This window comes from Phyllobates terribilis, unplaced genomic scaffold (genome assembly GCF_046119375.1).
Source record: "Phyllobates terribilis strain yellow unplaced genomic scaffold, ASM4611937v1 Scaffold_12__6_contigs__length_324123572, whole genome shotgun sequence".
Lineage (NCBI taxonomy): Eukaryota > Metazoa > Chordata > Amphibia > Anura > Dendrobatidae > Phyllobates > Phyllobates terribilis.
The window spans coordinates 210,727,958-210,872,136 of NW_027362772.1; positions in this window are offsets into that span (position 1 = coordinate 210,727,958).

Here is a 144,179-nt window from a genome sequence, read left to right on the forward strand (position 1 = left end):
TGGGCTTGTAGCAGTGTGTGGGACTTGTTCTATTAGTCCATCTATACTAACCTCCACCAGGTTGTAAATTCAAAATAATTTTTATCTGCATCTAGCTCTGAAAAAATATTTGGGCTTGGGCTTGTAGCAGTGTGTGGGACTTGTTCTATTAGTCCATCTATCCTAATCTCCACCAGGTTGCAAATTCAAAATAATTTTTATCTGCATCTAGCTCTGAAAAAATATTTGGGCTTGGGCTTCTAGCAGTGTGTGGGACTTGTTCTATTAGTCCATCTATACTAACCTCCACCAGGTTGCAAATTCAAAATAATTTTTATCTGCTTCTAGCTCTGAAAAAATATTTGGGCTTGGGCTTGAAGCAGAGTGTGGGACTTGTTCTATTAGTCCATCTATACTAACCTCCACCAGGTTGCACATTCAAAATAATTTTTATCTGCATCTAGCTCTGAAAAAATATTTGGGCTTGGGCTTGTAGCAGTGTGTGGGACTTGTTCTATTAGTCCATCTATACTAACCTCCACCAGGTTGCAAATTCAAAATAATTTTTATCTGCATCTAGCTCTGAAAAAATATTTGGACTTGGGCTTGTAGCAGTGTGTGAGACTTGTTCTATTAGTCCATCTATACTAACCTCCACCAGGTAGTAAATTCAAAATAATTTTTATCTGCATCTAGCTCTGATAAAATATTTGGGCTTGGGCTTGTAGCAGTGTGTGGGACTTGTTCTATTAGTCCATCTTGACTAACCTTCACAAGGTTGCAAGTTCAAAATAATTTTTCTCTGCATCTAGCTCTGAAGAAAAATTTGGGCTTGGGCTTTAGCAGTGTGTGGGACTTGTTCTATTAGTCCATCTATACTAACCTCCACCAGGTTGTAAATTCAAAATAATTTTTATCTGCATCTAGCTCTGAAAAAATATTTGGGCTCGGGCTTCTAGCAGTGTGTGGGACTTGTTCTATTAGTCCATCTATACTAACCTCCACCAGGTTGTAAATTCAAAATAATTTTTATCTGCATCTAGCTCTGAAAAAATATTTGGGCTTGGGCTTTAGCAGTGTGTGGGACTTGTTCTATTAGTCCATCTATACTAACCTCCACGAGTTTGCAAATTCAAAATAATTTTTATCTGCATCTAGCTCTGAAAAAATATTTGGGCTTGGGCTTGTAGCAGTGTGTGGGACTTGTTCTATTAGTCCATCTATACTAACCTCCACCAGGTTGTAAATTCAAAATAATTTTTATCTGCATCTAGCTCTGAAAAAATATTTGGGCTTGGGCTTGTAGCAGTGTGTAGGACTTGTTCTATTAGTCCATCTATCCTAATCTACACCAGGTTGCAAATTCAAAATAATTTTTATCTGCATCTAGCTCTGAAAAAATATTTGGGCTTGGGCTTGTAGCAGTGTGTGGGACTTGTTCTATTAGTCCATCTATACTAACCTCCACCAGGTTGCAAATTCAAAATAATTTTTATCTGCTTCTAGCTCTGAAAAAATATTTGGGCTTGGGCTTGAAGCAGTGTGTGGGACTTGTTCTATTAGTCCATCTATACTAACCTCCACCAGGTTGCACATTCAAAATAATTTTTATCTGCATCTAGCTCTGAAAAAATATTTGGGCTTGGGCTTGTAGCAGTGTGTGGGACTTGTTCTATTAGTCCATCTATACTAACCTCCACCAGGTTGCAAATTCAAAATAATTTTTATCTGCATCTAGCTCTGAAAAAATATTTGGACTTGGGGTTGTAGCAGTTTGTGGGACTTGTTCTATTAGTCCATCTATACTAACCTCCACCAGGTAGTAAATTCAAAATAATTTTTATCTGCATCTAGCTATGACAAAATATTTGGGCTTGGGCTTTTAGCATTGTGTGGGACTTGTTCTATTAGTCCATCTTGACTAACCTTCACAAGGTTGCAAGTACAAAATAATTTTTCTCTGCATCTAGCTCTGAAGAAAAATTTTGGCTTGGGCATGTAGCAGTGTGTGGGACATGTTCTATTTGTCCATCTATACTAACCTCCACCAGGTTGCAAATTCAAAATGATTTTTAAATGCATCTAGCTCTGAAAAAATATTTGGGCTTGTAGCAGTGTGTGGGACTTGTTCTATTAGTCCATCTATACTAACCTCCACCAGGTTGCAAATTCAAAATAATTTTTATCTGCATCTAGCTCTGAAAAAATATTTGGACTTGGGCTTGTAGCAGTGTGTGAGACTTGTTCTATTAGTCCATCTATACTAACCTCCACCAGGTAGTAAATTCAAAATAATTTTTATCTGCATCTAGCTCTGATAAAATATTTGGGCTTGGGCTTGTAGCAGTGTGTGGGACTTGTTCTATTAGTCCATCTTGACTAACCTTCACAAGGTTGCAAGTTCAAAATAATTTTTCTCTGCATCTAGCTCTGAAGAAAAATTTGGGCTTGGGCTTTAGCAGTGTGTGGGACTTGTTCTATTAGTCCATCTATACTAACCTCCACCAGGTTGTAAATTCAAAATAATTTTTATCTGCATCTAGCTCTGAAAAAATATTTGGGCTCGGGCTTCTAGCAGTCTGTGGGACTTGTTCTATTAGTCCATCTATACTAACCTCCACCAGGTTGTAAATTCAAAATAATTTTTATCTGCATCTAGCTCTGAAAAAATATTTGGGCTTGGGCTTTAGCAGTGTGTGGGACTTGTTCTATTAGTCCATCTATACTAACCTCCACGAGTTTGCAAATTCAAAATAATTTTTATCTGCATCTAGCTCTGAAAAAATATTTGGGCTTGGGCTTGTAGCAGTGTGTGGGACTTGTTCTATTAGTCCATCTATACTAACCTCCACCAGGTTGTAAATTCAAAATAATTTTTATCTGCATCTAGCTCTGAAAAAATATTTGGGCTTGGGCTTGTAGCAGTGTGTGGGACTTGTTCTATTAGTCCATCTATCCTAATCTCCACCAGGTTGCAAATTCAAAATAATTTTTATCTGCATCTAGCTCTGAAAAAATATTTGGGCTTGGGCTTGTAGCAGTGTGTGGGACTTGTTCTATTAGTCCATCTATACTAACCTCCACCAGGTTGCAAATTCAAAATAATTTTTATCTGCTTCTAGCTCTGAAAAAATATTTGGGCTTGGGCTTGAAGCAGTGTGTGGGACTTGTTCTATTAGTCCATCTATACTAACCTCCACCAGGTTGCACATTCAAAATAATTTTTATCTGCATCTAGCTCTGAAAAAATATTTGGGCTTGGGCTTGTAGCAGTGTGTGGGACTTGTTCTATTAGTCCATCTATACTAACCTCCACCAGGTTGCAAATTCAAAATAATTTTTATCTGCATCTAGCTCTGAAAAAATATTTGGACTTGGGGTTGTAGCAGTTTGTGGGACTTGTTCTATTAGTCCATCTATACTAACCTCCACCAGGTAGTAAATTCAAAATAATTTTTATCTGCATCTAGCTATGACAAAATATTTGGGCTTGGGCTTGTAGCATTGTGTGGGACTTGTTCTATTAGTCCATCTTGACTAACCTTCACAAGGTTGCAAGTTCAAAATAATTTTTCTCTGCATCTAGCTCTGAAGAAAAATTTTGGCTTGGGCATGTAGCAGTGTGTGGGACATGTTCTATTTGTCCATCTATACTAACCTCCACCAGGTTGCAAATTCAAAATGATTTTTAAATGCATCTAGCTCTGAAAAAATATTTGGGCTTGTAGCAGTGTGTGGGACTTGTTCTATTCGTTCATCTATACTAACCTCCACCAGGTTGCAAATTCAAATTAATTTCTATCTGAATCTAGCTCTGAAAAAATATTTGGGCTTGGGCTTGAAGCAGAGTGTGGGACTTGTTCTATTAGTCCATCTATACTAACCTCCACCAGGTTGCACATTCAAAATAATTTTTATCTGCATCTAGCTCTGAAAAAATATTTGGGCTTGGGCTTGTAGCAGTGTGTGGGACTTGTTCTATTAGTCCATCTATACTAACCTCCACCAGGTTGCAAATTCAAAATAATTTTTATCTGCATCTAGCTCTGAAAAAATATTTGGACTTGGGCTTGTAGCAGTGTGTGAGACTTGTTCTATTAGTCCATCTATACTAACCTCCACCAGGTAGTAAATTCAAAATAATTTTTATCTGCATCTAGCTCTGATAAAATATTTGGGCTTGGGCTTGTAGCAGTGTGTGGGACTTGTTCTATTAGTCCATCTTGACTAACCTTCACAAGGTTGCAAGTTCAAAATAATTTTTCTCTGCATCTAGCTCTGAAGAAAAATTTGGGCTTGGGCTTTAGCAGTGTGTGGGACTTGTTCTATTAGTCCATCTATACTAACCTCCACCAGGTTGTAAATTCAAAATAATTTTTATCTGCATCTAGCTCTGAAAAAATATTTGGGCTCGGGCTTCTAGCAGTGTGTGGGACTTGTTCTATTAGTCCATCTATACTAACCTCCACCAGGTTGTAAATTCAAAATAATTTTTATCTGCATCTAGCTCTGAAAAAATATTTGGGCTTGGGCTTTAGCAGTGTGTGGGACTTGTTCTATTAGTCCATCTATACTAACCTCCACGAGTTTGCAAATTCAAAATAATTTTTATCTGCATCTAGCTCTGAAAAAATATTTGGGCTTGGGCTTGTAGCAGTGTGTGGGACTTGTTCTATTAGTCCATCTATACTAACCTCCACCAGGTTGTAAATTCAAAATAATTTTTATCTGCATCTAGCTCTGAAAAAATATTTGGGCTTGGGCTTGTAGCAGTGTGTGGGACTTGTTCTATTAGTCCATCTATCCTAATCTCCACCAGGTTGCAAATTCAAAATAATTTTTATCTGCATCTAGCTCTGAAAAAATATTTGGGCTTGGGCTTGTAGCAGTGTGTGGGACTTGTTCTATTAGTCCATCTATACTAACCTCCACCAGGTTGCAAATTCAAAATAATTTTTATCTGCTTCTAGCTCTGAAAAAATATTTGGGCTTGGGCTTGAAGCAGTGTGTGGGACTTGTTCAATTAGTTCATCTATACTAACCTCCACCAGGTTGCACATTCAAAATAATTTTTATCTGCATCTACCTCTGAAAAAATATTTGGGCTTGGGCTTGTAGCAGTGTGTGGGACTTGTTCTATTAGTCCATCTATACTAACCTCCACCAGGTTGCAAATTCAAAATAATTTTTATCTGCATCTAGCTCTGAAAAAATATTTGGACTTGGGGTTGTAGCAGTTTGTGGGACTTGTTCTATTAGTCCATCTATACTAACCTCCACCAGGTAGTAAATTCAAAATAATTTTTATCTGCATCTAGCTATGACAAAATATTTGGGCTTGGGCTTGTAGCATTGTTTGGGACTTGTTCTATTAGTCCATCTTGACTAACCTTCACAAGGTTGCAAGTTCAAAATAATTTTTCTCTGCATCTAGCTCTGAAGAAAAATTTTGGCTTGGGCATGTAGCAGTGTGTGGGACATGTTCTATTTGTCCATCTATACTAACCTCCACCAGGTTGCAAATTCAAAATGATTTTTAAATGCATCTAGCTCTGAAAAAATATTTGGGCTTGTAGCAGTGTGTGGGACTTGTTCTATTCGTTCATCTATACTAACCTCCACCAGGTTGCAAATTCAAATTAATTTCTATCTGAATCTAGCTCTGAAAAAATATTTGGGCTTGGGCTTGTAGCAGTGTGTGGGACTTGTTCTATTAGTCCATCAATACTTACCTCCACCAGGTTGCAAATTCAAAATAATTTTTAACTGCATCTAGCTCTGAAAAAATATTTGGGCTTGGGATTGTAGCAGTGTGTGGGACTTGTTCTATTAGTCCATCTATTCTAACCTCCACCAGGTTGAAAATTCAAAATAAATTTTATCTGCATCTAGCTCTGAAAAAATATTTGGGCTTGGGCTTGTAACAGTGTGTGGGACTTGTTCTATTAGTCCATCTATACTAACCTCCACCAGGTTGTAAATTCAAAATAATTTTTATCTGCTTCTAGCTCTGAAAAAATATTTGGGCTTGGGCTTGTAGCAGTGTGTGGGACTTGTTCTATTAGTCCATCTAGACTAACCTCCACAATGCTGCAAGTTCAAAATAATTTTTCTCTGCATTTAGCTCTGAAGAAAAATTTGTGCTTGGGCATGTAGCAGTGTGTGGGACATGTTCTATTAGTCCATCTATACTAACCTCCACCAGGTTGCAAATTCAAAATAATTTTTATCTGCATCTAGCTCTGAAAAAATATTTGGGCTTGGGCTTGTAGCAGTATGTGGGACTTGTTCTATTAGTCCATCTATACTAAAATCCATCAGGTTGTAAATTCAAAATAATTTTTATCTGCATCTAGCTCTGAAAAAATATTTGGGCTTGGGCTTGGAGCAGTGTGTGGGACTTGTTCTATTAGTCCATCTATACTAACGTCCACAAGGTCGCAAATTCAAAATAATTTTTATCTACATCTAGCTCTGAAAAAATATTTGGGCTTGGGCTTGTAGCAGTGTGTGGGACTTGTTCTATTAGTCCATCTATACTAAAATCCACCAGGTTATAAATTCAAAATAATTTTTATCTGCATCTAGCTCTGAAAAAAATATTTGGGCTTGTAGCAGTGTGTGGGACTTGTTCTCTTAGTTCATCTATACTAACCTCCACCAGGTTGCAAATTCAAATTAATTTCTATCTGCATCTAGCTCTGGAAAAATATTTGGACTTGGGCTTGTAGCAGTGTGTGGGACTTGTTCTATTAGTCCATCTATACTAACCTCCACCAGGTTGCAAATTCAAAATAATTTTTATCTACATCTAGCTCTGAAAAAATATTTGGGCTTGGGCTTGTAGCAGTGTGTGGGACTTGTTCTATTGGTCCATCTATACTAACCTCCACCAGGTTGCAAATTCAAAATAATTTTTATCTGCATCTAGCTCTGAAAAAAATATTTGGGCTTGTAACAGTGTGTGGGACTTGTTCTATTAGTCCATCTATACTAACCTCCACCAGGATGCAAATTCAAATTAATTTCTATCTGCATCTAGCTCTGAAAAAATGTTTGGGCTTGGGCTTGTAGCAGTGTGTGGGACTTGTTCTATTAGTCCATCTATACTAACCTCCTTCAGGTTGCAAATTCAAAATAATTTTTATCTGCATCTAGCTCTGAAAAAATATTTGGACTTGGGCTTGTAGCAGTGTGTGAGACTTGTTCTATTAGTCCATCTATACTAACCTCCACCAGGTAGTAAATTCAAAATAATTTTTATCTGCATCTAGCTCTGATAAAATATTTGGGCTTGGGCTTGTAGCAGTGTGTGGGACTTGTTCTATTAGTCCATCTTGACTAACCTTCACAAGGTTGCAAGTTCAAAATAATTTTTCTCTGCATCTAGCTCTGAAGAAAAATTTGGGCTTGGGCTTTAGCAGTGTGTGGGACTTGTTCTATTAGTCCATCTATACTAACCTCCACCAGGTTGTAAATTCAAAATAATTCTTATCTGCATCTAGCTCTGAAAAAATATTTGGGCTCGGGCTTGTAGCAGTGTGTGGGACTTGTTCTATTATTCCATCTATACTAACCTCCACCAGGTTGTAAATTCAAAATAATTTTTATCTGCATCTAGCTCTGAAAAAATATTTGGGCTTGGGCTTTAGCAGTGTGTGGGACTTGTTCTATTATTCCATCTATACTAACCTCCACGAGTTTGCAAATTCAAAATAATTTTTATCTGCATCTAGCTCTGAAAAAATATTTGGGCTTGGGCTTCTAGCAGTGTGTGGGACTTGTTCTATTAGTCCATCTATACTAACCTCCACCAGGTTGTAAATTCAAAATAATTTTTATCTGCATCTAGCTCTGAAAAAATATTTGGGCTTGGGCTTGTAGCAGTGTGTGGGACTTGTTCTATTAGTCCATCTATACTAACCTCCACCAGGTTGCAAATTCAAAATAATTTTTATCTTCCTCTAGCTCTGAAAAAATATTTGGGCTTGGGCTTGAAGCAGTGTGTGGGACTTGTTCTATTAGTCCATCTATACTAACCTCCACCAGGTTGCACATTCAAAATAATTTTTATCTGCATCTAGCTCTGAAAAAATATTTGGGCTTGGGCTTGTAGCAGTGTGTGGGACTTGTTCTATTAGTCCATCTATACTAACCTCCACCAGGTTGCAAATTCAAAATAATTTTTATCTGCATCTAGCTCTGAAAAAATATTTGGACTTGGGGTTGTAGCAGTTTGTGGGACTTGTTCTATTAGTCCATCTATACTAACCTCCACCATATAGTAAATTCAAAATAATTTTTATCTGCATCTAGCTATGACAAAATATTTGGGATTGGGCTTGTAGCAGTGTGTGGGACTTGTTCTATTAGTCCATCTTGACTAACCTTCACACGGTTGCAAGTTCAAAATAATTTTTCTCAGCATCTAGCTCTGAAGAAAAATTTGGGCTTGGGCATGTAGCAGTGTGTGGGACATGTTCTATTTGTCCATCTATACTAACCTCCACCAGGTTGCAAATTCAAAATAATTTTTAAATGCATCTATCTCTGAAAAAATATTTGGGCTTGTAGCAGTGTGTGGGACTTGTTCTATTCGTTCATCTATACTAACCTCCACCAGGTTGCAAATTCAAATTAATTTCTATCTGAATCTAGCTCTGAAAAAATATTTGGGCTTGGGCTTGTAGCAGTGTGTGGGACTTGTTCTATTAGTCCGTCTATACTAACCTCCACTAGGTTGCAAATTCAAAATAATTTTTATCTGTATCTAGCTCTGAAAAAATATTTGGGCTTGGGCTTGTAGCAGTGTGTGGGACTTGTTCTATTAGTCCATCAATACTTACCTCCACCAGGTTGCAAATTCAAAATAATTTTTAACTGCATCTAGCTCTGAAAAAATATTTGGGCTTGGGATTGTAGCAGTGTGTGGGACTTGTTCTATTAGTCCATCTATACTAACCTCCACCAGGTTGAAAATTCAAAATAAATTTTATCTGCATCTAGCTCTGAAAAAATATTTGGGCTTGGGCTTGTAGCAGTGTGTGGGACTTGTTCTATTAGTCCATCTATACTAACCTCCACCAGGTTGTAAATTCAAAATAATTTTTATCTGCTTCTAGCTCTGAAAAAATATTTGGGCTTGGGCTTGTAGCAGTGTGTGGGACTTGTTCTATTAGTCCATCTAGACTAACCTCCACAATGTTGCAAGTTCAAAATAATTTTTCTCTGCATTTAGCTCTGAAGAAAAATTTGTGCTTGGGCATGTAGCAGTGTGTGGGACATGTTCTATTAGTCCATCTATACTAACCTCCACCAGGTTGCAAATTCAAAATAATTTTTATCTGCATCTAGCTCTGAAAAAATATTTGGGCTTGGGCTTGTAGCAGTATGTGGGACTTGTTCTATTAGTCCATCTATACTAAAATCCATCAGGTTGTAAATTCAAAATAATTTTTATCTGCATCTAGCTCTGAAAAAAATATTTGGGCTTGTAGCAGTGTGTGGGACTTGTTCTCTTAGTTCATCTATACTAACCTCCACCAGGTTGCAAATTCAAATTAATTTCTATCTGCATCTAGCTCTGAAAAAATATTTGGACTTGGGCTTGTAGCAGTGTGTGGGACTTGTTCTATTAGTCCATCTATACTAACCTCCACCAGGTTGCAAATTCAAAATTATTTTTATCTACATCTAGCTCTGAAAAAATATTTGGGCTTGGGCTTGTAGCAGTGTGTGGGACTTGTTCTATTAGTCCATCTATACTAAAATCCACCAGGTTATAAATTCAAAATAATTTTTATCTGCATCTAGCTCTGAAAAAAATATTTGGGCTTGTAGCAGTGTGTGGGACTTGTTCTCTTAGTTCATCTATACTAACCTCCACCAGGTTGCAAATTCAAATTAATTTCTATCTGCATCTAGCTCTGAAAAAATATTTGGACTTGGGCTTGTAGCAGTGTGTGGGACTTGTTCTATTAGTCCATCTATACTAACCTCCACCAGGTTGCAAATTCAAAATAATTTTTATCTACATCTAGCTCTGAAAAAATATTTGGGCTTGGGCTTGTAGCAGTGTGTGGGACTTGTTCTATTGGTCCATCTATACTAACCTCCACCAGGTTGCAAATTCAAAATAATTTTTATCTGCATCTAGCTCTGAAAAAAATATTTGGGCTTGTAACAGTGTGTGGGACTTGTTCTATTAGTCCATCTATACTAACCTCCACCAGGATGCAAATTCAAATTAATTTCTATCTGCATCTAGCTCTGAAAAAATATTTGGGCTTGGGCTTGTAGCAGTGTGTGGGACTTGTTCTATTAGTCCATCTATACTAACCTCCACCAGGTTGCAAATTCAAAATAATTTTTATCTGCATCTAGCTCTGAAAAAATATTTGGGCTTGTAGCAGTGTGTGAGGCTTGTTCTATTAGTCCATCTATACTAACCTCCACCATGATGCAAATTCAAATTAATTTCTATCTGCATCTAGCTCTGAAAAAATATTTGGGCTTGGGCTTGTAGCAGTGGGTGGGACTTCTTCTATTAGTCCATCTATACTAACCTCCACCAGGCTGCAAATTCAAAATAATTTTTATCTGCATCTAGCTCTGAAAAAATATTTGGGCTTGGGCTTGTAGCAGTGTGTGGGACTTGTTCTATTAGTCCATCTATACTAACCTCCACAAGGTTGCAAATTCAAAATAATTTTTATCTTCATCTAGCTCTGAAAAAATATTTGGGCTTGGGCTTGTAGCAGTGTGTGCGACTTGTTCTATTAGACAATCTATACTAACCTCCACCAGGTTGAAAATTCAATTTATATTTGCATCTAGCCGTGAAAAAATATTTGGGCTTGTAGCAGTGTGTGGGACTTGTTATATTAGTCCATCTATAAAAAACCTCCACCAGGTTGCAAATTCAAATTAATTTCTATCTGCATCTAGCTCTGAAAAAATATTTGGGCTTGGGCTTGTAGCAGGGTTTGGGACTTATTCTATTACTCCATCTATACTAACCTCCACCATGTTGCAAATTCAAAATAATTTCTATCTGCATCTAGCTCTGAAAACATATTTGGGCTTGGGTTTGTAGCAGTGTGTGGGACTTGTTCTATTAGTCCATCTATACTAACCGCCACCATGCTGCAAATTCAAAATAATTTCTATCTGCATCTAGCTTTGAAAACATATTTGGGCTTGGGCTTGTAGCAGTGTGTGGGACTTGTTCTATTAGTCCATCTATACTAACCTCCACCAGGTTGCTAATTCAAAATAATTTTTATCTGCATCTAGCTCTGAAAAAATATTTGGGCTTGGGCTTGTAGCAGTGTGTGGGACTATTTCTATTAGTCCATCTATACTAACTTCCACCAGGTTGCAAATTCAAAATAATTTTTATCTGCATCTAGCTCTGAAAAAATATTAGAGCTTGTAGCAGTGTGCGGGACTTGTTCTATTAGTACATCTATACAAACCTACACCAGTTTGCAAATTCAAAATAATTTTTATCTGCATCTAGCTCTGAAAAAATATTTGGGCTTGGGCTTGTAGCAATGTGTGGGACTTGTTCTATTAGTACATCTATACAAACCTACACCAGTTTGCAAAGTCAAAATAATTTTTATCTGCATCTAGCTCTGAAAAAATATTTGGGCTTGGGCTTGTAGCAGTGTGTGGGACATGCACTATTAGCCCATGTATAGTAACCTCCACCAGGTTGCAAATTCAAAATAATTTTTATCTGCATCTAGCTCTGAAAAATTATTTGGGCTTGGGCTTTTAGCAGTGTGTGGAACTTGTTCTATTAGTCCATCTATACTTACCTCCACCAGGTTGTAAATTCAAAATAATTTTTATCTGCATCTAGCTCTGAAAAAATATTTGGGCTTGGGCTTGTAGCAGTGTGTGGGACTTGTTCTATTAGTCCATCTATACTAACCTCCACCAGGTGGCAAATTCTAAATAATTTTTATCTGCATCTAGCTCTGAAAAAATATTTGGGCTTGGGCTTGTAGCAGTATGTGGGGCTTGTTCTATTAGTCCATCTATACTAAAATCCACCAGGCTGCAAATTCAAAATATTTTTTATCTGCATCTAGCTCTGAAAAAATATTTGGGCTTGGGCTTGTAGCAGTGTGTGGGACTTGTTCTACTAGTCCATCTATACTAACCACCACCAGGTTGCAAATGCAAAATAGTTTTTATCTGCATCTAGCTCTGAAAAAATATTTGGGCTTGGGCTTGTAGCAGTGTGTGGGACTTCTTCTATTAGTCAATCTACACTAACCTCCACCAGGTTGCAAATTCAAAATAATTTTTATCTGCATCTAGCTCTGAAAAAATATTTGGTCTTGGGGTTGTAGCAGTGTGTGGGACTTGTTCTATTAGTCCATCTATACTAACCTCCACCAGGTTTCAAATTCTAAATAATTTTTATCTGCATCTAGCTCTGAAAAAATATTTGGGCTTGGGCTTGTGGCAGTGTGTGGGACTTGTTCTATTAGTCCATCAATACTAACCTCCACCAGGTTGCAAATTCAAAATAATTTTTATCTACATCCAGCTCTGAAAAAATATTTGGGCTTGGGCTTGTAGCAGTGTGTGGGACTTATTCTATTAGTCCATCTATACTAACCTCCACCAGGTTGCAAATTCAAAATAATTTTTATCTGCATCTAGCTCTGAAAAAATATTTGGGCTTGGGCTTGTAGCAGTATGTGGGATTTGTTCTATTAGTCCATCTATACTAATCTCCACCAGGTTGCAAATTCAAAATATTTTTTATCTGCATCTAGCTCTGAAAAAATATTTGGGCTTGGGCTTGTAGCAGTGTGTGGGATTCGTTCTATTAGTCCATCTATACTAACCTCCACCAGGTGGCAAATTCAAAATAATTTTTATCTGCATCTAGCTCTGAAAAAATATTTGGGCTTGGGCTTGTAGCAGTATGTGGGACTTGTTCTATTAGTCCATCTATACTAATCTCCACCAGGTTGCAAATTCAAAATATTTTTTATCTGCATCTAGCTCTGAAAAAATATTTGGGCTTGGGATTGTAGCAGTGTGTGGGACTTGTTCTATTAGTCAATCTATACTAACCTCCACCAGGTTGCAAATTTTAAATAATTTTTATCTGGATCTAGCTCTGAAAAAATATTTGGGCTTGGGGTTGTAGCAGTGTGTGGGACTTGTTCTATTAGTCCATCTATACTAACCTCCACCAGGTTTCAAATTCTAAATAATTTTTATCTGCATCTAGCTCTGAAAAAATATTTTGGCTTGGGCTTGTAGCAGTGTGTGGGACTTGTTCTATTAGTTCATCTATACTTACCTCCATCAGGTTGCAAATTCAAAATAATTTTTATCTGCATCTAGCTCTGAAAAAATATTTGGGCTTGGGCTTGTAGCAGTGTGTGGGACATGTTCTATTAGTCCATCTATACTAACCTCCACCAGGTTGCAAATTCAAAATAATTTTTATCTGCATCTAGCTCTGAAAAAATATTTGGGCTTGGGCTTGTAGCAGTGCGTGGGACTTGTTCTATTAGTCCATCTATACTAACCTCCACCAGGTTGCAATTTCAAAATAATTTTTATCTGCATCTAGCTCTGAAAAAATATTTGAGCTTGTATCAGTGTGTGAGACTTGTTCTATTAGTCCATCTATACTAACCTCCACCAGGTTGCAAATTCAAAATAATTTTTATCTGTATCTAGCTCTGACAAAATATTTGGGCTTGGGCTTGTAGCAGTGTGTAGGACTTGTTCTATTAGTACATCTATACAAACCTACACCAGTTTGCAAATTCAAAATAATTTTTATCTGCATCTAGCTCTGAAAAAATATTTGGGCTTGGGCTTGTAGCAGTGTGTGAGACTTGTTCTATGTGTCCATCTATAGTAACCTCCACCAGGTTGCAAATTCAAAATAATTTTTATCTGCATCTAGCTCTGAAAAAATATTTGGGCTTGGGCTTGTAGCAGTGTGTGGAACTTGTTCTATTAGTCCATCAATACTAACCTCCACCAGGTTGTAAATTCAAAATAATTTTTATCTGCATCTAGCACAGAAAAAATATCTGGGCTTGTAGCAGTGTGCGGGACTTGTTCTATTAGTCCATCTATACTAACCTCCACCAGGTTGCAAATTCAAATTAATTTCTATCTGAATCTAGCTCTGAAAAAATATTTGGGCTTGGGCTTGTAGCAGTGTGTGGGACTTGTTCTATTAGTCCATCTATACTAACCTCCACCAGGTTGCAAATTCAAAATAATTTTTATCTGCATCTAGCTCTGAAAAAATATTTGGGCTTGGGCTTGTAGCAGTGTGTGGAACTTGTTCTATTAGTCCATCTATACTAACCTCCACCAGGTTGTAAATTCAAAATAATTTTTATCTGCATCTAGCTCTGAAAAAATATTTGGGCTTGGGCTTGTAGCAGTGTGTGGGACTAGTTCTATTAGTCCATCTATACTAACTTCCACCAGGTTGCAAATTCAAAATAATTTTTATCTGCATCTAGCTCTGAAAAAATATTTGGGCTTGTAGCAGTGTGCGGGACTTGTTCTATTAGTACATCTATACAAACCTACACCAGTTTGCAAATTCAAAATAATTTTTATCTGCATCTAGCTCTGAAAAAATATTTGGGCTTGTAGCAGTGTGCGGGACTTATTCTATTAGTACATCTATACAAACCTACACCAGTTTGCAAATTCAAAATAATTTTTATCTGCATCTAGCTCTGAAAAAATATTTGGGCTTGGGCTTGTAGCAATGTGTGGGACTTGTTCTATTAGTACATCTATACAAACCTACACCAGTTTGCAAAGTCAAAATAATTTTTATCTGCATCTAGCTCTGAAAAAATATTTGGGCTTGGGCTTGTAGCAGTGTGTGGGACATGCACTATTAGTCCATCTATAGTAACCTCCACCAGGTTGCAAATTCAAAATAATTTTTATCTGCATCTAGCTCTGAAAAAATATTTGGGCTTGGGCTTTTAGCAGTGTGTGGAACTTGTTCTATTAGTCCATCTATACTTACCTCCACCAGGTTGTAAATTCAAAATAATTTTTATCTGCATCTAGCTCTGAAAAAATATTTGGGCTTGGGCTTGTAGCAGTGTGTGGGACTTGTTCTATTAGTCCATCTATACTAACCTCCACCAGGTGGCAAATTCTAAATAATTTTTATCTGCATCTAGCTCTGAAAAAATATTTGGGCTTGGGCTTGTAGCAGTATGTGGGGCTTGTTCTATTAGTCCATCTATACTAAAATCCACCAGGTTGCAAATTCAAAATGTTTTTTATCTGCATCTAGCTCTGAAAAAATATTTGGGTTTGGGCTTGTAGCAGTGTGTGGGACTTGTTCTACTAGTCCATCTATACTAACCACCACCAGGTTGCAAATGCAAAATAGTTTTTATCTGCATCTAGCTCTGAAAAAATATTTGGGCTTGGGCTTGTAGCAGTGTGTGGGACTTCTTCTATTAGTCAATCTACACTAACCTCCACCAGGTTGCAAATTCAAAATAATTTTTATCTGCATCTAGCTCTGAAAAAATATTTGGTCTTGGGGTTGTAGCAGTGTGTGGGACTTGTTCTATTAGTCCATCTATACTAACCTCCACCAGGTTTCAAATTCTAAATAATTTTTATCTGCATCTAGCTCTGAAAAAATATTTGGGCTTGGGCTTGTGGCAGTGTGTGGGACTTGTTCTATTAGTCCATCAATACTAACCTCCACCAGGTTGCAAATTCAAAATAATTTTTATCTACATCCAGCTCTGAAAAAATATTTGGGCTTGGGCTTGTAGCAGTGTGTGGGACTTATTCTATTAGTCCATCTATACTAACCTCCACCAGGTTGCAAATTCAAAATAATTTTTATCTGCATCTAGCTCTGAAAAAATATTTGGGCTTGGGCTTGTAGCAGTATGTGGGATTTGTTCTATTAGTCCATCTATACTAATCTCCACCAGGTTGCAAATTCAAAATATTTTTTATCTGCATCTAGCTCTGAAAAAATATTTGGGCTTGGGCTTGTAGCAGTGTGTGGGATTCGTTCTATTAGTCCATCTATACTAACCTCCACCAGGTGGCAAATTCAAAATAATTTTTATCTGCATCTAGCTCTGAAAAAATATTTGGGCTTGGGCTTGTAGCAGTATGTGGGACTTGTTCTATTAGTCCATCTATACTAATCTCCACCAGGTTGCAAATTCAAAATATTTTTTATCTGCATCTAGCTCTGAAAAAATATTTGGGCTTGGGATTGTAGCAGTGTGTGGGACTTGTTCTATTAGTCAATCTATACTAACCTCCACCAGGTTGCAAATTTTAAATAATTTTTATCTGGATCTAGCTCTGAAAAAATATTTGGGCTTGGGGTTGTAGCAGTGTGTGGGACTTGTTCTATTAGTCCATCTATACTAACCTCCACAAGGTTTCAAATTCTAAATAATTTTTATCTGCATCTAGCTCTGAAAAAATATTTTGGCTTGGGCTTGTAGCAGTGTGTGGGACTTGTTCTATTAGTTCATCTATACTTACCTCCATCAGGTTGCAAATTCAAAATAATTTTTATCTGCATCTAGCTCTGAAAAAATATTTGTGCTTGGACTTGTAGCAGTGTGTGGGACATGTTCTATTAGTCCATCTATACTAACCTCCACCAGGTTGCAAATTCAAAATAATTTTTATCTGCATCTAGCTCTGAAAAAATATTTGAGCTTGTATCAGTGTGTGAGACTTGTTCTATTAGTCCATCTATACTAACCTCCACCAGGTTGCAAATTCAAAATAATTTTTATCTGTATCTAGCTCTGACAAAATATTTGGGCTTGGGCTTGTAGCAGTGTGTAGGACTTGTTCTATTAGTACATCTATACAAACCTACACCAGTTTGCAAATTCAAAATAATTTTTATCTGCATCTAGCTCTGAAAAAATATTTGGGCTTGGGCTTGTAGCAGTGTGTGGGACTTGTTCTATGTGTCCATCTATAGTAACCTCCACCAGGTTGCAAATTCAAAATAATTTTTATCTGCATCTAGCTCTGAAAAATATTTGGGCTTGGGCTTGTAGCAGTGTGTGGAACTTGTTCTATTAGTCCATCAATACTAACCTCCACCAGGTTGTAAATTCAAAATAATTTTTATCTGCATCTAGCACAGAAAAAATATTTGGGCTTGTAGCAGTGTGCAGGACTTGTTCTATTTGTCCATCTATACTAACCTCCACCAGGTTGCAAATTCAAATTAATTTCTATCTGAATCTAGCTCTGAAAAAATATTTGGGCTTGGGCTTGTAGCAGTGTGTGGGACTTGTTCTATTAGTCCATCTATACTAACCTCCACCAGGTTGCAAATTCAAAATAATTTTTATCTGCATCTAGCTCTGAAAAAATATTTGGGCTTGGGCTTGTAGCAGTGTGTGGAACTTGTTCTATTAGTCCATCTATACTAACCTCCACCAGGTTGTAAATTCAAAATAATTTTTATCTGCATCTAGCTCTGAAAAAATATTTGGGCTTGGGCTTGTAGCAGTGTGTGGGAATAGTTCTATTAGTCCATCTATACTAACTTCCACCAGGTTGCAAATTCAAAATAATTTTTATCTGCATCTAGCTCTGAAAAAATATTTGGGCTTGTAGCAGTGTGCGGGACTTGTTCTATTAGTACATCTATACAAACCTACACCAGTTTGCAAATTCAAAATAATTTTTATCTGCATCTAGCTCTGAAAAAATATTTGGGCTTGGGCTTGTAGCAATGTGTGGGACTTGTTCTATTAGTACATCTATACTAACCTACACCAGTTTGCAAAGTCAAAATAATTTTTATCTGCATCTAGCTCTGAAAAAATATTTGGGCTTGGGCTTGTAGCAGTGTGTGGGACATGCACTATTAGTCCATCTATAGTAACCTCCACCAGGTTGCAAATTCAAAATAATTTTTATCTGCATCTAGCTCTGAAAAAATATTTGGGCTTGGGCTTTTAGCAGTGTGTGGAACTTGTTCTATTAGTCCATCTATACTTACCTCCAGCAGGTTGTAAATTCAAAATAATTTTTATCTGCATCTAGCTCTGAAAAAATATTTGGGCTTGGGCTTGTAGCAGTGTGTGGGACTTGTTCTAATAGTCCATCTATACTAACCTCCACCAGGTGGCAAATTCTAAATAATTTTTATCTGCATCTAGCTCTGAAAAAATATTTGGGCTTGGGCTTGTAGCAGTATGTGGGGCTTGTTCTATTAGTCCATCTATACTAAAATCCACCAGGTTGCAAATTCAAAATATTTTTTATCTGCATCTAGCTCTGAAAAAATGTTTGGGCTTGGGCTTGTAGCAATGTGTTGGACTTGTTCTACTAGTCCATCTATACTAACCACCACCAGGTTGCAAATGAAAAATAGTTTTTATCTGCATCTAGCTCTGAAAAAATATTTGGGCTTGGGCTTGTAGCAGTGTGTGGGACTTCTTCTATTAGTCAATCTACACTAACCTCCACCAGGTGGCAAATTCTAAATAATTTTTATCTGCATCTAGCTCTGAAAAAATATTTGGGCTTGGGCTTGTAGCAGTATGTGGGGCTTGTTCTATTAGTCCATCTATACTAAAATCCACCAGGTTGCAAATTCAAAATATTTTTTATCTGCATCTAGCTCTGAAAAAATATTTGGGCTTGGGCTTGTAGCAGTGTGTGGGACTTGTTCTACTAGTCCATCTATACTAACCACCACCAGGTTGCAAATGCAAAATAGTTTTTATCTGCATCTAGCTCTGAAAAAATATTTGGTCTTGGGGTTGTAGCAGTGTGTGGGACTTGTTCTATTAGTCCATCTATACTAACCTCCACCAGGTTTCAAATTCTAAATAATTTTTATCTGCATCTAGCTCTGAAAAAATATTTGGGCTTGGGCTTGTGGCAGTGTGTGGGACTTGTTCTATTAGTCCATCAATACTAACCTCCACCAGGTTGCAAATTCAAAATAATTTTTATGTACATCCAGCTCTGAAAAAATATTTGGGCTTGGGCTTATAGCAGTGTGTGGGACTTATTCTATTAGTCCATCTATACTAACCTCCACCAGGTTGCAAATTCAAAATAATTTTTATCTGCATCTAGCTCTGAAAAAATATTTGGGCTTGGGCTTGTAGCAGTGTGTGGGATTCGTTCTATTAGTCCATCTATACTAACCTCCACCAGGTGGCAAAATCAAAATAATTTTTATCTGCATCTAGCTCTGAAAAAATATTTGGGCTTGGGCTTGTAGCAGTATGTGGGACTTGTTCTATTAGTCCTTCCATACTAATCTCCACCAGGTTGCAAATTCAAAATATTTTTTATCTGCATCTAGCTCTGAAAAAATATTTGGGCTTGGGATTGTAGCAGTGTGTGGGACTTGTTCTATTAGTCAATCTATACTAACCTCCACCAGGTTGCAAATTTTAAATAATTTTTATCTGGATCTAGCTCTGAAAAATATTTGGGCTTGGGGTTGTAGCAGTGTGTGGGACTTGTTCTATCAGTCCATCTATACTAACCTCCACCAGGTTTTAAATTCTAAATAATTTTTATCTGCATCTAGCTCTGAAAAAATATTTTGGCTTGGGCTTGTAGCAGTGTGTGGGACTTGTTCTATTAGTTCATCTATACTTACCTCCATCATTTTGCAAATTCAAAATAATTTTTATCTGCATCTAGCTCTGAAAAAATATTTGGGCTTGGGCTTGTAGCAGTGTGTGGGACATGTTCTATTAGTCCATCTATACTAACCTCCACCAGGTTGCAAAATTAAAAATAATTTTTATCTGCATCTAGCTCTGAAAAAATATTTGGGCTTGGGCTTGTAGCAGTGCGTGGGACTTGTTCTATTAGTCCATCTATACTAACCTCCACCAGGTTGCAATTTCAAAATAATTTTTATCTGCATCTAGCTCTGAAAAAATATTTGAGCTTGTATCAGTGTGTGAGACTTGTTCTATTAGTCCATCTATACTAACCTCCACCAGGTTGCAAATTCAAAATAATTTTCATCTGTATCTAGCTCTGAAAAAATATTTGGGCTTGGGCTTGTAGCAGTGTGTAGGACTTGTTCTATTAGTACATCTATACAAACCTACACCAGTTTGCAAATTCAAAATAATTTTTATCTGCATCTAGCTCTGAAAAAATATTTGGGCTTGGGCTTGTAGCAGTGTGTTGGACTTGTTCTATTAGTCCATCAATACTAACCTCCACCAGGTTGTAAATTCAAAATAATTTTTATCTGCATCTAGCACAGAAAAAATATTTGGGCTTGTAGCAGTGTGCGGGACTTGTTCTATTAGCCCATCTATACTAACCTCCACCAGGTTGCAAATTCAAATTAATTTCTATCTGAATCTAGCTCTGAAAAAATATTTGGGCTTGGGCTTGTAGCAGTGTGTGGGACTTGTTCTATTAGTCCATCTATACTAACCTCCACCAGGTTGCAAATTCAAAATAATTTTTATCTGCATCTAGCTCTGAAAAAATATTTGGGCTTGGGCTTGTAGCAGTGTGTGGAACTTGTTCTATTAGTCCATCTATACTAACCTCCACCAGGTTGTAAATTCAAAATAATTTTTATCTGCATCTAGCTCTGAAAAAATATTTGGGCTTGGGCTTGTAGCAGTGTGTGGGACTAGTTCTATTAGTCCATCTATACTAACTTCCACCAGGTTGCAAATTCAAAATAATTTTTATCTGCATCTAGCTCTGAAAAAATATTTGGGCTTGTAGCAGTGTGCGGGACTTGTTCTGTTAGTACATCTATACAAACCTACACCAGTTTGCAAATTCAAAATAATTTTTATCTGCATCTAGCTCTGAAAAAATATTTGGGCTTGGGCTTGTAGCAATGTGTGGGACTTGTTCTATTAGTACATCTATACAAACCTACACCAGTTTGCAAATTCAAAATAATTTTTATCTGCATCTAGCTCTGAAAAAATATTTGGGCTTGGGCTTTTAGCAGTGTGTGGAACTTGTTCTATTAGTCCATCTATACTTACCTCCACCAGGTTGGAAAATTCAAAATAATTTTTATCTGCATCTAGCTCTGAAAAAATATTTGGGCTTGGGCTTGTAGCAGTGTGTGGGACTTGTTCTATTAGTCCATCTATACTAACCTCCACCAGGTGGCAAATTCTAAATAATTTTTATCTGCATCTAGCTCTGAAAAAATATTTGGGCTTGGGCTTGTAGCAGTATGTGGGGCTTGTTCTATTAGTCCATCTATACTAAAATCCACCAGGTTGCAAATTCAAAATATTTTTTATCTGCATCTAGCTCTGAAAAAATGTTTGGGCTTGGGCTTGTAGCAGTGTGTGGGACTTGTTCTACTAGTCCATCTATACTAACCACCACCAGGTTGCAAATGAAAAATAGTTTTTATCTGCATCTAGCTCTGAAAAAATATTTGGGCTTGGGCTTGTAGCAGTGTGTGGGACTTCTTCTATTAGTCAATCTACACTAACCTCCACCAGGTGGCAAATTCTAAATAATTTTTATCTGCATCTAGCTCTGAAAAAATATTTGGGCTTGGGCTTGTAGCAGTATGTGGGGCTTGTTCTATTAGTCCATCTATACTAAAATCCACCAGGTTGCAAATTCAAAATATTTTTTATCTGCATCTAGCTCTGAAAAAATATTTGGGCTTGGGCTTGTAGCAGTGTGTGGGACTTGTTCTACTAGTCCATCTATACTAACCACCACCAGGTTGCAAATGCAAAATAGTTTTTATCTGCATCTAGCTCTGAAAAAATATTTGGGCTTGGGCTTGTAGCAGTGTGTGGGACTTCTTCTATTAGTCAATCTACACTAACCTCCACCAGGTTGCAAATTCAAAATCATTTTTATCTGCATCTAGCTCTGAAAAAATATTTGGTCTTGGGGTTGTAGCAGTGTGTGGGACTTGTTCTATTAGTCCATCTATACTAACCTCCACCAGGTTTCAAATTCTAAATAATTTTTATCTGCATCTAGCTCTGAAAAAATATTTGGGCTTGGGCTTGTGGCAGTGTGTGGGACTTGTTCTATTAGTCCATCAATACTAACCTCCACCAGGTTGCAAATTCAAAATAATTTTTATGTACATCCAGCTCTGAAAAAATATTTGGGCTTGGGCTTATAGCAGTGTGTGGGACTTATTCTATTAGTCCATCTATACTAACCTCCACCAGGTTGCAAATTTAAAATAATTTTTATCTGCATCTAGCTCTGAAAAAATATTTGGGCTTGGGCTTGTAGCAGTGTGTGGGATTCGTTCTATTAGTCCATCTATACTAACCTCCACCAGGTGGCAAAATCAAAATAATTTTTATCTGCATCTAGCTCTGAAAAAATATTTGGGCTTGGGCTTGTAGCAGTATGTGGGACTTGTTCTATTAGTCCTTCTATACTAATCTCCACCAGGTTGCAAATTCAAAATATTTTTTATCTGCATCTAGCTCTGAAAAAATATTTGGGCTTGGGATTGTAGCAGTGTGTGGGACTTGTTCTATTAGTCAATCTATACTAACCTCCACCAGGTTGCAAATTTTAAATAATTTTTATCTGGATCTAGCTCTGAAAAATATTTGGGCTTGGGGTTGTAGCAGTGTGTGGGACTTGTTCTATCAGTCCATCTATACTAACCTCCACCAGGTTTTAAATTCTAAATAATTTTTATCTGCATCTAGCTCTGAAAAAATATTTTGGCTTGGGCTTGTAGCAGTGTGTGGGACTTGTTCTATTAGTTCATCTATACTTACCTCCATCATTTTGCAAATTCAAAATAATTTTTATCTGCATCTAGCTCTGAAAAAATATTTGGGCTTGGGCTTGTAGCAGTGTGTGGGACATGTTCTATTAGTCCATCTATACTAACCTCCACCAGGTTGCAAAATTAAAAATAATTTTTATCTGCATCTAGCTCTGAAAAAATATTTGGGCTTGGGCTTGTAGCAGTGCGTGGGACTTGTTCTATTAGTCCATCTATACTAACCTCCACCAGGTTGCAATTTCAAAATAATTTTTATCTGCATCTAGCTCTGAAAAAATATTTGAGCTTGTATCAGTGTGTGAGACTTGTTCTATTAGTCCATCTATACTAACCTCCACCAGGTTGCAAATTCAAAATAATTTTTATCTGTATCTAGCTCTGAAAAAATATTTGGGCTTGGGCTTGTAGCAGTGTGTAGGACTTGTTCTATTAGTACATCTATACAAACCTACACCAGTTTGGAAATTCAAAATAATTTTTATCTGCATCTAGCTCTGAAAAAATATTTGGGCTTGGGCTTGTAGCAGTGTGTTGGACTTGTTCTATTAGTCCATCAATACTAACCTCCACCAGGTTGTAAATTCAAAATAATTTTTATCTGCATCTAGCACAGAAAAAATATTTGGGCTTGTAGCAGTGTGCGGGACTTGTTCTATTAGCCCATCTATACTAACCTCCACCAGGTTGCAAATTCAAATTAATTTCTATCTGAATCTAGCTCTGAAAAAATATTTGGGCTTGGGCTTGTAGCAGTGTGTGGGACTTGTTCTATTAGTCCATCTATACTAACCTCCACCAGGTTGCAAATTCAAAATAATTTTTATCTGCATCTAGCTCTGAAAAAATATTTGGGCTTGGGCTTGTAGCAGTGTGTGGAACTTGTTCTATTAGTCCATCTATACTAACCTCCACCAGGTTGTAAATTCAAAATAATTTTTATCTGCATCTAGCTCTGAAAAAATATTTGGGCTTGGGCTTGTAGCAGTGTGTGGGACTAGTTCTATTAGTCCATCTATACTAACTTCCACCAGGTTGCAAATTCAAAATAATTTTTATCTGCATCTAGCTCTGAAAAAATATTTGGGCTTGTAGCAGTGTGCGGGACTTGTTCTATTAGTACATCTATACAAACCTACACCAGGTTGCAAATTCAAAATAATTTTTATCTGCATCTAGCTCTGAAAAAATATTTGGGCTTGGGCTTGTAGCAATGTGTGTGACTTGTTCTATTAGTACATCTATACAAACCTACACCAGTTTGCAAAGTCAAAATAATTTTTATCTGCATCTAGCTCTGAAAAAATATTTGGGCTTGGGCTTGTAGCAGTGTGTGGGACATGCACTATTAGTCCATCTATAGTAACCTCCACCAGGTTGCAAATTCAAAATAATTTTTATCTGCATCTAGCTCTGAAAAAATATTTGGGCTTGGGCTTTTAGCAGTGTGTGGAACTTGTTCTATTAGTCCATCTATACTTACCTCCACCAGGTTGGAAAATTCAAAATAATTTTTATCTGCATCCAGCTCTGAAAAAATATTTGGGCTTGGGCTTGTAGCAGTGTGTGGGACTTGTTCTATTAGTCCATCTATACTAACCTCCACCAGGTGGCAAATTCTAAATAATTTTTATCTGCATCTAGCTCTGAAAAAATATTTGGGCTTGGGCTTGTAGCAGTATGTGGGGCTTTTTCTATTTGTCCATCTATACTAAAATCCACCAGGTTGCAAATTCAAAATATTTTTTATCTGCATCTAGCTCTGAAAAAATATTTGGGCTTGGGCTTGTAGCAGTGTGTGGGACTTGTTCTACTTGTCCATCTATACTAACCACCACCAGGTTGCAAATGCAAAATAGTTTTTATCTGCATCTAGCTCTGAAAAAATATTTGGGCTTGGGCTTGTAGCAGTGTGTGGGACTTCTTCTATTAGTCAATCTACACTAACCTCCACCAGGTGGCAAATTCTAAATAATTTTTATCTGCATCTAGCTCTGAAAAAATATTTGGGCTTGGGCTTGTAGCAGTATGTGGGGCTTGTTCTATTAGTCCATCTATACTAAAATCCACCAGGTTGCAAATTCAAAATATTTTTTATCTGCATCTAGCTCTGAAAAAATATTTGGGCTTGGGCTTGTAGCAGTGTGTGGGGCTTGTTCTATTAGTCCATCTATACTAAAATCCACCAGGTTGCAAATTCAAAATAATTTTTATCTGCATCTAGCTCTGAAAAAATATTTGGGCTTGGGCTTGTAGCAGTGTGTGGGACTTGTTCTATTAGTCCATCTATACTAACCTCCACCAGGTGGTAAATTCAAAATAATTTTTATCTGCATCTAGCTCTGAAAAAATATTTGGGCTTGGGCTTGTAGCAGTGTGTGGGACTTGTTCTATTAGTCCATCTATACTAACATCCACCATGTTGCAAATTCAAAATATTTTTTATCTGCATCTAGCTCTGAAAAAATATTTGGGCTTGGGCTTGTAGCAGTGTGTGGGACTTCTTCTATTAGTCCATCTATACTAACCACCACCAGGTTGCAAATGCAAAATAGTTTTTATCTGCATCTAGCTCTGAAAAAATATTTGGGCTTGGGCTTGTAGCAGTGTGTGGGACTTCTTCTATTAGTCAATCTACACTAACCTCCACCAGGTTGCAAATTCAAAATAATTTTTATCTGCATCTAGCTCAGAAAAAATATTTGGGCTTGGGGTTGCAGCAGTGTGTGGGACTTGTTCTATTAGTCCATCTATACTAACCTCCACCAGGTTTCAAATTCTAAATAATTTTTATCTGCATCTAGCTCTGAAAAAATATTTTGGCTTGGGCTTGTTTGAGTGTGTGGGACTTGTTCTATTAGTCCATCAATACTAACCTCCACCAGGTTGCAAATTCAAAATAATTTTTATCTACATCTAGCTCTGAAAACATATTTGGGCTTGGGCTTGTAGCAGTGTGTGGGACTTATTCTATTAGTCCATCTATACTAACCTCCACCAGGTTGCAAATTCAAAATAATTTTTATCTGCATCTAGCTCTGAAAAAATATTTGGGCTTGGGCTTGTAGCAGTGTGTGGGACTTGGTTTATTAGTACATCTATACTAACCTCCACCAGGTTGCAAATTCAAAATAATTTTTATCTGCATCTAGCTCTGAAAAAATATTTGGGCTTGGGCTTGTAGCAGTGTGTGGGAATTGTTCTATTAGTCCATCTATACTAACCTCCACCCTGTTGCAAATTCAAAATAGTTTTAATCTGCATCTAGCTCTGAAAAAATATTTGGGCTTGGGCTTGTAGCAGAGTGTGGGACTTGTTCTATTAGTCCATCTATACTAACCTCCACCAGGTTGCAAATTCAAAATAATTTTTATCTGCATCTAGCTCTGAAAAAATATTTGGGCTTGTAGCAGTGTGTGGGACTTGTTCTATTAGTCCATCTATACTAACCTCCACCAGGTTGCAAATTCAAAATAATTTTTATCTGCATCTAGCTCTGAAAAAATATTTGAGCTTGGGCTTGTAGCAGTGTGTGGGACTTGTTCTATTATTTCATCTATACTTACCTCCATCAGGTTGCAAATTCAAAATAATTTTTATCTGCATCTAGCTCTGAAAAAATATTTGGGCTTGGGCTTGTAGCAGTGTGTGGGACTTGTTCTATTAGTCCATCTATACTAACCTCCACCAGTTTACAAATTCAAAATAATTTTTGTCTGCATCTAGGTCTGACAAAATATTTGGGCTTGGACTTGTAGCAGTGTGTGGGACTTCTACTATTAGTCCATCTATACTGACCTCCACCAGGTTGCAAATTCCAAATAATTTTTATCTGGATCTAGCTCTGAAAAAATATTTGGCTTGGGCTTGTAACAGTGTGTTGGACTTGTTCTATTAGTCCATTCATACTAACCTCCACCAGGTTGCAAATTCAAAATAATTTTTATCTGCATCTAGCTCTGAAAACATATTTGGGCTTGGGCTTGTAGCAGTGTGTGGGACTTGTTCTATTAGTCCATCTATATTAACCTCCACCAGGTTGCAAATTCAAAATAATTTTCATCTGCATCTAGCTCTGAAAAATTATTTGGGCTTGGGCTTGTAGCAGTGTGTGGGACTTGTTCTATTAGTCCATCTATACTAACCTCCACCAGGTTGCAAATTCAAAATAATTTTTATCTGCATCTAGCTCTGAAAAAATATTTGGGCTTGGACTTGTAGCAGTGTGTGGGACTTGTTCTATTAGTCCATCTATAGTAACCTCCACCAGGTTGCAAATTCAAAATAATTTTTATCTGCATCTAGCTCTGAAAAAATATTTGGGCTTGGCTTGGGCTTGTAGCAGTGTGTGGGACTTGGTTTATTAGTCCATCTATACTAACCTCCACCAGGTTGCAAATTCAAAATCATTTTTATCTGCATCTAGCTCTGAAAAAATATTTGGGCTTGGGCTTGTAGCAGTGTGTGGGACTTGTTCTATTAGTCCATCTATACTAACCTCCACCCGGTTGCAAATTCAAAATAGTTTTAATCTGCATCTAGCTCTGAAAAAATATTTGGGCTTGGGCTTGTAGCAGAGTGTGGGACTTGTTCTATTAGTCCATCTATACTAACCTCCACCAGGTTGCAAATTCAAAATAATTTTTATCTGCATCTAGCTCTGAAAAAATATTTGGGCTTGTAGCAGTGTGTGGGACTTGTTCTATTAGTCCATCTATACTAACTTCCACCAGTTTGCAAATTCAAAATAATTTTTATCTGCATCTAGCTCTGAAAAAATATTTGGGCTTGGGTTTGTAGCAGTGTGTGGGACTTGTTATATTAGTCCATCTATACTAACCTCCACCAGGTTGCAAATTCAAAATAATTTTTATCTGCATCTAGCTCTGAAAAAATATTTGGGCTTGGGCTTGTAGCAGTGTGTGGGACTTGCTCTATTAGTCCATCTATACTAAGCTCCACCAGGTTGCAAATTCAAAATAATTTTTATCTGCATCTAGCTCTGAAAAAATATTTGGGCTTGGGCTTGGGCTTGTAGCTGTGTGTGGGACTTGTTCTATTAGTCCATCTATACTAACCTCCACCAGGTTGCAAATTGAAAATAATTTTTATCTACATCTAGCTCTGAAAAAATATTTGGGCTTGTAGCAGTGTGTGTTACTCATTGTATTAAGTCATCTATACCAAGCTCCACCAGCTTTCCAATTACTAAGAATTTTTAGCTGCATCTTGCCTGGAAAATAATTTTGGGCATATTAGCAGTGTGTGGTATTCATTCTATTAGGCCATCTATACTAAGCTCCACCAGCTTTCAAATTACTAATAATTTTTAGCTGCATCTTGCCTGGAAAATTATTTTGGGCATAGTAGTAGTGTGTGGTACTCATTGTGTTAGACCATCTATACCAAGCTCTACCAGCTTTGAAATTAATAATAATTTTTAGCTGCATCTAGCCCAGAAAATAATTTTGGGCTTAGTAGCAATGTGTGGTACTCATTGTATTAGGTCATGTATACCAAGCTCCACCAGCTTTGAAATTAATAATAATTTTTAGCTGCATCTTGCCTGTAAACTAATTTTGGGCATATTAGCAGTGTGTGGTACTCATTCTATTAGGCCATCTATGCTAAGCTCCACCAGCTTTGAAATTAATAATAATTTTAGCTGCATCTAGCCCGGAAAATAATTTTTCTTCCCAATAGTGGTAGCAATAGAAATATGGTGCGCGCTCCTGGCTAACAAAAATATACGCTTCATAACAAAAAACACCAGCCTAGCGCACTGCATTAATAAGATGGCATCATCGTCTCTCCCAGTGCTGGGCCTATTACGCTGGCTAGCATTCCTGTTCCAAAAACACAATGTATGGGTCCATGCTAGCCACTATGCTGAGGGGTCTAATGCTGCTGCTAACGCTTTATCACAATTCAATTGGCAAATTTTCACAGAGCTTCTCCCCAACGCCTACCCATCGGGCAACAGTTGCCCACCCTCCCTATGGGATCTAGTGGCGAATAGTTGATGCCATTAATCAGAGCGTCAGTTGCCCAGTTGACGTGTCAAGCATACGGTAAGGCATGGGAAGAGTGGACACGACTAGTAGCAGGCAGACGGGTTGACCAATGTGAACAAGCCAGATTACAAGTCACCATAGAATTTCTCCACCATCTAATGATGAGGGGCATATCAGGGGCATCAGCGTAGCGGTGTCTGACCGGAGTAGCATTTCACTTCCAACTACTGAATTGGGGAGATGTGACAAAGAGATTCATCATCAGACATTCCATAAAAGGGTGGAAAAGGGGTCTGCCAAGTCAGGAGTGTAGACCTCCCGTCCCGTGTCACTAAAACTGATTCCTCACATCATATCCCTAACACCATTAACATGACACTCACAATTTGAAGCAACACTACTGTCTACTGCATTTGCGATCGCCTTCTTCGGGGCGCTATGCATAAGCGAATTAGTTCTTCAATACAAAATTACCACCAGTGGAGGCTTATTACACCAGGACGTAGTCATAGCCAATAATGCAATACGTCTATGCATACGCAAATCGAAAACGGTTCCAGCGGGCAGGGCCATTGGGTACTTCTACAATCCACAAACGGTACACTGAGTCGGGTAACTATAGTAAAAACATATATAACCATCAGATCACAAAGTAATTTCTTCCTATCACACATTGATGGAACGCCATTATCAAGATACCAGTTCCAAGCTATATTTAATAAATGCATAGCATCGGCAGGGAACCACCCCAAAGATTACTGGACACACTCATTCCGCATAGGCGCGGCCACGGAAGCACCAAGAGTAGGACTGTCAGAAACGGAAGTTCAGAGGATAGGGAGATGGCGATCCACGTGTTTGGCGAGATACATAAACCGGACTTGTTATCCTAACGTGGTTTGTTTCTTTTACAGGTGACGCTAAGCCAACAGTGTGGGTGATAGGCCAATCGTATATATATTGGGCAGAAAAAAGGGCAAAAGTCCGCCCAGGCAGGAGGAAATTAGAGTTTCATAACACATATTTCAACTGGAGAGGTATTAGAGGCCTGCTATGGCCACAGGTACTAATGGAGGTAATCAAGGTAGGGAGAGAGGCAAGAGGTCCGGTCATCTTAGTTATACAGGCCGGGGGAAACGACCTAGGTCATCACAAGAGCGCATAACTAATGGCAATAATGAAACTAGACACTGAGCGCTTCAGAGAATTTTTCACAAAACTAACTATAGTATGGTCAGAGATTGTGCCGATAGCGGTATGGCAAGGTGCGCGAGACATCACGGCCATCGAACGGACAAGGCGGGTAATAAATATTCGGATGGCAAAATTTAGAAGAGACAGAGGCGGTGTAGTGATACAACACCAACAACTGGAAGGAGATAAAGCAGGCCTCATACGGCCCAACGGTGTTCACTTAATGGATATTGGACTGGACATATTCCTGTCAGGACTCGAGGACGGAGTGGAACAAGGGTTAAGAGTGATGGATGGGGGTCAGAGTCCTGCATACGAGTACGCAGGATCCTCCGTGGCCTGGAAATAGAAAGGACATGTTGGAGAGTTACACTTGTTGGCCAACTTGCCGGTGTGGAGACCCAGGGCATGCTGCAACAAGCTGAATTATTTTATAAATAAAATGCCTTTCTAATGGAATGAGTATAAAGAGTTAATAAAGCTGTGAGCGATTCTCACCCATCCAGTTGTAAGAGTTACATTATTGTATTGTCAAGGAAAGGGGGACGGTAGGGGGGCTGAGCGTCTGGGTTTGGTTGGGGGTCCCCACAGTCTGCCTAGGCTAGATGCATTTAAAAATTCTTATTAGATACAGAGGCAGTGCAGCTTGCTTCGCAGCTGGGCTACTGTGCCCAAAGTATTGCCTAGGCTAGATGCAGTTAAAAATTCTACGCTGACTAGCAGACACTGAAGCTTTGGAGCAGACTTCTGAGTAAACAGCTCTTCAGACTCAACCATCTGTGTTACCCCAAGCCATAGTGTATGTCGTTTCTTACAGTTAAAAGTGGGGGGTGGAGCGACCCAACCCACCTGGAATTGACGATGCCAACGTAATGCAAAACACAGCAAGGGGACTCCAAAAAGAGTCTCCATTTTTTCCAAAAATTGTGGCACAGACACCACTTAAGTGGCATCAATTGACCCAGAGTTGCTTAAAACGGTTGGTGAGGTGATTTTTCCAAATCCTCAAGATTTTAGTCTCCCCAGGATGACACAGGGATAGAAAAGTCCTTGCGGATCCATGATTTGTTCATCTTTATGAACGTGAGTCTGTCTACATTCTCAGTGGACAGCAGCGTGCGCTTATCTGTCAGCACACCACCAGCAGCGCTGAACACACGTTCAGAGAGAACGCTGGCTGCAGGGCATGACAAGATCTCCAAGGCGTGAGTGGCGAGCTCCGGCCATTTTTCCTGATTGGAAGCCCAAAATGAGCAAGGGTCCAGTGACACAGTCATAGCTTCGATGTTCACTTGGAGATACCCCTGTACATTCCTCTCTAGGCGTTGACTATGTGTCAGACTTCTTGTCTCCTGTGGCCTTGCAAAGGATGGGCTAAAAAAGAGGTGAAACGATTCCACAAAATTGCTGTTACCAGCTGATACTGTGTTACTGTTACGGTTTGAGTGATGAAGACTCGACAGTCACACGTTTTGCAAGTTTGAACTGTGAGATTCACTATGTGCACCACTGGTGTTTTGTGGAATAGCACATGTAAGATTCTGCAACAGCCTCTGCTGATACTCCTGCATGCGTGAATCTCTTTCTATGGCAGGAATTATTTCGGCAAATTTACTTTTGTACCGGGGATCTAAGAGTGTGGCAACCCAGTAGTCGGGATTACTTCGAATTCTGACCATCCGAGGGTCATGTTGCAGGTAATGCAGCAAGAAGGCACTCATGTGTCTTGAGCATCCAGGAGGACCAAGTCCTTGTTGTGTTGGTAGCGAGGTAAGAATCATGCTTCCTTCCTCTGCCCTCTCCCCCCAACCTCGCACAACAGAAATGTGATCAAGGTCTCCCTCATCTGATGAGTCTTACATGCCCATCACCAGTTCGTCCTCCACTCCTTCCTTGGCTCCTGCACCTTCCTCAACAGTTTGGCTGCTACCATGCGCCCTGGTTAATCCATCTCCCCCACCCTCCCATGCCTGCCGCCTTGGTGCTGCCGTCCGTCTGGACCTTGGAGATGTTATCCCTTCCGCATACGACTCCTCCTCTACTTCCTCCACCTCCTCATGTCCCACCACCTGACTCTGAATTCTGTTTTACGTTTGCTCCAGCAAGTAAATCACCAAAATAGTCATGCTGATAATGGCATCGTCGTCAGCACTAAACATCTTCGTCGCCTTTTCAAAACTGTGCAGAAGGGTGTGTGTCGCCCCTGAGGGTTCAGTCGCCACAGAGGTACTGCATCTCACCCAGAGGTGTGGTATCTCACCCTCAGGTAAGGAAGGAGAATGGCTCCGGACCCTAACACCTGCATTCAACACATACCTGCAGTGGGGGTCGGGCGAGACTGCTCCTAAGGGAGAGCACAGTCCCAGGTCCCTAGCTGGTGGGAGGGTCCTATGTAGTGGGTGTGGGTGGATAAAGCAGCTTAGGGGAGCACATGACAGGGAGAGTATAAATAGGAACCCATCTTAGAAAGAGCAAGCCAGTCAGAGGAGAAGTAACAGGAGAAGAGGCTCTGCATGAGCTGTGCTCCGGAGGTGGGCCTAGCCTGGGAGGCCCAGGACTGAAGGAGAGAAGAGAGGAGTGGGAGCAGGAAGTCTCCAGGAACCGAAGGGACCCTAGGGGTACAGGCCGTGCAGAATGCCACTCGTACGCCCGCTGCTACCAGGAGGTAGATGGGTCAGGCCAGATAAGGGGAACCGGTCCCTCAACAAGCGAAGAAACAGCAAGGGTCAACTAGAAACCAGAGGCTGCAGCATTTCATGTACTTCAGGCCAAAGTCCACACCAGTCTCACTAAGAAGGTAGCCACATAGGACCCAGGGGATGGAACACATGTCACCCGCCAAGGCCCGAGGATACCGGATAGAAGTGTCACTGGGTGTGAGGTGCAGTGAGAAGGCCAGAGAAAGGACACACAGAAGGGGTCCTGCTAAGTACTCTGGCGCTATCTGGGGGTGGACTGAGCCCCTCACTGAGTACGCACAGCACGACGGGGGAGATTGCTCTGGCACCTGTATTCTGGACTGCAACAACTGTGAGTAAAGATCTTGGGACTGCATCACACGGACTCTGTTCATTACTGACTCCCTGCACTACAACCACCATCATCCACCCATACTGCCCTGAAGCTACACTCTTCCTGTGGGGAGTAATAATACCATTGCTGCAAAACCACCAGTTTCAGAGGACTGTTCCGCAGCGGCGGCCCCTTTGGCCGCACTCCACAGGTGGCATAGTCGGACATTATAAAACCCATATATACAAATTACCTTTGGATTTACTGCCCTGGGTCACGGACCGAGTAGCCGCCACAGTGACTACAACCCCCAGTGTCTACCGGCCCGGCTCAGGGTACCCCACGGCCCAGGGGGCGCATCAACTTCATAGGTCCCTGATCTGAGACCACTCCTGCAGCGTGATTTGCCCCACCTCTGGATCTCGTTGGCCCAGGCTATACGTCAGAACGTATTGCACCAGGGCTTGTCGGTGCAGCCACAGTCGCTGCAACATGTGCAGAGTTGAATTCCACAGTGTCGGCACATCGCATTTCAGCCGGTGAACTGGCAGGCCCAACGACTTCTGTAAAGATGTAAGTCGTTGAGCTGCGGGATGCGAACGGCGGAAGTGAGCACACAGTGACCGTGACCTCTGCAGAAGGCCATCTAGTCCGGGATAGTGGGCTAAAAATTGCTGGACAACCAGGTTCAACACGTGAGCCATACTAGGCACGTATGTGACATTGCCCTGGCTAAGGGCCGCACCCAGGTTTGCAGCATTGTCGCACACGGTCTTCCCTTGTTGCAGGTCCAGTGGAGACAACCATTCATGGAACTGGGTCTCCAGAGCTGACCATAACTTCTCAGCTGTGTGACTCACATTTCCCAGACATTTCAAAGTAAACACCGCCTGATGCCGTTGAGCCCTGCTGCCAGCATAATAAGGAGGTGTGCAGGATTCCTTCTGCGCAGTTAGAAAGCGAGTGGCATTACCAGACAGGCTTTGGGTGCAGGTGGAGGACCGAAAGGAGGTTGAGGGGGCAGAAGCAGTGGAGGAACTTCTAGATAAAGAGGATTGACGCACAACTCGTGGGGACGTCAAGACTTGGACAGCAGCCCCTTGTCCTGCTGTCACCATAGTTAGCCAGTGCCCAGTCAGCGACATGTAACGCCCCTGTCCATGCCTACTCATCCAAGTGTCTTTGGTGAAATGCTCCCTGTCTCACACAGAGTTTCTCAAAGAAGCGGCGATGTTGTGTGCGGCATGCTGGTGGAGCGCAGGCACACCTTTCTTTGAGAAGTAGTGCCGACTGGGCATCTGGTACTGGGGCACTGTGACGGACATAAGGTCTCGAAAATTCTCTGTGTCCACCTGGCGGAAAGGCAGCATTTCTGTAGCCAACAGCTTGCAGATGGTGAATTTCAACCTCTTAGCTTTCTCATGGCTAGGAGGAAATGGTCTTTTACTTGTCCACATCTGAGGGACTGAGGGCTGGCTGTTGTGCTTAGACGAGGTTGAGTAGGGTGTCCCCGGCAAACTTGCCGATCTGTGAGGAAGATGCAAGCGGAAAAGTTAGGTTGCCTTGATCCAAAGGTGTTGCTCTCGATGTCGGAGAGCGCTCAACACCAGCTGGTGTTTCCACTTCCAAATGAAATGATGACCTGCCAATCACACTGGCTGTTGCGGGTAAAGAGGTGGCAGGTCTGCATCCAAAAACATGTGTGACTGCTGTCCCCCCAGTCACAGAGGATGAAGAGGCCGTGGATGCACAAGATGGGGCAGACGGTGGTTGGCCCGGGCTGCTAGGCCGCATTGTAGCACAGTGAGCTTCCCACTGCAACTTATGCTTCATATCCATGTGACGGTTCATGCATGAAGTACTCAAACTATGGATTTTTTGGCCTCTACTTAGCTTTTGGTGACAAATATTACAGATAACACGAGTTGGGGCATCCTTATCGAGCTGAAAAAATGCCCAGGCTATGCAAGGCTTAGAACCCATGCGACCTGAAGAGCCGCTACGATTTGTGGTCAGAGGCAGTGTTGTGGTTGAGGATGCAGTTGTTGACGTGCTTCCAGTACTCCGTCTCTGTCCAGGAAGGCGCAACTTAACCTCGTCGTCAATAGCATCTGTGATGCCCAGCTGCGCTTGGTATCACAGATCCTAGAAGAGTGCTTTGATGGAATCATCCACAAGAGGCCCCCATAAACATTCACACATCTCCACCTTCCACCTCAGACCAGCAGAGGGAGCCCGTTAAGGATATAAATAGGGAAGGTGGAGCTAGGCAGTTCAGTTCCTCTGAAGAGTTCCTGCAGTAGAGAAGCCTAAGAGAGGTCAGTCTGCAGTGGAGCTCAGTCTAGTCTAGAGAACTCAGTTAATAGTTCAGCAGTGGAGCACGAGGCTCCAGTTAGCTAGATTCAGGGAGCCCAGTTAGAGCTTAAGGTGTGCCGGCGCCATAAGATCAGTGAAGCGCGGCAAGCTGCCGTTAGTGTTTATAGCCTAGTGAGGGCCCGAGTAGGCCGAAGGCGAGTGGAGAGTTAGTACATAGGGGGCAGAGGAGCTTAACCAGCTCACCCCGAAGCATTTACCGGACACCGGATCCGAGCTTACCGGGATCTCTATGACCCAGTAAGGCATAACCGGAATCCCTGGAGAACTACAAGTCCCAGGATCGCTAAGGTGCTGATACGTAACAGAGCCAGGAGACACTTAGGCCCCGCATACTGGGAGCGTGAACTCCAAGACAAGGCCCTACCACAAGGTCAGCCAGCGCAGGACAGAGACAAAGTTAGGCCTAGCTCCAGGCAGGTCAGAAACTTACTACGCAGAGGCAAGAAACAGGAGGCCCTACACCCGCTCATTGGGGAGGATCCTGATATGCACCCTTCACCCTGCAGTGCTCCGGGATGTGCCAGAATTTCCACCAGTAAAAGGTACTGAAGTGACTACCGTGTCCGTTCCCGTTCTTGCTCTGACCCAGCTGGGTCTCGCCTGTCCTGCATTCCCCCTGCATGCGCATTTCTGAGGCCTAGCTCAACCTGTGGGGAGCTATACCATCGAGCTGCCTTATCACCGGCCTCAGTGGACTGCTGCAGCGCTGGTGCTTCTCACCAGATACCACAGGTGGCGTCACGAACTCTTATAAAATTAACAATTATCCACCCTTTTAAAGAGTGACCCCAGGGTACTGGCCCGGGAGCCGACCACCGCGACATCGCAAAGGCCAGGCAAGGGCCCGGGTACCAAGTCATCCCCATCCCCTGGGCTAGTCACATCCTCCTCCACCTCCTCTGCTGACCTCATCGACTGGCTGACTGTGGGTTGACAGTAAGTGGGATCTCCAACCTAGTCATCATCACCCTGTGTGTTCTCACACCCGTCGTCCTCAGAGCCAACCTCTTCCTGCCCTGACCGAAAAGTCAAGTTGTCGCTCCAATCAGGTATTTGAGTCTCATCATCGCCTTCATCATTGTCTCCACCAACAGGAGTTACAGTTTGGGAACGAGGGTCTACAATATGCTCAGAACCTTCTTCATCTGGTCCTGGTTCCGACTCATAAAGATTCTGGGCATCACTGCAGATCATTTCCTCGTCTGGATTAACAGAAGCTCAGGAGCAGACCTCCATTTCCCAGGCTATAGTATGAGTAAACAGCTGTGCAGACTCAACCATCTGTGTTACCCCATACTCAGACGGGCAGCTGGAGACTTGGGAGATGTGAGGAAGCAAGTGCGATTGGGGTGACACCTCTGAGGACTGGAGTATTTGTGATGTTGAAGTTGAGGTGGAGGAGAGCCCACTTGAAGGAGCACTTGAAATCCGTTGAAGCACCTACTGTTTTTGTGCCTCATCTGGAATTTGTAGCGATGGGCATGTCCGTAAGAAAGGGATCGTATCACGTTGTCCACGAAAAGAAGTAGACATCTTAGTTTGGCTGGAAGATGGTCTTTCTTCTGCAGATGTTACTCCCCCCCACTGCGTGGGGGCTTGACCCACCAGCGAACAGGCACCAGTATTGGGAGAGGGGGGCTGGTCGTCAGGGTCCACCGCGGCTCTGGCACAAACCCGGCGACACGGAGGTCGCACGGGCAGGAACGGACTGGCCGTGTCGGCTTCGCACTTTTTTGGTTTTAGAAGGGCATGATATGCCTATATCTGTGTCTCCCCCTCCTTTTACTCCTCCACCTCTTTTCTTTTCGCATGACTATATGTACTTGTCACTTTTCCATGTGTTAGTTGTGTCTTCTGAGCAGTTAGTTAGCTTTTGGACACCTTTGAAGTGTTTTCTATGTGTTTTCTATGTGTTTCTATGTGTATTTGTTTGCCTGCCATTGGTTTTAACGGTGTCCGAAGGTGTTCGACGAACAGTTCGACGAACATACGGGTGTTCGACGAACCGAACCGAACTCGAACACTACGGGGGTGGCTCAACACTAGTTCTGAGTTACGGAAATATTTACTATGTTAAGTTTTTTTATATTTTGTCAGATATTTATGTTTCACTACTTCCATGCTCTTCACCTTCTTTTTTACTTCTCCTACACTTTCTCCTTCATCTTCCTCAGCATCAGCATCTTTTTCATCAACTTCTTCTTCACCTTCTTCATCTTCTTCTTCTTCTTCACCTACTTTGTATTATTCTTTTTTTTTAAATTCTTCACATTCTTCTTATTCGACTATTATTCTTATTCATATTCTACTTCTTCATCTTCTTCATATTCTTTTTCTTCATCATATTCTTATTTGTGACAGGCAGTCCTGTAGTTGTTATCTATAAAAGTTTGAACATTACACCTTTCGTTCTGCCCATCACAAAAGATTTACAACAGGATTTGTCCACGTTCACTTTGGCGTGCAGCAGCAGGTGTTTTCCAGGGGCACAACGAGGAGGAATGGACTCACCCCCATACACTGCTTAGTCTTCTTCTGCTTATAATTTAGATAATATCTTTTGCTCTGATTTTTAGTCTTATGCTTAATGTTCTTCCGCTTTTTGTTCTGCAGCTTTTTGTTCTTCTGCTTCTTGGTTTTCTGTCTCTTGTTCTTCTGTATCTTGGTGGTTGTCTTCTTGTTCTTTGTTCTCTTGGTCATCTTCTTCAGGGTCATCTTCTTCGGGGTGGTATTCAGGGTCGTCGTCTTCAGGGTCGTCGTCTCCGTGGTCCTCGTCTTCTTCTGGGTGGTCTTCAGGGTCCTCGTCTTCAGGGTAGTCGTCTTCGGGGTCCTCGTCTTCTTAGGGGTGGTCTTCAGGGTCGTTGTCTTCAGGGTCGTCGTCTTCGGGGTCCTCGTCTTCTTCGGGGTGGTCTTCAGTGTCCTCGTCTTCAGGGTCCTCATCTTCGGGGTCCTCGTATTCGAGGTCCTCGTCTTCTTCGGGGTGGTCTTCAGGGTCCTCGTCTTCAGGGTCGTTGTCTTCGGGGTCCTCATCTTCTTTGGGGTGGTCTTCGGGATTGTTGTCTTTAGGGTTGTCGTCAGGGAGATCCAGAGTGATTACCAAGAACCATTTCAAAAAGCTTGAACTTGGAAATGTAGCAGAAGGTACAAGAAGGCTGAGGAACTGCTGAGAACCAGCTGACGGTACTGAAACCCGGATGGGTAGCAGAAGGTACAAGAGCCAATGGAACTACCGAGGACCAGCTGATGGTACTGGAACTCGGTTACTAAGCAGGAGGTACCTGTGCAAGAAAGCACTACCAAGGACCAGCAGATGTTGCTGGAACTTGGATACCGAGAAGGAGGCACCTAAGCCAAAGGCACTGCCGAGAACCAGCTGACGGTACTAGAACCCGGATGGGTAGCAGAAGGTACAAGAGCCAATGGAACTACCGAGGACCAGCTGACGGTACTCGAACTTGGTTACTAAGCAGGAGGTACCTGTGCCAGAAAGCACTACCAAGGACTAGCCGACGTTGGTGGAACTTGGATACCGAGAAGGAGGCACCTAAGCCAAAGGCACTGCCGAGAACCAGCTGACGGTACTGGAACTCGGATGGGTAGCAGAAGGTACCCTTGAAAAAAAAAGTTGCAAGGCAGCGAGCCGGCCGCAGTTACCGAAACCCACAGTCCTACAGGGGGTGCTTGTCCTATTAGCACTATGGAACCAGCCTTCATTGCCAGATCCCGCAGCCCACATAGGAGTCACCTAAATTGCAGGCACCATAAAGTCGGCTAACCCGACTGCAACACGACAGGACAACGTATTGGAGGCAAAGTGACGTTGACACTACCCGGAATCAGCTGGCGTGCTGGAATCAGGCTGGGCAGGAGGGAGTACCCGTGCCAAAGGCACTGCTGGGAAACAGCTGGCGGTGCTGGAACCCAGGGTAAATACTAAAAACAGAGTGGAGCCAGAGGCCTAATTGGAGCAAGTTTAAAATCAGTAGTAGACTAGTAGTGTGAATCTGGACAGAGCAGGAGAATTTGCCGGACACACAGCAGGGGAACAGCTGACGTTACTTAACCCCAATAACACTGGAGCAAGCGTTGACTGTGCAGACGGCACTTCTGAGCAGCAACTGGCGGTGTTGGAGCTCAGGGATAATGCTGAAAACAGAGGAGCCAGAGGTCTAATTGGAGCAACTTTAAAATCTGTAGTAGTGAGAATGTGGACAGAGCAGGAGAATTTGCTGGACACACAGCAGGGGAACAGCTGACGTTACTGAACCCCAATAACATGGCAGCTAGTGTTGACTGTGCAGACGGCACTTCTGAGCAGCAACTGGCGGTGTTGGAGCTCAGTGATAATACTGAAAACAGAGGAGCAGGAGGCCTAATTGGAGCAACTTTAAAATCTGTAGTAGTGTGAATGTGGACATAGCAGGAGAAATTGCTGGACACACAGCTGGGGAACAGCTGACGTTACTGAACCCCAATAACTCGGCAGCAAGTGTTGACTGTGCAGACGGCACTTCAGAGCGGCAACTAGCGGTGTTGGAGCCCAGGGTAAATACTAAAAACAGAGGAGCCAGAGGTGTAATTGGAGCAAGTTTTAAATCTGTAGTACAGTGGATGTGGACAGAGCAGGAGAATTTGCCGGACACACAGCTGGGGATCAGCTGACGTTACTGAGCCCCAATAACACGGCAGCAAGTGTTGACTGTGCAGACGGCACTTCTGAGCAGCAACTAGCGGTGTTGGAGCCCAGGGTAAATACTGAAAACAGAGGAGCCAGAGGCATAATTGGAGCAACTTTAAAATATGTAGTAGTGTGAATGTGGACATAGCAGGAGAAATTGCCGGACACACAGCTGGGGATCAGCTGACGTTACTGAGCCACAATAACAGGGCAGCAAGTGTTGACTGTGCAGACGACACTTCTGAGCGGCAACTAGCGGTGTTGGAGCCCAGGGTAAATACTGAAAACAGAGGAGCCAGAGGTCTAATTGGAGCAACTTTAAAATCTGTAGTAGTGAGAATGTGGACAGAGCAGGAGAATTTGCCTGACACACAGCTGTTGAACAGCTGACGTAACTGAACCCCAATAACACTGCAGCAAGTGTTGACTGTGCAGACGGCACTTCTGAGCGGCAACTGGCGGTGTTGGAGCTCAGGGATAATACTGAAAACAGAGAAGCCAGAGGCCTAATTGGAGCAACTTTAAAATCTGTAGTAGTGTGAATGTGGACAGAGCAGGAGAAATTACCGTACACACAGCAGGGGAACAACTGACGTTACTGAACCCCAATAACACGGCAGCAAGTGTTGACTGTGCAGAAGGCACTTCTGAGCGGCAACTAGCGGTGTTGGAGCCCAGGGTAAATACTGAAAACAGAGGAGCCAGAGGTCTAATTGGAGCAACTTTAAAATCTGTAGTAGTGAGAATGTGGACAGAGCAGGAGAATTTGCCGGACACACAGCTGGGGAACAGCTGACGTTACTGAACCCCAATAACACGGCAGCAAGTGTTGACTGTGCAGACGTCACTTCTGAGCAACAACTAGCGGTGTTGGAGCCCAGGGTAAATACTAAAAACAGAGGAGCCAGAGGTCTAATTGGAGCAAGTTTTAAATTAGTAGTAGAGTGAATGTGGACAGAGCAGGAGAATTTGCTGCGTTACTGAACCCCAATAGCATGGCAGCAAGTGTTGGCTGTGCAGACGGCACTTCTGAGCAGCAACTGGTGGTGTTGGAGCTCAGGGATTACAGTTCAGGTGGTAGAAACATGAACACAACAGGAGATCTGGATACCGTTGCCAACCAATTATTTATTCTGGAAGAGGACTGGCAATTTCATGCGAGATCCAGGCCTTGTTCATTTTAAGAAAAGTAAGCCGGTCAACGTTATCGGAGGATAGGCGCATGCGACGGTCTGTTAGTACACCACCTGCGGCACTAAAGACGCGTTCCGATAATACACTAGCAGCAGTTCAAGCCAGCACCTCCAATGCATACTGGCTAAGCTCTGGCCATGTATCCTGCTTAGAGACCAAACACTTGGAGCGGGAAGAGCCGTCTGGGAGTACACTGAGAGGGCAAGACATGTAGTCCGTCACCATCTGACGGAAACGTTGCCTTCTGCTGACTGGAGCCGTCTGTGATGGTGTAGACATTTGTGGTGGCGGGGACACAAAACTTTGCCACATTTGGGCCATACTGGTCTTGCCTTGTGCTGAGGTGCTGCTTCTGCTCCCTCTTTGAGCAGAGCTTCCTCCACTGCCTTGACGCACTGAGCTGCTTTGTAAAGCACTAGCAGCACTGCTCTCGGTTGGAATGGAGAACATGATGGAATGCACCATTGTGTCTTGGTACTCCCGCATTTTACGCTCCCGGTTCAACGGTGTTATGAGACTTTGTGCATTGTCCTGGTAGCAAGGATCTAGGAGGGTGGACACCCAATAATCAGCCATGTTGAGAATGTGGGCGATGAGGCGGTCGTTTCTCAGGCACTGCAGCATGAAATCAACCATGTGCTGCAGATTGCCAACTGGCCAAGAAACGCTGTCCCCTGCTTGAGGCGTGATCTCTGCCTGCTCTGCATCACCCCACCCTTGCTCTAGATACTGACTACTAGAGCATTGTGTACCTCCCTCCTCTGGACAGATGTCTTCCTCCTCCATTGACTCCATCTCATCCTCCTCACAAAGTGTCCCCTGCCTAGGCCTTTGTGAGGAACCACGTTGCGCAGACTGTACAGAAGCAGATGGCATTTGTGACTCCTCATCCTCCACCTCTTACAAAACCTCCTCACATAGTGCTTGCAGTGTTTTTTCAAGCAGGCAGATAAGGGGCATAGTCATGCTGACTAGTGCATCATCCGCACTCACCATCCACGTGGAATAATCGAAGGCACGCAAAACGTGGCAAATGTCATTCATAGAGGCCCCCTCAGTGGTGGTGAAGTGTGAATGGCGCGCACTGCGCCTGCTTCAGCTGGTACTCCATTACTGCTGCCTGCTGCTCACACAACCTCTCCAACATATGTAACGTTAAATTCCACCTGGTGGGTAGGTCACATATGATGCGATGTTCCGGAAGAAGTAATCGGCGCTGCAGAGCTGCAATGCGCGATCTTGTGTTGCTGGAACGCCGCAAGTGAGCGCACTGTATGCGGACCTTGTGCAGCAGTGCATCAAGATCCGGATAGTCCCTCAAAAAACTCTGCACGACCAAGTTGAGCACATGTGCCAGAAATGGGATGTGAGTGAGGTTGCCTAGGCCCAGAGCTCCCACCAGATTTCGGCCATTGTCACACACTACCATACCTGGCTGGAGATTCGCTGGCACAAACCACACGTCGCTCTGCTGCTTGATGGCATTCCAGAGCTCCTGCGCTGTGTGGCTTCGATTCCCCAAAGAAATTAATTTTAATACGGCCTGTTGACGTTTGGCCACAGCTGTCCTCATATCAGTCATCATAACAGGTAACCGTTCACGGGTCAATGTGGAGGTAGACCTTGACGGCTCCTGTAGCGCTGATTCAGAGGAACTGGAGTATGAGGAGGAGTCAATGTGTACAGACTGGATTCCTGCAATCCTTGGAGTTGACAGAACACGTACAGCTCCACTCTCAAGATCTGTACCCGGCTCCACAACATTTACCCAATGGGCAGTGAGGGAAAGGTATCATCCCTGTCCATGCTTACTGGTCCACGCATCGGTGGTCAGGTGGACCTTGCTACTGACGGCGTTTTGTAGCGCATGTTTACTTTTTCCCTCCACATGCTGTTGCAGGGCAGGGATGGCTTGCCTGCTGAAATAAAAGCGGCTGGGCACGTTGTATTGTATGACTGCCAATGCCATAAAGTTACGGAAGGTGTCAGTCTCCACCAGCCTGAATGATAGCATTTCAAGAGACAGTAGTTTTGCAATGCCAGTATTCAGAGCCTGTGCTCGGGGGTGGTTTGCCGAGTATGGGCGCCTTTTCTCCCATGCCTGTGCTAACGATGGCTGTAGACTGGCCTGGGAGTGTGAGGATGACAGGGAACGTGGTGCTGTGGGTGGAATTACACTGTGTCTCTGTACAACAGTGCAAGAGGTTCTTCCATGGCGATCCTGTGAGGAATCCAAACCAGCTGTGTGTGAGCTGGAGGAAGAGGCTACAACACGAGCTGAAGAGGTGGTAGGTGGCGCTGTAGGCTGGCCTAGGTCTTCAGTGTGTTTTGTAACTCCACCACATGCTTGGTCCGCACATGTTTCCTCATATTTGTGGTATTGAGGTTGCTGACACTTTTCCCTCTTTTCACCTTCTGATTACACAGCTTGCATTTGACAAAGCAAATGTCATCTGCAACTGTGTCAAAAAAGGACCAGGCACTGCAAGTCTTGGGAGCGCCCGCTTTGGATTTTGGAAGAGCCATGCTCCTAATGGGTGCCGAAGTGGATGCTACAGGCAACCAAGTCTTCCCCCTCCCTCTCCCTTCTTTTTGGGCCGTTCGGGGAATCTCTTCCTCAGAGCTGCTCCCACCACCTTCCTGTCCCTCACGCCATGATGGGTCAAGGACCTCATCATTTACACCACCCTCTTCAAACAACTGCTTCTCCTGGGTAGTCTCGACAGCACAGTACGCACCAGAAAGTGGCACCTGAGTCTCATCATCAGATGCGTACTGAGGTGTGCTGCTAACCATAGGCACTGGCCCACCCGCCTCTTCAGATTCAGAGAGACAAAACGGTTGCACATCACTCCATACTACCTCTTCTTCAAATTCTCGAATTTTGCTTGGCTGGCCCCCTCTTTCCAAGCAAAGAGATTCAGAGAACAGAAGTAGAGATGGCTCCTGTCCAGGGCTCTCTGACTGCTTGGGCAATTTGTCAGGTGGTGAAGAGACAGATGGGTGCTCTTCAGTGCTCAGGACCTGAGAGGATCTGGAACTAATTGAAGTCAATACGTTAGCTGCCATCCATCCGACAACGGCTTCAATTTGGTCCTCCCGCAGCAGTGAGGTACGGCTAGCTCCTACAAAGCTGTGCATAAAGGACTGTTCCCTGGTAAAACTGGGGGATGCTGAGTCACTGGTGCCCGCAGAAGGCACAGAATCCCCACGTCCTCTCCCTGCAGGCACAGAATCCTCACGTCCTCTCCCTTCAGAAACTCCATGCCCACGCCCATGACCACGACCACATGCCTTACTCCTTGCCTTCTTCATCTTGGTAGACTGATAAAGATAGGCAGAAAAGTACTAAGGGCTTAGTGTGCTTATTCCTGAACAGCTTCTAACAGATATAAGAAACACTAATTTTATAAAGTGTGGACTAGACTTAATATGAGCTAATGTGGCCTACACAACTGTAAAGTGGAGTGTTTGGTGAACTTTATTTAGGGTTTTTTTGTCACAAAAAGACACTGGATGTGCCCAAAGATGTAATACCGAAAGTATCACAAACTTTTGGTAGCTATTACAATGCAGGAAGGTAACCTACAATGCAATAGATGAGGCTACAAAAAATAGGCTAATACTAATCTGGCTGGGGCTGCCGGGCACAATGCAGAAAGGCTCCTCTATCTACTCCTATATAGTGTGTTTGGAACCAATGTAGCTGAATACGGATGGAACCACCACACTAATAGGAGAAATCAGGAAAAATGATCAATTAGCAAAAAAGGACAATGTATGAGGCAGTGACGCACGCTGAGCGCACTACAACCAAACGTGGCTGAAGCACACACTACAGGGTGAGCTGCACTCACACACAGAGACCTTGCAGACAGCGGTGAACAGCACAGAGAACTGTGCACTAGCGCTGCAAGGCACAGCGATTTATAAAGTAGCTTGGGTAAAGCAGAATAGAGCAAATAGGTAGCTAAAACTGTCCCTCAGAACAACAGCGTCCTATCCCTAACTGAATTCACAGCAGAGTGAGCTCAAAATGGCGGCGGCGGCTTTTATAGTGCATCATGACATCATTTCCGTAGCCAATCACAGCCATGCCATTAGTTAACATACCTACATGCCTAACAGGATGTGCCCACACTTCTTAGGATCCTCATTGGCTGAATGAAATGAAACTGGCTCATTGCATTATGGGAACTTCCGATTCCGGTATCCGATATTCTAAAAGTATCGTAATTAAGTACCCGATATTTCAGTATCGGAATGCTCAACACTATTCCTGACTTGTTAAACCAGTTAGTGGGGGCCAAGTGGTTCTCTAAAATTGATCTCCGGGGGGCATACAATTTGTTGCGCATGAAGGAGGGTGATGAATGGAAAACTGCTTTTAACACTTCGGTAGGTCATTTGAGCATCTGGTGATGCCTTTTGGTCTTACCAATGCACCTGCATTTTTCAGAACCTTATTAATGACATCCTGAGACCTTTGATTGGTAAGAATGTGGTTGTGTATTTGGATGACATTTTGATTTATTCACAAGATCTGGAGTCCCATTGGTAGAGTGTACGTGAAGTTTTGCAGTTATTCAGTGATAATTCACTCTTTGCTAAGCTGGAGAAATGTGAGTTCACTGTGCAGAAAATTAGTTTTTGGGTTACATTGTCTCGAGCGAGGGCTTTGAGATGGACCCTGTGAAGGTTAAGGCTGTGCAGGAATGGCCTAGGCCTATTGGTTTCAAATCTATACAGAGATTTTTGGGTTTTGCCAATTATTACAGGAAATTCATAAAGAATTTTTCTGTAATTGTTAAGCCTCTAACCGATCTCACCAGGAAAGGTCCGAATACGGCCCAGTGGACTACTGAGGCCATTGAAGCATTTGAGTATCTCAAAGAGAGGTTCAGTTCTGCCCCTATGCTTATGCAGCCAGATGAGTTCAAGCCTTTTTTGGTCGAGGACGATGCTTCATCGGTGGGGGTCAGAGCAGTTTTGTCTCAGGAGAACAAGGGTCGAGTACATCCTTGTGCCTTCTTTTCGAAAAAGTTTTCGGAAACCGAACTAAATTATGATGTTGGAAATCGGGAGTTGCTGGCTATTAAACTCACTTTTGAACATTGGCGTCATTTTTTGGAAGGCGCTAGATTTCCTATTCAGGTTTTCACAGATCATAAGAATTTGATCTATCTGGATGCTGCCAAGCGCTTGAATGCCCGTCAAGCTAGGTGGGCACTTTTTTTTTCTCGGTTTCATTTTTCTGTTACCTATATCCCTGGTACTGAGAATGTTAAAGCCGATGCTTTATCTCTCCTATGGTTGGTGCCAAGGAGGAGGAGAGCATTTTACAGAAAGGAGTTGTGGTGGCGGCACTGGACTCCGTGTTGGAGAATGGGATTCTGAAAGCTCAAGATGATGCTCCATCTAACACTCCCCATGGGAGGTTGTTCATGCCTAGTGTCTTTAGGAGAGATTTGTTTGTGGAGTGTCAAGACTAAGAGACTCATCAGTCGCAGTTTTTGGTGTCTGGGATGGCAGAAGGAAGTCATCAAGTGGGTGCGTCAATGTACTGTGTGTGCTAGGTCAAAGGCTTCACATACTCCTACAGCGGGGTTGCTTTGCCCTCTGGAGGTTCCTAGTGCGCCTTGGACGCATCTCACAATGGATTTTATTACTGATCTTCCTGTGTCCAATGGTTTTACTGTCATCTGGGGGGTCGTGGACAATTTTAGTAAGATGTGTCATTTGGTTCCATTCATTAAGTTGCCCTGCGCCAAGACCCTTGCTAAGGTGTTTGTTAAAGAGATTGTCAAGCTCCATGGCGTTCCCACAGATATTGTTTCTGATAGAGGACCTCAGTTTGTGGCTCGCTTTTGGCATGCTTTTTGTGACAGGTTGGGAGTCCATTTGTCATTTTCATCTGGTTATCATCCTGAGTCTAATGGACAGACTGAAAGAAAGAACCACCATGTTGAACAGTTTTTGCATTGCTTTGTGGCGGACAATCAAGATTTGTGGTCTGAGTTTCTGCCTCTCGAAAGAATTTGCTCTTAACAATTATACATCCTCCTCTGCTGGGTGTTCTCCTTTTTTTTGTTGTACTGGGAGACATCCGTCTTTTGGTTCGTTCTCCAAATTCTCCGGCGGAGGAGAATTTTTCCGGTGATTTGGAGAGAGTTTGGACTTATGTATGTTGCAACATTCAAGAGGCTAACAAGAAGTCCAAGAAGTATTTTGACAGGAAACTTAAGGAGGTTTTGTTTACTGTGGGTGACATGGTTTGGTTGTCCTCGAAGAACCTGCGGTTGAGGATTCCCTCTAAAAAACTGGGTCCTAAGTTTGTGGTTCCATTTAAAGTGCTTCAGGTTGTTAACCCGTCTGCTGTTAGGTTGGATGTCCCAACTTCCTGGAAGATTAATCCTGTGTTTCATGTTTCCTTGTTAAAAAAGGCTGATGTATCTGATAGGGACCCCACTGTCACAGTTCCTCCTGTGGTGGAAGACGGCGAATATGAAATTTCTCGTATCTTGAATTCTAGATGGCATAGAAGGAGATTACAGTATCTCGTCTCCTGGAAGGGTTTCGGTCGCGAAGACAACTCCTGGGTAAGGACGGATGATGGCTTTGCTCCTAGGCTTGTTAAAGCTTTCCACAAGAGGTTTCTGGATATGACTGGGCCTGGAGGATCCGGAGGATCCTCATAAAAGAGGGGGTACTGTTAGAACCCTCCTGTTTGTTTTTTCCTTCTTGTGTTTTGCGGTCACGTGACCATCTGCCTTTATATTCCAGCTCCACCCTTTTGGCTGTGCTGGACTTCAGTGTTTGACTGTTTCTCTAGCCAGGTGCATCTGTGCCTTTTTCTGTCTATTCTCTTGGTCCTTCTGGAACCTCTAGTACCTTTTGTCCGTTTGTCATTTTGTGTTCTGCAACTACTTCTCTGTTTAGGATGTGTCCCATTTTTTGCCCCAGTCCTTAGTTTTTTTAGGGACCCCTCCCTTTATGCTATAGGTCTTCATTCAGACTAGCTGAGGACTAAGGCGGGTCTGTTCGCTGGGAACAGGCAGCCCGCCACATCGTAGGGATTCAGCTTAGTCTTACTGTAGGGACAGCCTTCCCCTATCTTTCCTTAGTTCATGTTGCAGATCATAACAGTTTCTCCGTCACCAGGTTACCATTGTCACACACGACCATGCCTGGCTGTATGTTCAGCGGTGAGAGCCACAGATCAAACTGCTGTGTTACAGCTTTCAACAACTCTGCAGCGCTGGGCGGATTGTCACCTAAGCTTTAAGCATGTTATCTTCAGCACAGCCTGTTGCTGTTTGGCCAAGGCAGTGCTGCAGAGCTTTCAGCTTGTGACTGATGTGGTCATTTCAGAGATGGAGGAGGAGGTGCAGGAGCTGAACAATGTGATTACTTTGAGGTTACATTGGCAACTCTGTTTTTATACTAAAGAAAGTTCCTACTGGGTTTTTTTTTACGTTATTTTTTAAGGCAAATGCATTCACCGGGAAATGTCATTTTAACATTTTACAACCTTATCTGGAAATGTGGTGTGTGACACATCATCAGACACATCCTGATTAGTTGATGATGGAGGGACTCTGAAAGACACATAGAGCAGGACAGCAGGACCACAGTAACGAGTACGACATGTTCCCATTAGAAGGGAGAGAGTCTGCTATACAGTCATAGGGTATGCAGTGAGTCCAACGGCTGACCAAATTTAGGAAAAGCCCCACTAAGAATTTAAAGACACATAGAGCAGGGCCAAAGTAACAAGTATGACATGCTCCCATTAGAAAGGAGAGGGTCTGCAATACAGTTATAGGTATGCAGTGAGTCCAACGGCTGACCAGATTTAGGAAAAACCCCACTAAGAAATTAAGGACACATACAGCAGGGCCACAGTAACGACAAATTCCCATTAGAAAGGAGAGAGTCTACTATACAGTTATAGGGTTTGCAGTGAGTCCAACGGCTGACAAATTTAGGAAAAACCCCACTAAGAATTTAAAGACACATAGAGCAGGGCCACAGTAACAAGTACAACATGTTCCCATTAGAAAGGAAAGGGTCTGCTATACAGTTATAGGGTATGCAGTGAGTCAACAGCTGACCAAATTTAGGAAAAACCCCACTAAGAATTTAAAGACACATAGAGCAGGGCCACAGTAACAAGTATGACATGTTCCCATTAGAAAGGAGAGGGTCTGCTATACAGTTATAGGGTATGCAGTGAGTCCAATAGCTGACCAAATTTAGGAAAAACCCCACTAAGAATTTAAAGACACAGAGAGCAGGGCCACAGTAACAAGTATGACATGTTCCCATTAGAAAGGAGAGGGTCTTCTATACAGTTATAGGGTATGCAAAGAGTCCAATGGCTGACTAAATTTAGGAAAAACCCCACTAAGAAACTAAAGGCACATAGAGCAGGGCCACATTAATGACAAATTCCCATTAGAAAAGAGAGAGAGTCTCCCATAGTGTTGGCCTATGCAGTGAATGTAAGGGCTGCCAAAAATTTGGAGGCACTTCAATGTCCATTGGAAGAGACTTGGAGGTCAGAGGGCCTCCTCAAAACAATGTTCCAATTATTAGGAAGTGGGTCTTCCATAGTGTTGGCCTATGCAGTGAATGCAAGCATTGCCAAAAGTTTGGAGGCACTCCAATGCCCCTTGGAAGAGATGTGGAATTGATCTAGTCCAATGCATGCATATATTTATGGGTAATATAGATGCATATAATAAATTTAATAAATTTAGACTTTGTATCAAGTATATCTTACATGTTTTGCACAGGTTTATGCGATATACTTGATTATGGACATCAAAGCCAGAGAAATCTCTTGGCAAAGCCAAGTGAATCAAACGTTTGGTAATGGTGATACTGCTACAACTGTTTTTATTGGTTCACAGAACGATATTCTTTTAAATACAATTAGGAATCTTCTACACAAGAGAACGAAACTGTGGTGGAACAGGGCGTTCCTTGAAAGCTATGTTCTTAGAAAGTTGATACCCAGGGGACTAAGAATCAGAGTTATACCCTCCTTTCCAATTAATGATACAGAGTTCATACAACAATGGGAGACTTTGTGCAATGAGACATCATGTAAATTAATGGATCTACTAATCAAGTTCAATACTAAAATGCTGACGGAGGTGGATGAGACATTAGAACGGAGATATTCCACAGCGAAAACGGAATTATCGAGTGAACAATTTCAAAATATTACTACCCAGATGGGAAAATAAATTCACATCTGGGTTAAAAACATACAGGAGGTTCAATCAACAAAATTCATAAGAGATCAAAAATATTTTAGCTCTGGAAGTATATATAAATGGAGGAAAACATCTCCCCAGGATACAACAAGGAATCTAAGTACACTGTTAAGGCACTGTTAAACCAGAACTCATTGAACATACATTTAACCTATCATTATGACATGACATCTATAGAATTCTTAGATGTATTGGTGACAAGAGACATTAACAATTGCCTACAAAGAAATCTTTTTCGTGAAACTAAGGCTGTTAATGCGCTTCTCCAAGCATTATCATCACATCGGCCAGCCATGATTAGATCAATTCCAACAGGCCAATTTGTTCGTATTCGCAGGATATGTTCTAATATTGATGATTTTGAACATCAAGCCCTTGATTTAAAACAAAGAATTGCTGAAAGAGGATATAGTCGCCGCGCGATTAAGAGAGCGTACAATCGGGCCCCACATACTCCTCGACATAAACTTCTTTATGAGAAGACACCATCTCCATCATCGAAACAAGTAAGATTTATTACATCATACCATGGACAAACGGTCACAGTGCAGAGTAGTTTAAATTAGTTTTGGCCTCTGTTAATGGCGTACCCTATTATATCTAAATATTTAGGCGAGTCCCCCAATATCACATTTCGGAGATCACGTAATTTGGGTGATAGTCTTGTCAAGAGCCATTATGTGAGTAATCAGACCACTTTTCTGGATAATTTGAGACCTGCTTGGGATGTAAGCCCTGTGGGAGATGTGTTGCTTGTCCAAATGTGGTACGCACAGATTCTTTCTCCAATGCGGATGGGTCCAAGAATTTTAAAATTACACAATCTATTAGATGTACCTCCAAAGTAGTGATATATCATGCCACGTGTCCCTGTCCCTTCGTCTATATTGGTCTCACCACGCGCCAACTCAAGGTCCGGATAAGGGAGCATGTGAATGCAATTATTGCGGCCAAGGAAGTTACAGATGTGCCATTGCTCAAAACACTACCAAGGCATTTTAAAAAATTTCATGATTGCGATGCCACACAGCTGCGAGTACGTGACATTGATATGATATTGCCCCGTGAACGTGGGGGTAACATCAGCAATCGATTAGCTAGACTTGAGGCAAAGTTGATTTGGACACTTGACACTGTATGCCCCCGGGGCCTGTGAAATTTTTCCAGTTTTAGCTTGGGATTGTGCTCTTTGGTTCAGTTTTAATGTTTGCTTTTAACACTACATGTCTTATCCGCAGTTCTTATTTGATGTGTGGGGTCCCTTATAACTTGGTCTCTACAACAAAGGATTGGGCGGACAATACGGACGTTCCTAATTATTGAATATCTTGGATGGCTTTACCAAGGCACATTGGAGTCGTATTCATATAACCTTCTCTCAAATGGATACTTGGACCATATGTGATATGATTTAATGTATTTATACATGTCACTAAGGGACCACTATGCAACCTGGCAAATATTGTTTATCTGTTTTAAAATGTGGGTTACATATGGATACATGGAGACACAGAATAGGGATTATACCCATGATAATCTGAGATTGTTATATATACCCAATATGTTGGATTTGCTCAGTTTGTATATAGTCTCTTGGTGTATGGAATTTGTTTATTTTTCTAGATTTTCTATGTGGGTATACAGTACAGACCAAAAGTTTGGACACACCTTCTCATTTAAAGATTATTCTGTATTTCCATGACTTTGAAAATTGTACATTCTCACTGAAGGCATCAAAACTATGAATTAACACATGTGAAATTATATACTTGACAAAAAAGTGTGAAACAACTGAAAATATGTCTTATATTCTAGGTTCTTCAAAGTAGCCACCTTTTGCTTTGATGACTGCTTTGCACACTCTTGGCATTCTCTTGATGAGCTTCAAGAGGTAGTCACCGGAAATGGTTTTCACTTCACAGGTGAGCCCTGTCAGGTTTAGTAAGTGAGATTTCTTGCCTTATAAATGGGTTGGGACCATCAGTTGTGTTGAGCAGAAGTCTGGTGGATACACAGCTGATAGTCCTACTGAATAGACTGTTAGAATTTGTATTATGGCAAGAAAAAAGCAGCTAAGTAAAGAAAAACGAGTGGCCATCATTGGTTTAAGAAATTAAGGTCAGTCAGTCCGAAAAATTGGGCAAACTTTGAAAGTATCCCCAAGTGCAGTTGCAAAAACCATCAAGCACTACAAAGAAACTGGCTCACATGAGGACTGCCCCAGGAAAGGAAGACCAAGAGTCACCTCTGCTTATGAGGATAAGTTTATCCGAGTCACCAGCCTCAGAAATCGCAGGTTAACAGCAGCTCAGATTAGAGACTAGGTCAATGCCACACAGAGTTCTAGCAGCAGACACATCTCTACAACAACTGTTAAGAGGAGACTTTGTGCAGCAGGCCTTCATGGTAAAATAGCTGCTAGGAAACCACTGCTAAGGACAGGCAACAAGCAGAAGAGACTTTTTTGGGCTAAAGAACACAAGGAATGGACATTATACCAGTGGAAATCTGTTCTTTTGTCCGATGATTCCAAATTTGAGATCTTTGGTTCCAACCACCATGTCTTTGTGCGACGCAGAAAAGTCGAACGGATGGACTCTACATGCCTGGTTCCCACCGTGAAGCATTGAGGAGGAGGTGTGATGGTGTGGGGGTGCTTTGCTGGTGACACTGTTGGGGATTTATTCAAAATTGAAGGCATACTGAACCAGCATGGCTACCACAGCATCTTACAGCAGCATGCTATTCCATCCGGTTTTCGTTTAGTTGGACCATCATTTATTTTTCAACAGGACAATGACCCCAAACACACCTCCAGGCTGTGTAAGGGCTATTTGACCAAGAAGGAGAGTGATGGGGTGCTACGACAGATGACCTGGCCTCCACAGTCACCAGACCTGAACCCAATGGAGATGGTTTGAGGTGAGCTGGACCGCAGAGTGAAGGCAAAAGGGCCAACAAGTGCTAAGCATCTCTGGGAACTCCTTCAAGATTGTTGGAAGACCATTTCCGGTGGCTACCTCTTGAAGCTCATCAAGAGAATGCCAAGAGTGTGCAAAGCAGTCATCAAAGTAAAAGGTGGCTACTTTGAAGAACCTAGAATAAAAGACATATTTTCAGTTGTTTCACACTTTATGTTAAGTTTATAATTCCACATGTGTTAATTCATAGTTTTGATTCCTTCAGTGTGAATGTACAATTTTCAAAGTCATGAAAATACAGAAAAATCTTTAAATGAGAAGGTGTGTCCAAACTTTTGGTCTGTACTGTATATATATATCTTTAGTATATGCACTCTATGTCCTGATCTATTGTGAGGGATTATATATATATTATAGTACTGTATGCTCACATGGAGGAATTTTTTCTTCATCCTGATCCTATGTATGGGATTGGATACTTTAATTATATGTGTACAGAATCTTTGGATAAGCTATGATATGTTATATTACACCATATGAGTTATATGTTTTAAATTTATATCTTACAAACAGACCTGATTGCCCTTGTCAAACATGGACGCCCGATTTCTTTCGCCCATACACTGTAAGGACTAATCCATGTGTGGTGCCGTTGATACATAATACTATCTGTTTGGGTGCCCCTTTATAAAATGGATATCTGGCCATTTCTGCCCTTCCTCTGATGGGACTAATATGCGTGCGCTGTCCTGTGTCTATACGTCGGCGCACGTCATCGGGTCACCTGACCTGATGCAGCGCACACGAGACGCGGCTGCCGGATGTGTTCTGGCGGCTCCCGGATGGCGCGCACGTCAATCAGACCCCAGGATACACTCATTGGCTGCTGAGGTATTTTTAAACCCCTCTCTTTCCCTTTAGCGCCACCCCCTGACGAAGGTGTAACAGCGAAACGCACTTCGGGGTAGGCGCCCCACAGCTCTCTTGGACCACATAGGTATGATTATGCAGCATAGGTCAGTATATTGTATATGAATAATACATCTCTGGCTTTTCTTGTTATGACTGCTGGGCCTAGTGTTTACAAATATGCATGGCACTTTAACTATCTATTGATTGCACTAAGGCACTTTTGTTCAGTCTAATGAAGTCATTTTTGATTTATTAGCTGTTTATACTTCTGCATATGATATATTATATAGAAGATCAATTATTATTTTCTTGATAATCATGCACCATGTTATTTATACACATTTTTATTAATATATACTCTATGTCAATGTTATATGTACAATGAGAACTTACAGATTTTTTCACTTAGATATACAATTGTTTGTGTGAGCGCCTGTCTTTGCAGTGCCACCCACTGGCCTAACCATGATTCATTAAAGGTTTTTTAAATTACTTTGTTCCACCTTTGATCTCATTTGTTTGGTTTTTCTTTGTTGATCAGTCTTTCAGAGTAGTCCACAACTCTTCAGCATTGTTCGGTTTGTCACCTAAGCATATTAGCTTCAGCACAGTCTGTTGCCGCTTGGCCGAGGAAGTGCTGCAGTGCTTCCAGCTTGTGACTGATGTGGTTATTTCGAAGATGGAGGCAGAAGAGGAATAGGAGGTTGAGGAGGATGAGGTGCAGGAGCTGTAGACCGTGGGGGGCAACCCTGATTGACCTAGGGCCCGCAATCCTTGGCGTCGGGAGGACGTGTTCCGTCCCAAGGTCCGACTGAGTCCCGACTTCCACTATGTTAACCCAGTGTGCCGTCAGCGAGATGTACCGTCCCTGCCGACAAGCATTTGTCTACGTGTCCGTGGTTAGGTGGACTTTCCCGGTAACTGCATTGTTGAGGGCAAGGCTAATGTTTTGGGACACATGCTTGTGTATTGCGGGGACGGCACACCGGGAGAAATAGTGGCGGCTGGGGACCGAGTACCGAGGGACGGCCGCCGCCATCAGTTTGTGGAATGCTTCTGTCTCCATGAGCCTAGAAGGCAACATTGCAACATTTTGAGCGCAAGCAGTCGTGAAATGTGAGAATTTAGTAATGCGGCCTGTGGGGCATTGGCTGCATATTTGCACTTGGGTATGGACAGCTGAAAGCTGCTCTTGGACAAGGACATGGATGTGCTTCTTGATGCAGCTACTTGATTGTGCACAACGACAGGTGCAGGGCAGGAGCTATCTTCGCATGCACCATGGACAGGGGATTGGCTTGCATGCACAGCAGCTAAAGAAGCAATGGTGCTACCTGCAGACACTGTTCCTGGACCCTGGGTTTCGGCCCACAAAGTCGGATGCTTTGCTGCCATGTGCCTGATCATGCTGGTGGTGGTCAGGCTGGTCGTTTTACCACCCCTGCTGATGCTGGCCTGGCAGGTGGTGCAAATGGCCTTTTTGGGGTTATCGACATAGTCTTTAAAAAGCAACCAGACTCGGGAAGACCTAACAGTTGTACTGGCAAATTCCGTCGTGTTGGTGTTGCGGGGAACGGTTGATCGACTTCTGTCTGCAGCCACCACACTGCTTCTTCCTGCCTGTTGGGGTGCTCTGCCCCCCCCCCTGAGTGCTGCTGTTCTCGCTCTGCATGTCCTCCTGCCAGGTTGAGTCAGTTACTATATGATCCACCACCTTGTCTTCCACTTCTGCACTCTGATCCTACTCCTTACTTTCTGGCAATTGGGTCTCATCATCGTCCACCTCTTGTGACACTTTCCCACCGTCGCCTTTATGTGACCGTGGCTGCTCAAATATTTGGGCATCGCTGCACGCGATCTCCTCTTGGCCCGCTTCAAGTGGACCGGGCAAGAGGCTTGATTCTTAAAATGGAAAAGTGAACAGCTCTTCAGAGTGTCAAAATGTGGGATCAGTTGTCTCTGGGCACTCGGCATGGTGGGAGGAAGGAGGATCAGGGTGAGGAATATGCGGTCCAGACTCACGGCTACTGAGACTTGACCGACAGGGTGGTGGTGGTGGCGGCTTAGTGACTGGAAGCATTATCCGCTATCCAACCAACAACCATTTGACACTGCTCTGGGTTCAATAGTGGTGTGCTGCGGTCCCCTAGTAATTGGGACAGGAAGGTCGGGCGAGAAGATGTGGGTGTTTGTTGTGGCTCAATTTCAGCTTGCCCACGGCCTTGTCCTCAGCCTCTGCATGCACCATCACCATCACGTCCAGTTCCCCATCCCTTGACAAGTGCCTTGCCCATTTTGAATGGAGGATAGTATCTTCCACGCTCACTACAAATGATTGAGTTTGGAGTGAACTTATATGTGATCCATGTGACGGAGAAAACAGAGTTTTAAATACCTGGCCTGTAGGTAACTAGTTTGAACAATAAACTGGTGTGAATTGCTTCACTGACACACTGAAGGAAATTTTTAATGGAGGTCAGAAATGGCAGTATTTTCTGACAACGTATATGTGATCCGTGTGACGGAGAAAACAGAGTTTTAAATACCTGGCCTGTAGGTAACTAGTTTTAACAGCAAACTGGTATGAATTGCTTCACTGACACACTGAAAAAAATGTTTAATGGAGGCCAGAAATGGCAGTATTTTCTGACAACGTACAGTACAGACCAAAAGTTTGGACTCACCTTCTCATTTAAAGATTTTTCTGTATTTTGATGACTATGAAAATTGTACATTCACACTGAAGGCATCAAAACTATGAACTAACACATGTGGAATTATATGCTTAACAAAAAAGTGTGAAACAACTGAAAATATGTCTTATATTCTAGGTTCTTCAAAGTAGCCACCTTTTGCTTTGATGACTGCTTTGCACACTCTTGGCATTCTCTTGATGAGCTTCAAGAGGTAGTCACCGGAAATGGTTTTTAAATCTTTAAATGAGAAGGTGTGTCCAAACTTTTGGTTTGTACTGTATATGTGATCTGTTTGATGGACAAAACAGAGTTTTAAATACCTTGCCTGTAGGTAACTAGTTTGAACAACAAACCAGTGTCAAAAATTTCGCTGACACATTGAAAAAAAATTGGAATGGAGGCCAAAAATGGCAGTATTTTCTGAAATCACATATGTGATCCATGTGACGGAGAAAACAGTTTTAAGTAGCTGGATTTCTAGTGCTGTAATATGGAAAGGACCTGACTGTATTCTGCAATGCCAACAAGCAAATGGCGCAGAAAAACTGTGTTCTCTGGATTGCTTTTTAAGCAAACAATGAGGATTAAGATCCAAAAAAAAGTATTCCTGGCCCCTGAGACCTGGGTCTTTGTATATAAATATCTAACAGCAGAAGAAGGCAGAATTGGAATGGAGCCTCTTGTGCTATATGCACTGCAGTCTGCTATATACACTGCCTGCCTATATACCATGCCTGATATCTGTGCAGATGGATTAGTTGGTCCTCAAAAGGACTGTTTGTTAAGAAGGATATGTGTAATGTACGGTTTTTCTCCCTACACTACCTAATAAACAAGCAAATCTCTCCCTGACGCAGCAGCACCTCTCCCTACTCTGCCTGATTCCAGAGTGACTGTGATGAGCACAGCGGCGCCAGGTCTGATATAGACCTGATGACACTGTGCAGCCATCCAATCACTGTAATGCCACAACCACCATGGCTGCGGCATTAAAATGAGTGGCAGGCAATACCTGCATGTTGATTGGTGCTCTAAAGAGCACCAAAGTTGCAGGGAGGGGACCCGAGCTCCCGACGAACAACCCCGGAAATACTCGGCGAGGGCCGAGTAGTGAGATGCTCGGGTGAGTACCGAGCAGTAGCGAGCATGCTCGCTCATCTCTAATAACAACATATATCTACAGGACACAGGTACAGAAATGGGAAGTAAAATGGCTCCACAGTGCGCAAATCTTTTCATGGCCAAGTCTGAATTGACTTTTTTTCTTCATGTCCCATCAGGCCTCTGGCCAACTACTGTTACATTGACGTTATGTTAATAATCTCGATGGAGTCTGAGTAATAGATAAAGACGCTACATGAACACTTTAATCAATTTCATCCCACCATCAGCTTAACACTCAACTCAACATCATTAAGCTACAGAACAATGAAATAGAGACAGAAACCAATCGACCGTCCAACATACCTTAAATAGGACAGTTTTCATCAAAAACACATAAATAACTCTATTGTCTACAGCCAAGCTATCAGATACAATTGGATATGTTCCAACTCCATGGATAGAGACAAACACCTTGGTGGCCTCAGAATGACCTTTTTTAATCAGGGCTACCATCCAAGAACAATTAAAAACAAGATTACAAGAGCCTCCAGAATATCAATGAATCATCTCCTACATTACAAAACTAAAAAATAAAGCAACCAGGTGCCTCTAGTAGTCACCTACAATCAACATCTGGAGGTGTTAAGGGGAGCTGCACAGAAACTACAACCTTTACTACAAAAAGATGCCCAATTACAATCCATATTTCCAGAGCACCCACTTCTGTGTTATAAGCAGCCCCCAAATCTAAGAAGCATCATTGTCAGCAGCTCCCTGTCCTCTCCAACAGCTACAGGAACCTTTCGCTGCAACCAGAAAAAATATAAAACCATTTATAATGACCATGGACAAAAGATCCCCAATTCACCAAATTCACATCAGGACTACAAGATCCCAGGTACTTTAAGCTGCATCACATCTAATGTGGTGCACTTAATTATATGAACCAAATGTCCAACTGGGGGTCTGTATGTAGGGGAGATGGAAAAAACTTAGAACAAGGATGAATTCTCTTCTGCACACAATAAAAAAAAGAATAGATCTACCTGTGGCCAAACATTGAAGGTAACTTCAAATCTCAGAGAGCCAGAAGAGTCTGGGAGTACAAACTTATGACTTATGACTTTGTTGCTTATTTTCATGTGTACTATAGAATTTTTAATTAAAAATTAAAATGTCAATTACTCTTTAAATGCAGAATGTGAGGGGTTTGGTATATGGCCTTTTCTAAAATGTGTTTCTTGTTGTAAAGCGATCTAAATTTTAGCTATTTTCATCAAAGAGAATATTTGGTTACACTTAGCTGGAGAATTTCATCCCTTACATGAAAGATGCTAGTTTCATGAGATGATTAACCATTCTAGAAAACTAAAAGCATTTTCAAGTTCTGATGCCACCACGAGAGTTGGGGAAATACAACTAAACACAAAAACATTTCTACTTCAGGTGCCATCTTGTTAGTGTCGACCAGAGAAAAAGCCCAATGTTTTTGGAAGAACTTATACATGTTGGATTGTGTTCAGGTGGCCCTAGTTGTACTAGAGAAAAGTCTATTGACTTTGTTTGTTAGCTTCCTTATTTTGGCCATTGAAGATGGGTGAATCGATTTCATGCAATTTGAACTTATATCAAATTTCATTAAATTCACAGGTATCGGGAAATTTGAACAATTTACAATTTGATTCACCAAAAACATGCTTACTACCATTTCATATATTGTGGAAGATTGCATTAGCCAGAGCGAGCTCACATCACCTCAGAAGTGATCAGGCAGACTTCCCCATAACAATGGATGTCAGTGTATGTGCAATTGCCTTTTTGAAAAAGCCTTTAGAGGATGAGCGTGCATTGGCATCACTTTGGTGCTAGGCAGCATTTGAATCTTCCAAGTCCTCTAATAGCATATCCACTGTTTGTAATTCAGGTGCCATCCTGTGAGTGTGGACCACAGAAAGAGCCTTAATGTTTTTTTGAAGAATTTATCCATGTCAGGTAATGTTCCGGTGTCTCTAGCTGTGCTGGAGACAAGTCTCTTGACTTAACTTTGTTCATTAGCATCCCCATTTTGGCAGCTGAAGATGGGATATAGGTAAAGATGAGCAAATCAATTTAATGCTAATCGAATTCAAGTCAAATTATATGAAATTTTCCAGTCCCAGAAATTTGAACATATTATGATTCGAATCACGTAAATCATTCATCAAAATACTATAAAGAAAAAGGTTAAAAAAAACATGCTCACCTCACCAATTAACTAATCCCTGTTTGCTGTCCGTTCATCTTCAACTACATCACATTGCTTGTATTCCCAGTGTCCTCTCTAGGCTGGAGCTTTCTGTTGTGAGCTGGCCCTGTAGTTCAGTGCGCATGCTCCAGTGCCTACTCATGGCTGTAAGTCCCTGTTCATTGACTATACTATATACTACTACTGAAGATGCGACAGAATGGATGCGTGGATGACCAGACAGTAGCAAGTAGTGTTGAACCACCCCCGTAGTGTTCGAGTTCGGTTCGGTTCGTCGAACACCTGTGTGTTCGCCGAACTGTTCGTCGAACTGTTCGTCGAACACCTTCGAACACCGTTAAAACCAATGGCAGGCAAACAAAAACACATAGAAACACATAGAAAACACCTTCAAAGGTGTCCAAAAGCTGACAAACTGCTCAGAAGACACAACTAACACATGGAAAAGTGACAAGTACATATAGTCATGCGAAAAGAAAAGAGCTGGAGGAGTAAAAGGAGGGGGAGACACAGATATAGGCATGTCATGCCCTTCTAAAATCCAAAAAGTGAGAAGCCGACACGCTCAGTCTGCTCCTGCCCGTGCCACCTCCGTGTCGCCGGGTTTGTGCCAGAGCCGCGGTGAACCCTGACGGCCAGCCCCCCTCTCCCAATACTGGTGCCTGTCCGCTGGTGGGTCGAGCGAGCCCCCCTGTGGTGGAGGCAGCTCTAAGCTTTTTAATTTAAATTGTCTCTCTAATTTGAATAAATACACTTTAAATCCATTTACAAGGATCTATTGAAGGGCAAGTCTCATGCCAGCAGCCGCGTAATTCCAGCTCCAGTAGCGTCCACTAAAGCTGTTGCAGTTAAAAAGCTTTTATAAGGATCGAGCTCGGCTGTCCACCGCAAGGCATCCTACTGCCAGTCCGAGCCCCTATGCCTTGGGGTGCCTCCTGATGCTCTTCACTGAGTATCCCGTGGTCCCGAAGCATTTCCTTTGAAAAAATTAAGTGTCCAAACTACAGGTGGTGTAGCTTGCTTAACAGCCGGGATAATCCGCTGACTAGCAGACCCTGCTACTAGGCACAAAGTATTTCCTGGGCTAGATGCAGTTAAAAATTTGTAATTAGATACTCTCGTTGGATGCTGAGAAAGCATTCCATAGAGTCTCCTGGCACGCCATATATGATTCTCTTAAAAAGCTTGGGGTAGGGGTCTAGGGGACCCTTTTATAGCCAAAATCACGGCCCTGTATCGCAATACGTCACCTAGGCTGAAGATAAATGGAACTGTAGCACCCTGAGGGCTCGGTTGCTACAGAGGTATTGCACCTCACCCAGAGGTGTGATATCTCACTCTCAGGTAAGGATGTAGTGTGGATCAGGACCCGACACCTGCATGCATTACACCACATTGCCGTGGGGCAGGGCGACCAATATGCCCCTGAGATGGGCAAGACAGTCCCTGTCCCTGGCTGGAGTGGGGGGAGGGAACACTGAGGAAGGGGAACCCTGTAGTGCAGGAACAGGGAGGAAGCAGTTCCTGGGTGCATTGAGAAGGGAGTATAAAAGGTGGGCACCATCTTAGTTCAGTGCAGAGAAGTCTGAGCAGAAGTGGCAGGGAGCAGGGGCTCTGCATGAGCTCTGCTCCGGAGGCAGGCCTAGTAACAGAGGCCCAGGCCTGGAAGAGGGAGAAGGAAGGAAGAGGAGCGGAGAAGGCTCCAGGAACGAGGAACGAAGGGATCTCAGGGGTGCGGATGGGCGAGTCGCCACCGCAGGCCCGAATCCACCTGCATGGAGGGGTCAGGCCAAAGGGGGAGACCGGTCCCCGAAACTAGTGGAGGCAGGAAACAACCCTCAGCTAGAAACAGGAGGCTGTGACATTTTATGTGGCGCAGCCCCTCGCTACACCCGCTAGGAAGGCACCACATAGGGTCAGGGAAACTGGCGCCAAGTTTACCAAGAAGAGGCCCGAGGCAGCCGGACAGAAGGGTTGGTAAGAAAGGCCAGACAAAGGACACACAAAGGGGGTCCTGTGAAGCACTCCAAAGTTATCTGGGAGTTGTCTGAGCCCCTCACCTGGTGAGCACAGTACGACGTGGGCAGCCGTTACCTGCAGACGTGGTCTGGATAATAAGAACTGTGAGTAAAGGCCCTGGACTGCATCACTGACTCCGTGTCATTACTGCTGCTGCCCTGCACCATCACCCCCATCCTCCGCATACACTGCCCTGAGGCTATACTCCTCCCGTGGGGAGTTATGCTACGCTCTGCTGCACCCACAACACCAGCCTCAGCGGTCTGCCCTGGAGCGGCGGTTCACTCTGACCGCAATCCACGGGTGGCGTAGTCGGACATTTAAACATCAAAACCACATAAATAGTTCCGCCACTGGTTTGACCGCCCTGAGCCACGGACCGGGTTGCCGCCACGGAGACTACAACCACCAGCATCCACCAAAAAGGGTCCGGCTCCGGGTGTCCCAAGGCCCAGGGGGCGCGTCAGAACATTTTCATCACCTTTCACAATCACCAATGGGACAAGGCAGGGATGTTCTCTGTCCCCTCTCTTATACATCCTAGTGACGGAGCACCTGCTCTCATCAATTCGCCATAACCCCAATATTAGGTGGATTGAGGTGGGAGGCACCGAGTACAAGTGCTCTCTATTTGCTGATGATATCCTAGTATATATCACTAAATCACATATATCCATCCATGCTGTTATGGCTGAAATAGATCACTTTGTTACATGGTCAAATTTTAAAATCAATGCAGCGAAGTCTGAGGCCCTCGATGTCTCCCTCCCCAAATCCATATAGGATTCCATCCAGTCCAACTTTCCCTTTGCCTGGCCCTCACAGGGTATCAAATACTTTTGAATTCCTATTCATAGAGACCTCTCCCATCTATGTTATCTTAATTTTGGGCCCTTTATTGAACAACTCCATACAGACCACGGTTGGCAAGTTAGAACTGTAAGATTCACTACGTGAACCACTGGTGTTTTGTGGAAAAGCACATGTACACTGTGTTCCAAATTATTATGCAAAAAGTGTTTAGGAGTGATAAGGGAAGAATTTGTTTGTTTGTCAGTTAAACTCATTGATGGTGATGTGTGTCAGGGCTCTTTATATCACTGTAAGCAATTGCAGACACCTGTGCTAATTAGTTTGGCAGGTGTGTCCAATGAAAGGCAAGACTACTTAAGAAGGCTGTCTCACATTATTAAGCAGCCTACATTTTCTGCCAAAATGGGAAAGAAAAAGGATGTGTCGGCTGCTGAGAAGCAACAAATTGTGGAGTGTTTAGGTCAAGGCATGACTACAATCAACATTGTGCGATGATCAGGATGAAGTGTCTTGGCAATCAAGAAGTATGTAGCTGATTCACAGTACACACGTGTGCGTGCTGATAAGGGCAAATTGAGGACTCTTTCCTACAGGCAATTACGTCAGGTTGAAACAGCAGCGGCAAAAAAGCCTTGTCATAGCAGCAGACAAGTTTTTGAAGCTGCTTGTGCCTCCAACGTCCCCCGAACAACAAGATGCAGGGTCCTTCAGAGGTTTGCAGCTGTGCATACGCCATCCTGTCGACCTCCTCTATCCACTTCACACAAGCAGAAACGGCTCCAGTGGGTCAAACATTACATGAAGACTGATTTCAAAACTGTTTTGTTCACGGATGAGTGCCGTGCAGCGCTCGATGGTCCAGATGGATGGAGTGGAGGATGGCTGGTTGATGGACACCCCACGCAAACACGGCTACAGCGCCAACAAGGAGGAGGTGGAGTAATGTTTTGGGCTGGAATCATGGGGAGAGAGATTGTCGGCCCCTTTAGGATCCCTGAAGGCGCTAAAGAAGAACTCCATAATGTATGTGTATTTTCTCAAACAGCACTTCCTGCCATGGTTCAAGAAGAAGAATCGTGTATTTCACAGCAAGATCATTTTTCTGCATGATAATGCACCATCTCATGCTGCACATAAAACATCTGCATCTCTGGCTGATATGGGCATAAAAGGGGACAAACTTATGGTGTGACCCCCATGCTCCCCTGACCTCTACCCCATTCAGAACCTTTGGAGCATCATTAAAAGGAGTGTCTATGATGGCGGGAGGCAGTTCACATCTAAGCAACAGCTCTGGGAGGGTATTCTGTCCTCATGCAAAGCAATTGAAGCAGAAACCATCCAAAACCTGACAAATTCAATGGACGAGAGAGTTCAGAAGCTCCTTTCGAACAAGGGGTCCTATGTGAAAATGTAACATCACCTAGAATAAAGTTTTGAGTTGAAAACTGTTTGATTTCAGTTTCTAACAACCTACTAATGCTTATAATTTCAAAATTGACCATTTTTTTGGTCTTTATTAAAATGAAAAGGTTGATGGAAAAGTTTGGGGGATCTAAGAGTGTGGCAACCCAGTAGTCATGATTACTTCGAATTCTGACAATATGAGGGTCATGCTGCAGGTAGTGCAGCAAGAAGGCACTTATGTGTCTTGCGCATCTCGGAGCCCCAAAATTATTTTCCGGGCTAGATGCAGCTAAAAATTATTATTAATTTTAAATCTGGTGAAGCTTTAGTATAGATGGCCTAATAGGATCAGTGCTGCACACTGCTACAAAGCCCAAATTATTTTTCAGTCAAGATACAGATAAACATGATTAGTAATTTTAAATCTGGTGGAGCTTATTATAGATGGCCTAATAGAATCAGTGCTGCACACTGCTACAAAGCCCAAATTAGTTTCCAGCCAAGATACAGATAAACATGATTAGTAATTTGAAAGCTTAAAACGGTTGGTAGGGTGATTTTAACCAATCATCAAGCTTTTACTCTCCCCAGGATGACACAGGGGTAGAAAAGTCGTTTCGGATCCATGATTTGTTCATCTTTATGAACGTGAGTCTGTCTACATTATCAGTGGAGAGCCGCGTGCGCTTATCTGTCAGCACACCACCAGCAGCGCTGAACACACGTTCAGACAGAACGCTGGCTGCGGGGCATGACAAGATCTCCAAGGCGTAAGTGGCTAGCTCCGGCCATTTATCCAGATTGGAAGCCCAAAAAGAGCAAGGGTCCAGTGACACAGTCGTGGCTTCAATGTTTACTTGGAGATACTCCTGTACCATCGTCTCTAGGCGTTGACTATGTGTCAGACTTCTTGTCTCCTGTGGCCTTGCAAAGGATGGGCTAAAAAAGTGGTGAAATGATTCCGCAAAATTGATGTTACCAGCAGATACTGTGGTTCTGTTTCGGTTTGAGTGCTGAACACTTGACGGTCCCACGGTTGGCAAGTTGGAACTGTGAGATTCACTACGTGCACCACTGGTATTTTGTGGAAAAGCACATGTAAGATTCTGCAACAGTCTCTGCTGATACTCCTGCATGCGTGCATCCCTTTCTATGGCAGGAATAATTTCTGCAAATTTACTTTTGTACCGGGGATCTAACAGTGTGGCAACCCAGTAGTCAGGATTATTTCTAATTCTCACAATTCGAGGGTCATGTTGCAGGTAGTGCAGCAAGAAGGCACTCATGTGTGTTGCGCATCCAGGAGCACCAAGTCCCTGTTGTGTTGGTGGCGAGGTAACAATCATACTTCCTTCCTCTGTCCTCTCCCCCCAACCTCGCACAACAGAAATGTGATCAAGGTCTCCCTCATCTGATGAGTCTTCCATCAGTTCATCCTCCACTTCTTCCTGGGCTCCTGCACCTTCCTCACTAGTTTGGCTGCTACCATGCGCCCTGGTAAAACCATCTCCCCCACCCTCACATGCCTGCCGCCTTGGTGCTGCCGACCGTCTGGACCTTGCAGATGTTAGCCCTTCCGCATACAACTCCTCCTCATCTACTTCCTCCACCTCCTCTTGTGCCACCACCTGACTCCGAATTCTGTTTAACATGTGCTCCAGCATGTAAATCACCGGAATAGTCATGCTGATAATGGCATCGTCAGCACTAAACATCTTCGTCGCCATTTCAAAACTGTGCAGAAGGGTGCATAGGTCCCTGATCTGAGACCACTCCTCCAGCGTGATTTGCCCCACCTCTGGATCTCGTTGGCCCAGGCTATACGTCAGAACGTATTGCACCAGGGCTTGTCGGTGCTGCCACAGTCGCTGCAACATGTGCAGAGTTGAATTCCACCGGGTAGGCACATCGCATTTTAGCCGGTGAAGTGGCAGACCCAACGACTTCTGTAGAGATGTAAGTCGCTGAGCTGCGGGATGCGAACGGCGAAAGTGAGCACACAGCGACCGTGCCCTCTGCAGAAGGCCATCTAGTCTGGGATAGTGGTCTAAAAATTGCTGGACAACCAGGTTCAACACGTGAGCCATACAAGGCACGTGTGTGACATTGCCCCGGCGAAGGGCTGCACCCAGGTTTGCAGCATTGTCGCACACGGCCTTCCCTGGTTTCAGGTCCAGTGGAGACAACCTTTCATGAAATTGGTTCTCCAGAGCTGACCACAACTCCTCAGCTGTGTGACTCACATTTCCCAGACATTTCAATGTAAAAACAGCCTGATGACGTTGAGCCCTACTGCCAGCATAGTAAGGAGGTGTGCAGGATCCCTTCTGCGCAGTTAGAAAGCTTGTGGCATGACCAGACAGGCTTTGGGTGCAGGTGGAAGACCGAGAGGAGGTTGAGGAGGCAGAAGCAGTGGAGGAACTTTGACATAAAAAGGATTGACGCACAACTCGTGGGGACGGCAAGACTTGGACAGCAGCCCCTTGTACTGCTGTCACCATAGTTACCCAGTGCCCAGTCAGCGACATGTAACGCCCCTGTCCATGCCTACTCGTCCAAGTGTCTGTGGTGAAATGCACCCTGTCACACACAGAGTTTCTCAAAGAAGCGGTGATGTTGTGTGCGACATGCTGGTGGAGCGCAGGCACACCTTTCTTTGAGAAGTAGTGCCGACTGGGCATCTGGTACTGGGGCACTGCGACGGATATAAGGTCTCAAAAATCCTCTGTGTCCACCAGGCGGAAAGGCAGCATTTCTGTAGCCAAGAGCTTGCAGATGGTGAAATTCAACCTCTTAGCTTTCTCATGGCTAGGAGGAAATGGTCTTTTACTTGTCCACACCTGAGGGACCGAGGGCTGGCTATTGTGCTTAGACGGGGTTGATAAGGGTGTCCCCGGCAAACTGCCGGTCTGTGAGGAAGATGCAGGCGGACATGTTAGGTTGCCTTGATCCAAAGGTGGTGCTATCGATGTCGGACAGCGCTCAACACCAGCTGGTGTTACCACCTCCAAAGAAAATGATGACCTGCCAATCACGCTGGCTGTTGCGGGTAAAGAGGTGGCAGGTCTGCGCCCCAAAACAGGTGTGACTGCTGTCCCCCCAGTCACAGAGGATGAAGAGGCCGCGGATGCACAAGATATGGCAGACGGTGGTTGGCCCGGCCGGCTAGGCCGCATTGCAGCACACTGAGCTTCCCACTGCAACTTATGCTTCATGTCCATGTGCCGGTTCATGCATGAAGTACTCAAACTATGTATTTTTTGGCCTCTACTTAGCTTTTGCTGACAAATGTTACAGATAACACGAGTTGGGTCATCTTTATCGATCTGAAAAAATGCCCAGGCTATGCAAGGCTTAGCACCCATGCGACCTGAAGAGCCACCACGACTTGTGGTGAGAGGCAGAGTTGTGTTTGAGGATGCAGTTGTTGACGTGCTTCCAGTACTACGTCTCTGTCCAGGAAGGAGCAACCTGACCTCGTCGTCACTAGCATCTTCCTCCACCTCCTCTGCTGACCTCATCTCTTGGCTGACTGTGGGTTGACAGTAAGTGAGATCTCCAACCTCATCATCATCACCCTGTGCGTTATCACACCCGTCGTCCTCAGAGCCAACCTGTTCCTGCCCTGACAAAAAACTAAAGTTGTCGCTCCAATCAGGTATTTGAGTCTTATCATCGTCTTCCTCATTGTCTCCACCAACAGGAGTTACAGTTTGGGAATGAGGGTCTACATTATGGTCAGAACCTTCTGCGTCTGGTCCTGGATCCGACTCATAAAGATTCTGGGCATCAGTGCAGATCATTTCCTCGTCTGGATTCACAGAAGCGCTGGAGTCGACCTCTGATTCCCAGGCTATAGTATGAGTAAACAGCTCTGCAGACTCAACCATCTGTTCTACCTCATACTCAGACGGGCAGCTGGAGATTTGGGAGCTGTGAGGAAGCAAGTGCGATTGGGGTGACACCTTTGAGGACTGGAGTATTTGTGATGTTGAAGTTGATGTGGAGGAGAGCCCACTTAAAGGAGCACTTGATATCCGTTGAAGCACCTGCTGTTTTTGTGCCTCATCTGGAATTTGTAGCGATTGGCGTGGCCGTAAGAAAGGGATCTTATCACATTGTCCGCTAAATGAAGTAGACATTTTAGTTTGGCTGGAAGATGGTCTTTCTTCGGCAGATGTTACTGTTGCTTTAACACCTACCCCACGGACACAACCTTTTTTCCCCTTCCCAACACGCCTATTCCCCTTTCCACCAGCAGCAGGCCTTTTTCCACTCATTTTGGTGGTTAACTAAGTAACAACTCTGGAGTTGTTTGCACAAAAAAACAATGGATGGGAACCGAGCAGAGCTGAGTGGCCAAACTGTGGTATTAGGCCAAAACTATTGGCTGGGTTAGATGCAGAAAAAAATTATATTCAATTTGCAACCTGATGGAGGTCAGTATAGATGGACTAATAGACAAAGTCCCACACACTGCTAGAAGGCCAAATATTTTTTCAGAGCTAGATGCAGAAAAAAATATATTCAGTTTGCAACCTGATGGAGGTCTGTATAGATGGATTAATAGAACAAGTCCCACACACAGCTAGAAGCCCAATATTTTTTCAGAGGTAGATGCAGAAAAAAATATATTCAGTTTGCAACCTGATGGAGGTCAGTATAGATGGACTAATACAACAAGTCCCACACACAGCTAGAAGCCCAATATTTTTTCAGAGGTAGATGCAGAAAAAAATATATTCAGTTTGCAACCTGATGGAGGTCTGTATAGATGGATTAATAGAACAAGTCCCACACACAGCTAGAAGCCCAATATTTTTTCAGAGGTAGATGCAGAAAAAAATATATTCAGTTTGCAACCTGATGGAGGTCTGTATAGATGGATTAATAGAACAAGTCCCACACACAGCTAGAAGCCCAATATTTTTTCAGAGTTAGATGCAGAAAAAAATATATTCAGTTTGCAACCTGATGGAGGTCAGTATAGATGGACTAATACAACAAGTCCCACACACAGTTAGAAGCCCAATATTTTTTCAGAGGTAGATGCAGAAAAAAATATATTCAGTTTGCAACCTGATGGAGGTCTGTATAGATGGACTAATACAACAAGTCCCACACACAGCTAGAAGCCCAATATTTTTTCAGAGGTAGATGCAGAAAAAAATATATTCAGTTTGCAACCTGATGGAGGTCAGTATAGATGGACTAATACAACAAGTCCCACACACAGCTAGAAGCCCAATATTTTTTCAGAGGTAGATGCAGAAAAAAATATATTCAGTTTGCAACCTGATGGAGGTCTGTATAGATGGATTAATAGAACAAGTCCCACACACAGCTAGAAGCCCAATATTTTTTCAGAGGTAGATGAAGAAAAAAATATATGCAGTTTGCAACCTGATGGAGGTCAGTATAGATGGACTAATACAACAAGTCCCACACACAGCTAGAAGCCCAATATTTTTTCAGAGCTAGATGCAGAAAAAAATTATATTCAATTTGCAACCTGATGGAGGTCAGTATAGATGGACTAATAGAATGATGCTATGCCCAAAAGATTTTACTTCACTAGGTGCAGTAAAAAAATTGGTATTCTATACACAGGTGGTATATCTTGCAACACAGATAGGCTACTCCACTGACTAACACACTCTGCAATAGGCCAAAAAGGATTAGCTTTGCTAGATTCAGCCAAATGCTGTGAAAAAAACTTGCACAGCACTGGCACAGACCTGCCTGGCAAAAACTGATAGGAACTGATGTAACCTAGTCCTGAAAAGGACTCCAATTACAATTAGTCTTTACTCCCACAATCTATCTATTTAAGAGCACAGACCTGCCTGATAAAAGTCAGAGGAAATGCTCTAACCTAGTACTTAAAAGGACTGCAATCACAACTATTCCCTACTCCCAAGCTATCTGTAGATTTGTGCGAAAATTGGCTTGAAATTAACAAGGTATAGCGCACACAGCAACAGCGGTGCCGTCTAACACGCAGCTGCAGCAGTGAGAAAATGGTGGCGACGGGGAAAATGGCTTGGTCTTATAGGGCAAGGACATGTGACATACACTGCCAATGACACATGCCCTTGCTTGTGTGAAAAAAAGCACTTCGCTCCGTGTGTGCGCTGCTGATAGGCTGACAGATTGCACCTCCCCACTGTAAATGCGGGAAAGAGAAAAAAAAAATGGAGATCTTCATTGTTCCTGCAGAGATCCATCCCCTGCCCCTCCCCCCACCCCGCTGTACACTCAAACTGCGTATTAACATTAATTTTCATCATTACTGAGAAAAAATCCAGTTATGATTTTGGTGCACGAACAGTTATCGAACATAACCTCGAACAGCCGAATTTTTCTCAAATTGTTCGTGTTCGCCGAACGGCTCGAACACCGCCCAAAACAGCTCGAATTTGAGATTGGCGAACAGTTCGAGTAGAACAACGCTCATCTCTAGTAGCAAGGGAGCAGCTTGTACAGCCGGAAAGGAGAATGGTCAGTTTAAGTATGTTTTTTTTTCCTTTTAGTAATTTTTCAGCCTCTTATCCCTCCGGATGCCATTGTTGCTCTCTTTCCTTTGTCAATTCCTTTGTGTCTCCATGCCTTTACACCTCCGACCCTGTGTTCACTGTTGGCTAGGGCTCCTGGCCATGAGCAGGCACTGGAATTCACTGTGCATGCTCCAGGCACTAATAACAGCTGGAAGCCCCAGCATAGAGTGAACACAGGGTCAGAGATGATACGCAAAGGAAATGTAGAGGAATTTCTCATGCAGCGAGTGGTGCCATAAGTGAAGTGGCTGGGTTCATATGCTATGAACTCCGGTGACCATTCTCATGTCAGTGCTAAACACTGCAGGAGCATAATCATGCTCCTATCTCAGTGTGAGCTAGCTGGTGTGCAGAGCAGTCGCATCACTGATGTGACTGCTCTTCAAACCATCCAGATCGTCGTGAGACAGATATTGATCAAATTCTCGTTGGACAGGTGAGGAATATGGTGTTTTTTATTTTTGAAAATAAATGGGTTAAAAAGGGGGGGAGTTTTATTTCAAGGAAAAGAGTATGTTTTTACTTCAATTAAATGACTTTATTTTTGCTTTATTACAATCTGACTATGGGGTTAGTAATGGGGTGTCTTATGGATACCTCTCCATTACTAACTTGTGGGCATGATGTCAGCAGCCATAAAACAGCTGACATCAACCCCAAAAATATTACCCCACTTGCCACTGCACCAGGGCAAATGAAAGAGCCAGGCAAGGTGCAAGAATTGGCACAACTAATAGATGTGCCTTTTCTGGGACAGCCATGGCTGAGGAGGGCCAATATCTATGTCCCCTTCCCAGTCTGAGAATACCAGCCCCCAGCGGTCTGCTTTAGCTTGGCTGGTTGTCAAAAATAAAGGGGACACCAAGCCGTTTTATAAATTGTTTATTTAAATACTTAAAAAATACGGCTTGGGGACCCCTCTATTTTTGATAACCAGCAAATATAAAGCTGACAGCTGGGGGTTGCAGCCCGTAGCTGTCAGCTTTACCTGCAATGGTTATCAAAAATAGAGAAGAACTCACGCCATTCATATTTTTTTTTATTTATTGCACAGTCACCGGCTGATGAATACTCTCATCAGCCTCGCCTACTCTTGCTGCTATCAGTGAGAGAAGGCATACGCTGATGAGAGTAGTACTCTCATCAGTCAACGCCTGTGACAGGCAGTAACCTTTTTACCACTGGTCAAAGCAGCTGGCTCACAAGCTGTCATCTGACAGTGTGGAAATTGCAGATATCTGACCGGCGGTAATGGCACTTAGCCTCGCTCTGCCCACTGCTCTTTAGTGGTGGCAGTGGGGTTATAGGGTTGGGGTTGATGTCAGCTAGTAATGCCAGCTGACATCAAGCCCAGGTTAGTAATTGAGAGGCATCTATAAGATGGGGGCGTCTAACCACATAATGTAAGGCAAATGTAAAATAAAAACCACCACACCCAGAATAAAATATTTTATTTCAAATTGCCATGCTCATTGGCAAGCGGGGGAAAATACTCACTGCGCATGCACTGACCTCATTTGCCAGCAATACACTGAGTCAGTGTATTGCCAGCTGCTGAACAGAGTGGGTACATTTTACAATGTGCCCGCTCTGTTCTTGGGATCTTCATGGGACCTCGCTATTTGGACTGTGGCGGACAGGTGAGGATGAGGTTGGTTTATTATTTTACATTTATTACAGGTGATCATGGGCTTTGGAGACTAGGTGTAAGGTGTGTATATGGTGTTTATTTTTTTATTTTTTTTGCAGGGGTGGCGAACATCGGAGACAAGGTGTAGGTGAATATAATGTGTTTTATTTTAATTTGAACTTTTTTTTATTAATTTTAACATTTTTTTTTTTACTTTCAGCAGAGCAAAGGCACCGGCGGACGGGAGACTACTGCTCCCATCCAGCGGTGCCTGCACTTGCTGTTTCCTATGGCAGGAGGCGCCGACTGATGGTGGTAGTAGTATCATCAGCCGGTGCTTATGACTAGAGATGAGCGGTGTTCGACTCGAACTGTTCGCCAATCTCAAATTCGAGCTGTTTTGGGCGGTGTTCGAGCCGTTCGGTGAACACGAACAATTTGAAAAAAATTCGGATGTTCGAGGTTATGTTTGATAACTGTTTGTGCACCAAAATCATAAAAGGATTTTTTCTCAGTAATGCTGAAAATTAATGTTAATACGCAGTTTGAGTGTACAGCGGGGCGGGGGGAGGGGCAGGGGATGGATCTCTGCATAAATAATGAAGATCTCCATTTTTTTTCTCTTTCCCGCATGTACAGTGGGAGGTGCAATCTGTCAGCCTATCAGCAGCGGCACAAACACGGAGCGAACTGCTTTTTTTCACACAAGCAGGGGCATGTGTCATTGGCAGTGTATGTCACATGTCCTTGCCCTATAAGACCCAGCCATTTTCCACGTAGCCACCATTTTCTCACTGCTGCAGCTGCGTGTTAGACGGCACCGCTGTTGCTGTGTGCGCTATACTTTGAGTGTTAATTTCAAGCCAATTTTCGCACAAATCTACAGATAGCTTGGGAGTAGGGAGTAGTTGTGATTGCAGTCCTTTTGAGGACTTGGTTACATCATTTCCTATGACTTTTATCAGGCAGGTCTGTGCTCTTAAATAGATAGGTTGGGAGTAAAGACTAATTGTAATTGCAGTCCTTTTGAGGGCTAGGTTACATCAGTTCCTATCACTTTTTGCCAGGCAGGTCTGTGCCAGTGCTGTGCAAGTTTTTTTCACAGCATTTGGCTAAATCTAGCTAAGCAAATCCTTTTTGGCCTTTTGCAGTGTGTGTTAGTCAGTGGAGTAGCCTATCTGTGTTGCAAGCTACACCACCTGTGTATAGAATACAATTTTTTTTACGGCACCTAGCCAAGTAAAACCTTTTGGGCATAGCATCATTCTATTAGTTCATCTATACTAACCTCCACCAGGTTTCAAATTTAAATTTTTTTTTATCTGCAGTTAGCTCTGAAAAAATATTTGGGCTTGTAGCAGTGTGTGGGACTTGTTCTATTAGTCCATCTATACTAACCTCCACCAGGTTGCAAATTCAAAATAATTGTTATCTACATCTAGCTATGAAAAAATATTTCGGCTTGTAGTAGTGTGTGGGACTTGTTCAATTAGTCCACCTATACTACCTCCACCAGGTTTCAAATTCAAAGTTATTTTTATCTGCATCTAGCTCTGAAAAAATATTTGGGCTTGTAGCAGTGTGTGGGACTTGTTCTATTAGTCCATCTATACTAACCTCCACCAAGTTGCAAATTTAAAGTTATTTTTATCTGCATCTAGCTCTGAAAAAATATTTGGGCTTGTAGCAGTGTGTGGGACTTGTTCTATTAGTCCATCTATACTAACCGCCACCAGGTTGCAAATTCAACTTAATTTTTATCTGCATCTAGCTCTGAAAAAATATTTCTGCTTGTAGCAGTGTGTGGTACTCATTGTATTAGGCCATCTATACCAAGCTCCACCAGTTTTGAAATTAATAAAAATAATTTGCTGTATCTAGCTCTGAAAAAATATTTGGGCTTGTAGCAGTGTGTGGGACTTGTTCTATTAGTCCATCTATACTAACCTCCACCATGTTGCAAATTCAAAATAATTTTTATCTGCATCTAGCTCCAAAAAAATATTTGGGCTTGTAGCAGTGTGTGGGACTTGTTCTATTAGTCCATCTATACTAACCTCCACCAGGTTGCAAATTCCAAATAATTTTTATCTGCATCTAGCTCTGAAAAAACATTTGGGCTTGTAGCAGTGTGTGGGACTTGTTCTATTAGTTCATCTATACTAACCTCCAACAGGTTGCAAATTCAAAATAATTTTTATCTGCATCTAGCTCTGAAAAAATATTTGGGCTTGTAGCAGTATGTGGGACTTGTTCTATTAGTCCATCTATACTAACCTCCACCAGATTGCAAATTCAAAATAATTTTTATATGCATCTAGCTCTGAAAAAATATTTGGGCTTGTAGCAGTGTGTGGGACTTGTTCTATTAGTCCATCTATACTAACCGCCACCAGGTTGCAAATTCAAAATAATTTTTATCTGCATCTAGCTCTGAAAAATATTTGGGCTTGTAGCAGTGTGTGGGACTTGTTCTATTATTCCATCTATACTAACTGCCACTAGGTTGCAAATTCAAAATAATTTATATCTGCATCTAGCTCTGAAAAAATACTTGGGCATGTAGCAGTGTGTGGTACTCATTATATTAGGCCATCTATACCAAGCTCCACCAGCTGTGAAATTAATAATAATATTTTGCTGTATCTAGCTCTGAAAAAATATTTGGGCTTGTAGCAGTGTGTGGGACTTGTTCTATTAGTCCATCTATACTAATCTCAACCAGTTTGCAAATTCAAAATAATTTTTATCTGCATGTAACTCTCAAAAAATATTTGGGCTTGGAGCAGTGTGTGGGACTTGTTCTATTAGTCCATCTATACTAACCTCCACCAGGTTGCAAATTAAAAATAATTTTTATCTGCATCTAGCTCTGAAAAAATATTTGGGCTTGTAGCATTGTGTGGGACTTGTTCTATTAGTCCATCTATACTAACCTCCACCAGGTTGCAAATTCAAAATAATTTTTATCTGCATCTAGCTCTGAAAAAATATTTGGGCTTGTAGCAGTGTGTGGGACTTGTTCTATTAGTCCATCTATACTAACCTCCACCGGGTTGCAAATTCAAAATAATTTTTATCTGCATCTAGCTCTGAAAAAATATTTGGGCTTGTAGCAGTGTGTGGGACTTGTTTTATTAGTCCATCCATACTAACCTCCACCACCTGTGTATGTAATAAAATTGATTTACTGCATCTAACACAGCCAATACATTTGGGCTAATACCACAGTTTGGCCACTCAGCTCTGCTCGGTTCCCATCCATTGTTTTTTGTGCAAACAACTCCAGAGTTGTCAATTAGTTAACCACCAAAATGAGTGGAAAAAGGCCTGCTGCTGGTGGAAAGGGGAATAGGCATGTTGGGAAGGGAAAAAAAGGTTGTGTCCGTGGGGTAGGTGTTAAATTCCAGATGAGGCACAAAAACAGCAGGTGCTCCAACGGATATCAAGTGCTCCTTTAAGTGGCTCTCCTCCGCCTCAACTTCAACATCACAAATACTCCAGTCCTCAGAGATGTCACCCCAATCGCACTTGCTTCCTCAGAGCTCCCAAGTCTCCAGCTGTCCGTCTGAGTATGGGGTAGAACAGATGGTTGAGTCTGCAGAGCTGTTTACTCATACTATAGCCTGGGAATCACAGGTCGGCTCCAGAGCTTCTGTGAATCCAGATGAGGAAATGATCTGCACTGATGCCCAGAATCTTTATGAGTCAGATCCAGGAACAGACGTAGAAGGTTTGGACCATAATGTAGACCCTCGTTCCCAATCTGTAACTCCTGTTGGTGGAGACAATGAGGAAGACGATGATGACACTCAAATACCTGATTGGAGCGACAACTTGAGTTTTTTGTCAGGGCAGGAAGAGGTTGGCTCTGAGGACGACGGGTGTGATAACACACAGGGTGATGATGACGAGGTTGGAGATCCCACTTACTGTCAACCCACAGTCAGCCAGTCGATGAGGTCAGCAGAGGAGGTGGAGGAGGATGCTAGTGACGACGAGGTCAGGTTGCTCCTTCCTTTACAGAGACGTAGTACTGGAAGCACGTCAACAACTGCATCCTCAAACACAACTCTGCCTCTGACCACAAGTCGTGGTGGCTCTTCAGGTCGCATGGGTGATAGGCCTTGCATAGCCTGGGAATTTTTTCAGATCGATAAGGATGACCCAACTCGTGTTATTTGTAACATTTGTCAGAAAAAGCTAAGTAGAGGCCAAAAAATACATAGTTTGAGTACTTCATGAATGAACCGGCACATGGATATGAAGCATAAGTTGCAGTGGGAAGCTCACTGTGCTACAATGCAGCCTAGCCGGCTGGGCCAACCACCGTCTGCCACATCTTTTGCATCCACGGCCTCTTCATCCTCTGTGACTGGGGGGACAGCAGTCACACCTGTTTTGGGATGCAGACCTGCCACCTCTTTACCCGCAACAGCCAGCGTGATTGGCAGGTCATCATTTTCTTTGGAGGTGGAAACACCAGCTGGTGTTCAGCGCTGTCCGACATCGATAGCACCACCTTTGGATCAAGGCAACCTAAAATGTCTGCCTGCATCTTCCTCACAGACCTGCAGTTTGCCGGGGACACCCTTCTCAACCCCGTCTAAGCACAACAGCCAGTCCTCGGTCCCTCAGATGTGGACAAGTAAAAGACCATTTCCTCCTAGCCATGAGAAAGCTAAGAGGTTGAATTTCACCATCTGCAAGCTCTTGGCTACAGAAATGCTGCATTTCCGCCTGGTGGACACAGAGGATTTTTGAGACCTTATGTCCGTCCCAGTGCCCCAGTAACAGATGCCCAGTCGGCACTACTTCTCAAAGAAAGGTGTGCCTGCGCTCCACCAGCATGTCGCACACAACATCACCGCTTCTTTGAGAAACTCTGTGTGTGACAGGGTGCATTTCACCACAGACACTTGGACGAGTAGGCATGGACAGGGGCGTTACATGTCGCTGACTTGGCACTGGGTAACTATGGTGACAGCAGGACAAGGGGCTGCTGTCCAAGTCTTGCCGTCCCCATGAGTTGTGCGTCAATCCTCTTTATCTCGAAGTTCCTCCACTGATTCTACCTCCTCAACCTCCTCTCGGTCCTCCACCTGCACCCAAAGCCTGTCTGGACATGCCACAAGCTTTCTAACTGCGCAGAAGGGATCCTGCACACCTCCTTACTATGCTGGCAGCAGGGCTCAACGTCATCAGGAAGTTTTTGCTTTGAAATGTCTGGGAAATGTGAGTCACATAGCTGAGGAGTTGTGGTCAGCTCTGGAGAACCAGTTTCATGAATGGTTGTCTCCACTGGACCTGAAACCAGGGAAGGCCATGTGCGACATTGCTGCAAACCTCGGTGCGGCCCTTCGCCGGGGCAATGTCACACACGTGCCTTGTATGGCTCACGTGTTGAACCAGGTTGTCCAGCAATTTTTAGCCCACTATCCCGGACTAGATGGCCTTCTGCAGATTGCACAGTCACTTGTGCTCACTTCCGCCATTTGCATCCCGCAGATCAGCGACTTACATCTCTACAGAAGTCGTTGGGCCTGCCACTTCACCGGCTAAAATCCGATGTGGAATTAAACTCTGCACATGTTGCAGCGACTGTGGCAGCACCGACAAGGCCTGGTACAATATGTTCTGACGTATAGCCTGGGCCAACGAGATCCAGAGGTGGGGCAAATCACGCTGGAGGAGTGGTCTCAGATCAGGGACCTATGCACCCTTCTGCACAGAAGATGTTTAGTGCTGATGATGCCATTATCAGCATGACTATTCTGTTGATTTACATGCTGGAGCACATGTTAAACAGAATTCGAAGTCAGGTGGAGGCACAAGAGGAGGTGGAGGAAGTAGACGAGGAGGAGTTGTACGCGGAAGGGCTAACATCTGCAAGGTCCAGTCGGTCGGCAGCACCCAGGCGGCAGGCATGTGAGGGTGGGGGAGATGGTTTTACCAGGGCGCAGGGTAGCAGCCAAACTAGTGAGGAAGGTGCAGGAGCCCAGGAAGAAGTGGAGGACGAACTGATGGAAAACTCATCAGATGAGGTAGACCTTGATCACATTTCTGTTGTGCGAGGTTGGGGGGAGAGGGCAGAGGAAGGAAGCATGATTGTTACCTCGCCACCAACACAAAAAAGACTTGGTGCTCCTGGATGCGCAAGACACATGAGTGCCTTCTTGCTGCACTACCTGCAACATGACCCTCGAATTGTGAGAATTAGAAATAATCCTGACTACTGGGTTGCCATACTGTTAGATCCCTGGTACAAAAGTAAATTTGCAGAAATTATTCCTGCCATAGAAAGGGATGCACGCATGCAGGAGTATCAGCAGAGACTGTTGAAGAATCTTACATGTGCTTTTCCACAAAACACCAGTGGTGCACGTAGTGAATCTCACAGTTCCAACTTGCCAACCGTGGGACCGTCGGGTGTTCAGCACTCAAAACGTAACAGAAACACAGTATCTGCTGGTAACATCAATTTTGCGGAATCATTTCACCACTTTTTTAGCCCATCCTTTGCAAGGCCACAGGAGACAAGAAGTCTGACACATAGCCAACGCCTAGAGACGATGGTACAGGAGTATCTCCAAGTAAGAATTGAAGCCATGACTGTGTCACTGGACCCTTGCTCTTTTTGGGCTTCCAATCTGGATAAATGGCCGGAGCTAGCCACTTACGCTTTGGAGATCTTGTCATGCCCCGCAGCCAGCATTCTGTCTGAACGTGTGTTCAGCGCTGCTGGTGGTGTGCTGACAGATAAGCGCACGCGGCTCTCCACTGATAATGTAGACAGACTCATAAAGATGAACAAATCTTGGATCCGAAAGGACTTTTCCTCACCGTGTCATCCTGGGGAGAGTAAAAGCTTGATGATTTGTTAAAATCACTTCACCAACCATTTTAAGCTTTCAAATTACTTATCATGTTTATCTGTATCTTGGCTGGAAAATAATTTGGGCCTTGTAGCAGTGTGCAGTACTGATTCTATTAGGCCATCTATACTAAACTTCACCAGATTTAAATTACAAATCATGTTTATCTGTATCTTGGCTGGAAAATAATTTGGACCTTGTAGCAGTGTGCAGTACTGATTCTATTAGGCCATCTATACTAAACTCCACCAGATTTAAAATTACTAATCATGTTTATCTGTATCTTGGCTGGAAAATAATTTGGGCCTTGTAGCAGTGTGCAGTACTGATTCTATTAGGCCATTAATACTAAACTCCACCAGATTTAAAATTACTAATCATGTTTATCTGTGTCTTGGGTGGAAAATAATTTGGGCCTTGTAGCAGTTTGCAGTACTGATTCTATTAGGACATCTATACTAAGCTCCACCAGCTTTCAAATTAATAATAATTTTTAGCTGCATCTAGCCCGGAAAATAATTTTGGGGCTCCTTGATGCGCAAGACACATGAGTGCCTTCTTGCTGCACTTCCTGCAACATGATCCTCAGATTGTCAGAATTCGAAATAATCCTGACTACTGGGTTGCCACACTCTTAGATCCCACACACTCTTCGATCAACCTTTTCATTTTAAAAAAGAACAAAAAAATGGTCATTTTTGAAATTATAAGCATTAGCAGGTTATTAGAAATTGAAATCAAACAGTTTTCAACTCAAAACTTTATTCTAGGTGATGTTACATTTGCACATAGGACCCCTTGTTCGAAAGGAGCTTCTGAACTCTCTCGTCCATTGAATTTGTCAGGTTTTGGATGGTTTCTGCTTCAATTGTTTTGCATGAGGACAGAATACCCTCCCCGAGCAGTTGCTTAGATGTGAACTGCCTCCCACCATCATAGACACTCCTTTTGATGATGCTCCAGAGGTTCTGAATGGGGTTGAGGTCAGGGGAGCATGGGGGTCACACCATAAGTTCGTCCCCTTTTATGCCCATATCAGCCAGAGATGCATATGTGTTATGTGCAGCATGAAAATGATCTTGCTGCGGAATACACGGTTCTTCTTCTTGAACCATGGCAGGAAGTGCTTTTTGAGAAACTCCACATACATTATGGAGTTCGTCTTTACCCCTTCAGGGATCCTAAATGGGCTGTCAATCTCTCTCCCCGTGATTCCAGCCCAAAACATTACTCCATCTCCTCCTTGTTGGCCCTGTAGCCGTGTTTGCGTGGGGTGTCCATCAACCTGCCATCCTCCACTCCATCCATCTGGACCATCGAGCGTTGCACGTCACTCATCGGTGAACAAAACAGTTTTGAAGTCAGTCTTCATGTATTGTTTGGCCCACTGGAGCCGCTTCTGCTTGTGTACAGTGGATAGAGGAGGTCGACAGGATGGCTTACGCACAGCTGCAAACCTCTGAAGGACCCTGCATCTTGTTGTTCGAGGGACGTTGGAGGCACCAGCAGCTTCAAAAACTTGTCTGCTGTTATGACAAGGCTTTTTTGCCGCTGCTCTTTTAACCTGACGTAATTGCCTGTAGGAAAGAGTCCTCAATTTTCCCTTATCAGCACGCACATGTGTGTAATGTGAATCAGCTACATACTTCTTGATTGTGCGATGATCAGGATGAAGTGTCTTGGTAATATTGATTGTAGTCATGCCTTGACCTAAACACTCCACAATTTGTTGCTTCTCAGTAGCCGACACATCCTTTTTCTTTCCCATTTTGGCAGAACATGTAGGCTGCTTAATAATGTGGGACAGCCTTCTTAAGTAGTCTTGCCTTTCATTGGACACACCTGCCAAACTAATTAGCACAGGTGTCTGCAGTTGCTTACAGTGATATAAAGAGCCCTGACACACATCACCATCAATGAGTTTAGCTGACAAACAAAAAAATTCTTACCTTATCACTCCTAAACACTTTTTGAATAATAATTTGGAACACAGTGTACATGTGCTTTTCCACAAAACACCAGTGGTTCACGTAGTGAATCTTACAGTTCTAACTTTCCAACGGTGGTCTGTATGGAGTTGTTCAATAAAGGGCCCAAAATTAAGATAACATAGACGGGAGAAGTCTCTATGAATAGGAATTCCTAAGTATTTGATACCCTGTGAGGGCCAGGTAAAGGGAAAGTTGGACTGGATGGAATCCTGTATGGATTTGGTGACGGACACATCGAGGGCCTCAGACTTCGCTGCATTGATTTTAAAATTTGACCATGTAACAAAGGGATCTATTTCAGCCATAACAGCAGGGATGGATATATGTGATAGAGTGATATATACTAGGACATCATCAGCAAATGCAGAGCACGTGTACTCGGTGCCTCCCACCTCAATCCACCTAATATTGGGGTTATGGCGAATTGATGAGAGCAGGTGCTCCATCACTAGGATGTCTAAGAGAGGGGACAGAGGACATCCCTGCCTTGTCCCATTGGTGATTATGAAAGGTGATGAAAATGTTCCATTTATCTTCAGCCTAGGTGACGTATTGCGATACAGCGCCGTGATTTTGCCTATAAAAGGGTCCCCTAGACCCCTACCCCAAGCTTTTTAAGAGAATAATATATGGCGTGCCAGGAGATTCTATGGAATGCTTTCTCAGCATCCAACGAGAGTATCTAATTACAAATTTTTAACTGCATCTAGCCCAGGAAATACTTTGTGCCTAGTAGCAGTGTCTGCTAGTCAGCGGATTATCCCAGCTGTTAAGCAAGCTACACCACCTATAGTTTGGACACTTAATTTTTTTCAAAGGAAATTGTTCGGGCCCCCGGGACACTCAGTGAAGAGCATCGGGGAGGCACCCCAAGGCACATGGGCTGGGACTAGCGGTAGGACGCCTTGCGGTGGACCCCCAAGCTCGATCCTTATAAAAGCTTTTTAACTGCAGCAGCTTTAGTGAACGCTACTGGAGCTGGAATTACCGCGGCTGCTGGCATGAGACTTGCCCTTCAATAGATCCTTGTAAGAGGATTTAAAGTGTACTCATTCAAATTAGAGAGACAATTTAAATTAAAAAGATTAGACCTGCCTCCACCGCAGGGGGGCTCGCTCGACCCACCAGCGGACAGGCATCAGTATTGGGAGAGGGCGGCTGGCCATCAGGGTCCACCGCGGCTCTGGCACAAACCCGGCGACACGGAGGTCGCACGGGAAGGAACGGACTGGCCATGTCGGCTTCGCACTTTTTTGGTTTTAGAAGGGCATGACATGCCTATATCTGTGTCTCCCCCTCCTTTTACTCCTCCACCTCTTTTCTTTTCGCATGACTTTATGTACTTGTCACTTTTCCATGTGTTAGTTGTGTCTTCTGAGCAGTTTGTCAGCTTTTGGACACCTTTGAAGTGTTTTCTATGTGTTTTCTATGTGTTTCTATGTGTTTTTGTTTGCCTGCCATTGGTTTTAACGGTGTTCGATGGTGTTCGACGAACAATTCGACAAACATATGGGTGTTCAACGAACCGAACCGAACTCGAACACTACGGGGGTGGCTCAACACTACTTATGACCCGCGGTAAGCTTTTTACTGTGGGTCAATGTCACAGCTGTTGCATCATGCTGACACCTGTCAGAATGAAGCCAAAGCTCTCTAACCGCGGTAATACTATTCCCGCCGATCAGAGCTAGTGTTTCCTACACTATCACACAAGTGGCAAAGAGGGATACCAGGGATATATGGCTCCCCCATTCACATGAATGGTGTCCGTGTTCGGGTTTGGGGCTTGGGTGCTGTTCTGGTACCCAAACCCGAACTTTTAAAAGACTGTTCGGCGTTTAGCTCCATTAGTTGAACCCGAACAGTCATGGGTTCGCCTATCACTAATCATAACCTGAGGAAAATAGCGGTATGCTTACAAAATATGTAGTCAGTTTTAATAAATAAATTTGTCTCAATACTTTGAACTAAAAAATATCAACCAGTCACCATATAGAGGTGCCCATATTCCCCATTTTTTGTTTGCCACTGGAATTTGCCACTGAGGAAAAATGGCGGATGTCTTTCACCACCAGGTAGCTAACTGAGGAGCAGCCTTGAGCTGATGAGTAGGGTCATGCCAAATAATTTCAATTTCAAAGGTGAGTAAATTGCACTGACCATTCTCTTATTCCAAGTTATTCATCATTCTACTTCTGCTTCATTTCTTCTGCAATGCTCATATAATCCATAACAGGCAATCTAACAGTTCCTGTATGAAAGCTTTGATTAGGGTATACTGTATGTTCCACACATAACATTTTTTTCTCATGCAGACATTCTCTGAGTTTTACTGATTAGTTGTAGCAAATCACAACAAACACAGCAAACATATACAATTATACCCAGTGTCAATCACCGCAGTCAAATTCTGTGATCACAGCAATTTATCACATATGTGTACAAAGGAATGAATGCTAGAATCTAAAACATCAAGGAATATAATATCTCACACTGAACATTATACATGACAGGACTTTGACAAGTGAAGAATGTAATATCTGAATATCTAACATATAAACAGAACAGAGTTAAGTCATTGTATAAATATACTAGCTATTGAACCTGTTCTACGCCCGAGTGGCAAGCATTTTTACTGGTAAATTTCTATACAATTTTTATTTTTTAAGACACTGTGTCTGTGAATTTGCAAATACAGTGTTTTCAATAAAACCGAGCCGGAGGTTGCAGTATGCGCACACGCTGACTCCAGCGCCATTTTATTGAAGTAATGTACTACAACGTCAACATAGGAATGCGCACTCGCCTGGCATAGGGATAATGGCGATGGTCGGTGTGTGCGCACTGCTATGTTAATGTTGTAGTAGAATCCTTCAATAAAATGGTGCCGGACTCAGCGCGTGCGCATACTGCGATATCCAGCTCCATTTTGCTGAAGAAACTATGTCTGCGAATTTGCAGCGCTGTATATATAATGCACTGAAAATGCAGGGGTGTAGTCACTTATGCTCAGCAATAATAATATTTTTTATTTATATAGCTCCAACATATTCCACAGCACTTTACAATTAAGCGGGGACATGTACAGACAACAAATTCAATACCAGTTAAGACAGTTTAAACAGTTAAATTAGGAGTGAAGTCCCTGCTCGCAAGCTTACACTCTACAAGAAAATGGGGGACACAATAGGTGAAAAGTGCTTGGTATTTCAGGTCTGGCAATTATAATAAATAGGGATTTTCATATAAAGCTGCATGATCCGGTCATCAGCCAGTATGTTTAAGTGCAATAATCAAGTATCATGTGCATTTATCGTGTGCATGGAGGGTGTAGAGACAGATGAATGGTAGGGAACAGATTCTGAATAATATTTAGAAGGAGGGAAGAGGGGAAAGTTAGTTTACTGAGTAGTTGAGGTGGTGGGTTTGTTTAAAGAGATAGATTTTTAAAGTGCGCTTGAAGATGTAGGGGCTAGGCATCAGTCGGATCGTCTGGAGTAGTGCATTCCAGAGAACTAGCGCAGCATGAGAGAAGTCTTGGAGATGGAGGTGCGAGGTTTGGATTATGGGGGATGTTAGTCTTAGGTCATTTGTAGAACGGAGGGCACGTGTAGGGCGATAGACAGAGATGAGAGAGGAGATATAAGGCGGTGCAGAACTGTGGAGAGCTTTGTGGGTGAGGGCGATCAGTTTATATTGGACCCTGTAGTGAATGGGCAACTAGTGTAATGACTGGCACAAGATGGAGACATCGGTGAAGCAGCTAGACTGAAATACGACCCAGGCTGCCGCATTCAGGATGCATTGGAGAGGAGAAAGTTTGGTAAGAAGGAGACTGATCAGAAGAGAGTTGCAGTAGTCCAGATGAGAATGAATAAGAGTGACAGTAAGAGTTTTAGCAGTTTCAAAGGTGAGAAAAGGTCGGATTCTGGAGAAGTATTTAAGATGCAGGTGACAAGAGCGAGTGAGTGATCGGATATAGGGAGTAAAGGAAAGTTTAGTGTCAAATATGAGCCCAAGGCAGCTGGCGTGCTGCTTGGGAGTTATGGTTGAACTCTCCAAGGTAATTTCGATGTTAGGAAGAGTTAGGTCAGTAGAGGGGAGAAACACAAGATTTTCAGATTTGGAGAGATTCAGTTTAAGATAGAGGGAGGACATGATGTTAGAGACAGCAGACAGACAATCCTTGTTATTTTGTATTACGGTAGGGATAATTTCAGGAGAGGAAGGATATACGGTAATTGTGTGTCGTCAGCATAGAGATGATACGGGAACCCAAATTTGCTGATGGTTTGTTCAATAGGGGCAGGGGCACTTATGCTGAGCACTGTATATATAAAATGTACCGATAATAGGGGGGTGTACTCACTTACGCTGAGCGCTTTATATATATAATGTACTGATAACACAGGTCTGCGACTAAAAAGCTGTTTGATTATTTTCATATAATTTCCATGTATTTTGGTGTTTTGATAACGAAAAAAATGTTGAAAAAAATCCTAAACGTCAGGAATTGCCACAAACCTAGAGGTTCTTCTGCAAACTCTGGTGTGAATCATCGGCAGGCAACTTATTTTCTTTCCCCATTAATATCAATAGGAACTGCGTGATTGGCTGGTGGCAGTCAGGTGGTTAATAACATAATGAAAGGTCCTTATTAGTGATGGGCGAGCACTAAAATGCTCGGGTGCTCCATGCTCAGGTTGAGCACATTGGAATACTCGGGTGCTCGAGCAAAGAGCCGAATGTAAGTCTAATGGGAAACTCAAGCATTGTACTGACGGCTCCCCCCGGCGGCCTGCAGAGGGCCTAAAAATTGCCCAAATCGATGGGAACAGTGCTCAAATGACATGGGTACAGCATGGGGAAGACCCCTGGAAGCATTTCTGACTCCCAGGTCACTTCTGACAACAACGCTGTCAGTGGTACTTTTATGGACTCACAATAAAACATGCAAAAATGAAACCAAAATGGATTTTACTGGGAAATATGTTAAGGAAAATCCTTTCCAGGGTAATGACTTGTATATAAAGCAAAATAAATGACCAAAACCAAAAATGATCCTCCACACCTTGGGCTATGTTCACGCGTAGCGGTTTTGATGCGTTCTTTCACTTTTGCATTGCTTTCAACCGTGACAAATGCACTCACCAGGAAATGTCATTTTAAGATTCTACAACCTTATCTGGCCATGTGGTGTGTGAGATATCATCAGACACATCGTGTTTCATTTAAGAAGGAGGGACTCTGAAAGCCACAAAGCCTATTTTTATAGGGCCATCAGTCGACCTTTACTATTCTTAAAGGGCCAGCAGTCGGCCCTCACTATTCTTAGAGAGCCATCAGCCGTCTATGTTTTATTGTCCCTTTTACTAAAGAGTGGGTCTTCTATACTGTTATTGCCTATGCAGTGAGTGGCAGGGCTTCCCAAAATTTGGACACACCCCAATACCCCTTTGAAGAGACTTAAAGGAGGGCCTTCTGAAATCAATGTTCCCGTTATTAGGAAGTAGGACTCCCATTGTGTTTGTCTATGCAGTGAATGCAAGTGTTGCCAAAAATTTGGAGGCACTCCAATGCCCCTTGGAATAGATGTGGAAAAGGGCCTCATAAAAAAATGTATCCATTAGAAAGGAGCGGGTCTCCTATACTTGTAATGCCCATGCACTAAGTGTATGGGCTGACAAACATTTACCCCTGGGGGGTATGCATGAATATACTGTATACACTTTTTTTTAGGGGCATCATAAACACTCTTTAAAAAATTATGTGGGTGTTGCATGACGGACCACGGTCTCCCTGGTGATATGGTGGTGGAGGATGAGGAGAAGGAGGAGGACAAGAGCAAATACACAAAATCAGGAAGCGTATACACATGTGTGGGTGTGAAGAGGTGCATGGCAATACACCTCCCAAGAAAAGACACTGGATATGAGTCTATGTTACGCTACTATCATTCTTTGGTGTTAAGAAGTCTGGCCCAATCCAGCCCTTGATTTTTTTTTATAAGAGTCAGCCTGTCAGCATTTTCAGCTGACAGGCGTATGCGCTTATTAGTTCCACCAGTGGCACTGAAAACCCAGTCTGTTAAAACACTGGTGGCCGTGCTAGCCAGGACCTCCAAGGCATAGAGAGCCAGTTCATTCCATGTATCCAGCTTGGATACCCAATAATTATAAGCCACAGAGGAATCACAGAGGAGGTTGGTACGGTCAGCAAGGTACTCCCTCAGAATCTTCCCAAACTTTGCACTCCTTGTGAGAGTACCTTGAGCCTCAGGGCTGGTGCAATGGGAGGGGCTGAGAAAATTCTCCCAGAACTTTGACAGTGTTCCCCTGCCTCTGCTGGATTGAAGTTGTGTCTCTTTCGCCTGTACTCCTTGGTTGTCCAGCGAACTGTGACCTCTGCCCCTAGAGCTTTCAGATGGGAATTTTTTAAATAGTCCCGCAAGAAGGGCTTTCTGGTACAGCCCCATTTTTGTAGAGCTGTCCGCCTCAGGAATAAGAGATATAAAGTTCTCCTTGTAGCGTGGGTCTAGAAGTGTCACCAACCAGTAATGACTGTCGCCCAAAATTTTGAGAACGCGAGGGTCATGGGAAAGGCAGCATAACATAAACTCAGATATGTGTGCTAGACTGCTAACAGGCAAGACTTCCGTGTCCTCACCAAGAGGATGACTGACCATGCTCTCCTCCTCCTCTTCCTTTCTGTCCTCTGGCCATCCACGCTGAACAGACAGTATGACAGCTGTGCAGGTAGTACCATCTTTAGCGCATGAAACTATCTCCTGTTCTTCCCCCTCCTCCTCTTCCTCATTGTCACCCAATTCACTTTGGGATGAGATGAAGCTGGGCTGTTTGTAATCACCCTGTATGGTTCCTTGCTTCATCTCATCATGCTCCGCCTGCAATGCATCCTCTTTGAATGTGAGCAGAGAGCATTTCAGAAGACAGAGAAGTGTGATGGTGATGCTAATTATGGCATCATGGCCATTCACCATCTTGGTGGAGTCCTCAAAGTTTTGGAGGATGGTACATATGTCTGACATCCATGTCCACTCCTGAGGTCTCATGTGTGGAGTCTGAACTGAATACCGATGGCCGTGTTGATGCTGATACTCAACAACTGCCCTCTTCTGCTCACAAATCTTTCCCAACATCTACAGTGTAGAGTTCCAATGAGTGGCGACATCACATACCAGTCTGTGAGCCGGAAGCTGCAAACACTGCTGAAACACGACAAGGGCGGCGGAAGCTGTAGTTGACCTTCTAAAATGGTCACAAAGGCAGAGTACTTTAACAAGCAGATCTGGCAGCTCCAGGTAAGATTTTAGAAACTGCTGAACCATGAGGGTAAGCACATGGGCCAGGCATGGTACGTGTGTGAGCTTGCCTCGCCTCAGAGCCGCCACCAGGTTCCGGCCATTGTCACACACAACCATGCCTGGCTGTAGATTCAGTGGTGTGAGCCACAGATCTGCCTGCTCTTTCAGAGCTGTCCACAACTCTTCAGCATTGTGCGGTTTGTCACCTAAGCATTTTAGCTTCAGCACAGCCTGTTCCTGCTGCTGCTAGTTTTGCAACCCCTGTTGATGCTGGCCTGGCAGGTGGTGCAAATGGCCTTTTTGGGGTTTTTGAGTCATTAAAAAGCAACCAGACTAACCTAACAGTTGTACTGGCAACTTCCAACTTGCTGGTGTTACGGGGAACGGTTGCCTGCCTTCCGTCTGTGGCCACCACACTGCTCCTTCCTGCCTGTTGGGGTGCCCTGCCTCCCGCCCCCTGTGTGGTTCTGCTGTCCACGCTCTGCTTGTCCTCCTGCTAGGAAAGGTCAGTTACTATATCATCCACCACCTCGCCTTTCACTTCCGCACCCTAGTCCTCCTCCTGACTTTCTGGCAATTGTCCATCTCTTGTGACACTTTCCCACCGTCGCCTTCCTGTGACCATGGCTGCTCAAATATTTGGGTATCGCTACATGCGATATCCTCTTGCCCCGCTTCAAGTGGACCGGGCGAGAGACCCGAATCTATAAATGGAAAAGTGAACAGCTCTTCAGAGTGTCCAAGTGTGGGATCAGTTGTCTCCAGGCACTTGGCATGGTGGGAGGAAGGAGGATCAGGGTGAGGAATATGCGGTCCAGACTGACAGCAACTGAGACTTGACCGTGTGGAAGACAGGGTGGTGGAGGCTAAGTGACTGGAAACATTATCCGCTATCCAACCAACAACCTTTTGACACGGCTCTGGGTTCAATAGTGGTATACTGCGGTCCCCTAGGAATTGGGACAGGAAGGTCGGGCGAGAAGATGTGGGTGTTTGTTGTGGCACAATTTCAGCTTGCCCACGGCCTCGGCATGCACCGTTACCATCACGTCCAGTTCCCCGTCCCTTGCCACGCACCTTGCCCATTTTATATGGAGGACAATATCTTCCATGCTCACTACAAATGATTGAATTTGGAGCGAAGTTATATGTAATCCGTGTGATGGAGAAACCATAGTTTTAATGACCTGACCTGTAGGTAACTATTTTGAAGAGCAAACCGGTGCCAAAAACTGGTGACACACTGAAAAAAAATTTGAATGGAGGCCAAAAATGGCAGTATTTTCAGCACAATTATATGTGAAAGTGATCCGTGTGACGGAGAAACCACAATTTTAAATACCTGGCCTGTAGGCAACTATTTTGAACAGCAAACCGATGCCAAAAACTTTGCTGACACACTGAAAAAAAATTTGAATGGAGGCCAAAAATGGCAGTATTTTCAGCGAAATTTTATGTGAATGTGATCCGTGTGATGGAGCAACCAAAGTTTTAAATACCTGGCCTGTAGTTAACTACTTTGAACAGCAAACCGGTGTCAAAACTTTGCTGACACATTGAAAAAAAATTTGAATGGAAGCCAAAAATTGCAGTATTTTTAGCGTAATTATATGTGATCAGTGTGAAGGACAAACCACAGTTTTAAATAGCTGGATTTTTAGCGCTGTAATATGGAAAGAACCTGTCTGTATTCTGCAGTGCCAACACGCAAATGGCGCAGAAAAACTGTGTTCTCTGGATTGCTTTTTAAGCAAGTAATGAGGATTAAGATCCCAAAAAATTATTCCTGGCACCTGAGGCCTGGGCCTTTGTCTAGAAATATCTAACAACAGCAATAGGCAGAACTGGAATAGAGCCTCTTGTGCTATATGCACTGCAGTCTGCTATATACACTGCCTGCCTATATACACTGCCTGCCTGATATCTCTGCAGATGGATTAGTCCTCAGAAGGACTGTTTGTTGAGATGGATATGTGTAATGTACTTGTTTTCTCCCTACACTACCTAATACACAAGCAAATCCCTCCCTAGCTCAGCAGCACCTCTCCCTACACTGCCTGATTGCGGAGTAGACTGACGAGCACAGCGACGCCAGGTCTGATATAGACCTGATGACGCTGTGCGGCCAGCCAATCACTGTAATTCCACAACCCACATGGCTGCGGCATTACAATGAGTGGCAGGCAATCCCTGCATGTTGATTGGCGTTCTAAAGAGCACCAAACATGCAGGGCGGGGACCCGAGCATCCCCCTGAGCATCTTGCAAGTACTCATTGAGCTCCGAGCATCTCAAGTACTGAGATGCTCGGGCGAGTACCGAGTACTTGCGAGTATGCTCGCTCATCACTAGTCCTTATGCTTTCAAGAAACTTGCATTGCAATTTCATTCATCAACCTTGTTTCCCCAAATCAGTGTTATGGCTTTGCGGAAATGTATTAATTCGCCTGACCGTTTCTGTTTCATTTGTGGTGAATATACAGTGCTGAATCAATAACTGAATATTACAGACCTTGTGAGAAAAGTATACTTCATATACTTGAGACTAAAACTTGGAGATCAAGATAAAGTTTGGGCGCCTCATAAAGTGTGCAAACGGTGTGTTGAGGACCTCCCAGATTTGTAGTGACGACTGTTACTTTTGTTCATGCAATGTGAAGGGGTATAATTCCAAATGGAACCATTCCATTTCATACCCCAATCTTCACTTAGCAATTCATCCCATCCCCCATGGCACAGATATACCCAAGGCACCTGCTACCTTAGAAGAGATACCTAGCTCTGATGAAGATTGATCATACCTGAACCAGATGACGAATCAATTTCTGACTTTGAAGATGATACAAGACCAACATTTTTTTCCCAGGAGGAGATGAAGGATTTAGTAAGAGACTTGAATCTTTCCAAAGATTCCGCTGAGTTACTCGGATCAAGGCTCAGATGCAGGAATTTATTGTTACCAGAAGTGTCTTTTTCATGGTTCAGACATCTTGAAAAGGAGTTACGTTCCTTACTTTGCCCAGGAAGACACGTTGGTTTATTGCATCGATGTCAAAGGTTTAATGGGTCAATTCAAAATCCAATATGATTCAGCAAAATGGCATCTTTTTAAAGATTCTTCAAAAAGAAGTCTCAAAGCAGTTTTACTCCACACCAGCTGTTTTTACGCTTCCATCCCTGTAGGTCATTTCGTACACTTGAAGGAAACCTACGAGAACTTGGAATTTGTTCTTTGTAAACTTAAATATGAAGACCACGGTTGGCAAGTGTGTGGGGATTTGAAGGTCTTGTGCATGCGGCTCGGGCAACACGCTGGGTATACCAAATACCCTTGTTTTCTGTGTCTGTGGGACAGTTGAGACTGACAAAATCACTGGACCAAGAAAAGTTGGCAGCCTAGGGCGCTCACAGTCTATGAAAAAATGTCCTCCAAGAAACTTTGGTACCTCCCTATAAAGTTCTTCTACCACCTCTCCACATAAAATTGGGCTTGATGAAGCAATTCATAAAATCACTTCCAAGAGATGGGGAATGCTTCAAATACTTGGTCACCAAGTTTCCAAGCCTCTCGGAGGCAAAATTGAAGGAAGGTGTGTTCGTCGGACCAGACATTAGAGTTCTTATAGCTGATAAAGAGTTTGTCAATACCATGACAGATCCTCAAAAAGAAGGTTGGATTGCATTTAAAGAGGTCGTAGAGAAATTTTTAGGCAATAAAAAAGATCCTGACTACAAAAAGATTGTCGGGCGAATACTGAAAGCATTACAAGTTTTAAGTTGCCTGATGAGTTTGAAAGTGCATTTCCTCCATTCCCACCATGATTACTTTCCTGAAAATTCGGGAGATGTGAGTGAAGAGCAAAGTGAACAATTCCACCATGACATTAAAGAAATGGGAAGAAGATACCAGGGAAAATGGAGCATTACAATGATGGCAGACTAATGTTGGATGCTTCAGAGACACATTCCAGATGCTACTCACAAGCATAAATGTACCAAAAGGAGCCACACAGGGAAAAAAAATGATTTTAGTGAGTTTTAGTGAGCTCATTTCAGTTCAAAAATGATTTTCATGTAAAATTTGTAATAAAAAATAAATTTTATAAGTCTATTTTCATTTATTTTGCGCTATTGCCTTATTTAACATACTCTACTTATGTAAATTGTCAGGAAACTAGATGAGCTCTGTATAAATAATGTACTGATAATACAGGTGGTGTACTAACTTATGCTAAGCGCTGTATATATATATAATGTACTGGTAACATGGGGGTATACTCACTTATGTTGAACGCTTTATATGTATAATGTATTGATAATACAAGGGTGTACACTCATAAATTTGTCTCTCTCTTTCCCTCTCATCCTGGACATCATGTCATTATTGCCCCACACTGAGCATGCCCATTCTACAGAGGCTTCGGACAGAAGGACATATCCCTGGTTATATTATAGATATACATATATTCAGAATGGATATAGATTTATATACCCCTATTTACCCCTTCACGACATATGACATACATTTATGCCTTTGATTCATGCTCACACGCCGAGTCCACATCTTTCCTGACAGATGATTGCTGGTTTAATCAGCCATCATATGCTTTTAACAGCAGCGGACGGAGCCGAGCTCTGCCCTCGACTCTTAAGCTGTTATATGTTGCTTTCAATCTCTGACAGTGACATTCACCACGCTCCGGCAGGGGGCGTGTCATTCTACTCGCCTATCGGTGCGTTCGTGATGTGATTTAGGGAAGCCAATTGATTGCCACGAATGCCTGTGGCTGGCGTTCATAGGAGATTGTGATTATCACTATACATAGCACTGCTATGTATAGCACAAGCAATCAGATGATCGAAGATTCAAGTTCCCTAAGGGAACTATTAAATACAGTGAGAATTAAAAACAAAAATGTTTTTAACAATATGAAAAAAATGAAACAAAAGCGAAAGCTCAAATCTCAGCCATTTTGCTCCATTAACCCTCCGTCACATACAATATCGGTTCTAACGAGTTCACATACAATGTGACTGTCAGGCGCAGGCTAGAAAAATACCTATAATATCTAATGTTTGCAATTTCAGTGCTCTAAAAGTGATCAGTGACCTTCATAGGGATGTAATAAAAGAGACTACACATAATCAGGTGCAAAAAAAAAACATTTACTTAACATAAAACTAATAACTCTGAAATACAAACATTTCAAAACTCCCGCCAAATAGTCCCCAGTTTGACTCTGTCAAAAAACTCTACAAAGAAAATTTATGGAAACAAACTTAATTTTAAGGTACCTTAAGTACTATTAAACACATATTCAATCAGAATTAGATCTTGAAGTTTCCCCAGAAAAATTACACTTGCAGAGCAAAGAGCATGAATTACACATCATTTTTGCATGTGTCAGGCAGAGTGCATTATGACATTTGTGACATTCATAATTAGAAAGCCTTCTGATTCCGCTTTCCGTGGTGCAGGTGGTGCATCTCCTTCTTTTGGGAGGTGGTGCAGGTGGTGAATTTTCACTATCGTCTTTTGGGCGGAATCTTTTGAGCTGAACTTGAAGGCGAGAGGGGATACCGATTGTTTTCATACTTCTCCTGCGTAGCTCTCCAAGCACTAGTTCATGGGCCAATTTTTTCAGATAGAATCGTCTACGGAGTGGTTCAAGCTTGTTTTCAAGGTAAATGACTTGTGAATTTATACCACCCAAATTCAACATAGCAAAAAATATGACCATTGGCCAGCGTTTGGTGTTTCTGCTGACGTTGAAAGTTGAGCACATCTGATCAGCTGTATCAACACCCCCTTTGGTTGCATTATAAAATGTAATTATCTCCGGGTTTTTTTGTGCCTCAGTCCCAGGATCGATGGCATCATCATTATGAAGTGTTGATAGAAGAAGTACAATTTTTTTTGCTTGTGGTACATAGGAAACCAAAACCTTTCCATTATGGAATGCAAACATACTGCTGTACTGTTGTCTCCCTTTCACACTTACAAACTGTGTAGGCAATTCTTTTTTATTTTTTCTTACAGTTCCGACATATGAAAGCTTCTCCATTTTCAGATAATCAATCAGATCACAATTTGAAAACCAATTGTCAGCTGTTATATTGCGACCCTATCCAAATAAGGGCTCAGCCAGTCTTTTTACAACATCACTGGGTTTGTTGCTGACACAGTAAGGACCTTCTGGTTGTTTTCCTGCATAAACTTCCAGGTTGTAAGTGTAGGTCTTACTGGCATCAACAAGGGCATACATTTTTATTCCGTCTTTGTTAGGCTTTGATGGAATATATTGACGAAAGGCACATTTACCACGAAAACCAGGGAACATTTCGTCATTAGTGAGATTCTCCCCAGGGCAATAGCTTTTTTTACAGTTTTCAACAAATTTTTGGAATATATCACGAATTGGAGCAAGTCGGTCATGTGTTTTACGTTCGGTTCGGGTAGTTCTGTCGTCAAACCGAAGGCAACGAATTAGAAGCTTGAATCTGTTTATGGACATAACAAGGCCAAAATTTTCAACTCCATCCCCATCTTTACTCCAAAGTTCCTCCAAACTTTGTCTATTTGCCCTATAAGCTCCTGCAAGGTATAATAATCCAAAAAAAGCACGCAGTTCTATTTCTTCTGTGGCCTTGATGGTTCTGTTGCAGATGAACTTGTCCTTTATAATGTCTATATATTGGTTGGTATATGTGACAATACAGTCCAGAATGTCATCTGTGAATAAACTATTCCAGCATTCAACTGCAGTTTTTGCATTACTTGCAGTTCCTATAACTGCAGGAAGGTGAGTAATAATGTTTTGAGGTTCCCTACGTTTTTTCTGGAGTGGCTTCATGTTCCATTGGTTTTTTTTATCTTTTCCCATACAATAATGACTCGCCCCCTGGGCCGTGGGGCACGCGGAACCGGGCAATAGGGAGACACTGGGAGTAGTAGTGGCGGCTCGGTCCCGCGGCTCAGGGTGGTCAGACCAATGGTAGTCTGCTACTGTACTTTAGATAATGTCCGACTACGCCACCCGTGGATTGCGGTTATTAGGAACCGTCGCTGCATGCAGACCGCTGGGGCTGATGAGGTGTGCAGCTGGGGTAGTGTGACTCCCCACGGGAAGAGTGCGGCCCCAGGGCAGTGTAGTGGATGGTGGGAGTGATGGTGGTGAGAGTCCCAGTACCGGTAGTGCCGGAGGAGCGAAAAAGCACACAGACAACGTACTGCAGTCCAGGGTCTTTACCCACGGTTAATATCCAAGTCACTTCAGCTGGCGATGACTGCCCGAGCCGTGCTGCGTCCACCAGGTGTGGGGCTCGGTCAACTCCCAGGCAGTTCAGGAATATGGCACAGGACCCCCTTTAATCCTTTCTCTGGCCTGCCTCACCAGTGACCCACTTTTGTCCAGCTGCCGTGGACCTGCGCAGGTAAACGTGGGCCCCGTTCCCCGCTGTACTTTATGGTGCCTTCCTAGCAGGTTTGATGAGGTGTCGCACCAATAAATGATCACGACCTCCTTCTTTGGCTGAGAGTTGTTTCTCCTCCACCAACTTGGGATCCGGTACCCTTAATCTGCCTGACCCTGCACCCTGGATTCTCGTGGGTTCTTAGGGTCCCTTCCACCTTCTTGTTCCTGAGCCCTTCTGTTTCTCTATCTCTCCTCCTCCTTTCCTGTTCCTTCTTCTCCTGTTCCTTCTTCTCCTCCTGTTCCTTCTCCTCTCAGGCCCCGGCCTCTTCTCTAGGCCTGCCTCTGGAGCAGCACTCAGCCTGAGCTGCTGCTCCCTGTCAGCTCTCCTCTCAACTTCTCCTCACAGACTGAACACTGTTCTAAGATGGTGCCCACCTTTTATACCTCCCTCTGACCATGAGCCCAGGTGACCAGCAACCAATGAGCTCCTATCTACGCTCAGGAACCAACCCCTATCTGCTCCTACAGCACTGGGTGTTCCATCCCCCTCTCCACTCCAGGCAGGGACATAGTCGGTCGTGCCTGCACTTCTGTCTAGTGGGAGCACCGTTGAGCTGTCCCTCGGAAATGGGGTGTGTGTGCTGTATGCAGCTAACTGAGCCCTGGTCCATACTCCATCCTTACCCGGGAGTGGAATATCACACCTCTGGGCTGAGATGCAATACCCCTGTAGCGGCCGAACCCTCGGGGCGCTACAATAAGATTCTACATCTTCATCCTCATCACTGTCACCATCTTGGTCTGTTTCAGAATCCACTTCACATACTTCTACCTCATCATGAGAATCAATCTCACTTTCATCTCCTAAATCCTCATTCAGTGTGGGGTCTTCATCATCTAACAGCATGTTTGTTACTTCCTCAACATCAAGGTTTTTTGATAAATTGTACATTTTCCTCTCCATTTCAGCAGATAATCTGAAGCAAGAGAAGGAATATGTGTTAGGGAACTACTGTATATGACTGAGCAGCACACTTTCTTTTTTAATCTGCCTTATTTCTATGAAATATCCTCACACTTTGTGCTATATATTCATAAAACAAGCTAAATAAACAATTGTGATGAATAAAAACATAAAATACCAACCTTATTGAGAGTGATGTGTTCACACACAATGAGCCTGAGAGATTAGCGCAGTTATATCTGTCCTCCTGAAGCTCTGCAATCCAACTGTGGTATGATGTTTCACAGAGCTGCTAGAGACAGGAGACTACCTGGAGGGAGGGGATTTCCTCACAATCTGGTTAGGAAGGAGAAATGAAAGTAAAAGAGATGTGCCTGTCTGGCCTATTGTATGTGACGGAGGGTTAAAAATAAAATGATTACAAAGAAATAAAAAAATTTACATATTTGGTATCGCTGAGTTCATAAAAGTCCAATTTATCAAGCTATAAAATAATTTAATCTGATTAGCAAACAGTGTAAGGAGAAAAAGAATCAAAAAGCTAGAATTATTTTTTTTTTGGCCACGGCGATATTGCAATTAAATGCAAAAAGAGGCGATCAAACCATCATATCTAAAACAAAATGATATCAGTAAAAATGTCTGCTCAGGCTACAAAAAATAAGCCTCCACAAAGACCCATATCTCAAAAATGTAATGCACAAGGGGTGTCGGAAAATGGCGACACAAGAAAAATTTTTTTTTTTCAAATTTCTGATTTATGCATGTTTGGTATCTGCATAACCATTCTGACCTGAATAATCATATTGCCAGGTTAGTTTTAGCATATAGTGAATATGGTAAATAAAAAAAGAATTGTGAAATTGCAGTTCTTTTGCAGTTTTAACACATTTTTTGTCCCGCTTTCCAGTGCTTCACAGGATAACATGAATGGTATTATTCCAAAGTACAACTTATCCTGCAAAAAACAAGCACTCATATGGTTATGTGGATTGAAAATTAAAAAGTTATGGCTCTTGGAATGAAGGGAGGAAAAAATTAAAAACTGAAAATGGCCATGGCACGAAGGGTTTAAAGTGCCAAGTTTTTGTCATGCAAACAAATAATAGCAAAATGAATACTTTTTAAACTTTTTTAACCTTTAATGTCACCAATATTGTATATAATTCAACTGAAAAATAATTTTTTTTCGGGTGGAAAAAGAAAAGAATTAAAAAAAGTGATTGCATAAATATGCACTCTCTTAAATTAATACTTTGTTGAAGTTTCCTTTGAATTTATGACAGCATTCAGTTTTTTAGGGTAGGAGTCAATCAGCATGGCACATCTAGAATTGGAAATTTTTGCCCACTCTTCCTTGCAGAAGCGCTACAAATCTGTCAGATTATGAGGGCATCTCCTGTGTACAGCACCCTCTTCAGGTCACTCACAGATTTTCAATAGGATTCAAGTCTAGTCTCTGACTGGGCCACTCCAAAACCTTGATATTCTTCTGGTGCAACCACTCTTTTGCCAATTTGTACATTTGCTTAGGGTTGTTTTGTCATACTAAAGGTACAATTCCTTGTGGTATTCAGTTTTTTAAGCAGTGGCCTAAATACTTTGCTGCAGAATTGACTGATATTTGGAACTGATATCAATTGCCTCAACCTTGATGCCAAACAAACATCCCCAAAGCATAATGTTGCCTCTACCATGCTTCACCATGGGTGTGTTGTTCTTTTGGTGATATACATTGTTGGCTTGTGCAAAACATACCTTTTGAAAATATGTTCTAACAGTTCAACCTTGGTTTCATCATGCCATAACAATCTTTCCCACATGATTTGGCAAATTTCATTTAGGTTTTGGAAAAACATAGCAGGGCTTGGATGTTTTTCTATGTAAGAAAAGGCTTCCATCGTTCCACATTACTCCATAGGACAGACATATGACAAATACGGGACATTGTTGTCACATGCAATACAAAATCAGTACTTTCTAGAAATTTCTACAGCTCCTTAATGTTGCTGTAGGCCTCTTGGCAGCTTCCTGAACCAACTTTCTTTTTCTTTTAGTATCAATTTTCGAGGAATGTTTACTTCCAGGTAATGTCATTGTTGTTCCAAATTTAAGCAACTGTCTGATGACCATTTTCATTCCTATGACAATTTTTGAACCCATCTCCTGACTGATATCTCATTGTTGAAAGTTCCCTTTGCTGTGTTGTAAGCTAATTATGGACCAAGGCTTTTGCTGCAAAATGCAACTAAGCAAATATCAGAAAAATCCTAAATATTACTGTAACAGGTAAACTTTATATGGGGTTAATCAGAATCACTTTAAATGATGGCAGCTATGTACTGACTACTATTTAACATTAGTTTTTAAGCTATTCCCAATTATAAGAGGGTGTTGAAACTTATGCAGCCACATTATTTTTATTTTTTTTTATTTCCCTCCTCAATATGATTTGTTTGTTCCTCAGTGGATTTTTACAGATTATGGGTGACATTAAAGGTAGAGAAGGTCTGAAATGATCCTTCTTTATATAAATTTTTTACATTAAAAAAACTTGACATTTTAACAGGGGTGTGTAGACTTTTTATATCCATTGTATCTACTAATGTAGTCATACTTTAGTTAAATAGAAGTTTAACCCAGACACAGAAAACCAATATAGTAGGACATGCTTTAAGGGATAGAGTTGTTCAAAAAGATTTGCAGAGCACTATTCCACTAGCCACATTGTTAGTATGTGACTACTGGACTAGAGCAATTTGAACATCCTGCTAACTGTGGCATTCCTGGCACCACTTCTGATTAGTAGACCCCTCATTGTGATTATGTTGCTGCCTCTGTCAGGAGGATATAATCACTGGAGAGCAATCAAGGGATCATATGGTATAGATAAAGCCAGACCATTTGCTGCTAATTGTGCAATATAAATAGGCTGACAAGTTCTTGCCGAACAAACAACATCATCATTCTCGGCAGCACATCATTCTGTGTAAGCTGAACCCGAACTAATAAGAATTATTGAATCCTATGCTAAAGGAACAATCTATTACTAATCATTCTGTGCACATCTGAAGAGGGGTAAACAGCCAAATGCTCCTGTATTTTATGGCTTGCATCTTAACAGGGGTGTGCAGACTTTTTATATTCCCTGTATATACACCATGTGCATAATTACTAGGCAATTTAGATTTTTGATAATTCATGTTATTGCTAGAGATGAGCGAACATTTCAATGTTCGGTTCGGAAATGTCCGCTCAATATTTAAACATTCACCAAATTTATTCGCCGAATGTTCATTGAACATTTCCAAACACCATAGGATTCAATGGGGGGCCAAAAAAACGCATATACAACACCTTCAAACTGGCCCAAAAGCTGCCAAAACACATAAAATTAGGGGTAGACACCAGGAAAGTGCAATCAATTGACCCAAGTACTATAATTATTAATACTACTACAGCGACATTTATTCCGTGGCACTTTACATGTGAAAAGGGGTCACCGACTGGTACAAGAGGAGAGAGGACCCTGCCTGCAAGGGCACACAAACAATCTACAAGGCATGGGTGAGGATACAGTAGGTCAGGGTACAGCTAGTCGTGAAGCGGTATGCTGGAGCGAGGGTTATCGCAGATTGTACGTTTGTCAGAGGAAGTGGGTCTTCAGCTTCCTTTTCAAGGTTTCCACGGGACTCGACAGTCTGATGTGTTGGGCTACAGAGTTACAGAAAAGAGGAGATACACAGGACAAATCTTGTATGTGATTGTGTCAAGAAGAGATAAGAGGAAAGTAGAGAAGGAGATCTTGGAGGGATGGGAGGTTGCGTGCTGGTAACTAGTAGTACAGGGAGACTAGGCCACACATGTATGGAGGAGACAGGTTTTCGATGGCTTAGTATGCCAAAGTTAGCCTTTTCAAGTGGAGTCTCTGGACAACATGGAGCCAACTCAGGGATTGACAGAGGGGAGAAGCCTGGGAATAACAGGGTTACAGGTGGATTAATCGTCCAGCACAGTTTAGGATAGATTGGAGGGGTGCGAGAGTGGTAGAATAGAGGCCACAGAGCAGGAGCTTGTAGTAGGCGAGGTGGGAGATCATAAGGGTGTGCACTGGTGTTTTTGTAGGTTCATGCTTGAAGAATTTTCAGATCCCTAAGATACTTTGGAGTTGGAGTCACCAGCAAGTGGAAAGGGCTTGGATCTGATGTTTGAAGGACAGATCGTAGTCAAACATGCGGGACTGGGGAGAGTGGGCAGCCATTGATTTTAATGGATAGGTCAATTGGGAGGGGTAAATGAGATGGTGGAAAGATGATGCATTCGGTTTTATCCATGTTAAGTTTTAAAAATCTAGCAGAAAAGAAAGATGAAATAGAGTACACATATTGTGGGATTCTGGTTATTAATGAGGTGGCATCAGGTCCAGAGAGGTAGAACTGTGTGTCATCAATATACAGGTGATACTGAAAGCAGTGAGACTATGAGCTGTCCCAGGCAAAAGGTGTAGATGGAGAAGAGCAGGGGTCCTAGAACTGAACCTTGCGGGACATCAACGCATAGGGGGCAAGATGAGGAGGTGGTTTGTGAGTGGAAGAAACTGAACGTCCTATCGATTAGGTATGAAAAGATCCAAGACATGGCCTAGTCTGTGATGCCGAGAGATGAGAGTCTATAGTAAGAGGGAATGGTCTACTGTGTCAAAGGCAGATAACAGGTCTAGGAGGAGGAGGACAGAGTAGTGTTGCTTGAATTTGGCAGTTAGTAGATCGTTGGTGACTTTAGTCAGGGCAGCTTCAGTGGAATGGTGCGGTCGGAAGTCAGATTGTAAGTGGTCAAAGAGGGAGCAGGAGAGGTTGGAGGACAGTTTAAAATGGACGTGTTGATATAGTAGTTTGGAAGCATAGGGGAGAAGTGAGATGGGGCGATAGCTAGACATAGGATGGGTCAAGGGAGGGCTTATGGAGAATAGGTGTGATTGAGGTATGTTTGAATCATGTGGGAAAGACACTAGTTGTTAGCGACAGGTTGAAGAGGAGGGTTAGGCTTGGGATGAAGACTGTGGTACGGTTTAGAATGAGGTGGGATGGTCTTGGGTCAAGTTCACAGGTGGTGAGATGTGATTTGGAGAATAAAGATGATCTTCCGTGATGGTGAAGAAGCTGTTTATAGAGGAGGAGAGTTGAGTAGTTATGAGGAAGGGCTGTAGGGACTTTAAGCAAAAGGTTTGCCCTACGTAGTCAATCTTCTGCTTAAAGAATGAGGCTAAGCCTTTAGTTGAGATGAGGGGAGAGGAGAGGGAGGGTGAGCTGGTGGACAGAGGAGGGACTAGAAAGTACAGAATAGTTGTTTAGGGTTGTGAGACATGTATGAGATATGTATGATTTGAGAGATGAGAAGTAGGTTTGTTTAGCTGCAGTGAGCAATTGTGCAGAATTTTGAAAACTTCTGTTACTGGACTCCACTCTCTTTCTTTGGCAGTCTCACAGCGGTACGCCTTGTAGTTGAGGAGAAGGAAGAACATGTGCTCCAGTAGATGACGAGCGCTGCATCAAGTAGCCTCTACTCCTCTTCCTCCACCTTAACATCACACACACTACAGTCCTCAGAGGTGGCACCCCAACTAAACTTTTTTCACCGGCATCACAACCGACCGCCCAACTGACTTTGGGGAACCATAGATGGGCGAGTCTGCAGAGCTGTTCACTAGTGATGAGCGAGCAATAAAATACTCGGGTACACGTTGCTCGAGTTGAGCAGATTGGAATGCTCGAGTGCTTGGTCCGAGTAACGAGCCCAATGTAAGTCTGTGGGAAACTCGAGTATTTTTCCGTCGCGCCCCCCCCCCCCCCCCCCGGTGGTCTGCAGAGGGCCGAAAAATTGCCCAAATCGATGGGAACAGTGCTCAAATGACATGGGAACAGCATTGGGAAGACTCCTGGAAGCACCTTTGACTCCCAGGACACTCCTGTCAACAATGTTGTCAGAGGTATTATGCCACTTTTACAGACTCACAATAAAACATACAAAAATTAAACCAAAATGGATTTTCCATTCAAAAAAGTTAAGGAACATCCTTTCCAGGGTAATGACTTGTATATAAGGCAAAATAAATATACAAGAACAAAAATGCTCCTTCACACCTTGGGCTATGTTCACATCTTTTTGATGCGTTTTTGCACTTTTTTGCATTGGTTTTAACAGTGAAAAATACATTCACCAGTAAATATCATTTTAGCATTTTACTACCTTATCTGGCCATGTGGTGTGTGAGACATGATCAGACACATCCTGTTTCATTTATGAAGGAGGGACACTGAAAGTCACAAAACCTATTTTTATAGGGCCATCTGGCTGCCCTTAGTATTCTTAAAGGGCCATCAGTCGGCCCTCACTATTGTTAGAGGGCCATAAGCCGGCTATACTTTGTTGTTCCCATTATTAAAGAGTGGATCTCCTATACTGTTATTGCGTATGTAGTGACTGCAAGGGTTGGAAAAATTTGGACGCACCCCGATACCCCTTTGAAGAGACATAGAGGAGGGCCTCAGTAAAAAATAAAAAAATTCCCATGGTAAAGGATATAGTGGTAAAGCCCATGCAGTGACTGCAAGGGCTGCCAAAATTTAGGAAACACCACAATAACAATTTAAAGACACATAGAGGTGGGCCTCAATAATGAGTACGACATGTGCCCATTAGAAAGGAGCGGGTCTGCTATACAGCTATAGGGTATGCAGTGAATACAACGGTTGCCAAAATTTGGGAAATACCCCAAAAACAATTTAAATACACATAGAGGTGGGCCTCAGTAACGACATGTTCCCATTAGAAAGGAGCGGGTCTTCTATACAGCTGTAGGGTATGCAATGAGTTCAACAGCTTCCAAAATTGGGAAAAAATCGCAATAACTATTTAGAGAGGTGGGCCTCAGTAACGACATGTTCCCATTAGAAAGATGCGGGTCTGCAATACAGTTATAGGCTATGCAGTGAGCACAACGGCTGCCAAAATTTAGGAAAAACCCCAATAACAATTTAAAGACACATAGAGGTGGGCCTCAGTAACGAGTACGACATGTTCCCATTAGAAAGGAGCGGGTCTGCTCTACAGTTATAGGGTATGCAGTGAGTACAATGGCTGCCAAAATTTAGGAAAAACCCCAATAACAATTTACTTACACAGAGGTGGGCCTCAGTAACAACATGTTCACATTAGAAAGGAGCAGGTCTGCTATACAGTTATAGGGAAAGCAGTGAGTACAATGGCTGCCAAAATTTAGGAAAAACCTCAATAACAATTTAAAGGCAAAAATTGGAAGCTAGCATGTTTAGGCGGGCTGCGCTGCCGGAAAGAAGAGGCTTGGGATTCCAAGATGGTTTTTATTAATACCAACGTGTTTCTGCACCGGTATGGTGCCTTTCTCAAGGTATAAAAGCTAAATGAACAGGACAACTGAGGTCTTTAAGTAGGAGAAAATGGCTTCAAAAAGCATTAGGAATGCCCCTAAAAGGGGAAGGTGAGGAAGCGAGGAGAAAAAAAAAGGGTGTTGACACAAGGCAAAAGGAAGGTAAAGTGGTTAATAAAGTAGAGAATAAATAAATAAATAAATAAATAGAGAGGGGGTGAAGGGAACAAGGTTAAACCTTAATCGAGCAGATTGACATGTAAAATAAAATTATAAATTAAAAAAAAGGGTGATAAAAACATATGAATTGTGAGGGAAGATAAACATAAGGAACACAAGAAAGTGAGACAACCGAGATTAGATCTTGTCTCACTTTATTTATTTATACTTGTCTCTATTTATTTATTTATTTATTTCTTCTCTATTTTATTAACCACTTTACTTTCCTTGTGCCTTGTGTCAAAACCCTTTTTTTTTTTCTCCTCGCTTCCTCAGCCTCCCCTTTTAGGGGCGTTCCTTATGCTTCTTGGAGCCATTTTCTCCTACTTAAAGCCCTCAGGTGTTGTGTCCTGTTCATTTAGTTTTTATACCTTGAGAAAGGCACCAGCCCGGCGCAGAAACGCGTTGGTATTAATAATAACCATCTTGGAATCCCAAGCCTCTTCATTCAGCCCGCCTAAATGTGCCAGCTTCCAATTTTTGCCATTACCTCTGCAAGAACCATTTCTTCCAGCCAGTGGGCAGCAGCAGTGGCTTTTGATGCATTTATAGGTGTTGTGCCTGCACACAACACCTTTAGGTGAGTGCTACCATTGATTATACCTACCCCTTGCCAGACGGTATTGCCCTATTTTGTGTGCGCTTTTGTCCCTCTCCAGAGCTTCTCAATAACAATTTAAAGACCCATAGAGGTGGATCTCAGTAACGAGTACGTCATGTTCCCATTAGCAAGGAGCGGGTCTCCCATACTGTTCTTGCGTATGCAGTGACTGCAACAGCTGCCAAAAATTTGGAGGCAAGCCAATGCCCCTTGGAAGAGACATAGAGGAAAGCCTCCTGGAAACAATGTTCCCATTATTAGGAAGTGTGTCTCCCATACTGTTTGCATATGCAGTAAATGCAACAGCTGCCAAAAATTTGGAGGCAATCCAGTGCATCTTGAAAGAGGCGTAGAGAAGGGTCTCCTTAATGCAATGTTCCCATTATTAGCAAGTGGGTCTCCCATACTGTTTTCATATGCAGTGGGTACAACGGCTGCCAAAATTTAGGAAAAACCCCAATAATAATTTAAAGATACATAGAGGTGGGCCTCAGAAACGAGTATGACATGTTCCCATTAGAAAGGAGCGGGTCTGCTATACAATTATAGGGTATGCAGTAAGCACAATGGCTGCCAAAAATTGTGAAAAACCGCAATAACAGTTTACATATGCATAGATGGGCCTCAGTAACAACATGTTCACCTTAGAAAGGAGTAGGTCTGCTATACAGTTATAGGGTATGCAGTGAGTACAAAGGCTGCCAAAATTTAGGAAAAACCCCAATAACAATTTAAAGACACACAGAGGTGGGCCTCAGCAATGAGTATGACATGTTCCCATTAGAAAGGAGCAGGTCTCCAATACTGTTCTTGCGTATGCAGTGACTGCAACGGCTGACAAAAATTTGGAGGAACGTCAATGCCCCTTGCAAGAGACATAGAGGAAAGCCTCCTGAAAATTATGTTCCCATTATTAGCAAGTGTGTCTCCCATACTGTTTGCATATGCAGTAAATGCAACGGCTGCCAAAAATTTGGAGGCACTCCAGTGCCTCTTGAAAGAGATGTAGAGGAGGACCTCCTTAATACAATGTTCCCATTATTAGGAAGTGGGTCTCCCATGCTGTTTTCATATGCAGTGAATGCAATGACTGCCAAAAATTTGGAGGAACTCCAATGCCCCTTGCAACAGACGTAGAGGAGGGCCTCCTGAAAACAATATTTCCATTATTAGGAAGTGGGTCTCACATACTGTTTGCCTATGCAGTGAATTCAATGGCTGCCAAAAAAATGGAGGCACTCCAATGCCCCTTGCAAGAGACAGAGGGGGTGATATGGTACATATGGTGGTGAATGATATGATGATGGAGGATGAGGAGAATGAGGAGGAAAGAGCAAATAGACCAAATCAAAAAGTGTATAACCATGTCTGGGTGTGAAGAGGTACATAGGAATAGACCTCCCAAAAAAAGACACTGGATTTGAGTTTATGTTATGCTGCTATCATTCGGTGATGTTGAGAAGTTTGGCCCAATTCATCGCATCAGCATTTTCTGTTGACAGGCGGATGAGCCTATCAGTTATAATTCCCCTGCGTCACTAAAAACCCACTGTGACAAAATGCTAGCGGCAGGGCAGGTCAGGACCTCCAAGGCATAGACAGCCAGTTGATGCCACGTTTCCAGCTTGGATACCCAATAATTATAAGGCACAGAGGAATCACGGAGGACATTGGTACGGTCGGCAAGGTACTCCTTCAGCTTCTTCCAAAACGTTTCCCTCCTTGTGAGACTACCCCGTGCGTCAGGGCTTGTGCGATGGTAGGGTCTCAGAAAACTGTCCCATAATTTTGACACTGTTCCTCTACCTCTGCTGGATTGCATTTGTGTCTCTCTCGTCTGTACTCCTTGGTTGTCCAAGTGACCTCTGCCGCCAGCGTTTTCAGATGTGAGTTTTTTTAATAATTCCGCAACAAGGGCCTTCTGGTCCTGCCCCACTTTAGCAGACATGTACACCACAGGAATAAGAGATGGAAAGTTCTCCTTGTTGCGTGGGTCTAGAAGTGTCACCAACCAGTAATGACTGTCACCAAAAATTTTGAGAACATGTGGGTCATGGGAAAAGTAAGGTAACATAAACTCAGCCATGTGTGCCAGACTGCAAAGAGGCAAGACTTCTGTGTCCTTACCAAGAGGATGACTGACCACGCCATCTTGATGGGAGTCCTCAAAGTTTTGGAGGATGGCACAGATGACTGACATCCATGCCAACTCCTGAGGTCTCATTTGTGGAGGCTGACCTGGAAACTGACAGCTGTGTTGATGATTGAAGTCAATAACTGCCCTCTGCTGCTCACAAATCCTTCCCAACATCTGCAACGTTGAGTTCCAAAGCGTAGGAACATCGCACACCAGTCGGTGACCTGGAAGCATCAAACGCTGCTGAAGCACGGGAAGGGCGGCGGAAACTGTAGCTGACTTTTGAAAATGGGTACACACGCGGCGAACTTTGACAAGCAGATCCAGCAGATCCAGGTAGGTTTTCAGAAACCACTGAACCACAAGGTTAAGTACATGGGCCAGGCGTGGTACATGTGTGAGCTCGCCTCGCTTCAGAGCCGCCACCATGTTCCGGCCATTGTCACATATGACCATGCCTGGCTGTAGGTTCAGCAGTGTCAGCCACAGATTTGCCTACTCTTTCAGAGCTGTCCACAAATCTTCAATGGTGTATAGTTTGTCACCCAAGTATATTAGCTTCAGCATAGCCTGTTGCTGCTTGGCCGAGGCAGTGCTGCAGTGCTTCCAGCTTGTGACTGATGTGGTCATTTCGGAGATGGAGGCTGAAGAGGAGGAGGAGGTGCAGGAGCTGTAGAATGTGGGGGCAACCCTAATTGACCTAGGGCCTGCAATCCTCAGCGTCGGAAGGATGTGTTCCATCCCAAGGTCTGACTGGGTGCCAGCATCCACTATATTAACCCATTGTGCCATCAGCGATATGTACCATCCCTGCCCACTACCACTTGTCCACGTGTCTTTGGTTAGGTGGTCCTTCCCAGTAACTGCATTGTTGAGGCCACGGCTAATGTTCTGGGACACGTGCTTGTGTACTGCAGGGAAGGCAAATCGGGAGAAATATTGGAGACCCAGTAGTGAGGGATGGCCGCCGTCATCAGGTTGTAGAAAGCTTCCATCTCCACGAGCCTAAAAGGCAACATTTCGAATGCAAGCATTTATGAAATGTGTGAATTTAGTAGTGCAGCCTGTGGGGCGTTGGCTGCTTATTTGCGCTTGTGTTCCAAGGACTGGGGTAGGGACAACTGAACGCTGTGCTGGGACAAGGACGTGGACATGGCTGCTGATGGTGCTACTTGAGAGTGTGCAATGACAGCTGCAGGGCGGGAGGCATCTTCGCATGCCCTATGCACAGGGGATTGGTGTACATGCACAACAGCAGAAAAAGCAGTGGTATCACCAGCAGACACTGTTTCTGGACTGTGGCGTTCGGCCCACCTAGTCGTGTGCTTTGCTGTCATGTACCTTATCATGCTGGTTGTGGTCAGGCTGCTAGTTTTCCTACCCTGCTGATGCTGGCCTGGCAGATGATGCAAATGGCCTTTTTGGGTTTATCTGCAGAGTCTTTAAAAAACAATCAGACTCGGGAAGACCTAACAGTTGTATTGGCAACTTCCAACTTGTTGGTGTTCCGGGAAACGGTTGCCCACCTTGTGTCTGCGGCCAACCCACTGCTTCTTTCTGCCTGTTGTGGTGCTACACCTCCTTCCCCATGTGTGCTGCTGTCCTCGCTTTGCATGTCACCTTGCCAGTTTGGATCAGTGACTTCATCGTCCACCATCTCATCTTCCACTACCGCACCCTGGTCCTCCTCCTGACTTAGTGGCTATTGTTTCTCATCATCATCCACCTGTTGTGTCAGTAACTGCACTTTCCCACTGTTGCCTTTGTGTGACCAGGGCTGCTCAAATATTTGGGCATTGCTACACACGTTGTCCTCTTGCCCGACTTGAAGCTGGCTGGGTGAGAGGCCCGAATCTATAAATGGAAATATGAATAGCTCTTCTCAGTGTCCAAGTGTGGGATCAGTTGTTTCCAGGCATTCGGCATGGTGGGAGGAAGTAGGATCAAGGTGAGGAATATGCGGTCCAGACTCATGGCTACTGAGACTTGACCGTGTGGAAGACAGGGTGGTGGTGGCAGAGTGAATGGAAGCATTATCTGCTATCCAACTATCAATCTTTTGACACTGCTCTGTATTCAATAGTGGTGTGCTGCGTTCCCCTAGCAATTGGGGAAAGTCAAGCCACAAGATGTGGGTGTTTGTTGTGGCACAATTTCAGTTTGCCCACCACCTCGGCCTCGGCATCTGCATGCATAATCACATCCACTTCCCCGTCCCTTGCCACGCGCCTTGCTTATTTTAAATGAATGATAATATTTTCCACGTTCACTACAAATGGTTGCAACCTCGTGTGAATAACTTCACTGACACACTGTTACAAATTCTAAATGGAGGACAATATTTTCCAAATTCACTACAAATGGCTGGATTTGTACTGCAGTTATATGTGCGGCCCTGTACTTTATTATTCTTCACATCGACCACGTGTGAATAGCTTCACTGACACACTTATGCAAAACTCTAAATGGAGAACAATATTTTCCATGTTCACTACAAATTTGTGGAATTTTATCGCTATAATATGGGATCACGTCTGATGAAGGAAAAAATCTGGCTGTATTCTGCAGTGCTAACAATCAAATGGAGCACTAAAATGATGTTCTCTGTATTGCTTTTTAAGCAAATAATCAGGATTAAGATAAAAAAAAATACCCCTGGCCCCTGATATCTGGGGCTCTGTCTACAGATATCTGTAACAGCAGCAGACAGAATGTGCAATGGATACTCTTGTGCTGTATACACTGCCACAAACCCTGCCTGCCTGTCTAACTCCTGCTATCATCACTGAATATATGCAGCTGTATTAGTCCTCACAAGGACTGTTAGTTCAGATGGATATATAGATATGTTGTGGAATACCTATACTAACTAATAAACAAGCAAATCTCTCCCTCACTCAGCAGCAACATTTCTCTACTTTGCCTGTTTCCATGTTAGACTGTGATGAGCATAGGGGCACCATGGCTTATATGACACTATGCGACCAGCCAATCACTATAACGCCACAACCAACATGGCTGCCGCATTATAATGTGTGATAGGCAATCCCTGCATGTTCATTGGCTCTCTAAAGAGCACCAAACATGCAGGGCGGGGACCCGAGCTCCCACCCGAGCAACCTGGAAATGCTCGCCGAAGGCCGAGCATGTTGAGCACAGTGATGCTCGGGCGAGTACTGAGCAGTGGCGTGCAGGCTCGCTCATCACTGATGGAGACATTATATAGATGACATTTTCTGCATCAGAGGTGGGATCATCTGATTCCCTTAGCCAGTTCTTTGATTTCATCAATTTAGCATGGCCCGGTTTGGAATTCACAATGCACATGGACCAACACAGGATCCATTGTTTAGACACTTATGTTCTCCAAGATCAGTTAGGTAGACTTACAACTGACCTATATCTCAAGAGTACTGACCTAAACAGCCTCCTACATTATGAAAGTTTCCATTCTTTATCTATGAAAAGATTTTTACCAATATACCAATTCCAACTAATCAGGAGAATTGTTTCAGATGAGTCCACACATCAAAGATGCCTAGATGAAATGGGCACTAAATTTAAAGCTAGAGATTATCCTCCTGAGGTTCATGATCATTCTCTCAGTGTCTCTCCACTTTCCAATAATAAGATTCCTGATTGCATACTGTAGAGACACGGGGGTCTCCCCTGGGCAGAATACTACTCAGACAACACAGGGTAAGGGTAAAACAGTGTGGCAATACTTTATTGAGACACCAAACAGACAATAAATATATAGAACAGTCACAGCAACTACCCAAGAAAATTACAGAGTCTCAACCTTCCGCTGTCTAGCCAGGATTTGAACCACTGCGACTCTGAGGAGCTTTCAGGGCTGACTACCCACACCAGTGGCACCCTGCTTTTGGTGGGCACCCACAGAGAGGAGGTAATGACAAGCTTAATAAGCTGACAGACCATTATGGTACACTGCCAGGAGACCTGAGGGTCCCAACCTGGCTTCTCCCGACATATCCATGGAACCAAGTGACCGGAGGGTCCTAGCCTGGCATTTCTGAGCATATCCATGGGTTCAAGGTGACCAGAGGGTCCCAACCTGGCAACCCCAAACATCTCCATGGGACCAGGCGACCAGAGGGTCCCAACCTGGTTTCCCCAAATGTATCCATTGGTTCTGTGATAGTCAATGGAGCAGATCTGTATTCCTACAGCCAGGGCTGTGGTACCTTAGGCTAGCCTCCTGTAGAATCCAAATCTATGTCCCTCTTGATGTAGCCATTGTGTCCTATAGAGATGTCACATAGAGTGTTCCTGGCTGTAGTTTTCTAAAGGATCTCTGATACAGAGGCCTATTCTCCCTTATATAGTTCACAGCCATCCTTTCAAGCCATCATCCACAGGTCAAGAATCAGGCCCAAGTATCTACAGCTCATCCACCAATGTCGACTTGCAAACATTGAAGGCCCACCTATAACCACCCAAACAATGCATGTCAACAAGATGCATGGACTTATACAATGCTAATCAGCATATTTAGCAAACATCCATTGTTCAATGACCCTGAATCCCTGTCTTGCAAAACTAGCAGACAATAAGTTGCAGTAAATATAAACTCAAGTGTCAATATCCAGGCTTATTCAAACAATAGAAAAACACATAAATTCAAAAGTCTACATAAAGATAAAAGCTATGGCTCCTGGCCTACTGAATTTACGTCTGGATAATTAAGATTAAATTCTGCGTCATTACATGTACCTTTTGTGCATACCTTTTATCCATGTGCATATAAAATCAATAGATCAATACATAAGTTTTGGAATATTCTTCAACTATCCCAATATCAAAGAATTCCAGGGTCAGTTTCTTCTATGCTTTCCCTGCCTCCCTAACCTAAAAGACAAACTTGTCAGTGCGGACATTGGTCCATCTCTCAATATCCCCTGCCAATGCTTTCTCTCCATATCAAAATGTGGAACATTCCCCTGCCTTACTAATGTAACAATATACTCAAGGGGGACAAGATTCATCAACTCTGCAAAGATAAATAATATCAAATTAAAGAATTTTTACATGCAATTCTGCCAACATGGTCTATCTCATAAAGTGCCCATGTGGCCTCTTTTATATATATATATATATATATATATATATATATATATATATATATATATATATATGAGAAACTACTCAACATATAAGGGACCGAATCTTTAAACATAAATCTACCGTTCGATGCAAGACTCTTCCCTTACCAATATCTTACCATTTCAATACTGTTGGCCGCTTTGTGGCACAATTAAAGCATCAAATCAGTCAACAGGTCATTCAACTCAGTCAGGAAGGGGATCGCTTGTGACTAGAGATGAGCGGTGTTCGACTCGAACTGTTTGCCAATCTAAAATTCGAGCTGTTTTGGGCGGTGTTCGAGCCGTTCGGCGAACACGAACGATTTGAAAAAAATTCGGCTGTTCGAGGTTATGTTCGATAACTGTTCGTGCACCAAAATCATAACTGGATTTTTTCTCAGTAATGCTGAAAATTAATGTTAATACGCAGTTTGAGTGTACAGCGGGACGGGGGGAGGGGCAGGGGAAGGATCTCTGCAGGAATAATGAAGATCTCCATTTTTTTTCCTCTTCCCCGTATTTACAGTGGGGAGGTGCAGTCTGTCAGCCTATCAGCAGCGCACACACGGAGCGAACTGCTTTTTTTCACACAAGCAAGGGCATGTGTCATTGGCAGTGTATGTCACATGTCCTTGCCCTAAAAGACCCAGCCATTTTCCCCGTCGCCACCATTTTCTCACTGCTGCAGCTGCGTGTTAGACGGCACCGCTGCTGCAGTGTGCGCTATACTTTGTTAATTTCAAGCCAATTTTCGCACAAATCTACAGATAGCTTGGGAGTAGGGAAGAGTTGTGACTGCAGTCCTTTTAAGGACTAGGTTACATCATTTCCTGCGACTTTTATCAGGCAGGTCTGTGCTCTTAAATAGATAGGTTGTGGGAGTAAAGACTAATTGTAATTGCAGTCCTTTTCAGGGCTAGGTTACATCAGTTCCTATCACTTTTTGCCAGGCAGGTCTGTACCAGTGCTGTGCAAGTTTTTTTCACAGCATTTGGCTAAATCTAGCAAAGCAAATCCTTTTTGGCCTATTGCAGAGTGTGTTAGTCAGTGGAGTAGCCTATCTGTGTTGCAAGCTACACCACGTGTGTATAGAATACAATTTTTTTTTACTGCACCTAGTGAAGTAAAACCTTTTGGGCATAGCATCATTCTATTAGTCCATCTAAACTAATCCCTCCACCAGGTTGCAAATTCAATATAATATTTTTCTGTATCGAGCTCTGAAAAAATATTTAGGCTTCTAGCAGTGTGTGGGATTTGTTCTATTAGTCCATCTATACTGACCTCCATCAGGTTGCAAATTCAATATAATTTTTTTCTGCATCTAGCTCTGAAAAAATATTTAGGCTTCTAGCAGTGTGTGGGACTTGGTCTATTAGTCCATCTATACTGACCTCCATCAGGTTGCAAATTCAATCTAATTTTTTTCTGTATCTAGCTCTGAAAAAATATTTAGGCTTCTAGCAGTGTGTGGGTCTTTGTCTATTAGTCCATCTATACTAACCTCCAACAGGATGTAAATTAAAAATAATTTTTATCTGCATCTAGCTCTGAAAAAATATTTAGGCTTCTAGCAGTGTGTGGGACTTGGTCTATTAGTCCATCTATACTGACCTCCATCAGGTTGCAAATTTCTATCTAATTTTTTTCTTCATCTAGCTCTGAAAAAATATTTAGGCTTCTAGCAGTGTGTGGGACTTGGTATATTAGTCCATCTATACTAACCTCCACCATGTTGCAAATTAAAAATATTTTTTATCTGCATCTAGCTCTGAAAAAATATTTAGGCGTCTAGCAGTGTGTGGGACTTGGTCTATTAGTCCATCTATACTGACCTCCATCAGGTTGCAAATTCAATCTAATTTTTTTCTGCATCTAGCTCTGAAAAAATATTTCAGCTTGTAGCAGTGTGTGGGACTTGTTCTATTAGTCCATCTATACTGACCTCCATCAGGTTGCAAATTCAATATAATTTTTTTCTGCATCTTGCTCTGAAAAAATATTTAGGCTTCTAGCAGTGTGTGGGACTTGTTCTATTAGTCCATCTATACTGACCTCCATCAGGTTGCAAATTAAAAATAATTTTTATCTGCATCTAGCTCAGAAAAAATATCTAGGCTTATAGCAGTGTGTGGGACTTGGTCTATTAGTCCATCTATACTAACCTCCACCAGGTTGCAAATTAAAAATAATTTTTATCTGCATCAAGCTCTGAAAAAATATTTAGGCTTCTAGCAGTGTGTGGGACTTGGTCTATTAGTCCATCTATACTAACCTCCACCAGGTTGCAAAATAAAAATAATTTTTATCTGCATCTTGCTCTGAAAAAATATTTAGGCTTCTAGCAGTGTGTGGGACTTGTTCTATTAGTCCATCTATACTGACCTCCATCAGGTTGCAAATTCAATCTAATTTTTTTCTGTATCTAGCTCTGAAAAAATATTTAGGCTTCTAGCAGTGTGTGGGACTTGTTCTATTAGTCCATCTATACTGACCTCCATCAGGTTGCAAATTCAATCTAATTTTTTTCTGTATCTAGCTCTGAAAAAATATTTAGGCTTCTAGCAGTGTGTGGGACTTGGTCTATTAGTCCATCTATACTGACCTCCATCAGGTTGCAAATTTATAAAATTTTTATCTGCATCTAACCCAGCCAATACTTTTGGCCTAATACCATAGTTTGGCCACTCAGCTCTGCTCTGTTCCCATCCATTGTTTTTTTGTGCAAACAACTCCAGAGTTGTGAATTAGTTAACCACCAAAATGAGTGGAAAAAGGCCTGCTGCTGGTGGAAAGGGGAATAGGCGTGTTGGGATCGGGAAAAAAGGTCGTGTCCGTGGGGTAGGTGTTAAAGCAACAGTAACATCTGCAGAAGAAAGACCATCTTCCAGCCAAACTAAAATGTCTACTTCTTTTAGCGGACAATGTGATATGATCCTTTCTTACGGTCACGCCAATCGCTACAAATTCCAGATGAGGCACAAAAACAGCAGGTGCTTCAATGGATATCAAGTGCTCCTTTAATTGGGCTCTTCTCCACCTCCACTTCAACATCACAAATACTCCAGTCCTCAGAGGTGTCACCCCAATCGCACTTGCTTCCTCACAGCTCCCAAATCTCCAGCTGCCCACCTGAGTATGGTGGTAGAACAGATGGTTGAGTCTGCAGAGCTGTTTACTCATACTATAGCCTGGGAATCAAAGGTTGGCTCCAGAGCTTCTGTGAATCTAGACAAGGAAATGATCTGCACTGATTCCCAGAATCTTTATGAGTCGGATCCAGGACCAGACGCAGAATGTTCTGACCATAATGTAGACCCTCGTTCCCAATCTGTAACTTCTGCTGGTGGAGACAATGAGTAAGACGATGAAGAGACTCAAATACCTGATTGGAGCGACAACTTTAGTCTTTTGTCAGGGCAGGAACAGGTTGGCTCTGAGGACGACTGGTGTGATAACACACAGGGTGATGATGATGAGGTAGGAGATCCCACTTACTGTCAACCCACAGTCAGCCAAGAGATGAGGTCAGCAGAGAAGGTGGAGGAGAATGCTAGTGACGACGAGGTCAGGTTGCGCCTTCCTGAACAGAGACGTAGTACTGGAAGCACGTCAACAACTGCATCCTCAAACACAACTCTGCCTCTCACCACAAGTCGTGGTGGCTCTTCAGGTCACATGGGTGCTAAGCCTTGCATAGCCTGGGCATTTTTTCAGATCAATAAAGATGACCCAACTCGTGTTATCTGTAACATTTGTCAACAAAAGCTAAGTAGAGGCCAAAAAATACATAGTTTGAGTACTTCATGCATGAACCGGCACATGGACATGAAGCATAAGTTGCAGTGGGAAGCTCACTGTGCTACAATGCGGCCTAGCCGGCCGGGCCAACCACCGTCTGCCATATCTTGTGCATCCGCGGCCTCTTCATCCTCTGTGACTGGGGGGACAGCAGTCACACCTGTTTTGGGACGCAGACCTGCCACCTCTTTACCCGCAACATCCAGCGTGATTGGCAGGTCATCATTTTCTTTGGAGGTGGAAACACCAGCTGGTGTTGAGCGCTGTCCGACATCGATAGCACCACCTTTGGATCAAGGCAACCTAACATGTCCGCCTGCATCTTCCGCACAGACCGGCAGTTTGCCGGGGACACCCTTATCAACCCCGTCTAAGCACAACAGCCAGCCCTCTGTCCCTCAGATGTGGACAAGTAAAAGACAATTTCCTCCTAGCCATGAGAAAGCTAAGAGGCTGAATTTCACCATCTGCAAGCTCTTGGCTACAGAAATGCTTCCTTTCCGCCTTGTGGACTCAGAGGATTTTAGAGAACTTAAGTCCATCGCAGTGCCCCAGTACCAGATGCCCAGTCGGCACTATTTCTCAAAGAAAGGTGTGCCTGCGCTCTACCAGCATGTCGCACACAACATCACCGCTTCTTTGAGAAACTCTGTGTTTGACAGGGTGCATTTCACCACAGACACTTGGACGAGTAGGCATGGACAGGGGCGTTACATGTCGCTGACTGGACACTGTGTAACTATGGTGACAGCATGACAAGGGGCTGCTGTCCAAGTCTTGCCGTCCCCACGAGTTGTCCGTCAATACTCTTTATCTCAAAGTTCCTCCACTGCTTCTGCCCCCTCAACCTCCTCTCGGTCCTCCACCTGCACACAAAGCCTGTCTGGCCATGCCACAAGCTTTCTAACTGCGCTGAAGGGATCCTGCACACCTCCTTACTATGCTGGCAGCAGGGCTCAACGTCATCAGGCGGTTTTTACTTTGAAATGTCTGGGAAATGTGAGTCACACAGCTGAGGAGTTGTGGTCAGCTCTGGAGAACCAGTTTCATGAATGGTTGTCTCCACTGGAAATGAAACCAGGGAAGGCCGTGTGCGACAATGCTGCAAACCTGGGTGCGGCCCTTCGCTGGGGCAATGTCACACACGTGCCTTGTATGGCTCACGTGTTGAACCTGGTTGTCCAGCAATTTTTAGCCCACTATCCCAGACTAGATGGCCTTCTGCAGAGGGCACGGTCGCTGTGTGCTCACTTCCGCCGTTCGCATCCTGCAGCTCAGCGACTTACATCTCTACAGAAGTCGTTGGCCCTGCCACTTCACCGGCTAAAATGCGATGTGCCAACCCGGTGGAATTCAACTCTGCTCATGTTGCAGCGACTGTGGCAGCTCCGACAAGCCCTGGTGCAATACGTTCTGACTAGTGTTGAGCGAGCACTAAAATGCTCGGGTGCTCGAAGCTCGGGCCGAGCTCGCCGTGATACTCGGGTGTTCGACCCGAGCAACGAGCCCAATGTTAGTCTATGGGAGACTCGAGCATTTTTGCGGTGGCACCCCCGGCAGTCTTTTAAAAGCCTAACAAGTGCCCAAAACGATAGTGACAGTGCTCAAATGACATGGGGACAGCATGGGGATCGCCCCAGGAAGCATATCTGACCCCCAGGTCACTGCTGTCAACAACGTGGTCAGAGGTATTAAGCCACTTTTACAGGCTCACAATAAAACGAAAGTGAAACTTTTTTCCTGTGAAATATGTTAAGGAACATCCTTTCCAGGGAAAAGACTTGTGTATAAGTTAAAATAAATGACCAAAAACAAAAATACTCCTCCACACCTTCGGCTATGTTCACAAGTAGCATTTTTTATGCGTTTTTGCACTTTTGTATTGCTTTCAACTATGACAAATGCATTCACCGGGAAATGTCATTTTAACATTTTACAACCTTATCTGGCCATGTGCTGTGTGACACATGCATAAAGTGCTGAAAAGACATGGGAACAGCATGGGGAAGACCCCTGGAAGCATCTCTGACTCCCAGGTCACTGTCTAAAAGTGTGCCCATCATAAGTGATCTTTGCCGCATCAGAAGATGCAGACTTGCAACTATCCCCATGCAAGTTCTAGTCCCAGGGCAGTGTTCAATTGTACCTCCCCAATTCCTTTCAATACAAGCGCAAGTATGCAGCCTGCCACCCACCCACCCCCAGGCTGCAATACCATACTGCTTGCTTGCTTGAACTTGAAATTGGGCCTTTTAGGCATGTGGAGGCGGAATCTGGCCACCACGTCATGGCTGTGTTGGCGGCCTGGAATCCATACTCAGTCCCCAGCTGCCCGGCGGCCGGGTGTCCATACTAAGTCCCCAGCCGCCCCGCGGCCGAGTGTCCACACGGTCCCCAGCCGCCTGGGGGCAGTCGGGTGTCCATAAACGGTCCCAAGCCGCCCCCATTTCTCCTTGGAACATCCCCCCACACACTTTTCTTAGCCCGGCCTGCTTTAGGCAGCATTGGACGAGCCCACCAGAGAACCAGACTCCTCCGGTGGGCCCTGACTTCTCCATCGGTGGAGTTGAGAGTGCCAAGGTGAGGAGCATGATGATGATGACAGAAGTTAGCATCTGCTATGTTTTCTTTTAATGCAAGTGTAAGTGTGCAGCCTGCCACCCACCCACCCCCAGACTGCAATTCCATAATGCTAGCTTGCACTTGAAATGGGGCCTTTTAGTTTAGAGGAGGCCGAAGCTGGCCACTACCTCATGGCTGCTTCGGCAGCGAGGTATCCATACTCAGTCCCCAGCCGCCCCTATTTGTCCTGGTGTGCCTTATACATAAGATTAAGCACATATACCAAAACATTACCTGTGCCCTACCCAGTGCATTTAGTGGGAAGGAGAGCCTATCCCGCTGTAGTGTGTGCATGCCAAACCCCTGTTCATGGTACATGTGAAGATGCCACCCACCTTGCACCTGTCGTTGCAGACTTGCAACTATCCCCATTCAAGTCCTTGTCCCAGGGCAGTGTTCAATTGTACCTCTCCCATTCCTTGCAATGCAAACGCAAGTATGCAGCCATCCACCCACCCACCCCCAGGCTGCAATACCATACTGCTTGCTTGCACTTTAAATTGGGCCTTTTAGGCATGTGGAGGCGGAATCTGGCCACCACGCCATGGCTGTGTGGGCGGCCTGGTATACATACTCAGTCCCCAGCCGCCTGGTGGCCGGGTGTCCCCGCTTGCTCCCCAGCCTCCAGGGGGTGGTCGGGTGTCCATACTCGGTCCCCAGCCACCCCTATTTGTACCGGTAACCTTTCCCACACTTTTCTTAGCCTGGCCTGCTTTAGGGCAGCATTGGCCGAGCCCACCGGACTATCAGACTCCTCCGGTGGGCCCTGGCTTCTCCATCAGGGGAGTTGAGAGTGCCAAGGTGAGGAGCATGATGAGGATGATAGAAGTTAGCATCTGCTTTGTTTTGTTGTAATGCAAGTGCATGTATGTAGTAGCGGCTAGGCCTGAGGAGGTCAGCGTTTTGGCGCATATCCTACCTCCTCCGAGGATTGCTGGATGTTTTCCTGCTACTATCCAAGTTCTATGACTCCCGTTAAAACAAAGCTTCAGGTGATAAATGATGGATGAGGTAGTGGCAAAGGAGAAAGAGCAGGAGGAACAGGGACCATTCACATCAATATCAGGCCAGTCAACCAGATATGTCTTGTAGGATATGTTTCTGTAACAAAAAGAGTGGTTCGGCTACACAGTCATAGGGCATACAGTGAGTGCAATGCCTACCAAAAATTTCGAGGCACTCCAATGCCCCTTGGAAATTACATGGAGGTCAGAGGGCGTTAACTAAACCTTTTTTTCCATTTATAGCAACTGGGTCTCCTGTGCACTGTTGGACTAAGCAGTGAATGGAATGCTTTCCAAAAATTATGAGGTACTGCATTGCCCCTTACAAGAGCCATGTGTGGCACCCCAGGGGTCTGGTCACCACAGTAATAGAGATTACGTCGGAGAGCAAGTGGGAGGTTTCCTGGTCAGGATCCCTTAAACATGCAACATCCTCCTGCCCCAGTCCTGGGAGGGGAGAATTCTGCCCTTATAAACTGGATCTGGGGTGGGGTTGAGTGAATCAGAGAACAGAGAACAGTCAGAGTCAGAGTGAGAGCAAGGGAAAGTAACAGCAAGGAGCTCTGTAGGAGCTAGGAGCTAAAGACGAGGGGCTGGAAGGTGAGCAGAGCTCGCCCTGGCAGAAGACAATAGGAACCGGAGTCTGAAGCTGTGAGGACTTATATATCCAGCAGCAGAAACCAGCCAGCAGGGGATTTCAGGTCCTCTGGCCATAGAAGCCCGGAGGCTCAGTCACAAGCAAGGGACCAGCACCGCCGTCATGGAGTGGAGGCTAACAGAAGGCCCCAAGTCACCAGCCATACGGGTGAGCACTACACGGTACACTCAGGGACGTGGGCTACTTCTACCCGCTTACAGCAAGGTAGCCAGGAAGAGTGCAGACAGACGGAGAGGCCAACAACTCCACCTGGCCAGGGGAACTCCTGCTTGCTCACAGACTGACCAGGCCTCTTATGCTAGCCAGTACTCCTGGGAGATTCTACCTTATAATCATCAGTAAAGACCCTGAACTGCACTGCAAAGACTCTGAGTCATTCCTGCTGCGCTCGTGCACCATCACCCCCATCATCCACACTCACAGGGGCAGGAAGCAGGAGCATCTACATTGGTATGGAACAAGTACCTTATACCTTATTGTTTTGATATGCCTGTGTATTGAACGTACCCATTTAGTGTTAGGTGTTAGTGACAGCGGGAGATCTTTGTTTATGTATATGCACTGGTTCGATCACTTCGGCCGCAGGTGCTGGTCATGCTATGAATGAATAGTGCTGGTCTATGCACTTATGTGCACGAGAGCACTAGTATGCTACAGCGCTGCTGCCCTGTGGATTCGATCCAATGTGTGGCATTATGAATTAACTCTTTCTGACACTCCACGCTGCTATATATAACACCACTATATTCCTTTTATTTGTGATGAGTGCTTCATCCACAGCATAATCTAATTATCATAAGACTACTCAAGTTTTCCCAAAGATTTCAGTGTTGTTTCTCCTGCCTCCTCATGTTTGGTACCTTTCTCTTTTATGGTTCTATTTTGGATTTTAACATGTCTAAATAAAATATTTATTTTTAAATTATTTTTGGTACTTCATGTTTTACTGGGTAATCATAATATATCCTGGTAAAAAAATTTTGTGTGGTAATAATTGATTGTTCGGAAGTACTATTAGCTTAATTTGGACACTTTTTGTGAAACTCACTGACCTGAGGCTAAACTCCTCCCGAGGGGAGTTAACCCATTTTATGCTGCGCACACAACACCAGCCTCAGCGGTCTGCCTCGCAGCGGTGGTACTCCCTGACCGCAATCCACGGGTGGCGCAGTCGGACAATTAACCTCAAAACCTAAGAAAGATTGCCACTGGTTTGACCAGCCTGAGCCATGGGACCGGGTCACCGCCACGGAGACTACAGACCCCAGAGACCCGGCACCGGGTATCCCACACACGTGTACACACGGCCCAGGGGGCGTGTCACATGCAGTACAGCATATTACAAACATAAGTCCCATTATTGGGGAGTGGGTGTCCCATAGTATTTGCTTATGCTTTACCAGCAAAAGCTGCCAAAAATTAGGACGGAGCAACTTGCAATGCCCCTTACAAGAGCCATGCAGTACAGCATATTACAAACATAAGTCCCATTATTGGGGAGTGGGTGTCCCATGGTATTTGCTTATGCTTTCCCAGCAAAAGCTGCCAAAAATTAGGACAGAGGAACTTGCAATGCTGGCACCCTGGTGGTATAGTGGTGGTGGAGGCTGAGGATAAGGAGAAGAAGATTAAACAGCCTAAACGAGGAAGCGTATACCCATGTGTGGGTGTGAAGCGGTGCATGTGAATACACCTCCCAAAATAACACAGTGGATTTGACTTTATGTTACTCTGCTGTCATTTGGTGGTGATGAGAAGTCTGGCCCATTCCAGCCCTTGCTTATTTTGATAAGGGTCAGCTTGTCAGCATTGTCAGTTGACAGGCGCGTGCGCTTATCAATTATAATTCCCCCAGCGGCACTAAAAACACGCTCCGATAACACGCTAGTGGCAGGGCCGGCCAGGACCTCCATGACGTACAGAGCGAGTTCATTCCAAGTGTCCAGCTTGGATACCCAATAATTAAAAGGCACAGAGGAATCACGGAGGACGCTGGTACGATCGGCAAGGTACTCCCTCACCATCTTTTGAAACTTTCCACTCCTTGTGAGAGTACCCCGCGCCTCAGGACCTGTAAGCTGGGCGGGTGTCAGAAAACTGTCCCAGAACGTTGACAGTGTTCCCCTGCCTCTGCTGGATTGGAGTTGCATCTCTCTGCCGCTAGCGTGTTCAGATGGGAATTTTTTTAAGAGTTCTGCAGCAAGGGCCTTCTGGTATTGCCCCATTTTTGTAGACCTCACCACCTCAGAAATAAGAGAGTGAAAGTTCTCCATGTAGCGGGGGTCTACAAGTGTCACCAACCAGTAATGACTGTCACCCAACATTTTGACAACGCGAGGGTCACGGTTAAGGCAGCGTAACTTAAAGTCAGCCATGCGTGCCAGACTGGTAACGGGCAAGATTTCCGTGTCCTCACCAAGATGACGACTGACCATGCTCTCCTCCTCCTCCTCCTCCTCTTCCTCCTCCCCCCTGTCCTCAGGCCACCCACGCTGAACCGACGGTATGACACTTGTACAGGTACTACCGTCTACAACGCATGATAGCAGCTCCTGTTCTTCCTCCTCCTCCTCCTCCTCTCCCTCATTGTCCCCCAATGCACGTTGGGATGAGATGAGGCTGGGCTGTATAATCGCCCGCTACGGCTTCTTGATCCATCTCATCATACTCTGGCTGCAATGCCTCCTCTTTAATTCTCTGCAGAGAGCATTGCAAAAGACAGACAAGTGGGATGCTGACACGAATGATGGCGTCATCGCCACTCACCATCTTGGTGGCCTCCTCAAAGTTTGTCAGGATGGTACATATGTCAGACATCCAGGTCCATTCCTGAGGTCTTATGTGTGGAGTCTGACCTGAATATCGACGGCGTTGTTGCAGCTGGTACTCCACAACTGCTCTCTTCTGCTCACAAATCCTTTGCAACATGTGGAGGGTAGAGTTCCAACGTGTGGGGACATCACACACCAGTCGGTGTGCCGGAAGCTGCAAACGCTGCTGCAACACAGCAAGGGCGGCGGAAGCTGTAGCCGACTTGCGAAAATGAGCTGACAGGCGGCGTACTTTCACGAGCAGATCTGGCAACTCGGGGTACGATTTAAGAAACCGCTGAACCACGAGATTAAGCACATGAGCAAGGCATGATACGTGTGTGATCTCACCTCGCCTCAGAGCCGCCACCAGGTTACGGCCATTGTCACACACGACCATGCCGGGATGTAGGTTCAGCGGTCTCAGCCACAGATCTGCCTGCTCTTTCACAGTTGTTCACAACTCACAAGCAGTGTGAGGTTTATCACCTAAGCTTATGAGTTTCAGCACAGCCTGTTGCCGCTTGGCGGAGGCAGTACTGCAATGCTTCCAGCTTGTAACTGATGTGGTGATATCTGAGATGGAGGCTGAACATGAGGAGGAGGAAGAGGAGGAGGATGCGCAGGAGGTGTACACTGTGGGGGCAACTCTGACTGACATAGGGCCCGCAATCCTCGGTGTGGGGAGGATGTGTTCCGTCCCAAGGTCCGACTGGGTCCCGGCTTCCACTATGTTTACCCAGTGTGCCGTCAGAGAGATGTACTGTCCCTGGCCACAAGCACTTGTCCACGTGTCCGTTGTCAGGTGGACTCTCCCAGTAACTGCGTTGTTGAGGGCACGGCAGATGCTTTGGGACACGTGCTTGTGTGGTGCGGGGATGGCACACCAGGCAAAATAGTGTCGGCTGGGGACCGAGTACCGAAGGAAGGCCACCGCCGTAAGATTTTTGAAGGATTCCATCTCCACCAGCCTAAAAGGCAGCATTTCCAATGCAAGCAGTCATGAAATGTGCGAATTTAGGACTGTGGCCTGTGGGGCGTTAGCTGCAAATTTCCGCTTTCGTTCAAAAGTCTGGGATATGGACAATTGAACGCTGCGGTGGGACGTGGACGTGGACGTTGATGCTGTTTCTTGAGAAACTGCCATAACAAGTGAAGTCTGAGAGGAGGGGGCATCTTTACTTGCAGTATGGAAAGGGGATTGCCTTGCACACACAACAGGGGGTTCTATTGCACACACAACAGTGGAAGAAGCAGTGGTGACACCCGCTGACACTGGTCGTGGACCCTGGGTTTCGCCCCACAAAGTCAGGTGCTTTGCTGCCATGTGCCTGATCATGCTGGTGGTGGTCAGGCTGGTAGTTTTGTCACCCCTGCTGATGCTGGCCTGGCAGGTGGAACATATGGCCTTTTTGGGGTTATCAGCAGAGTCTTTAAAAAAATTCCAGACTCTGGAAGACCTACCACTTGTACTGGCAACGTCCTTCGTGTTGATGTTACGGGGAATGGTTGCCTGCCTTCTGTATGCGGCCACCACACTGCTTCTTCCTGCCTGTTGGGGTACTCTGCCTCCCTCCCCCTGTGTGCTGCTGGCCTTACTCTGCATGTCCTCCTTCCACGTTGGGTCAGTTACTAGATCATCCACCACCTCCTCCTCTTCCACTTGCGCACCACGATCCTCCTCCTCACTTCCTGGCAATTGTGTCTCGTCATCGTCCACCTCTTGTGACAGATTGCCAAAGTCGACTTCCTGTGGCCGTGGCTGTTCAAATATTTGGGCATCGCAACATGGGATCTCCTCTTCCACCACTTCAAGCGTATCAGGCGAGGGGCCCAAATATGGAACTGGACCAGTGAACAGCTCTTCAGAGTGTCCAAGTGTGGGATCCCTTGCTGTCTGACGACACTCGGCATGGTGGGAGGAAGGAGCATCAGGGTGAGGAGGAGTATGCGGTCGAGACTCAAGGCTACTAAGAGTTGACCGTGTGGAAGACAGACCGGAGGAGGTGGTGTGCCCAGGTAACTGGAAGTATTGTCTGCTATCCAATTAATAACCTGTTCACACTGATCAGTTCTCAATACTGGTGTTGTTCTGTGCTTCCCTAGTAATTCGGTCAAGAAGTGGGAGCGAGAAGATGTGGCTGTTGGTTGTGGCACATTTTCACCTTGGCCACGGCCCCGTCCTCTGCACAAACCATCACCAGAACGTCCACTTCCACGCCCCTTGCCACGCGCCTTGCCCATTGTAAATGAAGTAAAATAGCTTACACTTGCACTATCAATGGAAAAAGGGTAATAAAGAGTAGAATAGAACAGTGGAAGAGGAAAACCACAGTTATTGTTTACTGGGGTATACCACACTATTTTAAATAGAGATATTTGCGGCTGAACAGTGAGAGACACACTCAAACTGCTTTTTTTTTAGATACCAAAGGCCCAAAACTGGATAGTACAGCGATTTGACCCGTGGAACTGCGAAACCACACTGGGATGTCGGGTCTACACAAGACTATTTTCAACAGATATATTTTTGTGTCACAACAGTCAGGAGACACTACTGTTTTTCTTTACGGAAAAAACTACCAAAACCTGAATAATAGAGATTTTTTACCGTGGAACAGCAAAACCACAGTTATAATTTACTGGTGTATACCAGGCTTTTTAAAATATATATATATTTGCGGCTGAACAGTGAGCGACACACTCAAACTGATTTTTTTAGATACAAATGGCCCAAAAGTGGATAATACAGAGGTTTGTACCGTGGAACTGCAAAACCACACTTGTATTTCTCGGGCCTACACCAGACTATTTTCAACAGATATATTTGTGTCTGAAAAATCAGGGAGACACTATTTTTTTTTCTTTTACAGCAAAAAAATGCAAAAAGCAGGATAATAGAGATTTTTTACCGTGGAACAGCAAAAGCACACTTCTGTCTCTCTGGCCTACACCAGACTATTTTCAACAGATATATTTGTGTCTGAAAAATCAGGGAGACACTATTATTATTTTTATACAGCAAAAAATGCCAAAAACAGGATAATAGAGATGTTTTACCGTGGAACATCAAAACCACAGTAATAATTTACTGGTGTATACCAGGCTTTTTAAAATATATATATATTTGCGGCTGAACAGTGAGCGACACACTCAAACTGTTTTTTTTAGATACAAATGGCCCATAGAACTGCAAAACCACACTTCTATTTCTCTGGCCTACACCAGACTATTTTCAACAGATATATTTGTGTCTGAAAAATCAGAGGCTCACTTTTTTTTGGGAGGGAGGGGTGGGGGGCACCAAAAGGTTAATAAGATGGGTATTTGTACATTGTGAAGTAGGAAAAAAAAAAAGAGGATTTAGATAAAAAAAAAGGATTTTTCCTGGCCCCCGGGACCTGGAGCTAAGTCCAGCAATTTCAGCAACAGGAGCAGCACACAGGACTGTAATGCAGCGTTTGCTGGTATAACCCCTGCGTCTCCTATACAGCCTGCCTGCCTGATATACCTGGGATGGATATTAGTCCTGAGAAAGACTGTTTGCTTGATCTGGCAGCCTTTACAGACCCTACACTAACTATTTTGCAGGATATATCTCTCCCTAAATCAGCAGCACTGTCCCTACACTGTCTGATCCGGAGCGACTGTGTCCAAGATGGCGGCGCCCGGTTTTAAATACTCGAGGTGACGCTGTGCGGCCAGCCAATCACTGTAATGCCCACAAACAACATGGCTGCGGCATTACAGTGACTGGCTGGCAATCCCTGCATGTTCATTGGCTCTGTAAAGAGCGCCAAACATGCAGGGCGGAGACCCGAGCTCCCGCCCGAGTAACCCGGAAATGCTCGGTGCTCGCCGAACAACCCGAGTAGCGTGATGCTCGGGCGAGTACCGAGCAGTGTCGAGCATGTTCGCTCAACACTAGTTCTGACGTATAGCCTGGGCCAACGAGATCCAGAGGTGGGGCAAATCACGGTGGAGGAGTGGTCTCAGATCAGGGACCTATGCACCCTTCTGCACAGTTTTGAAATGGCGACGAAGATGTTTAGTGCTGACGATGCCATTATCAGCATGACTAGTCCGGTGATTTACATGCTGGAGCACATGTTAAACAGAATTCGGAGTCAGGTTGTGGCACAAGAGGAGGTGGAGGAAGTAGAGAAGGAGGACTTGTATGCGGAAGGGCTAACATCTGCAAGGTCCAGACGGTCGGCAGCACCAAGGCGGCAGGTATGTGAGGGTGGGGGAGATGGTTTTACCAGGGCGCATGGTAGCAGCCAAACTAGTGAGGAAGGTGCAGGAGCCCAGGAAGGAGTGGAGGACGAACTCATGGAAGACTCATCAGATGAGGGAGACCTTGATCACATTTATGTTGTGCGAGGTTGGGGGGAGAGGACAGACGAAGGAAGCATGATTGTTACCTCGCCACCAACACAACAGGGACTTGGTGCTCCTGGATGCACAAGACACATGAGTGCCTTCCTTCTGCACTACCTGCAGCATGACCCTTGAATTGTGAGAATTAGCAATAATCCTGACTACTGGGTTGCCACACTGTTAGATCCCCGGTACAAAAGTAAATTTGCAGAAATTATTCCTGCCATAGAAAGGGATGCACGCATGCAGGAGTATCAGCAGAGACTGTTGCAGAATCTTACATGAGCTTTTCCACAAAACACCAGTGGTGCACGTAGTGAATCTCACAGTTCCAACTTGCCAACCGTGGGACCATCGAGTGTTCAGCACTCAAACCGTAACAGAAACACAGTATCTGCTGGTAACATCAATTTTGTGGAATCATTTCACCACTTTTTTAGCCCATCCTTTGCAAGGCCACAGGAGACAAGAAGTCTGACACATAGTCAACGCCTAGAGACTATGGTACAGGAGTATCTCCAAGTAAACATTGAAGCCATGACTGTGTCACTAGACCCTTGCTCTTTTTGGGCTTCCAATCTGGATAAGTGGCCGGAGCTCGCCACTTACGCCTTGGAGATCTTGTCATGCCCCGCAGCCAGCGTTCTGTCTGAACGTGTGTTCAGCGTTGCTGGTGGTGTGCTGACAGATAAGCGCACGCGGCTCTCCACTGATAATGTAGACAGACTCACGTTCATAAAGATGAACAAATCATGGATACGAAATGCCTTTTCTTCCCCTGTGTCATCCTGGGGAGAGTAAAAGCTTGATGATTTGTTAAAATCACCTCACCAACCGTTTTAAGCTTTAAAATTACTATTCATGTTTATCTGTATCTTGGCCGTAAAATAATTTGGGCTTTATAGCAGTGTGCAGTACTGATTCTATGAGGCCATCTATACTAAGCTCCACCAGCTTTCAAATTAATAATAATTTTTAGCTGCATCTAGCCCGGAAAATAATTTTGGGTCTCCTAGATGCGCAGATACATGAGTGCCTTCTTGCTGCACTTCCTGCAACATGACCCTCAGATTGTCAGAATTCGAAGTAATCCTGACTACTGGGTTGCCACACTCTTAGATCCCCCACACTCTTCGATCAACCTTTTCATTTTAATAAGGAACAAAAAAATGGTAATTTTTGAAATTATAAGCAGTAGAAGGTTATTAGAAACTGAAATCAAACAGTTTTCAACTCAAAACTTTATTCTAGGTGATGTTATATTTGCACATAGGACCCCTTGTTCGAAAGCAGCTTCTGAACTGTCTCGTCCTTTGAATTTGTCAGGTTTTGGATGGTTTCTGCTTCAATTGTTTTGCATGAGGACAGAATACCCTCCCAGAGCTGTTGCTTAGATGTGAACTGCCTCCCGCCATCATAGACACTCCTTTTGATGATGCTCCAGAGGTTCTGAATGGGGTTGAGGTCAGGGGAGCATGGGGGTCACATCATAAGTTTGTCCCCTTTTATACCCATATCTGCCAGAGATGCAGATGTGTTATGTGCAGCATGAGATGGTGCATTATCATGCATGAAAATGATCTTGCTGTGGAATACACGGTTCTTCTTCTTGAACCATGGCAGGAAGTGCTGTTTGAGAAACTCCACATACATTATGGAGTTCATCTTTACCCCTTCAGGGATCCTAAAGGGGCCGACAATCTCCCATTGATTCCAGCCCAAAACATGACTCCACCTCCTCCTTGTTGGCGCTGTAGCCGTGTTTGCGTGGGGAGTCCATCAACCAGCCATCCTCCACTCCATCCATCTGGACCATCGAGCATTGCACGGCACTCATTGGTGAACAAAACAGTTTTGAAGTCAGTCTTCATGTATTGTTTGGCCCACTGGAGCCGTTTCTGCTTGTGTGCAGTGGATAGAGGAGGTCGACAGGATGGCTTACGCACAGCTGCAAACCTCTGAAAGACTCTGCATCTTGTTGTTCGGGGGACGTTGGGGGCACCAACAGCTTCAACAACTTGTCTGCTGCTATGACAAGGCTTTTTTGCCGCTGCTCTTTTAACCTGACGTAATTGCCTGTAGGAAAGAGTCCTCAATTTTCCCTTATCAGCACGCACACGTGTGTACTGTGAATCAGCTACATACTTCTTGATTGTGCGATGATCAGGAAGAAGTGTCTTGGCAATGTTGATTGTAATCATGCCTTGACCTAAACACTCCACAATTTGTTGCTTCTCAGCAGCCAACACATCCTTTTTCTTTCCCATTTTGGCAGAAAATTTAGGCTGCTTAATAATGTGGGACAGCCTTCTTAAGTAGTCTTGCCTTTCATTGGACGCACCTGCCAAACTAATTAGCACAGGTGTCTGCAATTGCTTACAGTGATGTAAAGAGCCCTGCCACACATCACCATCAATGAGTTTAACTGACAAACAAACAAATTCTTCCCTTATCACTCCTAAACACTTTTTGCATAATAATTTGGAACACAGTGTACATGTGATTTTCCACAAAACACCAGTGGTTCACGTAGTGAATCTTACAGTTCTAACTTGCCAACCGTGGTCTGTATGGAGTTGTTCAATAAAGGGCCCAAAATTAAGATAACATCGACCGGAGAGGTCTCTATGAATAGGAATGCCTAAGTATTTGATACCCTGTGAGGGCCAGGCAAAGGGAAAGTTGGACTGGATAGAATCCTGTATGGATTTGGGGAGGGAGACATCGAGGGCCTCAGACTTCGCTGCATTGATTTTAAAATTTGACCATGTAACAAAGTGATCTATTTCAGCCATAACAGCATGGATGGATATATGTGATTGAGTGATATATACTAGGACATCATCAGCAAATGCAGAGCACTTGTACTCGGTGCCTCCCACCTCAATCCACCTAATATTGGAGTTATGGCGAATTGATGAGAGCAGGTGCTCCGTCACTAGGATGTATAAGAGAGGGGACAGAGGACATCCCTGCCTTGTCCCATTGGTGATTATGAAAGGTGATGAAAATGTTCTGACGCGCCCCCTGGGCCTTGGGACACCCGGAGCCGGACCCTTTTTGGTGGATGCTGGTGGTTGTAGTCTCCGTGGCGGCGACCCGGTTCCGTGGCTCAGGGCGGTCAAACCAGTGGCGGAACTATTTATGTGGTTTTGATGTTTAAATGTCCAACTATGCCACCCGTGGATTGCGGTCAGAGTGAACCGCCGCTGCAGGGCAGACCGCTGAGGCTGGTGTTGTGGGTGCAGCAGAGCATAGTATAACTCCCCACGGGAGGAGTATAGCCTCAGGGCAGTGTATGCGGAGGATGGGGGTGATGGTGCAGGGCAGCAGCAGTAACGACACGGAGTCAGTGATGCAGTCCAGGGCCTTTACTCACATTTCTTAATATCCAGACCACTTCTGCAGGTAACGGCTGCCCACGTCATACTGTGCTCACCAGGTGAGGGGCTCAGACAACTCCCAGATAACTTTGGAGCGCTTCACAGGACCCCCTTTGTGTGTCCTTTGTCTGGCCTTTCTTACCAATGCTTCTGTCCAGCTGCCTCGGGCCTCCTCTTGGTAAACTTGGCGCCAGTTTCCCTGACCCTATGTGGTGCCTTCATAGCGGGTGTAGCGAGGGGCTGCGCCACATAATATGTCACAGCCTCCGGTTTCTAGCTGAGGGTCGTTTCCCACCTCCACTAGTTTCGGGGACCGGTCTCCCCCTTTGGCCTGACCCCTCCACGTAGGTGGATTCGGGCGTGCGGTGGCGACTCGCCTGTCCGCACCCCTGGGATCCCTTCGTTCCTCGTTCCTGGAGCCTTCTCCGCTCCTCTTCCTTCCTTCTCCCTCTTTCAGGCCTGGGCCTCTGTTTCTAGGCCCGTCTCCGGAGCAAAGCTCATGCAGAGCCCCTGCTCCCTGTCACTTCTGTTCAGACTTCTCTACACTGAACTAAGATGGTGCCCACCTTTTATACTCCCTTCTCAATGCACCCAGGAACTGATTTCTCCCTGCTCCTGCACTACAGGGTTCCCCTTCCTCCGTGTTCCCTCCCCCCACTCCAGCCAGGGACAGGGACTGTCGTACCCATCTTAGGGGCATATTGGTCGCCCTGCCCCACGGCAATGTGGTGTAATGCATGCAGGTGTTGGGGTCCTGATCCACACTCCATCCTTACCTGAGAGTGAGATATCACACCTCTGGGTGAGGTGCAATACCTCTGTAGCAACCGAGCCCTCGGGGTTCTACAGTTCCATTTATCTTCTGCCTAGGTGACGTATTGCGATACAGGGCCGTGATTTTGGCTACAAAAGGGTCCCCTAGACCCCTACCCCAAGCTTTTTAAGAGAATAATATATGGCGTGCCAGGAGACTCTATGGAATGCTCTCTCAGCATCCAACGAGAGTATTTAATTACAAATTTTTAACTGCATCTAGCCCAGGAAATACTTTGTGCCTAGTAGCAGTGTCTGCTTGTCAGCGGATTATCCCAGCTGTTAAGCAAGCTACACCACCTGTAGTTTGGACACTTAATTTTTTCAAAGGAAATGCTTTGGGACTCCGGGATACTCAGTGAAGAGCATCAGGAGGCACCTCAAGGCATAGGGGCTGGGACTGGCGGTAGGACGCCTTGGGGTGGACCGCCGAGCTCGATCCTTATAAAAGCTTTTTAACTGTAGCAGCTTTAGTAGACGCTACTGGAGCTGGAATTTCACGGCTGCTGGCATGAGACTTGCCCTCCAATAGATCCTTGTAAAAGGATTTAAAGTGTATTCATTCAAATTAGAGAGACAATTTAAATTAAAAAGTTTAGACCTGCCTCCACCACAGGGGGGCTCGCTCGACCCACCAGCGGACAGGCACCAGTATTGGGAGAGGGGGGCTGGCCGTCAGGGTCCACCGCAGCTGTGGCACAAAGCCGACGACACGGAGGTCGCACGGGCAGGAGCGGACTGGCTGTGTCAGCTTCGCACTTTTTTGGTTTTAGAATGACATCCACCTCTTTTCTTTTTGCATGACTATATGTACTTGTCACTTTTCCATGTGTTAGCTGTGTCTTCTGAGCAGTTTGTCAGCTTTTGGACACTTTTGAAGGTGTTTTCTATGTGTTTCTATGTGTTTTTGTTTGCCTGCCATTGGTTTTAACGGTGTTCGAAGGTGTTCAACGAACAGTTCGGCGAACATACGGGTGTTCGACGAAACGAACCGAACTCGAACCCTTTTAAAAAACTAGAGGTCTTTTGGATTCACAAGCTACAATCCCTAACACCTAAAGGCCTCAATAGGGAGGATGACCTTCAGTCATTCTTTAGAAGCAATCCCTTTACCTGGTATACCCCTCAGATTAACATGATGGTACAAAGGAAATAGAACTAACAGGAGAAATAAGAAGTGACAAGCTTAATCCTCCACTAAGTATGACTAATCTAACCCAAGTTGAGGTACAGAAACGCCTCAGTAACATTAAAATAAACAAATCACCAGGACCTGATGGCATACACCCACGGGTACTAAGGGAACTAAGTGATGTGATAGACAGACCGTTATATCTTATATTTAAGGACTCTGTTGAGACTGGGTCTGTGCCACTTGATTGGCGACAGGCAAATGTAGTGCCAATATTCAAAAAGGGAGCGAAAAGTGACGCCGGAAACTATCGGCCGGTGAGTCTGACATCCGTTGTGGGCAAAATTTTTGAAAGCTTCATTAAAGAGGCAATTATGGAGCATCTTGATGCTAATAATCTTTTAATCCCGAACCAACATGGATTCATGAGGAATCGCTCCTGCCAAACAAACCTGATTGACTTCTACGAGGAGGTTAGCGCTCGATTAGATCAGCGGGAACCAGTGGATGTCATGTATCTCGACTTCTCAAAAGCGTTCGATAGCGTGCCACATAATAGGCTGGTATACAAAATGAGAATGATGGGGCTGGGGGAAAATGTCTGCAAGTGGGTAGCTAACTGGCTAAAGGATAGAAGGCAGAGGGTGGTTATAAATGGAATATACTCAGATTGGGTAAGCGTCACTAGTGGGGTACCACATGGGTCTGTACTAGGCCCAATGTTATTTAACATCTTTATTAACGACATAGTCAACGGCATAAATAGTAAAATATCAATATTTGCAGATGACACAAAGTTATGCAAAACAATTAATACAAAAGAGGACAGTGCAGACCTACAGAGGGATTTGGATAAGCTGGGTAGATGGAGCATTAAATGGCAAATGAGGTTTAACGAGGAGAAATGTAAGGTCATACATATGGGAAGGAAAAATGGAAGTCACCAGTACTCACTGAATGGGAAATCATTGGGGAATTCAGAGATGGAGAAGGACTTGGGCATCTTGATTGATAGCAAACTAAATTGGAGTGCCCAAAGTCAGGCCGCTGCTGTAAGGGCAAACAGGGTAATGGGATGTATCAGAAGAGGTATAGCTGCAAAGGATGAGAACATTGTTCTTCCACTGTACAAAGCACTGGTCAGACCACACTTGGAATACTGTGCTCAGTTATGGGACCCAATATATAGAAAGGATATAAATGAGCTTGAAAAGGTACAAAGGAGGGCAACAAAATTAATAAAGGGAATGGAGGGACTGCAATACCCAGAGAGGTTGGCAAAACTAGGACTATTCAGCCTGGAAAAGAGAAGGTTGAGGGGGGACATAATAAATGTGTACAAATATGTTAGGGGACAGTATAGAGATCTTGCCCGGGATTTGTTCAAAAGGAGGGATATTACGGTAACAAGAGGGCATTCACTAAGACTGGAAGAGAAAAGGTTTCAGCACCAGCATAGGAAGGGGTTCTTTACGGTAAGAGCAGTGAGAATATGGAATTCACTGAGTGAGGAGACGGTAATGTCAGATTCACTACACCAGTTCAAGCGGGGACTGGATGCATTTCTAGATACCAGGCAGATTTCAGCGTATACTTAAAAATAAAATAAAATAGTAGGTTGATACAGGGATTTATTCTGACTTCTGGTTTCAGAGTCGGGAGGGAATTTTTCCTCAGCTGAAGATTGGCTAAATCATTTGGAGTTTTTGCCCTCCTCTGGATCAACTTTAGCAATTACAGAACTAACAGGTCGAACTTGATGGACGCAAGTCTTTATTCGGCTTTACAAACTATGTTACTATGTTACTACCTATTCCCTATTTGATGATTGTCATGTAATTTACTGTATCATTTTTTTCTGTAACTTTCACCATTTATCTTGGCATCATAGTCCAAAAGACCCTTAATACAAGATTTAGAGGTCCTCAGATGAATGACATTTTGACATATTGATTTCATCAAGGTAACTCTGGGTACAGGTTCTAAGGTTTCTGGTATCTATTTACACCCCATTATTATTATGCTCTATTTTTGCCTAGACTCAATGACGCAACTTTATTTATATTTTATAATGAATTTCTCAGTTATTACTCATATGAAATCTGTTGGATAATTTTCCATTGTGTACTTCCCCATTTTATCTTCATCTTGCATCCAAATGACTATTTTGCCCCTTCTATTATGCTTACAGATAGTTTGACCCAAATTTTTTTGATTAAAGCCACACCTGTATGCTGCATCATAACTTTATTAGATATTTTCCTTTTATATAATCCCCTACATTATGTCTTAATCATGCACTTGCATGAACCCTACTACGTGTATCTTATTAAACGTAACGATAGTTAGCTAAGTTGTCACAGTAATTTTGATCAAGGATGCACTTATATGCTGAATTACTTAGCATACAATGTGTTAAAATCTCTATTACTTTTTTCATATCATGTTTCTCTTTTATAGAACTAAGCATAATAACCCTCCATGGCTGCGATTCATTTACATCTCTTTTTCTCGTTGTTCTACTGGAGACAATCATTGGACTGTGAACATCGTCACTTTGTTTACAGGTCGGCTCTTGCGGTTGTTACCATATCACAGATTCATTGCCACACCCTCTATGATGATGCATGCACCACACCCCCAGGCAACTACGTCTGATTGGCTACCGTAGTCGACACCTCTATCTGCTCTTTGGCTCATTTACACCCTGCAGACTTTCATACATTCAGCTCTCTTTCCACCTAGCGGTGGATACTGCACCATTCCCTACGCCCTATTTAAGCAGTGTTCCTAGGCAATCCGATATGGTTCCTCTTCACGGTACTTTACCTATTCTGGCTGTCACTTAACAGCAGGTCCACTATCATGATTTCCACCTGCCAGTGTTTGCCTAGAGACAATCTGTCCTCTTGATCTAGCCTTGCACTTATCATAGACTGCATTTCATTTGTCTGTTTTTTTCTTGCTATGTCACTGGGTATCGTTCAAATTCCACTTTTTTTGCCCCTTTTCTTTCTACTAATTTCGTTTTTCTGTCTTCCTTTTCAATATATTCACTGTCCCAATTCTCTATTTTTTCTGTCATTTCCAATTTTTTTGAGTCTGATTTTTTACTTACTGCTTTGTCATTCCTTCTACTTATTCCATTTTTACTTTCACCCCCATTTCCTCTTTTGTTTCAAATTTTTCAACAATTTTGGTTCTCATTTCCTCACTTTTCTTCTCTTTCTTTTCTCCATGCTTAGTGTGGCACACACAGACAAATACTGCAAAGATTGGGTCAACGTCTCCCCTTTTTATCTGGTTTCAGGTGTGATTTTTATATTGCCCACACCTGTTACTTGCCACAGGTGAGTTTAAATGAGCATCACATGCTGGAAACAAAGTTGTTTACCCACATTTTTGGAATGGTGCCAACAATCTTGTCTGGCCCATTTTGGGGGTTTTGTGTGAAATTATGTTCAATTTGCCTTTTTTCTTTTTTTTGTGGTGTTTTAATACACACAAACAAAATAAACATGTATACGACAAAAAAGGTATAATTGAAATAATTTTCTGGTAGAAATTCTTCATTTTCTTGAACAATTTCAATGGTGTCAACACTTTCAACCTTGAATGTATATGCAGCAATAGGATTACACTGACCACGCCGCATTACTCTACATTCATCAACAATAAAGCTCATCTTCCAAGTGTTTGCCCATTCAGACTTCTCATACAGATAATTTTGTGAAATTGTACTGTCAAGGTCAGCTTTTAATATCCTACATAGTTTGGTGTCGTCAGCAAAGACTGATACGTTACTCTCAATCCCATCCACAAAGTCATTAATGAAGAGATTAAAAAGAATTGGTCGTAGCACAGATCCTTATGGTCCCCACTGCTGACTATATCCCATTTAGAGAATGTACCATTTACAGAGACTCTTTATTTCTTATCTTTTAGCCAATTCCTTACCCATCTGCATATAGTTTCCTGCAGTTCCTGCTTCTGGAGCTTCAGTATAAGGCTGTTATGAGGTATAATATCAAATGCCTTTGCAAAGTCCAGATAAATTACGTCCGTCGCATGACCAACATCCAGAATTACACTTCCCTCCTTATTGAAACCCCACATGTTGGTTAGACACGATCTATCTTTCATGAAGCCATGCGGGCTGTCAGCTATTATATTTTTCTCTGCAATATATTTCTGCAGGTCATCTCCTATACTGCCCTCAAAAATGTTGCACACTACTGATAGCAGACTTACCGGACTGTAATTACCTGGATCCAGCTTCTAACTTATCTTAAAGGGGTTTTCCCACTGACGAAAGTTGATTTTAATCAATAGATCTTGGAATAATAATAACTTCCACAATTGGATGTGTTTAAATAAAATGTCCCTGTGCTGAGATAATCTTATAAATGTGCCCCTGCTGTGTACTGTGTAATGGCTGTGCCTGACCGCGCATTAACGTGGTCTGATTATTCCACAGTTCCTGGGCAGGGGAGGAAGCAAAGGATTAGACATTACAGCAGGGGATCACAGCTGATTGTTTTTGTGAGGTTAAACATTTCCCTGCCTATTTTTAAACAGTGTTTTACTTCAAAGAATCACCTGTGATACTATGCTGAACTGTCTGTATACTCTTTTGCTTCCTCCCCTGCCCAGGATCCGTGGTATGATCAAACCATCTTCCGTACACGGTTAGACACAGTCACTAAACAATATATACAGACACACAGGATATAGCCACATGTATAGGAGTTTCATCAGAGACCAGTTGGTCAATATAAAACATCCAAATGGTGAAAGAATGTGTGCTATATGGACGAAGAATGGCAGACCATTCGGCTAAACACGCCACAACCAAGAGAAATTGCCGAATGTTATGTCCAAAAGGATATCATATGACACATAAGGTATAATAAAAAACCTTTATTAAACTATGGTTACAGTGGTAGAAAGAGCACAAGAGTGTCTGCATTCATAAAAGAAAATATATATACATACAAAAAGCATCACACCTGCACAGGCATATATGCACAAATCAGTCATGTATAATGAATGAAAGCCACAACAATCGATTTACATATACCTATAAAGCACATAGGGTAGTATAAAATGTCCATACATTATATTATGTTAAGAGCAATAGAAATCATTGCAATAAATATAACATCCAAGGATAACTACCGTGTAAGTACCATCAAATAAATATCAATCATAAACTCACACCCCGAAAAAGGGGAATGGTAAAAGCTCAAGGATGTGGCCACCTGTTGTGTAATAAATGTTGTAGCAAGGAAAGGTACGAAGATGCCGTATGTTACCTGATGAGGGTGGTAAGGTAGAATGCGGAGCACACCCCGACGCGCGTTTCGGACGCTGAGGACCTTCGTCAGGGGGTACAGATCCTTTGAACTGGGAGGTTTAAATACAGGTGACTGGCCAATCGTTGTAAGCGGTTTAACCTTGAGCACGGAGAAACGGAAACCGGAAGTCCGGGATTGACGGGCCGGAAGGGGGTGGAGTCATCGCTATATGTAAGTACATACCAATGCAGCGCGGTCAAAGCACATATTACGCATGCGCCATCCAGAGGGGCCGGGAGCCACTGACAACCGCGTCATGTGACTAATGACATCGGATGTCCGAGTCACCTGACACATAGAGACGCCGAGCCAGAGACACCCGGAGCATGGACGGCGCATGCGCAAACCTCCGAACACACTGCATGGGTGATAGAATATTATTGTGGAAAAAGGAACTAAGAGGCAGTGCCCAACCAAGGCATGAAAATAAGTGTGCAGTATTGCGTCGCAATCCAAATATGTGAGAGATATGTGCATAGGTGAATGTGGGTAAGAACAGGATAACAGCATAATAATAACATATATCAAGATATCCAATATAATAAATTAAATTGTGTAATGTGAAAATTGTACCGGAAAAATATAAATAGTGTATATGAAATGTGTAGTAATAATAAGAGTATAAGCTAAAAATATACATACATAATATGAGTGAATATGTGCATAAAAGGAGTGCTAATAAAAATGCATAAATATTCAAATGTGAGAATGTGAAAATATAAATATAGATATAAATATGTGAAAATGTGTAAATATTAGAATATAAAAACATATATATAAAATAAAATAAAATAATAAATACTAATAATGTGAAATCACAAGAAGAAGAAAAGAACATATATTATATATAGAGAAGCTCATATAAGGTCAACTCAGTTTCCAATAGAGAATCGAATATAATTTTCGTGCGAGCCCGCCACTTGAACCCGAGACATCAGTCATCACATGCATTGGTATGTACTTACATATAGCGATGACTCCACCCCCTTCCGGCCCGTCAATCCCGGACTTCCGGTTTCCGTTTCTCCGTGCTCATGGTTAAACCGCTTACAATGATTGGCCAGTCACCTGTATTTAAACCTCCCAGTTCAAAGGATCTGTACCCCCTGACGAAGGTCCTCAGCGTCCGAAACGCGCGTCGGGGTGTGCTCCGCATTCTATTTTACCACCCTCATCAAGTAACATACGGCATCTTCGTACCTTTCCTTGCTACAACATTTATTACACAACAGGTGGCCACATCCTTGAGCTTTTACCATTCCCCTTTTTCGGGGTGTGAGTTTATGATTGATATTTATTTGATGGTACTTACACGGTAGTTATCCTTGGATGTTATATTTATTGCAATGATTTCTATTGCTCTTAACATAATATAATGTATGGACATTTTATACTACCCTATGTGCTTTATAGGTATATGTAAATCGATTGTTGTGGCTTTCATTCATTATACATGACTGATTTGTGCATATATGCCTGTACAGGTGTGATGCTTTTTATATGTATATATATATTTTCTTTTATGAATGCGGACACTCTTGTGTTCTTTCTACCACTGTAACCATAGTTTAATAAAGGTTTTTTATTATACCTTATGTGTCATATGATATCCTTTTGGACATAACATTCGGCAATTTCTCTTGGTTGTGGCGTGTTTAGCCGAATGGTCTGCCATTCTTCGTCCATATAGCACACATTCTTTCACCATTTGGATGTTTTATATTGACCAACTGGTCTCTGATGAAACTCCTATACATGTGGCTATATCCTATTTGTCTGTATATTCAGTAACTTTCTGTGTTTCGCACAGGTATCGTCACTGTGGTCATGGACTTTAAAGCCAGGGAAATTTCCTGGCAGGGACAAATTAAAGATGTCTTTGGTGACAGTGGTGGGAATGCATTGGGCCCTGCTGGTTTACAGGTTGATACAGCTATTAAAACCATTAAAAATCTGCTGTTTAAACGAACCCGCCTTTGGTGGAATAAGGCATTTTTGGAAAATTACATGCTTAAACAGCTTATCCCTAGGGGACTTAGGATTCGAGTTGTACCATCTTTTATTATCGAGGACAATGAATTTATTCGTAATTGGGAACAAGCTTGTAATGAAACGTCCAGGAGGTTTATGGAGCTATTGATCGAATTAAACTCCAAATCCATTATGGATATTGATAAAAAATTGGAAACTACATATACAACTGCCAAGGCTGACCTTACATCCAATCAGCTGCAAGATATTGAGGTGCAGATGAATAAACATATCGATAATTAGGTCAAAGAAATACAAGAGAATCAATCTAACAAACTCAATAGAGATCAACGAGATGCTGCCATGGGCAGGATATATAGATGGAGGAGACCATTAATGTCTGGCACTGAGAGAGAACGTTCCTCTTCCATCACGTCTAACCCTGCATCCAGTGATGTGTCTACCGCCTCCTCATCCGTCTCTGTGCCAATTTTTTCTACCCCCAAACGTAAACGAGAACTTCGGTTTCTCCCCAATAAACGCAACCTTGGCTATTCACCTTAGAATAGGAATAATCTTAAGGTAATTAATCTTAGTTCTTACATCTTCTCTAACACTGAGATTTCCTTACTCGGTAAAGGCCTTAGTTTTTGTCCTACGGCCCAATTTGATAGATTCACGGCCATCAAGGATTTGCATTTGTTTGCGAGGAACCTTTTATTTAAACGTTATTTTCATGATACGGATACTTTGCAATTGTTTCCCACAGAGACGGAACAGGAGGCGTTGACCATCCTGGAGGAACTAGCTGATGAACATAATTGCCCCCCTGGAGGTAAGATTCCGTCCTCCATCCAAGTACGTTCACATAAATTTCCTCCATTGTCAACCTGCCCCACTATAGACACATTTGTTAAAGTGGTGAGCAAAGATTTTGACAATATACCTCGTTACTCCACTTTTGACAACCTCACTAGAGAAGAGAGGCAATGTCTTCAGAGACTCCGTGAATTATCTGACATTGTCTTTAAACCTGCGGATAAGGGTGGGAATGTGGCGATTTGGCCGAAGGCTATGTACGAGGTGGAAGAATTTCGTCAATTAAATGACTATAAATGCTACAAGAAAATGACATTTAATCCCCTCGAGAAATTTCAAACAGAACTGTCAGAAATTCTTCTGACAGCAAAAAATGATAATGTTATTTCTAAGGAACTACACCAAGCACTGTTGGTCAAAGAATCCACTATTCCCACCCTTTATCTACTTCCTAAAATTCATAAAAATTCAAAGGTTCCACCGGGTCGCCCAATCATTTCTGGTCGGGGTAACTATCTTGAAAATGTGAACCGATTTATCGACTTCAAATTACAGCCGTTGGTTGAATTATTACCTTCTTTCACCAAGGACACGAGTGAACTCCTAAGAAAAATTGATGGCCTTCACATCGACCCAGATACACTTTTAGTTGCATGCGATGTTGAGTCCTTGTATACTAGTATTCGGCACACAGATGGGATTCAGGCAACGCAATTTTTCCTACGCACTTCTTCTGTGTCTCCTATCATGAGTGGGTTCATCACTCAGCTTTTACAATTTACTTTGTCGCATAATTTTTTTCTATTTAAAGGGTCCTTCTACCTGCAGCTCCAGGGTACTGCCATGGGGGCATCCTTTGCACCATCTTATGCCAACCTCTTCCTGGGGCTGTGGGAGAGGGATCTTTTCCTGTCCGATCAGTGCGCCGCAATGGACCGCGTCCTCTTTTGGACGAGGTACATTGATGACGTATTCTTGATCTGGCAGGGCACTGCGAATGATCTTGCTGCCTTTATGGGGCACCTTAATCAAAATTCCCTCAATATACATTTGACCTATGATTTTGATAGGGACTCCATTGATTTCCTGGATGTCAAAATTAAGAGAGACACTCAGAACTGCCTTCAAACTGATCTGTTTCGTAAAGAAACAGCGGTGAATTCGCTTTTGTTAGCTTCATCCTCTCATCCTCCCGCCATGATCAGGTCTATACCTGTGGGCCAATTTTTGAGGCTGCGTCGGATCTGTTCTGATGATACAGATTTTGAACAACAAGCAATTGACCTCAAAAATAGATTTCTCAGTAGAGGTTACAGTCATCGCTCAATTAAAAGAGCATACAATAGAGCAAAACACACCTCAAGACATTCAACTCTATACTCCAATAAGACACCGACGTCTAATAAACGTATTAGATTTATCACACAATATCATGGTCAGACTCGGCTGATGCAATATTTTCTGGAGAAATCTTGGCCAATTCTATTATCAGATCCAATTCTGTCCAACTATTTGGATTTAAAACCTAATATTACATTCAGGAGATCCCGTAATCTACGCGATAACTTGGTGGATAGCCATTACACCAATGAATTGACTACATTTTTATCTAATTCTAAGCCATTTTACGGCTGTAAACCGTGTGGCAAATGCGTTGCATGCCCTAATGTTGCACGGGCCCAGTCATTTTGTAGTTCTGATGGACAGCTGACATATCAGATCAAACACTCGATTTCTTGCACTACGTCGGCAGTGATATACTATGCCACCTGCCCATGTCCATTGATTTCCGTAGGTCTGACTACTCACCAACTGAAGGTCCGTGTACGGGAACATGTCCTGGGCATAGTAGCAGCAAAAGAGGTTAATGACATTTCCTTGTTGAAAACGCTCCCACGGCATTTTAAGCAACATCATGATTGTGATGCCTCTCTATTACGGGTAATTGGCATTGACCATATTACACCTAACATCAGAGGTGGTAAAGTTAGCAAGTCTTTGACAAAAATGGAAACAAAGTGGATCTGGACACTCAAAACAGTTTGCCCTTTAGGCCTGAATGAAAATATCAGTTATGTCCCCTTTTTGTAAACTGGCGTTGGCCCTTGAACTGTATGTTTGTTTTTAATTGGTTTTAACATTTTATATCTTTATTTTATCATAGGTAACGTTCCATTCTATGTGACATTGGTTGGTGATGACCAGTCCTCTTCCCCCTTTCCCCCCCTTTCTTTGTTATATCTTCTTTCAACCATGTGATGACGGATGTCTCGGGTTCAAGTGGCGGGCTCGCACGAAAATTATATTCGATTCTCTATTGGAAACTGAGTTGACCTTATATGAGCTTCTCTATATATAATATATGTTCTTTTCTTCTTGTTGTGATTTCACATTATTAGTATTTATTATTTTATTTTATATATATGTTTTTATATTTTAATATTTACACATTTTCACATATTTATATCTATATTTATATTCTCACATTCTCACATTTGAATATTTATACATTTTTATTAGCACTCCTTTTATTAGCACTCCTTTCATGCACATATTCACTCATA